The sequence below is a fragment of the Gossypium hirsutum genome, chromosome A03, assembly GCF_007990345.1.
Source record: "Gossypium hirsutum isolate 1008001.06 chromosome A03, Gossypium_hirsutum_v2.1, whole genome shotgun sequence".
Lineage (NCBI taxonomy): Eukaryota > Viridiplantae > Streptophyta > Magnoliopsida > Malvales > Malvaceae > Gossypium > Gossypium hirsutum.
This window is the reverse complement of record NC_053426.1, coordinates 8,015,740-8,139,832: the sequence shown is the minus strand read 5'-3', so window position 1 is coordinate 8,139,832 and position 124,093 is coordinate 8,015,740. Positions and strand designations below refer to the sequence as shown.

The following is a 124,093-nucleotide window of genomic DNA, read 5'->3' as shown; positions in this document are numbered from 1 at the left end:
AATTTTAAAAAAAAATCTTTAAAAGTTTTATCAAACTTTCGAGTTGAAACCCAACAATCTTTGTCTTTTTACAAGACTTTCTTCCCTATTTTACAAAATTTACAAAAATAAAAAATATTGTCCATGCTTGATTGAAGTCATAAAATAAAAACTTGATTGAAGCAAAAAAAAAAAAAAATCAACTACAAGTTGTTTAGATTACTCACTTTCAAATTTCTCATGCTTTTGTTAATATTAAATTTTATTTTCGTCATCCATGCTTCCAACTAAAAAGTATATAATTTTTTTTAATATTTACTTTTTTTATACTTTAGTGAATACTCATTACCGCATCTCCTATGCTTTTGTATCTCTTGATGGTATGTAATCACCGTTATAAAATTTTGATTACTTATTTTCGCATTCTCTTACCTATTACAAACTTTTCCATTTGAAGATCTTGTTGTTTAATGCCCTAAGAAGCTTTAATCTTTAAGTTACTAGGTTTAATAATTTATGGGTTTTGAGCAAGGACTCTATGGATTTTGAAATTTTAGAAAATAAATTTTAAATTCAAGGGAAGAAATAAAAGATAAAAAGTTGAATTTTAATTTAAAATAAAACCTTAAAAACTATCAACACATCTTCGAAGGTGGAGAAGTGGCAAAAGATGCTCATTGCCTCCGTCTTCATCGTCATCGTCAAAGAGAGATGCAAAATCAAAAGATTTTGTTTATTGTAAATGTGTTTTTTTTTATTGTATTTCAACAATAATAAAACCATGATTTTATTGAAATGGTACTTTTAGAATTGCATTGAAGAGTGTTTTCAACAAGTAAATATAGTGGCTCATTACATTAGATAGTTCTTATCAAATCGATAATTTTATTAAAAATAGAAATATTTACTCACTATTGAAAGAAAGCTCAATTTTTAAAAAATAAAAATAAAAACACAATGATTAAAAAAGGAGCTTCTTTGAATGTAAGTTTTAGCTTTAATAAATTTAGATTTGATTTTCTTTTAACATAATTTTTAATATATTTTAATAATTTATGTTATTTTTTAGATTTTTTATTTTTTTAAATTATTTTTAAAAATAATTTTTTTAAAAAATCAAAATAATATTTTAACTATTTTTCATGAACTAAATTAATAATTAACCATTTAAATTATCATTCCACATTACTATTTAACAAATAAATTTTAACTGTGGAATTGATTTGTACGTTTGGAAAAGTATAATAATTAATTTTTTTTTTTTTTTTCAAAATGTAATCCACCGGGATTCCCATATACCACATACTGCTATCATATACAAAAAAAGGAAGAGGGTGTATATGGTTGATTCTGGTTCAAAAGTAAAGATGAAAGGCATTTTCAAAGTCTAGGCATGTTCCCTCTTTATTCTGTAATTTCTTTCTCAACTTTATTTTTCAGTCTCTTTACCCCCTTTCTTTCCTTTTAGTTAAGAAAGCCAAAAATTGAATGCTTGTTTTATTATTAGTTTTAATGTATCTTTATTATACATTGCTTAAATTTTTATTGATATTAATTTGTAGCTACTGATGTCCATTTATCAACCTCTCCAATCTGATATGCTGTAATTGCCGAAGCGTTTTATATCGTCAAGCAGTGGTTGAAGTCTCCAGTTAGCTCCTTCCTTTTCCTTCTTCAAAAACGTCTTCCATATCTTGTAATTGTCGTGAAGAATAGCCACTATGAGACCCCCATAACTCGCATGGACCAACACCTCCCTTAGCTAAAACAGCTGTATTTGAGAAGAGTCATTAAAGCGTTTAGTAGTCCGTTCTTGCTACCACAAATGCGATTCCCTTTCTTTATGCTAAATAGCCCATAACAACTACATGTCACATTCCTTTCCGTACTTTATGCTCGTCATTAGACTCATATGCAGACATACAAGCAATCTTTTTTTTTTTTTTTTTTTGCTTTGCTAACACTTGCGCTGGATTTGGCTTGTTGTTCTTAAAACAGCAGTCGATCCAGTCCTAGTTCCTCTTTCATAGGCAAGCAGCTTGTACAAATTTTCAAATGAAAAAGATTCACTTTGTGCGATACTTTAACCCTCCATAATTGTTCCCAATCAATTGGCCTCCATTGGCTTAAAAGCGGAGATAGATTCCGCCATCTCCAATGCATTATAATTTGAACTAACTAGACCGGCAAGTTATCTTGTCCGGCCTAAAGGTCGGTATGAAAAGTGAGAGAATTTGGGTAAAAATATAAGTTTGAAAAATGAGTTCGGGTAAAAAAAAAATCTCATTTAAAAAATGGGTCAGATCTTGAGTAAGGCTTTTTTGGCCCAACCACGGCTCAAATATGCAAAAAAAAAGCTGTTATTTTTTTACTATTTTGTTACTATTTCACTATTATGTTGTTACTATTTTGTTGTTATTGTATAACTCTTATTTTATTGTTAATTTTATTATTATTTTAGAGGCATTTGCTTATTAAATTACATGTATCTTAGTATTATTTAAATATAAATATATATTAATTTATTTTTAATTTGTTGAGAAACATTTATTTTAATATTTTTAGTATTTTTGATCTATTATATATTTTTAAAAAAATTTATATAAAAAATAATATAAAAAATTAATACAAACATATCAAATAAAGTTTGATTTTAGCATTTCTATTCGATCTGAATTTAGGTAAAATTTTTATTAGATCCCGTCCAAGGTATGAGCACTTATAAAACAAACCAAATAATCCCTATCAGCACTCTTTTGTCTTATCCTCTAAAAATTGAACTCTCTTGTCTTATCCTCTAAAAATTGAATATGGTGGTTACAAAATTAATAATTCAACTTGCCTACTCAAATCCAAAGTAAATTCCTTAAATTTAAAGTAAAGATACAAAGAGAATATAGAAACTTAAAATACAGATGGATTAAAAACTTAATTTTATATATATATATATATATATTGTTTTAAGATCTTTTCATGGAAGTTTTAGATTTATAGTTGTAAATTTTGGTTTGAACTCATAAACCCAACTTTAGGATATAAATTCAATTTAACTCAATTTAAAAATAAAAAGTCAACCACTTAAATTGTTTAATTCAAAGTTAAATTGATTCAAATTATAACGATCCTAATCCAAAGTAACTCAAATTCGAAACGATTTAAACTTAAAGTAAGTCCAAAATTATTTGAATGTGTAATGATCAAATTCAAAAAATTCGAACCCAAAATGATCCAAAATTAAAATTAAAATGATTCAAATACGAAACTAATCCAGACCAAAATGATCAGAATTTTAGAATCCAAATTTATATAATCTAGATTAACTTGATCTAAAGAAAGTACCATCCATTAAATTGATTTTGTATAGGTTTAAATTCATAAATTTCCAAAGAATTAAAGAAAAAGCTTAAACAGATTTGAGATCCCGAAATTTGAATCTCACCTTATATAAATTAAGCTAAACTACATTGTTAGTCATTCTAAATAGTGATCGTTTTTATTTTGGTCACTTTATTTATTTACTTTTTGTTAATTTGATTACCTAAAAAAGAAATTTATCAAATTTGTGACTCTACCGTTAAATGGTAACTAAAGACTAACAGTGCATTTGTATGAAAATTTTTTGGAGTGACTCGAATAGGAATGACCATTATTTAGTGTGATTGACGGATAATTTACTCTAATTTTAGAGTGACTACTGTGGAGATACACTGTTAATCTTCAATTACCATTTAACGGTGAAAGTGATCAATTTTTATTTCAGATGACCAAATTGACAAAAAAAATTTAGGTGATAGAAATAAAAACAACTCATTTAGAGTGACTAACGAGATAGTTGCCATCTTCTCAATTTAAATTTTACGATGATAAGTTTACATTTAACTTTTAAAAGAAAAGGTAAACTATACAAATGGTCACCCAACTATGCCAACATTCCTGTTTTGATCACTCAACTTTAAAAATTTTCAATTTAGACACTAACATTTGAATCCTTTCCTCATTTACTCACTCTTGTTAAATTGATAATGGAAAACTTTTTTTTCAAACTAGTATAGTAACACATTTAATCCTCAATAGTTACATATTCTATCAGTTTGATCATAATTCTCAATAAAGTAATAAATTTAACCCTTTAAATTTACAAATTCTATTAATTTAATCATCAAACCATTACAGCAAGATAGGCTTTTAGCGGCGTTTTTCATTCAAATGTCGCTAAAGAACGAGCATTAGCGGCGCTTTTTAAAAAAATGCCACAAAACTTATGCTCAACGTCGTTGTTTTAACTGAGCTTCAGCGGCGCTTTACAAAAAACGCCGCAAAAAATTTAACACAACGCCGTCATTTTCTATTAAGCCTTTATTGGCTTTAGCGGCGCTTTTTAGAAACGCCGCAAAAGAATTTTGCAAAACGCCGTCTTTTTTATTGAGCTTTTAGTGGCTTTAGCGGTGCCTTTTAAAAATGCCGCCAAAGATCGAGTATTAGCGGTGCTTTTTTATGAAACGCCGCTATAGGTACACCTTTAGCGGCGCTTTTTGAAAAATGCCGCTAAAGAATTTTGCAAAACGCCATGTTTTGTATTGAGCTTTTAGTTGCTTTAGCGGCGCTTTTTGAAAAACGCCACAAAAAATGAAAAAATTAAAATACTATTATTTAAAATAATTTTAAAGATTTTTGGTATATGATTAATTGTTTTTTAATTTATATGTTAAATATTTTCTTATATAATTCTAAAAGAGATAGTATTAATTTTAAAATATTGAATTAATTATCATTATAGTTTAGGATTTAGGGTTTAGGGTTTAAAGTGTATGAGTTACTATTTTAAGGTTTATGGATTATAGTTTATGGTTTAAGGGTTAGGGTTTAAGATATGATAGATAAACTTTTTATATATTAAAATTAAAAAAATTGGTAACCCTTGCATCTCTAGAGAAACAAAATTAATTAGTAAATTGAAAATGTTATTTAAATTTCCTAAAATGTTGAAAGAATATATAATATTCAAATTTTATCTAACTAAATTAGGGTTTAAAGTTTAGAGTTAAGGGTTTATTGGTTTGTGGTTTATATGATAGACTTTTGAGTTTAAGGTTTTGAGATTCAAGGTTTATAGTTTGAGGTTTGTGGTTTAGGGGTAGAGTTTAGGGTTTATGGATTGGGTATAAAGGTTTATGGTTTAAGGAAGATCAAATGAAGACGGGAGTGAAAGAGAGGCCAATGCTACTAAAGAATGGTTTGGTCAGTGAATCGTTAACCGATGTCAACCAGAACTAAGCTATTTAGGGTTTAAGGGTTATGGTATAGTTTTTAGGGTTTAGGATCTATATTTTAAGGTTTACAATTTAGTGTTTGAAATTTAAGGTTTATAGTTCAAGATTTAAGGATAACGTATGAGAAGTTAAATTATAAAACTTTACAAATTAAAGGAATTTAATAAATAATTAAACTATAACAAATTATTACCATTGAAGGTATTATGGCGTTTTAGGCTAAAACGCCGCAAAAAAGCATATTAGTTTAAACAAAACGGCGATGTTTATTTAGAGGCATTAGAGGCGCAAGGAAGAAAAACGCCGCAATAGATTAGAATTAGTGGCATTTGGTTGAAAACGCCGCAAAATAATTTACATTAACTTAAAACGACGACATTTATAATGCATGGCTTTAGCGGCGCTTTGTATGAAAACGCCGCAAACTATCGACCCTTAGTGGCGCATTTGATAAAACACAACCAAAAAAATTACATTTAATTAAAACGTGTCATTTTTTATAGGGTTTTAGTGGCACTTGGTAAAAAAACGCCGCAATATATATAACATTACTGGCGTTTTTAAAAAAAATGCCGCAAAAACTATATACTTTAAAAAACGGCGTCGTTTTCCTTTCTTACACTTTATCCTCTTGCCTTACCCGATACTTACACATTCCCCCCCTAAACAGATTTTCCCCAATTCAACAAATTTCTCAAATCCCTTATTTTGCCCTAAAATCCCCGCCATCTGCTGCTGAAGACGCCGACCAGACCACCTACTCATCACTGTGTTCTGTCCTCTCTGTTGCGTCGTTGTCGTCCTCTTCTACCGCAAGCAATCGGTAAACTTTGATTTGACTTTAGATTTGTTTCAAATTTCTAAAAATTAGGTGTTGAAAAGTTTGTTTAGCAGATGTGGGTTTTAGCTTGAAAGTTTGTTTCCTTGTTGCATTGGTTGTGTTTGATATTAATTTTCAAATTTATTCTAAAGACGATAAAAGTCAAGAGTGGGAACCTTTTGAACTGGAAAAAAAGAGCTTTTCTCGTGAAGATTTCAACTTTCTAAAACAGTTTTTTTCTTTCTGTGTTATTTGATTTTGATGGTTTTTTCTTTTTCATTGGATTATTCTTAAAGGTGCTAAAGATTAAATGCCCCAATAATAAAATTTGGATTCTATTCTGCATTGTGTTAATCGCTGTGGAAAGATATGATTTTTGTCTAAAGCTCGTCACACTCAAAGTTATTCTCGTCTTCATACAAAGTTTGGAGCAATGAAGTTATGTTGGAAATTTTCTCCAGTGAGATTATACTATATATTTAAAATATATTTTTATTATTTTATTAATTTTTAGAAAAATAAAAATTTATTTATTTTGATAATTTTATTTTGTATTAACTCTTTTGAATCCAGGTTTACATATTTAATTCAATATTAAACTACTTGGTAAAGTCTACCAAATAATAGTAATAATAATAATGTATAAGCAAATTCATAATGAATTTATATTTGGTAGAATGTTCGAGTATTAATAATTTTGGTTCGAATAATTTAATTAAATTATTATATTTTACTTTTAAATATAAAAAATAGTTAAACAGAATATTACAAGTTTTATACTAAGAAATATGAGACCATATGCACAAGAAATAGGTAACACATTATTAAAAGAAAGTTATCATATGGTTCATATAATTTAAAAAAAAAATCAAACTTAGAAATTGGCTGCAAGTGTTGATATTATTAATGAGAGCGACTGAATATGCAGTTAATTGGTTTTGTTATCATGATACAATTGTTGTTACGTTAAAATATGTAAATCTAAAACGTAGAAGAATGCACTTGTTTCATATATTTGTAGTTTATATTATAATACTCCATATTTTATAGCTTAGGTAGCTAGTAATACATGTCGTGTTAATATAAGTCATTTGCTTTGTTTTATAGCTGAATTTTGACTGTTGAATGCCATGTGCTTTGATCTTTAGGTGCACTATCTATTGACAAAAGTTGCAAGGAAGCTAATTGCTGAAACATAGGTAGACAACTCTTGCTGTAGTTTTTTTCCTGCTCTTTTTTATTGCTGTAGTATTGTTGAATTTTAACAGTTTTTTCTGGAACTTGAAAAATGAATGATCTTGTACTCATGCATTGTAAAACAATATGCTCCCATCAATTCATATATGAATGCTAGCTATGGCAGTGTAGGCTGATTATTTGCTAATTTTTTTCATTTCAATTGATATCCTTTTTTTTGGTGTATGTTAGCAGTTGTAGTTTTTATATACTTAATTTGGCTGAGTGGCTGTTATGGATGTAATGTCATGATTATTCTATCGCTTGTTTGTCCTTGGTTTATGTAGTGCCATATGTTTTTTACTTTTAAATTTTGTTGAGAATTTCTATTAGGTATAAGTTTATGTTCTATATTTTTTATCAAATGACAATTTTCATATACCAACTTTAGGGGGTTGGACTAATCTGGCTTGCATTTCCTTGACTTTGTAGTGTAATATTTCACTGTCAAACATATAATTTAATCGAGAATTTTTTAGGAGGAATGGAATTGCATTATAAAAGATAAAAATATAAACGCCGCTAAAGTTTTATTTTATTTTAATTACCTAATTAAATTAAATTGTAATTAAAGTTTTATTTTAAATATTTTATTTTATTTTAATTTAATCACGAAAATATTTTGTGTACTTTTATTTTATTTTTAAATTAGCTAATTAAAGTAAATTGCATTTAAAGTTTTATTTTAAATATTTTATTTTAATTTAATTTAATCACGAAAAATATTTTATCTACTTTTATTTTATTTTTAAATTACCTCATTAAATTAAATTGTATTTAAAGATTTATTTTAAATATTTTATTTTATTTATTTTAATTTAATCACGAAAAATATTTTGTCTACTTTTATTTTATTTTTAAATTACCTAATTAAATTAAATTATATTTAAAGTTTTATTTTAAATATTTTATTTTATTTTAATTTAATCACGAAAAATATTTTATCTACTTTTATTTTATTTTTAAATTACCTAATTAAATTAAATTATATTTTTAAATATTGTTCAAAAAATTAGACTTAACTTACTTGGAAAATATTTTTTTTAAAATTTATTTTAACGAATTAGCCCATTCATTCCTGAGTTGATTTAGCATTCATATGACTCAATAAAAATAACCGTAATTCAACACCCATGATGGACTTAATTCAAAATAAATAATTAACCCTAAACTTGTAAATTTAATCTAATAACCAATTCTTCACTTCCCTTGTATTTTTCCATCAACACAATCACAATCCCATCAACATAAATATATATTATATCTTACATAATTTACATAATTTACAAAACTTACATAATACATAAATATATATCATATCTTACATAATTTGCATAACTTACATAATACATAAATATATATCATATCATAACTTACATAACTTAATTATACTTATAAATAAATAACTTACCTGTATAATTTATTGTCAACTTTAGATTTCAAGAACTGCGAAATGGATAGGAGTTGGATGAATTTGTCAAGGGTAAGCAACGCCTATCGAAATGGAGTACAAACTTTTCTAAATTTTGCATTTCAAAATGCAAGCCAAGAGAATATGATTCTTTGCCCATGTAAGAAGTGTGGCAACATCAATTGGCATGTTCGTGAAGTTGTCTACGAACATCTAATTGTTGATGGTTTTATTCGAGGGTATAAAAAAAAAAGATTTTTCATGGAGAGTGTACATCTAGTGGAACTTCTTCAACGATTAATCTGACTTATCCTGATACTGCTTACCATCATTGTGTTAGACAAGATAACATGGAAGGTATGTTGCGGGATGCATTTAATATGCACAGTCATAGTGAGCAATCGTTTCCACCTAACTTTATTGCATCCGATGATTGAAATATTGGTGGAATTATTTTTTGCGAAACGGGAACAAGTGCACCATTTGAGGAGCCAAATGAAGAAGCGGCGAAGTTCTACAATTTACTTAATGAAATGAACGAAGAACTTTACGATGGATCAAAATATTCGAAATTGTCCTTCTGCATTCGTCTATTCCACTTAAAATGTTTGGGAGGGAGGACCGGAAACTCTTTTACAATGCTGTTAGAGTTTCTGAGAGAGATGTTTCCGTTTGCAAAAATCTCCTAGTCTTGTCAAGATATGAAGAGACTAATAGAAGATTTGGGCCTTAGGTACGATAAAATTTATAGTTGCCCAAATGATTGCATGTTGTACTAGGATGATCAGAAAAACCAACAGTCTTGTCATGTTTGCGGTAAGTCTCGTTGGATGAATAGGAATACAGAAGATGTGAATGCGGATAAAGGTGGGGCACAGTTAAGAAAGAAGTCAATCAAGGTTTTGCGATATTTTCCCCTAATACCAATACTTCAAAAGTTTTTCATGTCGTCAAAGACAGCCGATTCTATGAGGTGGCATAATGATGAACGGACCGATGATGGATTATTAAGGCATTCTGCTGATTCTTTAGCTTGAAAATCGTTTGACGCAAAATTTCCAAGCTTTGCAAGCGATCCTCGGAATGTCGGAATATGAGGCTTGGGCTAGCAGCTGACAGCTTTAATCCTTTTAAAATTATGAGTACTTCCTACAGTACTTGGCCTGTAGTGCTTGTTTCTTACAATTTGCCTCTATGGATTTGCATGAAGCAATCTTCTTTTATATTATCTATGATTATCCCTGGAGAGAGAGGTCTTGGAAATGATATCGACATTTATTTGCAGCCACTTATTGAAGAGTTAAAACAATTATGATCGGGGTTGAGACATATGATGTTTTGAGAAATGAGAACTTCAACTTACTTGCAGCTTTGTTGTGGACAATTAATGATTTCCCGACTTATGCCAATTTATCTGGTTGGAGTACCAAAGGACGTTATGCTTGTCCTTGTTGTGCTGCGCAAACATGTTCGAAATGGTTATATAATGGGAAGAAGTTCTGTTATATGGGGCATCGTCGGTGGTTAGATGAAAATCATAGATTTAGATTTTTATTTAACGGCACTGAAGAGTTTAGAGAAGCTCCTGAGTAGACCATTGGATCTGAAATATTGTTCATGTTAAAAGATATGGATTTTAGTTATGGGAAGATGAATCAACCATCCAACATACAAACAAGGAGAAGATTGAGGGATAAATCTGATGCTGAATCTGATGAAGAGGATGAGCCTAATGAGGCAGACTTGTGGAAAAAAAGAAGTATTGTTTTGAGTTTCCTTATTGGGAGCATCACATTTTACGACACAATCTTGATGCCATGCATATTGAGAAGAATGTTTGCGAGAACATCATCGGGATAATTTTGAATATGGATGGAAAATCAAAAGACAAACTTTAGAGTCGACTTGATTTAGTTGACATGGGAATTCAACGTGATCTTCATCCTCAAGTACTTTCGAATGGAAAATATCAGTTGCCGCCTCCAATTTTTGCAATGTCGAAGGAAGAGAAAGAAGTGTTCTGCACAGTGTTGAAGGATATAAAGGTCCCAGATGCGTATGTATCAAATATATCTCGATATGTGAGTCTTAAAGATCGAAGACTATATTCTTTAAAATCACATGATTATCACATCTTAATGCAAGATTTACTGCCACTTGCTTTACGGTGTTACATGTAAAAAAAGGTTACGTCCTGTATAATTGAACTTTCCAATATAATAAAAGCTATTTGTGGCAAAGTTTTGGATGTTGAAGAACTTGAGAAAGTACAAGATCGAGCCGCTTTGACTTTATGCAATTTGGAAAAGATCTTTCCACCTTTCTTCTTCACTATTATGGTGCACTTGGTAATCCATCTCCCTCGTGAAGCAATGGAGGAACGGTTTTCTATCGATGGATGTATCCTTTAGAAATGTGCTAATTTATTTATAAAGTATTCATTCATTCACCTCTATACATTTAGTTACAACTTTTGATAATGTTGTATATCGTGTTTATGTTCCTAAGCAAATTAAAGTCTTATTATCGAAATAAGCGTTATCTAGAAGGATCAATTGTTGAAGGCTACTTGGCAGATTAGTGTATGACCTTCTATTCTAGATATTTAGAAGATGTTGAAACAAGATTGTGACAGCCCTAAAGTGACCCTAGTCGGAAAGCGGTCTCGGGACCGCTAGACCGAGTCACCAAATTATTTGAATGTGATAATTATTGCCTAAAATATGTGAATATAAATGTGTGAAAGTTTTAAGCTTCGATTTAGTTAATTGCATGTGAATTTAGTTGATAGGACTTATGTGAGAAAATTTAGAAATGTGTTAGGCAAATGCAAGTGGCCTAATAGTGCATGTAATCAAAGGGGTGGACTTGCATGTCAATTTCCCCCCCCCATTTAAGTACTAGTGGCCGGCCATGACAAGGGATGATGGGCAAAACATGTCATGAAACATGTTGTGTTAATGGAAGAATAAAATAAGAAGCATGGGCAATAAACTAATAAGAAATTGAAGGAAGAGAACAAAGGGAAAAAAAATGTGTTCATCATTCTCATGCATGACCAAAAAAAAAAGAAGAGAAAAGCTCTCATGTTGTTCTTGGCCGAATAGGAGAAAGAAAAAGAAGGAAAAAGAGCTTTGAGGAAATCGGCTATGGTGGTTTGATAGACTAAGGTATGTTTGATGATGTTCCATGAGATGCATGCATGTTTTAGTAGTTAGCTTGAGTTCTAAATAGCCCATGGTTCAAATCTTTACTATGTCATGGAGATGATATTCGGCCAAGGTGGATTTGTGTTGATATCATTTGCATGCTAAAAGTGAAGCTTTGTAATGGTGCATGTGATGGTGGATTGATGATTCTTGAATCTTCTTTTTAGCATTTTTGAGTGAGACATTAAGTTCTTTGTTTAACCATGACCAAAAATTGAAATGGTATGGTGTTGTGATGCATTTGGCCATGGTAGGAAGTAGAAGGGAAAATATGGTTGTTGTTAGACGAAGTAGAGTCTAACAAATGAGCACATATGTGCATTAGTTGCTAGATGGAGAAGAATCGGCTAGCAAGTTGTGTGCTAAGGCCGAATATAATTTTTGTATATTAATGAGTAATGCATGTGTTGAATTGATGGAAAGGGAGAGGATGCTTTACTAGTGTATATATGTGTATGGGCCAAGTTTTGAACTTGAAACAAAATGGTGTTTAGTCAATACAAGTGACCATACTTGTAGAGTGTATTGAGTGTTGCAATCGGCCTCAACATAGACATGTATGTTCGGCCACATGAATGAGTACATAAGTTGATGTGTATGTTCAGCCATAGGTAAGCATATTGATGGCTTTATCTTGACTTAGAAAATTCGGCTAAGGGAAATATTAGCTAGTATGTTGAATTTGATTCGTAATTTCGTACATATGTGACTCTAATGTCTAATGTATATATGGGCTAAGTACCTTGAGCTTCTCTTTTGATGTTCGAATGAATTGTATTAAATTGCTTGATGTGATTAAAAATGTGTATGACCATTGTGTATTTGAGCTAAAAGGTGGCCATATAACCTATCAAACTCCTTGTCATATTCGGCCATAAGCTAGCAAAATGAGACTTTAATGAGTTAAATTTGTTTGAATTAAGCTCAAGAGCAAAGGGGAACTAAATCCGATAAAGTGAAGGAAAAAGTGGTCGAATAGCCGTCAAAACCGTTCGACAACATCCGAGGTAAGTTTTCGAGTAATGGGACTTAAATTATGATTCGATTAGACTATGTTTTAAGCAAATCAAAATCATGCTCTTTGTGTGTGGCTATTGAGCCGAAATTGCAAGAGTGATAAGTGTCTTGTGTTTGAGTTTTGCTAATGAAAATGAAATACGAATGTGTCATGATTTATTGTTAAATGTGCATGGTTATTCGAATGATGTCCGGGCTAAGTCCCGAAGGCTTTGTGCTAAGTGACCATATCCGGACTAAGATCCGAAGGCATTTTTGCGAGTTACTAATTCCGGGCTAAGCCTGAAGGCATTGGTGCGAGTTACTAAATTCGGGTTAAGTCCCGAAGGCATTTGTGCGAGTTACTATAACCGGGCTATGTCCCGAAGGCATTTGAACGAGTAGCTATATCCGGTTAAATTTCGAAGGTACGTGATTCGGGAATGAACGATCTTGCTGTAAAAATTTCAGTTAATACGCTTGTAACATCCCAACATTGATGTATGTTTCGTATGTGCTTTGAATTAGTTGAGCCCTTACAAATAAGTATTCGCTCAGTTGATAAATGAGCTACCGGTCTTTGGCTAAGTTAATCTTTGTGTATGAATATAAGGGTTGGTAATGTGAAGTAAGTATGATATTGAAAATTTGTGCATATGAAATTATCTGTTACATGAATGCTATACTTTGGTTGTGTCTAAATTCTTTGCTCAAAACTTACTAAGCAATTAATGCTTACTCCGTTTCTTTGATTCTCTGTTTATAGATTTTGGTTCTTCAGCTATCGGACTCGGGATTTTTGGAAGTCGAAGTCTCCCACACTATCAAAGCCCCCTTTTGGTACAATTTTGGTTGAACTTTGAAATGGCATGTATAGGATTACCCTTTTGTTGTTGGTCATGTACCCTTCGGTTTTGTGTAAATTTGGATAGCCATGCGAAAATGGCTTAAATATACTTTGATCATAGCATTATAATCGTTTTGTATGTTGTCCGTCGAGAGGTATGGAAATGTTGGTAACGGTTAGCCATGGGAAGGGTTATTCTTGATCACTTTTGGAATATGTATGACAAACTCTAGTTGATCCATGGAGGATCATGAAATAGGTAAAGTTTACCTTAAAGGCAGATGCTGACAGCAGCAGCGATGTGGATGTGAAAAATCACTAAAAATAGTAGGAATGGGATTAAATAGTGAATAAATTATGTAAATGAACCTTGATGAATCTACTTTCATATGGAAGAAACAAAATGGTCATATGAGTTGTATGTTAAGAGATAATTAGGTTTTCGTGAAACAGGGCCAGAACGGTTTCTGGATTCCCTGTTCCGACTTTGGAAATTCATTATAAATTAACCAGAGATAATTAGGAGTCATGCCATATATGTATAGATTCCTCTTTGAGTCTAGTTTCTGTAGAAACAAACGGCATCAGCATTGAAGCCCTGTACAGGGAGATATCCAAGTCGTTATGCGCGAAGGTCAGTGTAGTCGATCCCTGTAATATGGGAGACTTTGACTAATAAACTGTACTAATTGGCCCGACCAAAAATTCTAGAAAAAAATTTGTAGATGCATATATGAGTCTAGTTTCAGGGAAAAATCACGAAGCTGATTTTCGAGTTGTGAAACTCAAGATATGATTTTAAGGTGACAGTGACGCAGTTAGCCAGCTTGCCTGGAAAACTTAAAATGGATTGTGCAAAGAAGTGATTTAAGTCTGCAAACCCCTCGTGTCCGACTCCGGCGACGGACTCGGGTACGGGGTGTTACAATTTTATTGGTATCAGAGCACGGTTTAGTCAATTCTAGGACTACCGTAATACGTTTGGGTCTAGCTATACATGCCATTTTGTGATTATTTGATAGTGTGGTGATTTTTGACAATTGAAAATGTGTTTATTTATAGTAATGGATCCCGATCCCGACCGAGCGGTAGCTGATGATCTTGAGAGTGTGTCGCCTGCTTCCGCACAAGGGACAGCTCCGGCGGACTCTCAACCGATTGCTAGTAATCCGAATGACGAAGCTAGACAAGCTTTCTATAGCGTAATGAATGATTGGTTCAACCAATACATTCGAACTAATACGGCTGTTCCACAACCTCCATTCCCGACTAATGCCACCCCCGCACCTACAATACCTCCAGAAACTGACCAAATAAGGTCAAATAAGCCCTCAGTTGACAGAATCCGAAAACATGGAGCTATTGAATTTAAAGCTACGGACAGCGATGATGCCGAGCAAGCTGAATTTTGGTTGGACAACACTATCTGGGTACTCGACGAGCTATCTTGCACACCCGATGAGTGCCTAAAGTGTACTATCTCCTTGCTACGTGATTCTGCCTATTATTGGTGGAATACGTTGACTTCTGTTGTGCCTAGAGAGCAAGTAACTTGGGAGTTTTTTCAAACCGAGTTTCGGAAAAAGTATATCAGTCAGAGATTCATTGACCAAAAACGGAATGAGTTTTTTAAACTCAAATAAGGTTCCATGTCGGTTACCGACTATGAACGAAAATTTGTGAGGCTTAGCCGATATGCGCGAGAATGCATTTCTTCAGAAGCTGTGATGTGTAAACGCTTCGAGGATGGGCTGAATGAAGATATAAAAATGTTCGTTGGCATTCTTGAAATACGAGAGTTCGTAGTACTTGTCGAGCGAGCTTGTAAAGCCGAAGAGCTTAGAAAAGAAAAACAAAAAGTTGATGTGAAAACTGGAGAGTTTCGTAAAAGATCCTCGAGAAAGTCTCTTCAATAGGCATCGAAGAAATTTCAAGATGATGTGGGCTGGTCTAGAGGCACTTCGGGCCATTTTAGACAAGATCGTGATCGACCCCCTGTGGGTACACGAGGCACTTCGGTCGCCAGTGTTGGGAATAAACGTCGAGACAGAACGGAGTGTCAGCATTATGGTAAATGGCATTCGGGGAGCTGTAGGTTCCATGACCGCTCCTGCTATAAGTGCGGATCAGTTGACCACTTCATTAAAGATTGTCCGAGGTTGTCTGAACAGAATGTAAATCAGAGTGGGAAATCGGGTGCTACCACTGCTCGAGGTAGACCATCTAGAAATACGGGCAATGCTAGTGGTGGTCAGAGAGGATCTAGAGATGCTACGACCAGATCCGAGGCTCATGCTCCTGCTAGGGCTTATGCTATACGCGCACGCGAGGATGCTTTCTCGCCAGATGTTATTACCGGTACTTTTACTCTCTTTGATACTAATGTGATTGCCTTGATTGACCCTGGTTCTACTCATTCTTATATATGCGAAACCTTAGCATCCAGTAAGAATTTACCTATTGAGTCTATTGAGTTCGTAATTCGGGTGTCAAATCCCTTGGGTCGTTACGTGCTTGTCGACAAAGTGTGTAAGAAATGTCCCCTAGTAATTCGAGGTTCCTGTTTTTCGGCGGACTTGATGCTTCTGCCGTTTGATGAATTTGATGTTATTCTCGGGTTGGATTGGTTGACCGTGCATGATGCGGTTGTGAATTGCAAAAGCAAGACTATTGATTTGTGGTGCGCAAATAACGAAGTAATCCGAGTTGAGTCTACGGACTTGGATGGGTTGCCAGCTGTAATATCCTCAATGTTGGCTCAGAAATATGTAAGAAAGGGGTATGAAGCATACCTTGCGTATGTACTTGATAACAAGGAATTAGAAAAGAAACTTGAGTCGGTACCAGTAATTTGTGAATACCCGGATGTTTTTCCCGAAGAATTACCGGGTTTGCCACCTGTTCGGGAGATAGAGTTTGGTATTGAGCTTGTACCTGGGACTACGTCGATTTCGATAGCTCTGTATCGTATGGCACCAACCGAGTTAAAAGAGTTGAAAGCTCAGTTGCAAGAATTGACGGATAGAGGTTTCGCTCGACCAAGTTTCTCACCTTGGGGTGCACCAGTATTGTTTGTGAAAAAGAAGGACGGAACCATGAGGTTGTGCATTGACTATCGTCAACTGAATAAAGTGACGATAAAGAATAAATATCCGTTACCGCGTATTGATGATTTGTTTGATCAATTAAAGGGAGCCTCAGTGTTTTCAAAGATAGATTTGAGATCGGGTTATTATCAGTTGCGGATTCGAGATTCGGACGTACCCAAAACTGCTTTCAGAACGAGGTACGGTCACTACGAGTTCTTAGTGATGCCGTTCGGGCTCACTAATGCCCTTGCGGTATTTATGGATTTGATGAATCGAATCTTCAGACAGTATTTGGACCGGTTCGTAGTTGTGTTCATTGATGACATCTTGGTCTATTCAAGAGATGAGACCGAACATGCTGAGCACCTGAGATTAGTGTTGCAAATTTTGCGGGATAAGCAGTTATATGCTAAGTTCAGTAAGTGTGAGTTCTGGTTAAGAGAGGTTAGCTTCTTGGGTCATGTGGTATCCGCATCGGGTATTCGAGTTGACCTGAGCAAAATTTCAGCCATACTTAATTGGAAGCCTCCAAGAAATATTACCGAAGTTCGGAGCTTCCTAGGGCTCGCCGGTTATTACCGACGATTTGTAAAAGGTTTCTCGATGATAGCCACACCAATGACGAAGCTACTTCAAAAGGATATTAAGTTCGAATGGACGGAGAAATGTCAGAAAAGTTTTGATCAACTGAAAACTTATTTGACCGAAGCTCCAATTCTAGTGCAGCCCGAATCAGGCAAAGAGTTTGTCATTTATAGTGATGCGTACCTAATTGGGTTAGGTTGCGTATTGATGCAAGAAGGTCGAGTTGTGGCCTATGCGTCGAGACAATTAAAGCCACGTAAGAAAAATTATCCAACCCATGATCTCGAACTAGCTGTCATCGTATTCGCTTTAAAAATATGGCGACATTACTTATTTGGTGAAAAGTGCCATGTATTTTCGGATCACAAAAGTCTCAAATATTTGATGACTCAAAGAGACTTAAATTTGCAACAAAGACGTTGACTCGAGTTGTTAAAGGATTATGAGCTTGTCATTGACTATCACCCGGGAAAGGCTAATGTGGTTGTGGACGCCTTAAGCCGGAAATCACTGTTTGCTTTACGAGCGATGAATGTACTCTTGTCTGTTCTACCCGACAATGTGTTAGTAGCTGAATTAAAGGCCGAACCATTATTGATTCATCAAATTCGTGAAGCTCAGAAAGTCGACGATGAATTGGTTGCAAAACGGGCTGAGTGTGTTCCGAACAAGGAATCGGAGTTTCAAATTGATGATGATGATTGTTTGAGGTTCAGAAGTCGTTTCTGTGTTCCAAGAAATTCGGAACTCATTTCGATGATTCTGAATGAAGCCCATTGTAGCCGAATGTCAATTCACCCGGGGAGTACGAAAATGTACAACGATTTAAAACGTTGGTTTTGGTGGCATGGTATGAAACGAGACATCTTCGACTTTGTTTCAAGATGTTTAATATGTCAACAAGTGAAAGCGGAACATCAAGTGCCTTCAGGATTACTTCAGCCGATCATGATACCCGAGTGGAAATGGGATCGAGTCACAATGGACTTTGTGTTCGGACTGCCATTGTCAGCAAGTAAGAAGGATGCGATTTGGGTTGTTGTTGATAGACTGACTAAGTCGGCTCACTTTATCCCCGTGCGTACGGATTTTTCATTGGATAAACTAGCTGAATTGTACGTTTCTCAGATTGTGAGATTACACGGGGTACCTATTTCTATCGTGTCGGATAGAGATTCGAGATTCACCTCACGATTTTAGAAGAAATTACAAGAAGCTTTGGGTACCAAGCTGCATTTTAGCACTGCTTTTCACCCCCAAACTGATGGTCAATCCGAGCGGATAATTCAGATACTTGAGGATATGTTGAGATGTTGCATCCTTGAGTTTACTGGTTCATGGGAACGGTATTTACCATTGATTGAATTCGCTTACAACAATAGTTTTCAATCAAGTATTAAGATGGCACCTTACGAGGCTTTGTACGGGCGTAAATGTCGTACACCATTGTTTTGGACCGAGCTCGGTGAAAGTAAAATTTTCGGGGTGGATTTGATTAAAGATGCTGAACAAAAAGTAAAAGTAATCTAAAGATAGCCTCAGATCGCCAGAAGTCGTACGCGGATCTGAAACGAAAAGACATTGAGTATCAGGTGGGAGATAAGGTGTTTCTTAAAGTTTCACCTTGGAAAAAGATACTCAGATTTGGGCGTAAGGGCAAATTGAGTCCGAGGTTCATCGGGCCATACGAAATATCCGAACGAGTCGGTCCAGTTGCGTATCGATTGATTTTGCCCCCTGAACTTGAAAGGATTCACAACGTCTTTCATGTTTCGATGCTTCGACGCTATAGATCTGATCCATCGCACATAATTAGCCCATCAGAGGTTGAAATTCAAGCCGATATGAGTTATGAAGAAGAACCGATGCGTATCCTAGCTCGTGAAGTGAAGGAGTTGCGAAACAAAAGGGTTCGTTAGTAAAGGTGTTATGGCTCAAACACGGGATCGAGGAAGCTACTTGGGAAACCGAGAGCTCGATGAAAGAACGATACCCAAACCTATTTACCGGTAAGATTTTCGGGGACGAAAATTTCTTAAGTAGGGGAGAGTTGTGACAGCCCTAAAGTGACCCTAGTCGGAAAGCGGTCTCGGAACCGCTAGACCGAGTCACCAAATTATTTGAATGTGATAATTATTGCCTAAAATATGTGAATATAAATGTGTGAAAGTTTTAAGCTTCGATTTAGTTAATTGCATGTGAATTTAGTTGATATGACTTATGTGAGAAAATTTAGAAATGTGCTAGGCAAATGCAAGTGGCCTAATAGTGCATGTAATCAAAGGGGTGGACTTGCATGTCAATTTCCCCCCCATTTAAGTACTAGTGGCCGGCCATGACAAGGGATGATGGGCAAAACATGTCATGAAACATGTTGTGTTAATGGAAGAATAAAATAAGAAGCATGGGCAATAAACTAATAAGAAATTGAAGGAAGAAAACAAAGGGAAAAAAATGTGTTCATCATTCTCATGCATGACCAAAAAAAGAAGAGAAAAGCTCTCATGTTGTTCTTGGCCGAATAGGAGAAAGAAAAAGAAGGAAAAAGAGCTTTGAGAAAATCGGCTATGGTGGTTTGATAGACTAAGGTATGTTTGATGATGTTCCATGAGATGCATGCATGTTTTAGTAGTTAGCTTGAGTTCTAAATAGCCCATGGTTCAAATCTTTACTATGTCATGGAGATGATATTCGGCCAAGGTGGATTGGTGTTGATATCATTTGCATGCTAAAAGTGAAGCTTTGTAATGGTGCATGTGATGGTGGATTGATGATTCTTGAATATTCTTTTTAGCATTTTTGAGTGAGACATTAAGTTCTTTGTTTAACCATGACCAAAAATTGAAATGGTATGGTGTTGTGATGCATTTGGCCATGGTAGGAAGTAGAAGGGAAAATATGGTTGTTGTTAGATGAAGTAGAGTCTAACAAATGAGCACATATGTGCATTAGTTGCTAGATGGAGAAGAATCGGCTAGCAAGTTGTGTGCTAAGGCCGAATATAATTTTTGTATATTAATGAGTAATGCATGTGTTGAATTGATGGAAAGGGAGAGGATGCTTTACTAGTGTATATATGTGTATGGGCCAAGTTTTGAACTTGAAACAAAATGGTGTTTAGTCAATACAAGTGACCATACTTGTAGAATGTATTGAGTGTTGCAATCGGCCTCAACATAGACATGTATGTTCGGCCACATGAATGAGTACATAAGTTGATGTGTATGTTCGGCCATAGGTAAGCATATTGATGGCTTTATCTTGACTTAGAAAATTCGTCTAAGGGAAATATTAGTTAGTATGTTGAATTCGATTCGTAATTTCGTACATATGTGACTCTAATGTCTAATGTATATATGGGCTAAGTACCTTGAGATTCTCTTTTGATGTTCGAATGAATTGTATTAAATTGCTTGATGTGATTAAAAATGCGTATGACCATTGTGTATTTGAGCTAAAAGGTGGCCATATGACCTATCAAACTCCTTGTCATATTCGGCCATAAGCTAGCAAAATGAGACTTTAATGAGTTAAATTTGTTTGAATTAAGCTCAAGAGCAAAGGGGAACTAAATCCGATAAAGGGAAGGAAAAAGTGGTCGAATAGCCGTCGAAACCGTTCGACAACATCCGAGGTAAGTTTTCGAGTAATAGGACTTAAATTATGATTCGATTAGACTATGTTTTAAGCAAATCAAAATCATGCTCTTTGTGTGTGGCTATTGAGCCGAAATTGCAAGAGTGATAAGTGTCTTGTGTTTGATTTTTGCTAATGAAAACGAAATACGAATGTGTCATGATTTATTGTTAAATGTGCATGGTTATTCGAATGATGTCCGGGCTAAGTCCCGAAGGCTTTGTGCTAAGTGACCATATCCGGACTAAGATCCGAAGGCATTTGTGCGAGTTACTAATTTCGGGCTAAGCCCGAAGGCATTGGTGCGAGTTACTAAATCCGGGTTAAGTCCCGAAGGCATTTGTGCGAGTTACTATAACCGGGCTATGTCCCGAAGGCATTTGAACGAGTAGCTATATCCGGTTAAATTCCGAAGGTACGTGATTCGGGAATGAACGATCTTGCTGTAAAAATTTCAGTTAATACGCTTGTAACATCCCAACATTGAGGTATGTTTCGTATGTGTTTGAATTAGTTGAGCCCTTACAAATAAGTATTCGCTCAGTTGATAAATGAGCTACCGGCCTTTGGCTAAGTTAATCTTTGTGTATGAATATAAGGGTTGGTAATGTGAAGTAAGTATGATATTGAAAATTTGTGCATATGAAATTATCTGTTTAGCTACATGAATGCTATACTTTGGTTGTGTCTAAATTCTTTGCTCAAAACTTACTAAGCAATTAATGCTTACTCCGTTTCTTTGATTCTCTGTTTATAGATTTTGGTTCTTCAGCTATCGGACTCGGGATTTTTGGAAGTCGAAGTCTCCCACACTATCAAAGCCCCCTTTTGGTACAATTTTGGTTGAACTTTAAAATGGCATGTATAGGACTACCCTTTTGTTGTTGGTCATGTACCCTTCGGTTTTGTGTAAATTTGGATAGCCATGCGAAAATGGCTTAAATATACTTTGATCATAGCATTATAATCGTTTTGTATGTTGTCCGTCGAGAGGTATGGAAATGTTGGTAACGGTTAGCCATGGGAAGGGTTATTCTTGATCACTTTTGGAATATGTATGACAAACTCTAGTTGATCCATGGAGGATCATGAAATAGGTAAAGTTTACCTTAAAGGCAGATGCTGACAGCAGCAGCGATGTGGATGTGAAAAATCACTAAAAATAGTAGGAATGGGATTAAATAGTGAATAAATTATGTAAATGAACCTTGATGAATCTACTTTCATATGGAAGAAACGAAATGGTCATATGAGTTGTATGTTAAGAGATAATTAGGTTTTCGTGAAACAGGGCCAGAACGGTTTCTGGATTCCCTGTTCCGACTTTGGAAATTCATTATAAATTAACCAGAGATAATTAGGAGTCATGCCATATATGTATAGATTCCTCTTTGAGTCTAGTTTCTATAGAAACAAACGGCATCAGCATTGAAGCCCTGTACAGGGAGATATCCAAGTCGTTATGCGTGAAGGTTAGTGTAGTCGATCCCTGTAACATGGGAGACTTTGACTAATAAACTGTACTAATTGGCCCGACCAAAAATTCTAAAAAAAATTTTGTAGATGCATATATGAGTCTAGTTTCAGGGAAAAATCACGAAGCTGATTTTCGAGTTGTGAAACTCAAGATATGATTTTTAAGGTGACAGTGACGCAGTTAGCTAGCTTGCCTGGAAAACTTAAAATGGATTGTGCAAAGAAGTGATTTAAGTCTGCAAACCCCTCGTGTCCGACTCCGGCGACGGACTCGGGTACGGGGTGTTACAAAGATTGAATAGACCAAGTAAAAATGCTGGGCTCAATGATCCCAACTTTGCCAAAACTTATTTATTTCAAAGTTATAGAGAACCAATCGTTAAATTTGAAATTGCAGAATTAGATGAAAGATCTTGGGTACAAGCACATAGATATGTTCTTTTTCATCACGATTCAATTGAACCATTACACAAGTAAGTTCTAGCGTATGATAAATATTCATCTTTTTTATTTTTTTATTTTCTAACCAATTAAACCTCGTTTTAACATAATGAGTACAAACGAATCTTGAGATCTCGTTCACGCTTCTGAAGATTACAACAACGAGCGATTAATAAGTTATTCACAGAATCTTTCCATGAATGGTTAAGCCAAACGGTATGCAACTCAACCTTTTATTGACAAATAATAATGTTTTCTCATAACATTTATAATTACTCAATTTACTTTCGATTCAATAGGTTTGGAGTGGGAAGGACGTTAATGACGAAGTTAAATGGCTTTCCCAATGCCCGAATAGAGTAGTAAAAAGATATAATGCCTTTATCATCAATGGATTCAGATTTTATACAAAATATCGCGAGAGATTAAGGAGAACTCAAAATTGTGAAATAGTTGTTAATTCTTCAATTACAAGTTATGCTAGTGCTAGGGACAGTAATCTCGTTGAGGGAAATGTGGAGTATTACGGACTTCTTACTGATATTATTGAGTTAGATTACTATGAAAAATGGAAAATTATCCTATTTCGATGTGATTGGGCTGATGTTAATACTGCTCACGGAATTAAAAACGATCAATTTAGTTTTACAATGGTGAATTTCTCTCGGTTGATTCACACTGGAGAACAATTGATAGACGAGCCCTATGTATTTTCTTCTCAAGTGAAACAAGTTTTTTACTTGAAAGATCCAACTGATGAGGGTTAGTACGTTGTACTCCGAAACACCCCTAGAGACTTGTTTGACATGGGTAATGGAAGTAGAGATGACATCGTCGAAAGATCGGAAACTTTGCCTTTTCCAGAACAAAACTTAAATGAAAATATCCCTAGTACTAGTACATAATTTCAATGGGTTCGTCAAGATGTGGATGAAGATATTTACGAAATATGATGTAGTAAGATTTTATAATTTTTTAATTATATGTAATATTATAATTTTAATCTTGCTCATGTTATATAATTTAACCATTTTATATGTATTATTATTGTTGTAATTTTCTATTAAAGTTTCAACTATTTTACGTGTATTGCAGGAAAAATGCGTAGAAGAAGACTACGAGATTTAAGTATTGTCCAGAATACTCCAAATTCGGAAGAAGCAAATAGTGAACATCAGACAGTTATTAGATCTTCGAATGTGCCGGAGACACTTGACGAGCCTGCAGAATTTCAAAGTAATGTTAAGTTTATTTTACATGTGTGTTGACTTTTTTTATTGATTTATTTTTCATTTTTAATATAAATAATAACATATCGTTTTTCAGCTGAAAGTGGTGGGACGCGCAGAGGTCGAGGATGTACGCTACTTAAAGATTTATACGACTTAAATCCTGTCGAGCGTGTCAAAGTAAGTAGAAACAGTCATGGTCAGCCTGTTGGATCTGAAGCTCGACTTTTAGTAGGCTATTTGGGCATTATAGCACGAAATGTCAATTTGTTGCCCATCAACTACGAATCATAGCATCACATGTCTGATAGCAACAAAAATCAAGCTCTCGATAATATTAAGGTAACAAAACTTCTAATTGTGATTTATAATACTTTGGACTAAGTTTCATTTCTATTTACATTCTAAACTTGTGTTTTTTTAGGAGAGATTTGCTTAGAGGTCTTGAATGACTATATCAAGAAGGATTTGGGTAAAAAATGGAGAGACCATAAAAGCACTTTGAAAAAACAATATTTTAAGAAAGAAATAAGTCTCGAAGAAAAATTGCGAAATGTCTCGATAGGAATACTAAGGTACCAATGGGAAGATGCGGTTAGATTCTGGAATTCAAAGAAAGGAGAGGTATTACGTACTTCCAAATTCTTATAAATTTTTCGGTATATAGTGTTTACTATATACGTAATAATAATTACATTATGTAGGACCGTGAGTGAATTGGAACAAGTAGCAGGTAAAAACAAAAATTCACGCACACGGCAGGGTCGAGAAGTTTTGCTTCTGTAGCTGAGGCTGATGTATTATGAATTTATTAATTCTATCAAATATTAATGACTTTCTACTATTAAATAATATTTTTACTACTATATTGTAGGAAGTCTTGTCTAGTCAAAAAGTTGGACGCTTTCAGCTTTTTGAGATTACTCATAGGAAGAAAAATGGATCTCTTATGACATTCGAAGTTAGAGAAATTATGTATATTTACTTAATAAAATTTGATTTATTATAAATATTTATAATGTTTAATTATAATGGTTTAATTCGTCGGTAGTAGTTTTAAATAATGTTAAGTTATGTTGCATTCCTTTTTATTATATATTTCGTTTCTAACTCTTTGATTGATTTATTAGGAGAAACTAAAAGAGAAGAAGGCAGAGTATGAAGCGATTGCTTCGACTGATAGTTCTGTTAATCTTGATAACATTGATAACAGAATTATTACTGAAGTTTTGGGTTCTGAAAGGTATGGTCGGGTTCGATTTCAAGGATCTAGTGTTACCTCGACCCAATATTTTGGATCCGGCTCCCAGCAATACATGCCTTCCGGGAGTCAAGCTCAAGCTGAAGTTCAGAGGTTAAGAGACCAAATAGCTCAGATGCAAGTGAGCACAGTTGAGCAAATTACCGAGGATGAAAGAAAATATGAAGAACTTTAGCAACAACTTAGAGCGGATGCAGCAGTGAGGGAGGCAGCGGCAGCAGCGATGGCAGCAAAGCAAAGCAAAAAGTAGATGAGCTCCAGCTACAGCTTCAGCATATGATGCAGATGTTTCAGCAATCGTAAAAGCCGCCATCTTAGACATTTGTTTTCTTATTGTAAGAATATTTTTAACATTGTCACATTTAACATTATTGTAAGAATATTTTGAGTTATACTTCATTTATTATTTTACATCATATATCTTTCGTTGAATTTAAAGTATCATTTAGATTTAACTTTTTTTGTTGTATTTTTTTATGCTACATTTGCTGTATTTGGTTGGATTCAATGCTATATTTGCTGTTTTTGGTTGGATTTAGTGCAAGAAGGGTTGGATATTGGTGAAAAATGTACATTGCAAATCTGTCAAAATTAGCGGCGTTTGTAACAAAAGCACCGCTAAAGGCCATGATTTTTAGCGGCGCTTTTTCCACAAACGCCGCTAAAAGTCATGATCTTTTGTGGCGTTTTTTTCAAATAAACGCCGCAAATTGTTGCGGCGCTTTCTATAGCGGCGTTTTTTGCAGCGCTTGTGAAAACGCTGCAAATAGTTCTAGAAAGAAAAAAAACTACAGCTAAAAGTCTGTTTTCCTGTAATGAACTTTCTAACCAAAGTTTTCAAAGGCATTTGCAAAAAATAAAAAATAAAAATTTACAATCCATTCCCCTCTCATTCCACCATCCCACACAATATTTTCACAAGTATAAAAATATTTTCAACCCTACTGTATTTATCCAATTGATACAGTTATCTTCTGAACATAGATTTAATTATCGTTTTCCTCTTAACATTTTGGCTTTTAGAATTTCTATCGTTGTTCTCCTTGAATAAGACTTGATGTTTGATTATAGTTGAACTTTGTTTCTCTACCAAATTCTTCAAAAGTTGATATTCTTTTAGTTTGTTTCATGTTTCCTTAAAGTTTTTATCTTTTGAACTATTTTACTTGGTGCTTATTAAATATATATTTGTCCAGCAAGCATGTTTTAATTTTTGATACTATGTTATTTTTTATTTTTATGAAATATACCAGTAAATTAAGAGAGGTAAATTATATATCTTGTAATTATCTTTATTCTAAAGTCATTTAGGAAATACATAATTCTTAGAAATCAACATTTCGATTAGTGTTGGGAGAAGTAATGTTGTTAAATTGAAATTATTGTATTTGAAATTGTAATCAAGTATCGTACAGTGTTTTTATATCTAATTTATAATTAGAAAGTTTTTTTCTAAATCCGAGGTTAAAATTTTAAAAATTAGAAATATCAAAATAAGAATAGCACTTGATGTTATTAAAAATGCCTAAAAAATATTATATTCGTAAAGCATAAACATAGACAAACTCTTATGAATATGAAAAATAAATCGGATTAGTCGCTTTGGCTTGGAATTCATTGTCAACTCATCCGCATTGTTCATTCCTATTTTATTTGCAAGAGATTTTATTTTATTTTTTCATTTAAATTTTAGATTCTATTTTCATTAAATTTAGCTATAATTTTTAATACATTATTAATTAAATTGATAAAATATATAAGTATTAAAAATTAAATGTATTATCGTACTGCTTAGAAAAGAATTTCTATTATCAGGGGAACGAAATCAAATATCACCACAGCAACCCAACATAGTTGAGCGAAGATTTGTGTAGTTTACCAGAAAAAAAATCAAATTTCCAATTTTTACTATTATTCCAACTCTTTAACTCTTGCGTGGCAACTCCCAATTCGTGGTAAAACGAATGTAGAAACAAATCGAACCGTACCTAATCCTATCTCAACTTTGCACAATATTTAAGTCCACTATCGGCTAATTCACTCTATCTATAAAGTAAAACGGAGTGCCTGCTTATAAATTTTCTTTTATTTTTCCTCTCCTGAAATCCCAGAGCTTTTTCTCAGCTCTCTCGCTCTCTCTCTCTCTCTCTCTCTCTCATCTTTTACATGGCATCTCAAGCCAGCCTCCTCCTTCAAAAACAGCTCAAAGGTAGTTCTTTTTCTTCTTCGATCGTTTTCAATTTAGCGATTCTCGATATGAATCTTTTTTTGGGGTTTGGTTTGAATCGGGTTTTTTATTGATCTTTTCTTTTGCAGATCTTTGTAAGAATCCGGTTGATGGGTTCTCGGCTGGATTGGTCGATGAGAACAATATCTTTGAATGGAGTGTAACAATTATTGGACCTCCTGATACTCTTTAGTAAGTTCTTTTTTCTTTTTCTTTTTTTTGGGGGGGGGGGAGGGGGAGGTGGTTGGGTGGTAAAGTTTGTTTCTTGAATTGAAATTTAGTGTTTATTATGGATTCTCGATGTGGGTTTTGTTTCTTGACATTGGATCATGAACTGATGTTATGGTTTTTTGTTGTTCTTTAGTAATGTTGGTATTAGATTGAGTAATCTTTGCTTTGTAGCTTACTCAACCATTTGGTTTGCTACTCTCGAGTAATCTTGATTTTGAATTGAGTTCTCGTGGAATTGCTTATGGTGTATGCTGCTCTGGGAATAATTTCTTTGTTAATCTCTCATCTGGGGAATATATATATTTCTAATTTATGTTTACTTTTAGAGTTCCTTAACGTAAATGTTCTAATTTCAGTGAAGGGGGATTTTTCAATGCTATCATGAGTTTTCCACCAAATTATCCAAACAGCCCTCCAACAGTCAAATTTACATCAGAGATTTGGCATCCTAATGGTATACCTTTGTTTCTTCAACTTCTCACTTGCCTTTATGTGATGCAAGAACTAAACCCATCTTTATGTGTGTTGCAGTTTATCCTGATGGGCGTGTTTGCATATCAATTCTTCATCCTCCGGGCGATGATCCAAATGGCTATGAGCTTGCAAGTGAGCGCTGGATGCCAGTCCATACAGTATGTTTATGAAGTGTCATTTGTTTGTCTTTTTTTTTTCTTTTTTTTTTTTTGTGCCTGTTCAAGTGCTAATAACATTTGCATTCATGGTGCGGTAGATTTCAGATTTTCTCAGAGTTATACTTGATTGCAATCAAGTAGTATTCTTTTTTCAGACAACAAATGAAGATAGGAAACAGCTCTTATATTTCCTGGAAATAGTAAGAGATATGCATGTGATTAGAAACCAAAATTTATATGAATCTGAATGCTAATATTCAATGATTTATTCTTACTAGAACTAAGGATTGAAGGGGATATTTTTTGTAGGAATGTGGTCAGAATGTTTTATGACTGTAAGATACCTCTCAACTTGGATGGGTGAATTAAAGAAGATGGTAGATGATTAATTTTGATTGCTTAAGTTTATCAGGTGATTGAGAGTTAGAGGTGTAAAATTAATTTGGTGTTGGATAAATGTGAGTGACTCGAGAGACAATTCTTCTTTCAAAGGATGGTGATTATATCAGTTAAAAAGAATTATTGATAAAAATAAGTATGACATAGAATGGACTGATCATGTGATGTGTGGACCGAAAAAGATAATAACATGAATGAAACAAATGAAGACCAATGTTAAAGGTAAAAGATATCTGGAAGGAAAAACAATATAAGAAGGAAAGAGAACACGAATATAAATTGTAAGTCATGTCGGTAGCTTAAATTTGGATGAAACAGAGTAAAAAGTTCATGTACAGAAACTTAATCGGTTTCAGATAGACTCGGTTTAGTGGAGGAACCATCAAAAGTTTCAAGTTATAAAACAATTTAGTCTCTATTGTTATTTCCTATTCTTTCATCTCATTATTGATCCAAATGTTTTTTCTAAGGTGCATTGCTTTGTCTTGTGGTTATCAGCTTTCATGGTTTGATTATGGTCTTAAAGCCTTTTGTTATCTGTTTATGATGTGGAGATTTGAAGTGTTGTATTCATTAGTTTGAAATGTTTTCTCAACGTGCTCCTCACTATTGTTTTTCCCTCATTTTTTGCCCTACGTTATTGGTAGTGCATTAACAAATGTATATTCTTGCTATTTGGCAGGTTGAAAGTATTGTTTTGAGTATCATATCAATGCTTTCCAGCCCTAACGATGAATCCCCTGCGAATGTTGAAGCTGCAGTAAGTGATTCTTGATTCATATGTTTCCTTTTCGTTGCTTCTTTGTTCTTTAATTTATTGTTTCTTATTAGATATTCTGGTGGTCACCTCATTACATTCAGTATGGCTAATTAATTTCTGCATAATGTTTGATACAAACTAACATATGTCCTAAGGGGCTAGTATGATGAAACTTTCTTTAAAAGCTTATTGGATTAAGCTCATGTCAGCTAATTGTCAATTAAAATGAGCATTCAGATTGTATGGTGTTCTAACATGCACTAGTGCTTTCATCTCAATAAGTCTTCATCTATGGTTTGCGTTCCCTTATCACATCTGTGGTGGCTAGCATCATATTCTATGATAGGATTTCACATGTGAGGTAGTGAATTCAAAAGGTTTAATTATGTTTTAGCCCCTTTACTATGCTGGAATTTGGGATTTTTCACTCTAATTTGGCATAATTTGGTCTTTCTACTTTTATAATATTATTAGTACCTCCAATTTGATAAAGCTATTCACTGTTGCAGTTAAAGTAGTGACAGGGAATTTCCACGAGTCTGTTAACATTATCAACACTGTTATATCAATTAACAGTTATGAACACAATTATATTGTTATGGTCCGTATGGAACTAATCGATTGGAGCTCATAACCTTAAATTCTTCGAAGGGAGTTCCCAAAGTTCCCGAACTCATTAGGAAGAGAGTCTTAAACCTAAATTAAAATAACTGTCTTATTTTTTTACTAATAATTGTTCTCTTGAATAGAAGGTATATAGGGTTTTATTCATGTTGGATCAGAAACTATAATTTAAGGACTTTTAATTGCAATAAAACACTTGCTAAATAAATTGTTCTAATTATAAATTTTACTAAAATAAACTAATTTGTCTTCTTTCCATTTTTCATGCCAAAGGCAACCGTAACTATTATCAATTTGGACGGGATCCAATTATGCTAAATTAAAGTAGAATGATTAAATCTCAAATTTCATCATGGTAGAGTGACAAACTATAGTTTGATCGAATTTAAAACATTTTTGACATTGATGTCTTACTATTTTTGACGGACCAAAGAATCAAAACTATGATTTTTCTTTTTCATACAATCAACATTCCTTTATTTTTATTTTTATTTTTTGTGTGTGTATTTGCAGAAAGAATGGAGAGAGACAAGAGATGAATTCAAGAGGAAGGTTAGCCGCTGCGTGAGACGGTCCCAAGAAATGTTATGATCCATTGCCGCTGCTTCTTCTCAACAATATTTGAGTACCCAGGGAATGCCTTCAATTGATTGTGTGGGGAGCTTTGGTCGATAACACTGCAAGTGTCCTTGTAGAATGCCATATGAAAATCTCAACACTCTACTTAAAAACTCTCCCTTTTTTTGTTTTGGTTTTGACTGGAGTAATGTAATTACTCTGAAAACAGTTTCCCGGTATTCAAAAGCGTTTTTTGGTAAGTGTTTGTTGGCAATTGTTCTTGTTGAGTCCCGCTTTTTTATCATGAAATGGTCATTTGTCAGGTGCCTCTTCCTTGGGTGGACAATTTGTCTGGTCTTTGATGATTTCATTGATCTTATTACTACCTTTTTAGATCAATAAACTCCACCATTGTATTTTAATTTATCTCTTCAAGCTTGAGTTGGATGTGTACTTCCAACCGTTGTTCTTAGATGGGTGCGAATTAGACTTGGGTCAAGTTGGTTTTAGAACATCTCTGATCAAACGGTTTCAGGTTTGCGTTGTTTCCGATTTCTGTCATTTTGAGTTCGGAATTGAGGCTTCAGATTCCTGTCATGTGGGTCCGGTCATTTTTTTATTGTTGTTGGTTTTATGGTCTTGGTGGCTGATGTTGAGATGGACTCAAATTTTGAGGTCTGGGTTTGAGTTTGACGGTGTAAATCACGCTTGATAGAGGTGTTCAAGAAGAGAGCTTGTCAAAGTCTCCTTCATCTGTACCAACCTTGACTCTACATTGATTGTTTGATTGGCCCTTTCTCTTTTTTGGGCCAACAGAATTAATGGCTTTCAAATTTTAAAAATGATATTAATTTATATAATTGTATCATAAGATATTCAAATGATCTTATTTACAATGATTTTATTAATGAACCTTTGGCATTACAACTTATCATGTGCAAATGTTTAGGTACGTTGTATCTAGATTAATTTTGATTTAATTTCAGATATATTTAGTTTAGTTCCCTTTCAAATAATAAAATGAGTAAAGTTAATATTTTAAAAAATTTGACTGTTGATCAAACAATAATTAAATAAATCATTAAAATTAATTTAAAAAAATAATTTAGTTCAACAATTAATTTTTAATTCGATTTTCAATTTTTCAGTGATTCCAAACCGTCCATTGAGAAACTGATTTATTCGATCCATCCGGTTCCAAGTTCCAACAAGACCGAGCAAGACACACCCGTCGACTTAGCAGCTAGACTCGTAATTAGGTCCGTGAATTAATGAACCGCTCAGCTCCCCGTTTGACTTAGATATCTTTCTTTACGTAAATACCGTACACGTGTCGCACAATTGAGCTGTCGTTGGCCTAATAATCACGTGCAGTGACCCCCCCCGCCCAAACTCCATAATTCGCTGTAATAAATAAAGGATTAATTCCACTAGAGATCCTTAAACCATGATTTAAAATTTTAAATTGCTCTCAAACTTCAACATATTCTAATTGAAGTCATCAAAATATTCATATGATATCAATAAACTCTTTCTCTCAGCTTAACCATTAAATTGAATATTAACATTAATTTTTTCACTCAAGTTTGATGTGAAAAATAAAACACATTGTGTATGACTATTGTTTGGATAACTTAGATCAACATAGTAAAAAATAAAAATAGCTTTTCTAAATTTTATTAAAATTATCTGTAATGACAGGTCCTAAGATTAAGTTTGGAGGGTCCGGTAAAAAAAATCAAAAATTTTAGGAGTCCAATGGGAACATTTTAAAAAAAATAGGGGTTTTCTAATGAGATTAATGACATTTTTTAAATATTTTAAGATAGCTTAATTAAAATTGTCAAATAAATTAAAATGTATAATGGTAATTTTTTAAAATTTGAGGAGGCCTAATTAAAATTTTCTAAAAATTTCAAGGTAAAAATCAAAATTTTTCAAAAGTTTAGGGGCCAAACCCCCTAACCCCCGTTAGGATCCTCCCTCTATTTATGTTTTGTAACACAATATATTCAAACTAGATGCACAATTGTTTGTGATTTAATCCATATATTTTAAATATGCTCTAAATCGGTTGACAACTAGCATTTAACGATTTTTTTAAAAGAGAAATTTATTAGTTCATTTAATGAACGAGTCCATATAATTTTACGGAAAAAAAAAACCCTCAGCCTTTGTAGGAGTTGAAGAATAAGCTCCATCAACACAACAATAGCTTTAATCTTAATATCAAATAAACATTATGACACATTGGCAATTGACTTTGTCACAACTCAAGCACGACAAATTTAAAGTAATTAGAATCACTTAATACAATAATAAAATCAACTTCGGATGGACCAAAACGATAGGCAATATTTGACAAAAGAACCGAGCATTCACCAAATTGGAGAGAACCACGACAAAATTGTCCTTAAAATCAACATGCTACAAAAGCAGACAAAAACAACTAAAAGTGAAGACTTATTAAATAATTGAAAACCAAAAAAAAAAAAACCTAAGACAACATGAGTCCAAATCAACTCGTAAAATAATTTATTATTCCAAAACCCTCTCAAAACAGAAAGAAATAAAAAATTATTGGTGACTGGTGGAGTTTCAGCAACGACAAACACCATTATCTGTCCATCACAACTTATGAAGACAACAAAGATACTCACAAAATAGATCTGCAAACTGAAAAGAGAGAAATCATATTGAATGAATGGAAAAAAAATAGAAGGATGATGGGAGGGAAAAACATGAAGGTGATAGCCCGTTTGAAGGTCGATACTATTGCTAGGCAAAATAAAAGAAAATAAGCAAACGACTTGAAAAAAAAAGTGTTAGGGTTTGATTGTTATTGTATTGTATTTAGCACCTAAATTGATCTCTACACTTATGGAAGGACATGATGGATACAATATTGATAATTCGAGGATTCAAATAGAACATTTCAAAGTTTAGCAACCAGTTCAGAATAAGAGCAATAGTTTGAGGAAATTTGGTGAATTAACCCTAAAACAAGTAAAAAAAATAAATTGCCGTGAAAGACCAGAAAAACTGTCGCATCACCTCCTAAGCTCCAAATCCACCAAAAACCAAAATTTCATGGAGATTTTGAGGTAATATCACCCCCCCTCTTTTAATGTCCATCTGTTTGCTAATACCTGATTTCAGATCCTATCTGTTTGCAGGTTGATTTTTTATTAGGATAAAGTTCAGCGAGATTTGAATAGTTAGAGCTTACTCTTTTGGTTTTGATCTAATTAATTGAGAATGTGAAGTTTTCATAGGTTTCTCCGGAAGAAAAAAAAAGTGTTTATTTTCCATGGAAGAGAAAAAAGGCTATAAAGGAAATTTAGTAGTTTCTTCAAATCCTAAAGCACTTCCCAGGAGTAGTTTTAGGCAGATAACTGCGATAAGGAATCATAGAAATGTTAAGGGTGCAGCAGGTCATGTAGCGATATTTTTGCTCAAAGTTGCTGCATTAGAAACAGTTAGGCGGGTCTCAAAGGCCAAGTGTCCCTTTTTATGGCGCGGTTTTCAGGCTCTGCAAGTTATTTGCTATCCGCCCTTTAACTTTGTCCAGAAATGGGTTCCCTTTAAGGGTTTGGTTAAAGGAATGCAGGTTTGTTCTTTACAATTTTGTAGAAATCTGCATTTTTCAGTTAATTGCTAGGTTGAATTATTTATGATAAAGGTCTTATTCTTAACAAATGATTGACTTTGTTCCAGATGTTGTCGAGGCCGCTATTGGTGCTTTCAATCGCGACATCGCTTTCTGATCAAGAAGAGTTAGTTGGCGAAGCCTCGGTGCGTAGAAGTGGTCCTCTGGTGAATACAGAATCGCATTCCGAGGAACCCTCTTTGCAGACGGCCTTGGATGCAAGGTAACTCAAGCAATGAAGTCTATGAGAAGATTTTTTTTTTTTTGGGGGGGTTGCTTTTATGTTCTTGTGTTGGCGTGTCAATCTTGAATGGACACTAATTTTGCACTGGCACAATCTAAAATAGGAATGGAGCTTCAGTAATCTTTAAAAAACTGTCCACTCATAATCTGATCTTAGGAGCATCGATTGACTTTGTAATCGACTGATGCTGCAGAGTGATAAGTTGGGTTAGATTGCACCTAAAAATGAAGTATTTATAAAGGCAAACTCTATCATGCCTACACATAGATCATGGAATTTTCCTAAACATGAAGAATTGCTAGTAACTAATATTATACCATTTATTGGTTCCATAGTTCAGATTCGATCCATATCTATCTTCTTCAATTCTGATTAATTTTTCTGCTCATGAGACTATCTTTCTGATTTTCTTATGTTCTAATAGTACCAAATAGAATCATAACTTGTCATGTTGAATATGATTAGGCCAGGCTTCCCCCTTAAATATCATGGGTTTGCACGTTTCAAGCAATTTGATGTTCAAGTTGACTAGCAAGTGACAAGTTTATGTGCATTTATATGTTACTGTTTCTCCTAGGAACTTGTGGATGTCTACAATAATGATCTTTGCTTACTAACCTCTTCAAGTCTGTGTAAACTGCTGAATCAGTAATCATGAAGCTTCCCAAAATCTGGAGTGTGAAAGCTGGTTGGATAAACTCCACAATGAGCTGGAAAATCAAGGAATTAGTTTACCAGAGAGGTGATGATGATTTCTATACATGAATGCATGTATGGTATATTTTATTTGGTTTTTTTTGGTTGCAAGAAATGTACCACATTACAAATTCCCCCCTATAAATGATCTTGCTGAAATAAAATGGTTAATCAATTTGCAATCCTCGTGTATTCAAGTGCTAGAACCCCGTATTGAAATGAGATAAACTTCTTTCTTTACTAGAGTTAAAGTTCATCATCCGGTTGTTTGCTCTCTCTCCTTTTATTCATTACTAATAATTGATGATGAACTTTAGTTTTCTTCATCTCTCTCAAATGTCAACTTCCTCTATAGAAGTTTTAACTGCAAATTTTTCATGGTGGCATCCAACTGTGTTTCTGGGATTTGTTCCTTGTTTTGGCATATGCATATTCGTTTTTGAATTGCTTTGTTTCTTCCTTGCAGCAGACCATGACATAGTAGTGTTTATGCAGAATCAATTATGAAGATCTACGTAGATTTTATACAGCTGCAAATGGTGACTTTGTAGTTTTCCTATCATCAATTAAAAAGACAATCAAATGGAGGGAGACATATAGAATTCTTTCTCCAGAAGAGCTTGAGACATGGGCGAACATGGTATTCTGGCATGGATATGATCTCATGCACCGACCTTGTCTCATAGTACGGCTTGGGCTAGCTTGCTCCTGCTTGCCATCTCATGACAGACCTCGTTTTGCTCAGGCAGTCAGTATGTTTTTAGCCCCTTTAGTGCTGTTTACGTTTCCATTTTGCTGCCATTTGAAATTTAATGAGACTTCCTCTGTTATTGGTTTCAAATATTTAATTCCTTTGTTTAATGAGTTGTAGATAGTGTTGTTGGGGAAAGTCTCTTTCAAAGAATTATTTTTCCTTCTGAAATATCCAGCAGGAGTATCCAACAAGATATCAATGAAATCTTGTGATCATCTGTACCACTTCCTGTTTCCACCAAGATGGATGCTTTTTCATACCCTTACAGCGCTGTCTTTCCTCTTGGTTTGCCAAGTGACTTTTTCCTTAACAAAAGAAATGACATTTTTATCCAAAAGAATCTATTTTTCTGGACGGGCATTTTATCTATGGAATTCAATTAACTTTTGTAGGCAAAATGTATACTGGAGTCTAAAATTATTATCTTTCACTTGTTATAAGAAACTCAATCCGAGACAAAACATATCTTCTTATCATCACTATGGATTAAATTTTGAAGTCATTAATCAATGTTTTGGCCTCAATTCTTTTCTTTTCCTTTTAGTTGGTTCTGTATAAGATGTTATGATAAAGAGCAATGGTTGTTGCTGCAGTATCTCAAGTTGAGTACGGAATCATGTATTTAGTTATTCCAGAGAATCCTGAAGTTACAGTATTAGTGGACTGTGAAGGATTATCCCCTTTCAAAATTCCCATGCAAGTAATGAGATCATGTTCTTCCCTCTTGCAAGACCACTACCCCAACCGTCTTGGCTGTTTATTTGTTATACGGCTTCCTCCAGTTGTTCGTGTCATTGCTCAGACTTTTATTCAGGTTAACTTTCCTCCTTTGACTAAAACATGAATGTGTTATATCTCATTGCATTTCTTTTCTTCTTCTTCTTTTTTTTGGCCTCAAATATGATGAGGGTCCGGTTCTCTTCTTTTTCTCTTGTGTACCAATTTGTGGCTTTTTTCAGGTTTTGAAACCAACTACAAGGAAAAAGTTAAAAATTGGAGGAGAAATGTACCGCAAAATTCTCTTGGAGAATCTTCAGACACTCCCATCATATCTAGGTGGAGACTGTAGATGCACAAAATGTTTAAATATTGGTATGGATGTGAAGCGTCCACACACGGACCAGTTGAACAAGTTACAGACAAATGAAGGTGTTAGTGACAGTGAGGATACATCTGAACTTGATCTGATTTGTCAGGATGATATTGACCCGAGTTGGAGCTACGACCAGGTATTGAGAACTGCCATAATAGGTCTGCTTATGTTTTGGGTTCTTATAGCTGTCATGGCAGGATTATCTGATCCTGAATTTCAATCTCAATAAGATGAAAGTGGTGCTCTTTCTATTACAGTCCATCCAGTTCTTTTCTTGTTCAAGCCTCTGAGTGGTTTGATAGTTTGAATATGTCCATTGTCCCCATTGTGTTTATATATTTTCTGCCTGAAATTTGATGCTGTATTAGGAAAACTAGGTTCTTGTGATCATTGGAGCTCTATATCGTTGTCCATATGAAGTTTTATATAAGGTTAATAAGCTATTGTCATATTCTTAATTCTTTCTACCCATAATATGGTTTATTGGTTTTTATTGCCTCCTTTGCTATAATATGTATTGATAATAGCATGGAATGTGGCAACAAACTAATGAATATTGCTTGGTTATAATCGATAAAAAAAATCCTTAAAGCTGGTCATACAGGAAATAATTACAGAGATGAAGCATTTGTCTTTGTGATGATATATCTCATATGCCAGAGTACAGTATACAAATGTCATCATTGTTTTTCTTTATTTTTTTCTCTTTTGCTCTATGCCACTGATCTCTTGGAATTAGCATTGATTTTAAGAGTTCCATTTGTTTTTATATGCTTGCCTTTGCAAGAGAACAATAGATTGTGAAGAATGTGACAGATGCCTTGGTATGGTAATTCCTCTGTTGTTCCAAAGTTGTCTGGCATCTGACGAGTCTAGGATGGATTCAATTGCATTAATATCAAATTGAAGTATTTTCACACAATTTCATAGTTTTTATATGATAAATTTCAACGGTTAAAATTTATCAATATGTTCCACATAGTTATTTAGTAGTACTGAAGAAAATGGGCCGAAAATGATTGAAGGATCATACATGATAAAATTTCCAAGGTAATGTATATAAAAAGAAAAAAAAAAGAAAACTAAAACTAGATTAACTTAAAACAATATAAAATAAGACAAAAAAAGTTGATATTTTAGCTTTTCTATTTATATGTGAACTTATAAGTTATAATTGCTTTAGTCAACAATGATATCTTGTGGATGAATAATGATACATTGTACAACTCAAGTAATAAAAAATTTGATATTCCTTAAGATCTTAAATTCGAGTTTTGTAGATAAAAGTTGTGTTGAAAAATATTTAATTTTCATTTAAGAATTTAATCTAATTTAATTATAATTCAATATAATTACTTTTTAGTAAAAGAACTCGTATCTTAGAAAAAGAAAATGATACATTGGGTAATCTAAGACAAATTAAAGTTAACATTAAATAGAAGAGACCTTGATGAAATACTGTGATTGAGAGTTTACGGTCTTCTGCTATATTTCATTTCCCGATGAGGTTCTTTTCACCCTTCCATTTGTTATCAGTCACTTAAAAGTACTAAGTCAAGGTGACCTTTCCTGATTCACAGGTGGTTTCATATGGCCCATGCTGGCTCGGTGAAAGCGTAAGCTAAAGACTTCGGTGAAAGCGTAAGCTAAAGACTTCACCGCTTCACCTAATAAGCATGACACGCTTTTATAGCTCTCCCACAACCCCGTTTTCACGGTACGGAATCGCTTTTATAGCTCTCCCACCTTCTTTTCCTCCCATATCAAGACGTATCAATTCGCAAGACAGAAAAAAATGATCTAACATGTTTGTGGCTGCTGGGATTTGAGGCCAGGCCTCCACAGCCACAACGTATGATTCTTACCACTAAACTGCAGCCACCCCTTGCATTCAAAAAACTAGAAATAGTTTATAAATATTTTTCAAACGCGGAACTCAACATTAAGGGGATTCTAATCATGCTTTCCAACCGTCGGAATTTCGAAATTTAGTACCTAATGTAATTTATTTTTGACAATTTGGTCCTTACATTTGTTTAATTTAAAAATTAAAATCCAGTTAATAACTCTATTGATGAATATTCATTGTTAGTGACTGTAGCTAATAACTAGTTTCCATTATGAACTGTTAGCTTAGCTTATCATTATTTGTAATTGGTTAAAAAATTAGTTAACAACTTAGTGAATTAGTGCTATTCACTCTTTAATTCTTTATGTAAATATGACTCATCTGTAATGCTGAGAGATTAGAGTCTTTTGAATGAAATGAATAGATCTTTTTTCTCTGTTATTTTCTCAGTCTTCTTTTAAGCTTTTTCTGTATTTTTTTGTTTCTTTGATGTTCAATCATGGTATCAAAGCTATTGCCTAACATCATTCACTTGCTTTTCAACTCATGTGCACAATGGTGATTCAAGATTGTGATAAAAATCGATGGTCAACTTAGAGACAAAGCATTTTGCAAATCTTGCAAATCTTCCAGTAAGAGTTCAGTCTTCAAATGAAGTTTCTCAATCAGGTAATCTAGGCAATTGTACTTCTTCTTCTCTTAGTTTGTAGTCACGTTCAATTGTGTCAACATCTATTGCATTAGTTTCCAAAGCATGATATAGTCAAAATAAATGAGAATAATTACGTGTTATGGAAATATCAAGTAGCTTTGATCATAGTAGGTTATGGTTTGAATGGTTATATATTTGGCACTCTAGAGATCCCTGCTCAGTTTGTTCAAAGAGATAGCAGTCAGTTAGTTGAGAATTCAACCTTTGTTCTTTATAGACAACAAGATAAGCTCCTAGCATCATGGTTATTGTCTACTGTTTCTGATGAAATCTTGTCTCATTTGCTTGGTTCAAGCACTACTTTTGTTGTATGGAGTTCTATTAGTTGTATGTTTGCAGCAAGATCTCAATTTTAAGGCACACTCTTCATTCCCAAAATCAAATTGCTTTGTGATACATTGAATGCTTCTGGCAATAATGTTTCTGAACAAGAACAGGTTAGTTGATTCTTGCTGGTTTGTCTATTGAATTCGAATTAGTTTTAGTTGTTACCCCTTCAAATAGAGACACTTTATCATTGGATTTAATTATTGACTTAATCTACTCTTAATCATATTCTTTTTCATATATAATTCACTTAACCTTATCATTCTTACTAAATTCTCTCTCAATATCTATATATATATATATATATATATATATTTATTTATTTTTACTTAATAATTTTTTAATTTAATACTTATAATTTCTCAAAATTTTCATCTAACCACTTATCTAAATTATTTTGCTTATTTCTGCTTTTATATATTTTTTATATTTTTCATATTTTGCTAAACAATCCCTATTTTTCAATATTAAAATTTTAACAGAACAATTCATAAAATTTAAATTTTGCAGTTTTTACAATTTGGTCTCTGAAGTTCAATTTTTACTGTTTTATGATTTTAGCCCCTGAAAACAAAATTTGCTTCTTCCAAAAACAGCACAGAATTCCCAGATTTTTATAAGTCACTCCCTTTTTCTCAAATTTTCATATTTTAAAATCTTTACAATTTAATCCCTATAACATCAGTTCTTGTCACATGATGTTCTCTTTTCTAATTTTTCAAATAGAAAAAATCATACATAACAATTAAGATATTAAAATTCCAGATTTCCACATTTCAACTTTTAAAATTTGAACTTTTAAAAATTTCTCAATTTAGTCCTTTTATTCTAAAACATCCTAATTTAAGTATAAACTTTCCAATATGTTAACTATCATATTTTTATAGTCTTATCGTAAAAATAAAAAATTTGATCTCTCTATTTAAATCCTTAATTTCAATTTTTTTTCAAATTTAAAATTTAATCATTACTTTAATTTTTATCAAATTAATCACATTAACAAATAATTTTTTAATTTACTCATCCAAATAATATTCAAAATAAATATTTACTACTTTCAGCATCACAAATACACAATTCATCATTCACACCTAATAAATTTTGAATCATTCATCCAGTTGTCATTCACCATTCTCTTCGTACATAAACATAATATTTTCTTTACTTACAACATAGAAAATAATTATAAAAAATTAATTTTTATAATATCTTATTAGATTAAACCCTCAAAATAAATAGAACGTAATAATTTAAACCACTTACCTTAATTTCTTAACTAATTTCTTCATTAACCTAACCTTTCGCACACTTCCATCTTCATCTTCAAGCCTTGATACCTTGATTTCCTAAATTCTCTTAACTTCCTTCACTTCCAACTCTAATTTCTTGTTTCCAAAATGATAATCGAACTCTCTAGAATTTTTATTTCACTTTTCTTTTTTGGTGGTTATGAAAAATTTCATAAACTTTAAGTAAAAATGGTGGATTTAATAAAAAATAACTAAATTACATTAATTCACAAACTTTATTTCTTCTCTCTTTTATGGATGTTGGGAGCTTTGTGAAAGTATGAAGAAATTTCTCTATATTTTGTATAAATATTACTTGTCTCTAATGCTGAGAGATTAGAGTATTTTGAATGAAATGAAAAGATTTTTTTCCTTAATTATTTTCTCAGTCTTCTCTTAAGCTTGTATTTTTTTTTTTGGTTAATTTGATGTTCAATAATTTATCAATTTAAATATGTATCATTTCAATATTTAAAACTCTAATTTTAAAATTAAAGTTATTATAGGTATTGGGATTTAAAAATAAATAAATTAACGGATCGTTTGAAATTAAAATTAGAGAGACTATTTAATTAAAATTAGAGAGACTATTTATTTCCAAGGGAAAAGAAAAAGGGGACTAAATTTAAAATTATGAAGAATATAAGGAACAGGGATAAATTAGACCTAAAAGAATCCCACGTATATTCTTTTTGTGTTTCCTCCCACTAAAGCAAACACAACGCAAGGCAGCTGCCATTAATACACTAATTACAACCTTAATCTTTAAATCGCCGCGTTTGTTTAAAAAAGAAATTTTAATATACTAGTTCTGTTTTTTTTTTTCAAGTATTGTAGGTTTTAAAAATTCAATCTTTGAATTCAGTTTGGTGTGGTCTGTAGTTTTTGGTATTGTTATCGAGGAGCTATCATTGAAACCTCTCACTTTTCGTAAATTTGAAGGCTCCCCAATTTAAATTTTTTATTTTTTATTTTGGAAATTTGTTCGGTGGAACAAAGTTTCGGTTTTTAGAACCATTTTTTTGAAGCTATAAATAACACTATTCGATCCCAGGACTTTGTGTGTGTTCAGTAAGAGATCAATCTCGCAAATTTTGAATCAGGTTTTCTTTTTTGTTTCTCAAATCCTTGATCCAAACTCTATCCCCTTTTTTAAAAAATTCTCAATGAGTCCCTCTTCTCTGGTAGGTTTTTGAGTTTAAGTCGCGAGATCTGAGCAATGGCAGCAAATTCATCAAATGGGGAACAACAAACACCCTCAAAGCCACCACCTTTGCCATCTCCATTGCGTTTTTCCAAGTTTTTCCAGGTCTTTTTATTTATTTATTTTATACTAAAATAATGGTATCAGCTCATTTTCATAAATATGTTACGCAGTTTTCTCTTTCATTATGTTAATTGATAGTGAATGATGTTGATGTTCTGCATCTGAGTAGCTGCCTTTTTTGTGTGAATTATGTAATTTGTTAAAAGAAATTATATTGAGCTTAGTCCTTTGATTATGGCTTAAGGAAAATGGTTTAATTAGAGCAACTTAAAGTGGGGGCAGACAATGTATGCTACTATGGTCCCTCAGCATATTAAATTATATGCTATATCACAATGTACTAACAGTTGGTGACAGTACTCTTAGCTTCATGGATCTATTCTTGATTTGCACTCTAAACTATACCAAGTTGATTAAATGTGTTTAATTGTTGGATAATCGGGTTAATATTCAAAGAAGATTATCGAAGGTACATGTGGCAGGTCATATTCCAAAAATGACCTCTTTTCTTTTGATTTCTTGAAGTGTAATTTTCTGTCTTTTTCAACATAAATGCCATGAGATAATTGAGAGTTATTATAAGAATAAACAATCCTTCAAGAGCAATTCATTCAGATCTATTGAGAATCATCCTCAGATAATTTGATGATGAATCTCAATATGGTTGCCCCTCCCGAACAGGTAGCTCCACGAGTATAGATCCATTATTATGGTTCGATATTCAGCTTAGATATGTGAATATTGTCTGAGATCTTGTTTATCTAATTACTCTTGATCTTTATGCCCTTGATCTAATTACATCTTTGTAGGAATATTCTGTAAATATTTTAGGAATATTTTGTAGATATTCTTTTTATTAAAATCCCTTATTTTAAGGGATCATATTTCCTATTTAGTATCTTTCCTAACTTAGAGTTTCCTAAAGTAGTGTGTTGTATATAAAAACTCTGATTTATGTTCTATTTAATATATAATACTCTGATTTCTACATGGTATCAGCTTAGGTTACGATTTCTTTTTCAACCTAGACCATGTCCGAAACTCCTTCTCCTACTTCGGAGATTACTTCAAATCCAGAAAATTTTTCTGGTTCCGATGCTCCATCAGATTCGTCTAGTCAAGGGTCTTGTGAAGGTAATCTGGTCATAAAAGATCCAGAAGGTAACCTTTCTTCTACTGCATTTTTCTCCTCCCAGTTGAATCCTAATTGGATCCTCGATTCTGGTGCTACGGATCATATGACTGGTAACAAGGCATTGTTTCACAATTTTTTCCATACCTTTGGTAAAGCTGTCAAAACGGCTGATGGTACCTTGTGCAAAATAGAGGGACATGGCACTGTTATTCTCAATGAACAGATTGCACTTAAAAATGTTCTCTTTGTACCAAATCTGGCGTGCAATCTCATCTCTGTTAGTAAATTGTCCACAGACTTGCACTGCTCTGTAATTTTTAATGATCGTGATTGTACTTTGCAGGCACTGATCTCGAAGAAGATGATTGGTAAGGCCAGCTTGCATAATGGTCTCTACATCCTCCCTACCTCTCCTAAAATCGAGATCTCCAAGTCATTTACCGCTTTAGGAAAAGTTGATACTGTTATGTTATGGCACTTTCGTTTAGGCCATCCTAGTTTCCAATACCTTGCAAAATTGTTTCCTGCTCTATTCATTAATAAAAGGCCTAATTCTTTTTCTTGCAAAGTTTGCTCTCTTGCTAAACATACTAAATCATCTTATTTTCCTTCTACATACAAGCCTTCTTACCCTTTTGCTTTGATCCATAGTGATATTTGGGGTCCTTCTCGGGTGAAGAATGCTGATAATTGTAAGTGGTTTATCACTTTTATTGATGATCACAGTAGGATAACTTGGACTTATTTGCTGAAAGATAAATCTGAAACAGCTAGTGTTTTTGTGCAATTTTATAACATGGTTCTCACTCAATTTGGGTCTAAAATCCAGCTCTTTAAATCTGATAATGGCAGTGAATTTTTTGCTAGGTCTTTAGGTGATTTTTTTAAGGAAAAGGGCATAGTTCAGATTAGTTCTTGTGTTGGAACCCCACAGCAAAACGGCGTTGCCGAAAGAAAAAATAGGCACCTTCTTGAAGTTACTCGTTCTCTTCTATTTACCACTAATGTTCCTAAATATTTGTGGGGGGAAGCCTTATTAACTGCCACATATTTAATCAACCGGATGCCTAGTAAGGTTTTAAAATTTCAAACGCCTCAATCTATATTTTTGCAGCACTTTCCTCATTTTAAGCCTATCTCCTCCATTCTGCCACTTAAAATTTTTGGCTGCACTGTTTTTATCCAAAATATTGCTCCTAATAAGTCCAAGTTAGATCCTAAGTCTTTAAAATGTGTATTGGTTGGGTATTTTTCACTTAAGAAGGGTTATAAATGCTATCATCCTCCTTCTAAACGATTTTTCACCACTATGGATATAACATTTTATGAGCAGGATTCCTATTTCACTCAGGCTGAAATTCAGGGGGAAACATGGAGTGATTTTCAGCCACAACAGGTATCTCCTTCTAATCTTCATTGTCAACCTTCAGAATTGCCATCTTGTTCGCCATTACCTGCAGATCTGTCACCTGTGAATGCTCCCATTGATTCTCCTGTAGTACCTATGACTAATTCACCTACACCCACTTTAAACACTCTTCCTGAAAATACACCTACTCCAATTGACAGTCTTCAAAAAACACCATCACCCAAACAGCTTCGTGTCTACACAAGAAAAAGAAGACATATCCCTGAGACTGTTTTGCAATCTGATTCTTGCCGAGAATTGGATTTGGGTCCAGCTGCCGAAATGGAAGAAGAAATCAGTAAGTCCACTACTCTAGATGACTTTCCTATTGCTATTAGAAAAGGGGTTAGACAGTGCACCAAGCATCCTATTGAAAAATTTACTGGTTATAATTCATTGATGCCGTCTTTTCAAGCATTTACAGCAACTTTGGATAAAGAACAGGTTCCCACAAGCATAGCTGAAGCTCTAAAGGATCCAAAATGGAGAAGGGCTGTTGAAGAGGAAATTTGTGCACTAGAGAAAAATGCTACTTGGACCATTACAGACCTTCCTCAAGGAAAAAAGGCTGTCGGCTGTAAATGGATCTTTGCTGTAAAGTATAACTCCAATGGCAGTATTCAACGATACAAAGCTAGACTAGTGGCCAGAGGTTTCACGCAAACATATGGGATAGACTTCACAGAAACTTTTGCACATGTGGCAAAGCTTAACACTATTCGAGTACTCCTAAGTTTGGCTGTAAATTGCGATTGGAAATTACACCAACTTGATGTAAAAAACGCATTTCTTAATGGCAAGCTTGAGGAAGAAGTCTATATGCAATTGCCACCTGGCTTAAAGTCTATTGAAGGTAGCAACAAGGTTTGCAAGCTCAACAAGTCTCTATACGGGTTAAAACAATCACCCAGAGCTTGGTTCGAGAGGTTCACTAAAGTCATTCTTCAAAATGGCTACAAGCAGTCCCTTGCCGATCATACGCTTTTCATCAAGGTAACTTCTACAAATAAGAAAGCTATCCTAATTGTGTATGTGGATGACATCATTCTTACTGGAGATGATGAGGAAGAGATTAGCAATTTGAAGAAGTTGTTAAACAGGGAATTCGAAACCAAGGACTTGGGAAAGCTAAGGTATTTCCTAGGAATGGAGGTGGCAAGATCAAAAGAAGGACTTGTGATCAACCAGAGAAAGTATGTACTTGATTTACTCAAAGAAACTGGTTTTCTTGGCTGTAAGCCGGCTGATACACCAATGGAGGCAAACTTGAGATTCAATAAAGAAGATGAGTCCTTAGTAGACAGAGAGAAATTTCAAAGGTTAGTTGGGAAACTAATCTACTTATCCTTGACAAGGCCAGATATAGCTTTTCCCGTAAATGTGATAAGTCAACACATGACTAATCCTACTGAAGAGCATATGGCAGCAGCAAATAGAATTCTCAAGTACTTGAAGAAAACTCCAGGACACGGCTTAATGTTTAAGAAGACACAAGACAGAACTGTTAAGATTTTTACAGACTCTAGTTGGGCTGGAGATCTCACTGAAAGAAGATCCACTAGTGGGTACTGCACTTTTGTTTGGGGTAACCTTACAACTTGGAGAAGTAAGAAACAATCTGTTGTTTCAAGAAGTAGTGCTGAAGCTGAATTTAGAGCACTAGCTTTGGGGATATGCGAAGGAATTTGGCTACTTAAATTACTAAAAGAACTTGGCACAAATCAGGAGGATCACTTTGAAGTTTTGTGTGATAATCAATCTGCCATTCAGATTGCCAAGAACCCAGTTCAACATGACCGAACAAAGCATGTTGAAATTGATAGGCATTTTATTGCTGATCAAGTCAACAAAAAGACAGCCACTCTTTCTTACATTCCTTCAGAAGGACAGATTGCAGACATTCTTACCAAGGCTTTGCCAAAACCTGTGTTCAATAAATTCCTATTCAAGCTGGGATTATACAATGTATATTCTCCAGCTTGAGGGGGAGTGTAGGAATATTCTGTAAATATTTTAGGAATATTTTGTAGATATTCTTTTTATTAAAATCCCTTATTTTAAGGGATCATATTTCCTATTTAGTATATTTCCTAACTTAGAGTTTCCTAAAGTAGTGTCATAGGTTGTATATAAAAACTCTGATTTATGTTCTATTTAATATATAATACTCTGATTTCTACAATCTTGTAATAAGCTTTTTGTTTCTTCGGTTGCATTATGTTTTATCTTCATTTACATTCCATTTATATCACTAAGACTTATCTTTTTTACTGTTCACTACAGTCCAACATGAGGATTTTGGTTACTGGAGGAGCTGGTTTTATCGGCTCCCACTTAGTTGACAAATTGATGGAAAACGAGAAAAATGAGGTTAGATTTTCTCATCATATCCAAGCTTTGTTACCTTGTTTAGAAATGTAGTGTTGGACTGGTGAATTACAAATATCATGTTCTATACCATTATTCATGTCTACCTTGTATTTAGGTGATTGTTGTTGATAACTACTTCACTGGATCCAAGGACAATCTTAGAAAATGGATCGGTCATCCTAGATTTGAGCTTATTCGTCATGGTGGGTTCTCATATCGTTTAGCTTGTTATTGTTCCAGGGTCTCTTAACATCAATGTGTTCCTTTCTCATTACCATAAAGGTCTAACAGATGTCTGGTAACTATATTCCTTTTTTTTTGCAGATGTTACTGAGCCATTGTTGGTCGAGGTCGATCAGATTTACCACCTTGCATGTCCAGCTTCTCCAATTTTCTACAAACACAACCCTGTGAAGGTGGGTGTTGGTGTTTTGGGATTCTTTCTAAAATATTTCTGAGCAGTTCATTAATTTTTACTCTTGTTTTCTAATAGACAATAAAGACAAATGTCATTGGCACACTGAACATGCTGGGACTTGCGAAGCGAGTTGGAGCAAGGTAAGGGAATGCAGTTCTTTATCAATTTATTTGAGCGCCCCTTTTCTTTGGCTCTACTTGATTGGTATTTATGTTTCAGGATCTTGCTCACATCAACTTCGGAAGTGTATGGAGATCCTCTTATCCATCCACAGCCCGAAACATACTGGGGCAATGTGAACCCAATCGGTAAGTCTATGGAGATCCTCCAATGACACATTTTTTCTCGTGGAAGATAGAGTACTTCATTTCTTTTCAAATCTGTCAAAATTCTAATGAGGAATTGAACCTAGGAGATACAATGAACATAGAATTCAGCTTTGCAGAATGTATAATGTTATGACAACATTACTCTAGCACTAAACATCTTGTTTTTGTTATAGGGGTTCGGAGTTGCTATGATGAAGGGAAGCGTGTGGCTGAGACCCTAATGTTTGATTACCATAGGCAGCATGGGATAGGTAAATTTTCTTGGTTTCCTGAATGATGTCATCCTGTTATTTTTCATAAGTCTTGACATTTTTCTTTTTTTCCTTTTCCATAGAGATCCGCATTGCTAGAATCTTCAACACATATGGGCCACGGATGAACATCGATGATGGGCGTGTTGTTAGCAATTTCATAGCTCAAGCACTGCGGTAATTAGTGTGATTTAATGCGCTATATCTTCTCCATTTTATTCTTAGTTTTGTTATCAATTAGGTCCCCATTCACATCTCTGTTTGGAGACTGTTGTTGCCTAAATTTTCTTACCTTTTAATCAATTTAAAAAAATAAAATAAAATCTTTTCCCTCTAGTTTTTTTTCACTTGAATCAATTTCTCTCTCATTTCACTTCTCTTTTGCACTTTGCAGTGGTGAACCACTGACAGTTCAAAAACCTGGTACACAAACTCGCAGTTTTTGTTTTGTCTCTGACATGGTATGCTCTACTTATATATTTTAACAATTTTACTAGCTTTAATTCCTTGTGATGATATCCATCTATTATAATAAATTAAAGTATAACATTTGCATAAATGACTAGGTTGATGGCCTTATTCGACTCATGGAGGGGGAGAACACTGGTCCAATCAATATTGGGAATCCAGGTTATCCCTCAATCTTTGTGTTATATGAAATGTTCGTCTAGGATTTACTGATTGCTCTGAGACCTATGTCCGTTCTCATGCACTTACTGCTTTATGTGCCTTTTGTACTGCTTTAGGTGAATTTACAATGCTTGAGCTTGCTGAGATAGTAAAGGAGGTTAGTTTCATGGTTTCATTGGTGTTTTCACATCCTTACACACACACACACAGAGATAATCTGTTTAAAGTACTCGGGAGTAGCTCAAATCTGTTTTGAACATCTTGAAGTTGGGGCATATTTGCTTATTTCGGACTTTGTTTTGAATACCATACTGTGAAAGAGTGAGGGTTCGAAAATCTGAAAACATGGAGACAAAGGAATGGGGGATGCAAAGTACTGCTTTTTTTTTTTCTTGGTTTTTCCGGGTGTCTTGAAAGTTTTTGTACCCTATCTGGTGTGTATCATTGCAGCTTATTAATCCGAAGGTGGAGATAAAGATGGTGGAGAACACTCCAGACGATCCACGGCAAAGAAAACCTGACATCACAAAAGCGAAAGAATTGCTAGGTTGGGAGCCGAAAATGAAGTTGCGAGACGGTCTTCCTCTGATGGAGGAGGATTTTAGGTTGAGGCTCGGAGTCTCCAAAGAGAAATGAATTTTTTTTATTAAAAAAAAAAGTACTTTAATGAAATTATATAGAAGGTGAAATTTTGGATTGAGCGATTTCAGTGCTTGTGGTGGGAAACTGGGAGCTTATGTTGTGTGATTTAATATAGTTAATGCTATCTCCTTTGCCTTGTTTTGTTCTTTATGATGCCATAGAAAATAAACCAATGTATCCCACAAAATGTGAAGAGTTTGTGAAACTATTTTAATTTTGGCAGGGCTTATAAATGGTGTTTGTTGCCTTGAATTTTGTTTGTTATAGCAATTAATAAAATTGTTTATGATTCTGTTATATATGCTATATTTGGCTGACACTTTACAACAATGAGTTGACAATCTGACTTTGGCTTTGTTTACGGTTGTTTAGTTCTTTTGAATCAAAACTTTGATTTTACGTACTAAAAAATTTTCAAACTTTTAACTTTTTAGCTAAAAATGAAATTATCCTTTTAATCTCCAATTAAATAAGTCCAGCGGTATAGCGTTCTCTCTTTCATTTCATTCTACCCAAATGTATAGCTTTGCACCGTCAAAGAATTATAAATCAAATATATTTTGCTTTTTAGAACTAAATCAAATTATTATTTCTGTTCTTTTTGATATAATGCTTGAAATTATTTATAGTATTTTTTCAACCCTTAAAATAGGAAGCGCGTTTGAACCTATGTAGTCTTGCATGGATAACAATACCAATGTCAATCGAGTTAAGACTCAATCAACGAATAAAACTGATACCAATTGAGTTAAGACTTAATTAACGAATATTTTATTTTCTTAAAAAACACTTTTGACAACATGGTAAATATTGTGTTATGTTATTTATTTTATTATGTTATTTTGGATTCAGAGTCGATTTTAAATTTGATTTATTAATTTTAGGGTAAAATACATTGGTAGTCACCCAATTATTAGTTTTTTTCTTTTTGTTATCTAACTATAAAAAGTTACAAAATAGTCATCCCTTTATTCAATTTTTCATATTTGAGCAACCAACCATTTAATGGCTAAAAAAAATGATGTGGCGGCTTTTAAAATTTGCATAACAGCAACTTTAACCTTTAACGTTTATACAGTGTCAATTTAACTGTTAATTCTAAAAAATTTATCCCTCCATGTTTACACATGGTGTAATTTGATTTTTTTTTTACTTTTGATTTTCTTTGTGACCCTTAACAAAACTTAAAAAAATCTTCATCTAAGTCTCATAGGAAATCTACTAAAATTGGAAACCCCCAAAACCCTAGGATAATAATTTTTCATTTTCTCATTCTTTTCTCTTGATACTCTGATCCTTCATCGTTAGAATGAAGCTAACAGTTGAACTAACTCTATCTTCATCGTTTCACTCTTTACCAATTTTATAAGATTCACACTTGAATCGTTCAACGTCAATTAAATCGAGCTACTCTTGTTATTGTCATCGTCGTTATTACCGTCTTTGACAAATACAAAGAGCTTCGTCACCCATTCAATTAACCTACTATTAAAAGGAAAACGAAAGTGCCTTTGTAACCATCAACTTTTAGAATCAGATAGAGCCATGAATTAACTCGCATTATCGATCACTAAGGCCAACATCAAAGGATTTCGTTGGTAAATAAGAGAGATTAAATGCTACCACTTGGTCCATGTGTTTGACTCAATGGAAAAATAAAAAACAAGAAGAAACAAAATAACCCAAATTTTGAGAAATAGCAAATCCAATTTCTCTAAGACTCCGTTTGTTTGCCAGTAAAATATTTTCCGGAAAATGATTTTTGGAAAATGATTTACTTTTCTGGAAATGATTTACTTTTCTGGAAATGATTTACTTTTCTGGTGTTTAGATAAATCTGTGTAAAATATGTTCTGTTGTTTGGCAGATTTCCTGAAAATAATTTACAGAAAAGCTGTTTTAAATTAAAAAAATATGTATTTAAGAATTTATTATTTTTCATTGTTTAATTGAGTTTATTATATATATTAATAAATTTATATTTAATATCAAGCATGTACAAGTTGCCAAGTTCTTAAATTACTCTAAAAAAGTTAGACAAAAAAAATTTAAACCATTATATAGGAACCATTGCCATGTTTTGGGATTTAACTTGGACAAAACAAAAATTCAAGCCTTAAAACAAAAATAATTGCTTAGTTCCAAACCAAATGTAAGAACAATTGCCTAACTTAGTGGATCAATAATAAATTCAAGCCTCAATGTAGCATCAGTTACCAAATTCAACTCCCAAAAAATGATACACCATCAAATTTATTAGAAAACTTGTGAAATAAAGCCAGCAATTTCTTTTACTAAAACGTCCTAGTTACCTTTGAGAAACAAAAACCCTGGACAATAAAGTTTAAACATTGCAAATCAGCTCATCGAAGTAAACAAAATGTGACAGTAAATTAAAGAAAATTCAACTTCAACCAGTCAGATGTGGCCTAGGCTTCTCAAATGAAAAACAATATCCAATCAACAAACTGACAGATGTTCACTACCAAAAATTTTAGAACTATAAACCACATTAACTCTCTTTTCATTGCAATGAGAGAACTCAAATAAGTTAAGCTTTGATGCCTTGTAAGTGATTTTCAGCTTCCTGGTAGGCGACCTTACCTTATTGAACACCAATGGGAACTTGATTTTGGAGTTGTGGAGCTGCTTGGTGTCATCTCTCTTGCATAGCTTGGCTGGGATAGTTGCAGTCTTGATAATCTGGATACATGGGAATCGGACTCTGTGGCGAGAAGTGATCTCAGTGTACTTCTGTTCAACAGCTCCGTTTAGAGTAGTGTCACGGTATTCCTTGTACATGTTATGATAAACAGTATGGCTTTGGTAGCGGAGCCATATACCATAATTCTTGATCTTGGTAGAGTTCTTCTCAAATATCTGCAGAGAAATTTGATTTAGATACCAAGCATTAAAAAGAAAAGAGAGTAATATCATGAGAGTTAAGAGATCCTTGGGTAAATATTACATTAAAGGGTTCTTTTCCGGAAAATGTTTTACTTCCAAACAAACAGACCTTAAAGTAAAAAGTACTCACTTCGTTAATTCAACTCAAATTTAAGTCTAAAGCTAAAAAAAAATATTATTTTGCTTCAATGGCAACCAGCTCAAGCTACAAAAAATGAGTTAATTGTCGTTATGAGATACCAAGTTCTCCTTTGTTTGAAGTACAAGGAAAGCATTGTATTTGGGGAATATCTAGTTTAGTAATAAATATAATTTTTTTTTAAATGTATTTTTATTTCTAATTTACACATTGCGCATTGTGTTATATTTTTAAAAATTAGGTAATGCGTAAACATTGAGGATTACATTTTTAAAAATTAAGACCAAATTAACATAATATATAAATATTAGGGATTAAATTTTTAAAAATTAAGATTAATTTGATACCGTGTAAATATTAAGGGTTATATTTATTATTATGTTAATTTTGAAAGTTATCATGTTTTCGTTAACCATTTGACAGTTGGTGATCAAGAAAAGAAAAATTAAATAATTAATTCACTATTTTATAATTTGGTAGTAAAAAAGAAACTCCGATGAATACATACGGAGTTTACCCTTAATTTTGTATGGTATTATGTTGGGTTTAACTCCTAATTAATTAGATCAGATTTTACAGTTTATTTTTCAACGTTAATTGTGAATCGAAGCAAAAGTACTGATGCTTTAATTAATAAACCTCGACTTTTGTTCACCCAACTGCTCATTGAACTCTTTTGCAACCCTGCTCACACTCTTACTTCCAAATCCAATTCCAAATTTAAAGGAAAAAAAAAACTGAAATTCAATTAGATTATTGTTTTGTCAAATTTGGGTCGAATCAATCTTGAGTGAAGTTATAATTCGGAAGTGGGCATACTGAGTATAAAAAATCAAAATTTCAAACTAACACACAAATATCCAGTCAAACTTTAACCCTCGAATTTCAAGTCAAACTTCTTGCTCAGCTAAGCACGAACCGATTACGACCTTATTTTAAATCAACCTTGAACTTCGTATAGCTTGAGCTATAACTATTGTTTAAACCTCTAGCTTAATTTCTTTCGTAAGTACATCGATCCACTTGATGGACAATATGTTTGAAGGTCTATATCAAAAATCAATAGAATAGAACAACTCATCAAGTGGTTGAAACTCTATGTCAACACCTTCCAACCTATGGTTTAAACCAGTGTTGCCCATGGTTTCTAATCCAAACACGCCGAGCACCGTATACACTTACAACAGCTAGCTGTACAAGCTACAACTCATCCTTAACCATCATTAAGTTCATTAACTAATAATTGGCAAACAATGGCACAAACTGTCATGTTTTGATTCTCAATATCATAAACCCAGAATCAAGGGCATCAAACATAATCACTAACTGGAAGTGTGTTTTAACCTTATTCAAAGCAAAATCATTAATTGATGACAAAAATCATAATTCACAAAATAAAGTGTACTCAGAACTAATGTCTTCTGTTATTTTCATTGTTCATTGGAAAAAGGAAAAAGGAAAACAGCTGAGCCTCTCATACCAAGGGACTGCAACCATATAGGCTTTTGAAATCAGTTGGATCACCTGCATGACAAAGAATACAAAATAACCATTATTTACAACTCCAGATCATGTTTCAAGCATCTATCATTCCTAAAGAGGGAAGATAGAACATGAAAATGTAACTGTCCAGGATTAAACAAAAGCTCAAACCATAGCATTTTCAGAAGGAAAGGAAAAAAAGGACAATGTTTCATAGCCCTATGTGTCAATGCTGTTAAAATCCTTGAGAAGCATCAAATTATAGATTGATTTCCTAAAACCACTTATTCTGTGGCCATTGATGTGGTAACGTAGTAACGTATAATAAGATTATTACAGGTTCAGAACTACCCATGCTAGAAGTGGTTAAGAATATTAGAAATACATCACAAAGAACCAAACAACCATAACTAATAAAACCTTTTAATTTTCAAAGCATACCACTCAGTCCCTTGATAAAAAATAATCAATTGCCTCATGATTGTAACTTTTCTTTTTTTTTTCTAACTGATAATCAGTGTCCTCTCAGATCAAATTTAAATCATTTTGCTTTGTTTTATTTCTCTCCAATCATTTTGATTCTCTTCTCAACCAGCATTCAAACAGACGAAAATGCCATGCTAACATGCCTAACTCAGGATTGACACGTATCCCACAAGTAAATTGAATTAAACTCTTACAGTTCATTGTGCTTTTTTTCAATACAGTTTTGCTTACACAATGAAAAAAAATGTTTCCATTTTCAAACATCAAAAGCATCACAAACAATGAAAGACTTCAATTTTTCAATGTTTCGTACGTCAAAATCGAACACAACCCAGTAGCTTCTACAATTTTGAAACATTGCTACATTCGAAATGGAAATTATTCCAATTAGCAGGGGTGGGGGGAACCAGTAGCCCTTCAAAGTGTAAACACGATCCTCAGATCTGTCCCAAGACAAACAGAAGTTACAAATCCCTAAAATCTATGTAAAGGGACCACACAAAGCCTTTAATCATTGGTTCAGTTCAATCCAATTTAACAAAAAAAAAAGAAAAATAATAAATCGGGAATTAGGGTTTGATTACCTCTTGTGCTTCTGAGCAAAGGGAGAGTTCTTAGCATCTTCCTCTGCAAAAAATAATAATAAATGTTGATCGGTATATTTCCATATCTACTGATGTATGAAAATACGTATATCATGAATCGGAAGTTTTTAAAAAAAAAAAAAGTGTGTTACCGGTTAGACCAAGGGAGAACTTGGTGATGATGGTTCCGGTGACGGCGAAGCCAACAAGGAAAGGCCAAGTGCGATTGAACTCTCTCTTGTAGAACACAGGCCATGGATCGAACCACCTCTTCATCTTCCTTTGGCCTTTTTTTTTTCTTCTGATTCTTTGCTGTTTGGTGTTTTTACTTTGGTAGATATAACCAAGGTCTTGAAGGAGGAGATGGGTATTTTCTTCTAAGTTAAGTTTATGGTTTTGTCACGGCCGTTGGATGATCAGAAGGTCTGTTAAGATCGGGCCTATCGAAGGATTAGATGCTTGGGTTTGGGTCAGAAAATAGAGGGTAAATTACACTTTAGTTACTAAATTATAGATAAGTTCATATTTTAGTCATTTAACTAAAAAAGTTATAATTTAGTTACTAAATTATTCAAAAGTTTTCATTTAAGTCACTGGACTGTTAAAATCAATGTTATATGACTTTCTTTGTTCACACTGTTTGTGCCAATTGAAATCTCTTTTTCTTATTATCTTTTACAACTCAGTTTTTTTTCATGAAACAACTTTGGACATCACGAATTTGCTAGTCAAAATTCAAACAACTTTTTTCTCTAATACCCAACAATGACCATCGAATCGACTTGGATCTAAGGCATGTTTTTCTACTCATTGATCGGTATTGATCCACCAAACAGATCGTTCAATCGTTGCTTAAAGCTCACTAGCGGAACTTTAAAGAAAAAAACTTGACAGTCCGTGACTTAAATAAAAAATTTTGAATAGTTCAGTGACTTGAATGATAACTTTCGAATAGTTTAATGTTGAATTGTAACTTTTTTAGTTAAGTAATTAAAACGAAAACTTATTCATAGTTTAGTAACTAATGGTGTAGTTTATCCAAAATAGAAAAACTGAATGATGGGTGAAAAAGTTGAAAGAAATAAATTTTAAGTATGGTTAATAGGAAATATAACTTGAAGAACAAAAAAATTATATAATCATTTTTCATCTTAACTCATAAAAATCAATCTTTCCAAATTGGGATGATATAACGATAGAAAATTTAAAAAAGGGTGCATGTTAATTCAAAATTATAAATTTCTAAAAAGTTTTATTTCTTTCCTCTTATTTTTCAATTATACCAAGCAATTGATAGAAAGAAATTTACTAATGCTTTTAGGTTTTTTCATCTTTCCTACCAACCACACATATAGAAAATATATATGTTATATCCCTCTATCTCTATCGAGAAGACATGTGACAAGCCCAAAAGACATCATTGACTTTGTATTAACTTCTTGGACCACCCGTCCCACTTTAAATAGGACCTACCACCCGGGCTTGGAGCTGAATGCTATCCTAATGTGAACACACTTCCAAGACAACAAGGAGTCTATTTAGGTTTAACTACCTCTTATTGATAGAATCCTAGGATACATGCCTATGATTATATTGGAAAAAATCCAATTTAAAAATAATTTTTCGTCACAACGAAAAATTAAATTATTTGAAAACCAAACCAATTGTTTTATATTTATAGCAATAATCTTTTCCCGAAAAGCATATGTGCCTTGTGTGAGACGAATCCTTAACGTTCTTGGCTTTCAACTAAACAACCTTTTTTGCTATTCTTGTACCATGAATCGCTTCAAGTGTGGGCTCGAACAATCACGAATCAAACACTAAACCAGAAACAATTTTGTTACTTTTAGTAGGAAAGTAAATATCTTTTAATAAAAACCGATAAAATTGTTATTCTCAAAAGATAAAATTTATACTTAGAAAATAAATTCTCACTATTTTCGAGTAGTATAACAATATTGAAAATTTTTGTATTTTAACCTTACCAGTGCCATCTATTTATAGGGAGAGATAGAAAAATTATGGTTGAATTACTAAAATACAAATAATACTTATCTTATAAAAAAATAGTCTCTAGTTTTACCAGGAGAGAGGGTGGCCACCCTAGTTAAATATACTAAGATTGTCGCCCCATTGTACATGTTATGAGGGTTTTTGGGCCTCTCTTGTATTGGTCCAATTATATGTACTTTCTGGACTTTTAACTCATCACTTTATAATTTAATCCAACTTAATACATATTTTTCTATTTCTCAAAATAAATATTGTTTATTAAATTAATTAATTTTTCGATTAAATAATTTTCTTAACCCAATTCTAATTTTGTTAAAGTTATGACAATTTTATGTAAATGAATCTATGAGAAAATATACTTAATTTCCATATTCAATGGATTCTCAATGACTAATTAATTTAAATCCATTTTCAAACTTCCATTATTTGAAAATAATAATTCTAAAAACTTGAATTAATTCTTAGGTTATTTCCATACATAGTGAGAAACCACATTTATTCTGAATGTAATCCATTTCTCTAACTTTACCGTTACTATTCATTTGATTCTAAATGCAATTCATTTCTAGTTCCAACTAGCAAGCGGAGGGACCGATTAAAAATATATAATTAGGGCCCAAATGACTTATAATTAAGTTATAGCTTTTCACATATTAATTATAAACTCATTTAGTCACAAAGTCATTCCACTATAGTATCGTGACTGAGCTCTCCCTAATTACATACCATTAGAAAGTTACTCGATTAGTGTTTGTCTAATGACCTTGCCATAAGTGTGTTACCCTCATGGGATATCTTTAATCTCTTTGCGGTAGATTTATTCTCCTAATATTATCTTATTTTATCTCGTGGTAACCATTACATCTTTCTTCATGAAAAGTCAATTACTATCAGATAGTAATTAAGTCATTTATCACGAAAGAAAAATGACTCATGGTCGCTTTTACTTTTTATCTATCATGTATTACCAATGAGAGGATATCATTTAACTATTTTTTGGGCTATGAATTCCACTATTTTGAATGATGCTACATACTCCAAAAGTCGTATACCCAATGCACCAGCTTACAATTCCTTATCTAGTTGAACTCAGACTTTTACTTACATTAAAGTATACGAGTTACACATACATAATCCATCATCCACTCGGGATTAAGGTATGCCACACAATGAAAGTCACAAGTGAATAAATCCATAAATGAATTTAGGATATATTCTACTTAGGTCCTGGCTGATGTACTATCAGTCCAGTCAATCACATTTATGTCTCTGTCTTTTGAGAGTCATCCACTTCGATGCTCAAGAAAAATCATTTCTCCGATTGGACTTGATAGATGACATATTAGTTTTTCAATCAGCTTTCTTATTTTCAATTAGACTAAGGACATGTTTAGGTTTATCTATTAATGCAAGCTGTCATTTTGTATTATAATTTAACCATGTAATATCGCATAGTTTAATTAAATGTTAGATAACCAATAAGCTAATATTCGCTTTCATTTTGCTTTGCGTGCAAAAACCATTAAAGACAATATACAAAGTGTATTAATGTAATTTACAGAAAATTTTGTTAAACTAATCTAATTAAAAAAATACAAGTATACAAAAAAATATACTACAATTATAGCACCAAATCCAACATACTACCCGAAGAATCCCCAGTTAAAACAAAGGGATGCATTTCTTGACAGAAAAAGTGTCAACCATCCCCAAATAGACTATTGATGTCGAAATCAAGGCACCGACCAATCTAATTAAGTCAAAAAATTACCTAAAATCCATCTTATATGCATGCATAAGACCAAAAGCTACTTGTATATCCAATATAACCCCATCCACAATGATGGTAGGGACAACCACTTAGACATCTTCTAGCCTTTTTTTTTATCATTCTCTAAGGACTGACACACTTTTTTTTTTAGCTACAAGCTTAAGTATTTAACTACGACATCTCATTCTAGAAAAGTTTTTCTGAGCTATTGTTTCACCTTATTCAAATGCATTTCTCCTTCTTTAGGAAAGAGTTCTCAGCATAGACCTTCCACAACATCTTGTTAAACAGTTAGTACTGCTCCTTCATACCACTCATGCCTTCTTGAACCACTTGCTCATTTTCTAAAAAGTTATGGAGAGCATAAGGAAGCTTCGTAGATCGCTCCTCCCCCTAGAAAGGAACAACTGCCAACTCGATATTTGTTACAAACAATAAATTAAGTTTTGATGTAACCAATGGCATTAACAACATGAAATGTTACATGGAAAACTTTAACCTATATCTGCTGTAGTAAATCCCTCAAGGGGAATTGACACAAAACCCCCCCAACGTGAGACTCTACACCAAGGGAAGAGACAACAAGAATTTCTGAGGAAACTTCGAGAGAAGGTGTCCCTCAGGAAGAGGAATCGTAATCCATAACAGCCTTAGAAAGACCTTTAAATGGGAGATCCACCTAAGGGTGATTAGCGTAGGGTTTCTAGATAAAAATCCCATTAAACCTATGTTGTGTAGGTACACACTCCGAGGCGGCCACCTTCAGTCATTTACCCTGATGGAAACTCTCCTTAGTTGACCTCTTTAATCCAGATAGATGAGCATCTGACTTGTAACAGCCTAATTTTTAGTGAAATTAGAAAATACGATTTTGGAACCCCATTTCTATAAACCAAGTTTGTAAATATAAAATAGAAATATTTACGGAGTTAATATGATAATATAATAAAGAATGGTTAAGTAATTTAGCAGATAATTTAGTTAATTAAAATTTAAGGACTAAATTGTAAAAGTTTATTTGCTATTGAGTTTTGATTTAGAAAAGGCTTGAGGACCTGGATAGCAATTATCCAAAGAACCAAAAGGGTTATTAAACCAATTTTGGGCATAAATTAGTGGATAATGATGTTAGATTCCACTTAGATTAGTTATTAACATGATTAAAGCTTAATTAAGTTAATTAAACTAGATTAATTAAAGACTATTTAAGGTATAAATATGAAAGCTAGTGGGATTTTCATCTTCTTCTTCACTCTCCCACCGTCCATCATAGATTAAAAACCAAGAAAAGCTTTCAAGTTCCTTTTACATTCAACCATCATCGATTGAAAGGTAATTTAAGCTAGTTTCATGTAATTTTTATAGATATATGATCATGGGAGCATAATTTAGCTACCCTGAGTATCAATATGTTTAATTGTTAAAATTTTAGCAAGTTTCCATTGTTGATAAATTGATTAATTAGGTTTGAAATTGATAGATATTGAACTTAGATCATGATAAAGACTAAATTGTAAAGTTAATTAAGCTTGTTTTGTAACTTTGTAACATTAGGGACTAAATTGAATAAATGGAAAACATATCATGAAATTTTACTAATAGAAAGCATTGGGTCCCTAATGAAATAATTGAAATTAGATTTTGATCCAAATCTAGGAATTGAACAATATGCTTATCCCGAGTTCAGGGCTTGAATTGAATAAAATGTAAAATATGAGTGTATTCATAAAGGGGATTAAATAGAATCATACATCTCATAACATCATTGTTGGGGAGACATTGAATAGATATTAATTGCTAATACATGTATTGATATGGTATGTACATATATATTTATATAGAACAAGAATTGGACAAAATTGGAACTTGTAGAGGAAAGGCTAAGGTTGTGGATTAAGCCTTGAGAAACCTACTCATTTTGTGTTTTGAAAAGTAAGTCTTATGAAACTTATTGCCCTTCCTTGTTTGATAGGCATACTTGTGTTTATTTTCATTTTATCTATTTTGAATTTATGTTAAAGTTTCGATGGAAATTGACATACTTGGCTATGAAAGATAATTAATTAAGATGTGTTGTGATAAGTGATTGATGTTATATCTATTGATTGGTAACTAGAATAATAATAAAAGATTTTTAAATGTATTATTAATTGTATGTATGATTCATGTTCAGATTTGATCGATGAACTTCAAAAATTGATATGTGATAGCCACAGTGTATGTTTGTGCAAATATGGATGATTAATGGCCATATGGACTTAGTAAAATGCTAGGATGCAGTTGGCATGCCAATGGGGTCATACCACACTTATGTACGGGTTAGTTGACAATGTGGAGATTACAATATGTTATTTCGAGATCCAACATTTGTTGCGGATTACCAAATATTTATTGTCTCTTCGGAGGCCTTAGTGTGGTGGAGGGATGTATTTGTAAGTGTATATACATTTAATGCCTACGAGCTTTGCACTTTAATTCTTCGGTGTGGTGTAGTTCACTCGCAAGCCTGAGTCCATTTTACTAAGATTTCATTGGGAAAAATGTTAAAATTTAACATTGAAAATTGAAAATGAAAATGAACCGGATTTGATAAGTTATCAAGGCATGTGGTTAAAATTGTATAGGCATTGACTAGCAGCTAGTGAAAGTATGCGAAATCCTGATGATCTTATATTAATTGGTATAATTTGGAGATTGTTTTAGTTATGTTTATAATATTTGAAATATGGATACCTATATTTACTATGCTCACTTTGTTGTGACACTATGTGTCATGTTCTAACTAGATGTGTAACAACCCAATACTTGACTCAATTGTCGGATCTAAGCTATAATGAGCCACATTTGTTGTCGGAGCAACTATGTTCAATAATATTCAATCCTACATCTTTATACATCTAAATATAAATGATTCATGCATATTATATAATATGTTATCAATTTTGGGTCTTATACAAGCTTATGAAGGCTCTTTTTCTAACCCTGTAACACTTCGATACCCGAACTGATTACCCAGTCTGAGTTACAAAGTGTTACATTCATTGTCGAAACAACTATAGTCTAATTGCATTCATTTTCAAATCATTAAATATTCAAAAGTAATTAAAAACATGTGTATAATACAATACATTATCATTTCTGGGTTTTATACGGGCTTACAAAAGCCCTTTCGCTACCCGAAGTCGTAAAAGGACCTATTTGTAAGGATTCTAAAATTTTGGGTTGGAAACTTACTATTTTTTTCTCGTTGTTACTTCGCAGCAACGACATCACCACAAGAACCTTGCTTTGTTACTCATCGTGGCGTCAAAAGTTCATCATCGTCATGGCATTAAAAGAGACCTAAAATTTCTTATATAAATTTCATACAACCAATTCAAATATTCCACTTCAACATAAGACCAACGCATTAACAAGAATTATACCATATATGTAGCTTAACATTTGGGACTTTTAGCATAAGTCTCCTAGGTACATGCCCAAAAGACCAAAATGAGCCATTCTATGCAAACTTTGTTAGGTAAAAAACGATAATCAGGATACTGACTTCAAGTTCTGGGGCTACGAGAAATACTTGAACTTGCGCACGGAGAAAACAAACTATACACTAAGCAATAGGGATCAGTGGTACACATATAATTCAATGTATATAAACAAATTAATTAACAATTCTACTCAAGTATATACATTTATATCTATATGCATACACCATCCAACCAATTTGTTTTTGTTACCAACTTACCATCATTAACCCAAATACATAAATTTGCATATATTACATACCAATTCATTTTAATCCATTTACAGTATGTATGAACACTTCAATTTACTTATGATTAACAACTTTTCAAACATGCCAAAATTAAGTATTCAATTATAAGACTTTTCATTCCATAAATCCCTTATAATATCACATTTTTCACCTGTTCTTGGGGTTCATAAACTCATTCATATTTGTCTCGACCCCTAGGGCTCGGTTTCATCTAATTTGCATACTCAGTTATGTAATTTTTACATATCGTTCGCATTAAAACACAAGTCATTCCAATGATATCAGTTTATAACATTTTTATATCATTTTTCGAGTTTACATTTTGCAACTCCTATTAATCTGACTCGGACTTAGACAGATACACAGATCGTCCAACCAACAAGCCAAATTGGCACTGAAATAAACTGAAGTAAAATAACTAACATGTAATGAGCATATTGGCACATGAAGCATATGCTGACACAAGAAGTGCATCTTGGCACACGAGGTGCATCCCAGTGCATAACCCGTACACAAATCAATTGTATGGCATGCCAACTATATCCGACTAACCCAACTAGTTAATAAGGTACCAATATTTAATTCCTTTTTTACAATTTAGTACATATATCATTTCCCAATCATTTCCACTATCAAAACTCAAATCAACAACACATCACATATTATTCCATACATTTTCATATGATTTCCATAGCACATGGCATATTTCGACAATTATTGTTATTTTACATTTGATTTATTTTAGTCCTTTATCGTGAGAACTCAAATTCAAGCTCAGTTCAATAGCTTATATCATTACTATATACTTACCTTGATACTCACGTATGCATGTAACATGAAAATGCAAGTAATTTATATGACTTTAAATTAGAAATGTACAAACTAGAATTTTCGGCTACTCATCAACCACTTTCGTTTTTCGGTTACTTATGTTTAATTTGTTTTAATCCACATTTAATTAAGCCTAATGATATCTGTCAAAATCATCAACTATCCACTATCTACATTTAATTAAGTATTGATTATCAAAACTAATTTTCAGCCATTACACTTTCAAAAGCTACCAAAATTTTATACAATGCATGAGTTTTAACTTTAGGACTCAAAACCAACTACATGAACACACCCAACTACAATTTCTAAACATTAGCACAAGAACATATCATATACAACTTAACCATCTGAAACATTTAGATTATAGTCTCTAGATACATGTAAAAAAACTAAAACGAACAAACTATACAAACTTTGTTTAGTCGAAAACGGTAGTCTGGATGCTGAATTCAATTCCTGGGGCTTCAAGAGGTACCTAAACCTGCGCATAGAATAAACAACCGTACGCTGAGCGATAAATCTCAATGGTACTTTCATGATTTAAGATAATATAGCATAAAGTAACATTTATAACAAGCTATGCTATTTATAATCTCAATGCCTACTAATATATATTCTATATTTTAACATAAGTATATAATCAATTACATATGAAGGTATACTATTATCAAGGAAAACCACATATTCAACATCATGGCAAAAGAATAATCAACTTTGTAACACTCCATACCTAGTCCAGTCGTTGAACCCGAGCTATAAGATTGTACAAGCAAAAACAGAACAATTGATTACATTTCATAGTCCAAAATATCAATTCAATATCAGTTTATTCATATATAATCAAGTGCAACATGTAATTCAATCAGTTTCAGGTTTATATCGAGTTTACGAAAGCTTAAAACCAACATGGTATCAATCAAAGATCAAATCGAAACAAAAACAAAAAGGCAGGAAAATTTTACAAACAAGGGTCACATGGCCATGTCCCCTGACTGTGTGAAAGGTTAAAGCTATGCGAGATGGGACACACGGTCGTGTGGGCAAGCCAGGTAACAGCCTGATTTCATGTGGAGCTAGACTTACACGACCGTACGAACAAATCGTGTAACTTACTGACATCGTGTGGGTCAAAGTGTAAAATTTCAAAAGATGTCATGCAGTCGTGTCATTGGGCCGTGTAACAGACTGTGGCTGTGTGCACCAAAATTACCTTAAACATGCAAACTACACAACTGTGCCATATACCTGTGAATGGCACACGGCCGTGTGCCAGGGTGTGTCTACTTGTAGAAACCTTCCAAAACAAGCCTTTAAAACCTAATTCACTTATGCCTCAAGTAACACATTATACCAGTCCTCACCGCATTCAAAAGTATTAATGTCATGTCAAAAATATCACTTATAACAATCAACCTAAGTGCCTAACCAATATGTCACATTTGGCACATTAATCCAACAATTCAAGTTCAAACATAACACCATATTCAAACCACTCCAATATACCTTTCAAGGCACCTCAAAACAATTAACATGGCATACATCATTTGACCATTTTAAACACCTTATAACAACGATTCAATATCAACTATACAAGCATGCTCAAAGCCTTACCAAAAGCATTCAAACCTAGCATGTACATACCATTCATTTAATAAGCATATTTCAAGCATATTACCTTATCAACTTGTAAGCAAAAATACCAATCAATTAAACAAGACAACATTGCCATTACTCATATATATATAAGCATATAAACAAGATTCTCAAAATGCCAATAAAATCTAAAATAAACATTGTCTAACCAATAACTCCGTAGGTAAATGCCATGACAAAAATAAACTATCACCAGCACTTGAGTCTAGGATTGCTACTAGATGCTGAAGTCAACGATCAAATTAAAAAGTACCTAACATGTACACGAAAAACAAAATCGTACGCTGGGTATACTCAGTGGTATTTCTATGATCCGAACATTTAAACAATTTATAATACATTCAAATGCATAAGTTAAAAATAATAGATGATATGCAAATCAACATGTAATCTTTTACTTCTTCATAGCTTCATTAACCAATCTTACAAAAATACTAATATGAAACATTACATTACCATTTCATATTCATTCAGATATCAAGCACTAATATCCCATTTCATCTCAATTTCCATTGTATGCATTCAAAATTCATAATCATCTTTATTTCAATTTGTTTCACATACCGTAATTCTGATTCCAATTTTTTTATTTTCCTTATTAACATGACTCGGGCTCAGACAAATACGCAAATCCAACCAACACACCAATTTGGCACCTAATGCCTGTCGGATAAATTTGAAATAACAAGTTGCACCCTACTGGCCAATAAAAAATGACAAATAGATGTTCCAAGCATTGGTCGATATAACCGACAAATGGGGTGCTCAGCACTCCCTGACACGTAGTTGTATAACCATGAACTCTTCCTATCCTATGACATGCCAATTATATCTGATTCTGCCCGAACAGTTAATAGGGTAACAATTTCTCACATTCATTAATAACTAGTTCTTCATTTCAATATCATAATCACAATCAACCAATCCATAATTCTCATATATAACAGCATAGTTCATCACAACATTAACACAATTTCATATTTTAAATAATATTTAATATTTTTGAATCTATTCAATTCAATCCTTAATACAAATAACCAATTCAATCATATCATTTCAACTCACTGAATTATAACTCACCTTATGAACTTACCATACAATGCAATGTAAATTTGCAACAATTGAGATAGTTTAGATTATAGAAACACAATTCGTAAACTTCGAGCTATTCATCGACAACTTTATCTTTTCCTTTCTTTTTCGAGGGATTCAGGTTGATGTTAGTTACGGATAAAAAAAACATACAAAATTATCAATAAAAAATCAAATTCACATTCAATTGCTAATTTATTAACTTTTACATTTTATTCAATTTAGTCCCTAAAATCAAGATTAATATATCTTTTAATCTAAAACCTATATTGTCAATCTGTTTTCATTATATTCCTTCTAAGACTTCCTATATCTCATTTCTAGCACAAATTTTGAAATTTTTGCACTTTAGTCCCTATTGAACAAAACCATCAATTTACATTACAAATTAGTCATTTATCAACTCTAAACTTAAAATCTATCAAATTAACACCTAAATCTTCAACTATTCATGCATGGCAATATCCTCAATCTTTAACAGTACCAAAAAATATAACATGGTCACCTAACCAATTGAAATAAAATTCATATAGAAAATACAACATGAGACAGCTACCGGGATTCCAAAAACATAAAAATTATAAGAAAAAATGACTAAATTGAACTAACCAAATGAAGCTTTGAAAATAGGAACCCAAAGGCTGTGGGTTATTCTTTCTCCCTTTGATATTTCAATGTCGAAAGAATGAAAAGAACATTGGCTTTCTCTTCCATTAAGTGTTTTTATTTTATTTTATTTACCTTTCTTATTTTATATAATATAAAATAAAATTTAACTAAGTTTATTCATTCATAATAATGATATGCTTTAAGCCATTGTCCCACATTAAACTTTAAATGGTAAAATTGATATTATAGGCCCTAAATCATTTTTCAATCAAGAGATCCTTAAGATATTAACTTTTGACACTTTTACAATTTAGTTCCTATACCTTAATTAAACACTAATACGATAAAATTGCTCGACCAATTTTCAATTCACTTCTAAAATAACTATGTAAATATTTAATAAAAATATTTATGAGTCCAATTTACTGAAATAGATTTCCAAAACCACACTTTCTAACACCATTGACTTTCAGGTCGTTACAAAACCCAATTACATATACCAAAACCTATCTTAAGGCTTTTAGCTATCAATAGCAATTCACAATTTAAAACACTCATAATCTATTCATTATGACATTTAATATCATGTTCATTTTATATCAAAATTCGTATAACATATCATTCGAACATCTTTCTGGAATTATCGACTTATTCGTATTCATTTCGGCACTATGTTCTATTATTAGTTTATTTCATTACCTTTTAAGCTTTCCAATTTCAAATATAATGTTATGCGCGATGAAACCTAGTAAAACGAACTCGGATACATGAGTAAACTACATTACACCAGATAGCTCATAAGAGCTTTAACTACACCACACTAGAGCATAGAATTGTAAAGCCCGTAGATGTCAAATGCATTCTCATATGTATAAACATACCTCCACCACACCAAGGTTTTTTAGAGACATATAATATTCGATGATCGACAACAAATGTTGGATCCCGATATAATTTGTAATGATCTCCGTATAATCACATATCCCGTATGTAACGCCTCAAAATTTTAGTATCTGAATTATTAGAATTTTGTCAAAGTAATTAATTTGGTTTAGTGGTTAAATGTTGTGCTTATGTGTGAGAACTTTCAAGTTTGAATTCTGTTATTGAAAAATTGAATTAATTTTTGTCTCGACTCTGCTTTGCCTCATTGATTCAAGAAGTGGGCAAACTCAAATTCCCATAAGATGATTAGGGGAGTAACTAACTAGATTAGTTGATTTTGGTAGGGATATTATCCTTTTATTTTTGTTTTTTTTAAAATAGAAAAAAAATATAATAACGATTATTTCCCTAATTTTCTCACTAGCGTTCAATTTCTTTTGTTGTTGACCAAAGTTACTTTTTCTCTACCGTCTTTTTTTTGGTCATTCCCTTTTTTTGCTTGATTATACTCTTCTGTTAATGACTCTTTGATTTTTATCCTATTTGATTCTCTTCTCATTTGTCATATTTTACTTTTGTCTTATTTCTATTTAAGCCTCAAGTTCCATGCGTCCGATTCCTTCCAATCTGCTGCGAGTTGTGTGTGTTTCAGAATATCGGTATTGTTGTATAGTTTTTGGTTATGGTATTTTACATTCATAGTTCGTTTGTTGTTAAGGGTTGTTTTGATTTTGGAAGAAAAATTGGTTTTGTTAGGTGATAATAGTGAAATACATAGTTTTCCAATGATTTAGTTATTATTTAACCAGGAAGTTTCGAGGTAAGTGATCGAATGTCAATCTTAGGGATTGTTTTGCGAAGATATATATATCGAATTCAAGTTTTGATTTTAATAATCGACATTAATTAATTTGTTTTAACCGATGATTTTAGGGTCTGAAAGGGTATTGGATCATCATTTATCAAGAACCCAAAAAACAACGGGCCACGAGATGTCAAAAAATGGAATGTCGACGCCACACGGTCATGTGAGCCATACGGTCTAGGTCAACTGGGCCGTGTGGGCCACACGGGCATGTGGTCCCATTTTTTGAAAATTTCGCTTAGACTCGTATTGTAGTGTGATTCGTAATTAGCCACTCCACAAGGTCCATACTGTATAAATAAGACTTAAAAACATGATATTTGATAGTATGCTATTATATGTAATGTGGATATGGTATGTGAAATGTATATGATCTGAATTTTGATAATTCTGATAGCATGTCCTATGTAAAAAGCATGCATGTCATATGAGCATATGTTATCTGTTAGTATCTGTATGAGCATTGGGGTGGGATATTGATGTGACAGAGGAAGTGTTGGTAGTTTATAATCTGCCCTATCTGGTGGTAAAAACCACATATATATATATATTGGTGGCTCAGCCACGTTTATCTGTTTCTAGCCGTTTACCGCGTACTATATCTAGCAGCTTGATTGCACTATTTTAAAAAGTGACAAACGCTCACTTATAGGTGTGTGGGGTTGGATGAGTATATAATACCCTATTTGGTGTGTAAGGATGGACGATGATAGTGTGTAACAGTTGGGGGTAGAATCTGATTATGCATATGAATACGTATCTGATTGTATATTTGCGTCTGATTATGAAAGTACATCTGATTTTGTATCTGATTATGTATCTTTAAATTTATGTGTATCTGATCTATTACTTAGGATGTGTTACACACTGAGCTCGTAAGCTCACTTCCTATTTTTTCTCTCAGGTAACCAGCAAACTTAGGATCGATCAGCGTGCGGGAACTTGGACTAGTTTTACTAATAATACAATCATTAAAAGACTTTACATTTTAATAGGCTTTCTAAGACTGTGTTTGTTTTTGGATTTTAATTTTCATTTTGAAATTTATTTATTGGATTTAGTAATTATTGTATCTTAAATTGTAAAATTATCTATTTTGTAAAACAAAATCAAAGTTTTCAAAATGATTCAACTTAGGAAAATTTCGTTGCAAATTGAAATACTCATTTAAATGGTTTCCCGTATTAATATAAATGGTTTTAATGAGGATTTCTCCCTAAAATTGGAAAATGAATTATCAAGTTAGACATTGTTTTACCTTACGACTTCAAATTAGATTTTTGAGTTTTTCAAATGAGTTGGTATGACTTCTCCAAATTTGACCATAATGTCCAGGTCGAGTTTGGGGTGTTATACGTACAAAAGCGCATAAAATCCTATTGGCATTCCAAACGTATCCTAACCTTTTACTAAGTTTACACGAGCATTAATTATATATATATGGCATAATGCCAAAAATAGCCCTTAACATTTGGCTATTTGGTTACTTTGGCCCTTTATTATTATTTTTTGGATCAATTTGACCACCCAACATTTTTTTTTGTCAAATTTACTTATTTTTAATGGACATGTTGACATGGCCGTTAGTTGACTAACTGTCAACATTAACAGCTAACTTGGCAATCCAAATGTAATTAAATGCTGACATGACACTATTTTGCCACATCAGCAAATGATTTTAAAATTATTAAAAAAATAATTAAAAAACCCTAATTTCTTCTCCCCAACTCTCTGCTTCTTTCCTACATTTCCTATTTCCTATCATATTTCAAACAAAAAAAAAACTCACTATCTTTCTTCTTCAATCAAAGATTAAAAAAAACATCCCACAATATATTTTGAAAATAAAAACCCATAATGCGAAGAACAAAGATATGGAGAATATTCAAAAGGCTACTAAAGAAAGAATCATGGAGGTGGAAGTACGTTTTTGGATTGGCTTTCAAGTGGAAAAGACTAAACATTCATCACTTTTCTTCCATTAACAATTTATTTTTCAAAATCGCTTCCATTTTCGAAGCGAATTTCTTGGTTTCTACTATCTATTTCTTCTGTCTTTGTTGTATATATATCTATATTTGGGTTCTTTTTTGGCTTTTTCTTTTGGATTCAGATCTGAAAAAATAAAGATTTAATATTAATGGTTATTACAATAAGAAGGAAGAAAAAAAGTTTCATGGAATAAGATATATTTGATTCTTTTGCTCTTTCTTTGTGTTTTAGATTGTTGTGTTTAAGTTTGAGTTTTTGAGATAAGGATGAGGATGATATAGGATTGGATTTTAGATCCTCGATCTAACTTTTTTGAATAGAGTACTAGCTTGCAAGAGTAGCTTTGTCAAGGTCTAGAAGCTTTACACGACAACGATGATGAATGATGGAAAAAGTTGAAGTTTTTATTTTTATTGATTTAGTTGTTAAGAAATAAATAAAGGAAATGAGAATTAAGTTTCATTTATTAGAAAATTTTGGAGGTTTTCATTGGTTAGGGGTTTAGTGGATCCAAATTTTCTTTATTGGATAAGTAATTACTTTTGTAAACAACAATAAAGGGCAATGAACCTAGAACTTATCTCTTGGCCATGGTTTCCATTATACCAAACCAAAAATAATAAAGGTTTATGTTTGTTTTATAAGGTCTTTCAAATTTTGAATTGGGTGTAAGAATTTTAAGAACATGTTTCGTTAATACAGAAAACAATGGTGATGATGATAATTTTAAAATAATTTTAAGAACATGTTTCAAAAACCCAGAAAATGATTAATGAGGCTTTTGAAGGAGAACGAGGATAACGATGATGGTTTTAAAATCATTTTAATAATTTTTTACAATAATTTTAAAATAATTTGCTAACGTGGCATATAAGACAAAATAGTTCCATGTCACCATTTAATTACATTTGACCGCCACATCAGCAATTTTTGTTGGCTGTCAGTCAACTAACGTCCACGTTGTCCGTTAAAAATAAACCAATTTGACAAAAAAACTATAACGCCCCAAACTCGGTCTAGACGTTATGGCCGAATCTGGTGATGTCACATAAAATGGGTTTGAAAACAGAGCTAACTCGATAAAACCTTAAGCTTATAAACCTTTAATTGCTTTCATCTATTTCAAAACATATGTTCAATTAGTTAACTTGCCTTAAAACATTTCATTTTAGCGGAAGCTTAGGAAAAACAATCGTTTTTAGGGAAAATAGTTCGCATTTTTAGATACTCATGATTTAAACATCAAAGTAATAAGCAAGTTAAATCCAAAAACCCAAACCAAAACCAGGCAGTTTAAAAGAGTCCAGAGAGTCTTAGAAAATACAAACTCTCAAGCCTTAATGCCAAACTTAAATAAAACTATGAAACTGAGTAAAACGGTAATAGCGAGTGGCCACTGTCGAGTCCCCCACTGCGCTGATCCACCTAACTATGTAGATATATACATGCTTAGAAAAATAATCTAACATGCTTACATACTCATGATCTTATATAGATAGCAGATAATAGTGCAAGTAGACATGCAACAGAATTCTAATCAGATCAGAATATCAAACAGACAATTCATACAGTTAAGGGTTTAATTAGCTCTTACCGACCTTACAGTAGGCCCACAGCCGTTTGGAATGACCCGTGCAATCCTAGGGAAAAATTTAAATAAATGGGCCCACACGCTCGTGTGGTTTGCCCATGTGGCCCACACACCCAGATTAGCATTGCCCATGTGGCCCACACGCCCAGATTGACATTGCCTGTGTAGATCACATGGCCTGGCCCAGATACCACATGTCCGTGTGACCCACATACCTAATTTGGCCTAGCCCGTGTGGCTCACACAGCCACACCCTGGCCATCACATGGCCGTGTGGCGTCGATAGTGGAATCTTTTGGCTTTTGTCGAATCTTGTTTTTCTGCATTTCGGGTACACACCTGGTATTGTTTCGATGCAAAAAACACTACTGAACAAATCAGCACCTAAAATCGATACCATAAACCTTCCAAAATCAGTTATAATTCTAGATTAAACTGAAATCCCAAAATCACCAATAGTCCAAAACAAGCATTCGACACTTACCCCAATGCCCCGAACGATTCCACCTAAGATTTCGTAAGGGAAGAGCCCTGTCATTTGCGATTTGTTGCTGCCAAAACCCAGAATTAAAACTAATGAAAAACAACATCACAAGAATGGTACTAAAACGAAAAACCCCCTCGATCTTAACTCGAGTAAAACCTTACCCCCACTTATCAAAGCATAAGAAATCAAAAATTCAGAATATCGAAGTTGAACAATTGAATTGGCCACAAAAGAAAACGCAAGGAAGAGGAAAAACGAAACCAACGTCAGAATTTTTTTTAGAGGAAGAGGGAGAGAACGAAATTCTTTGAAAAAAATTAAAACTGATACAACAATATCCTAACCCCCTATTAACATCTCAATCTCAACTACCTCAGAATTCCAATTCCAATGAAACTTTTTCAATTAACCGAGCAAAAATAAACTCCCTTAATCGCTTGGGGATTCGAACACATGACGTCTATCACACCAACTCCTTTACCACTCAAACCAGCAGGCTCATTCTAATATAATTTTACAGATAATTAAATATAAGCCCACTAAACAGAGATATGGCTTAATTCCAAAAATAACAAAATTTGTCCAAGCTAGGGCTTGAACTTAGGACCTCACACACACACACCCAGAACACTTAACCACTAAAGCAGATACATAGTAGTGTAAAAAATTTATAGAAACAAAAATAGATTATTTGGGGCGTTACAAAAATGTTAGGGGCCAAAATGATCCAAAAAAATATAAAGGGTCAAAGTGACCTAACAACCAAATGTTAGGGGCTATTTTTGGAATTATGCCTATATATAAGCATTTCCATACCTGTAACCATCTTACCCACATATTCATACCCTGTATTTGGTCACATATGCATTTTCATACCATGTACATCGTTCTATCATATAAGAATTATTTTGAAATTTAGTACATATATTGTTTCTCAATCAAATTCACAACCGCAACCCCATTCATCATCAAACACACATATTTCATGTTATAAGACATATTTTCATTTTAGTCGTTTATCTCGGTGTTACATATCAAATTCAATCAAAACATTTCATATTATCAAAATAGCCTCACTTTAATAATTCAACAATCAATAAATATGCATATAAAATCAAATGTTTCTATCCTGAATCATACAATTATAAAACGAGGTTTTGCGCGTCATTTGTCGATGATTTTTACTTTTCCTTTCCCTATCAGTTGTTCAATGTTGTCATTAGCTAAAAATAATCGTAAAACATATCACATTATCAATTTCCAACCAAATCAAAATCAAATACCAAATTTCACATGCTTTGCAATTTATTCAATTTAATCCCTTAAAACCGAGACAAGCATAATTTTCAATTTAGGGATTCAGATTAAAATCTGATTTCACCAAAACTCATTAGTCACCCTCTATTTTCTATTCTTACCAACAATTTATGACAATTTTTTATTTTTTTTATTTTGGTCTCTAATGTACAAAACTAACAATTAAGCTTTACAATTTTGTTCATTTTATATACTATGCTCAATTTCTAACAATTTCGCACCAATTTTATTTATTTCTCAACAATAGAAACTTTTAAAAACTTTAAAAGTTTTACAAATTGGTACATGGGCTAGCTAAATCAAACTCTCATGATTAAATTTCCATAAAAATCAAAGAAAAATGGCTAGGGACTTACTTGAAATTGAAAAATCGAATGTATGAAAACCTAAATCTCTCTCCTTTCTTTTATTCTTTGGTTGCTATGATTTGATGAAGAAGGTGACACCAGTTTATCTTTATTTCCACTTTGTTCTTATATTTATACTTAAATTAGCATGTTTAATCATAATTAATTAATGTAAACTTTAATTAATTATTCATTAATCACCATTAGTTAATTCTAATGACATTCCACCATCATCATCCACTAAAATTTAATTTAAATTGGTTTATTAACCATTTAGTCCCTTGGATAATTACTATCTAAGTCCCCAATCATTTTCCTAATTAAAAATTTATAGCGATTAAGCTTTTACAATTTAATTATTGAGACTTAATTAACCATATTTTTGGCTAAATTGCTTAACCAAATTTTTATTCATAAATATAATAACTCTATAAATATTTGTAATTATTATTTATGGACTCGGTTTACGAAAACTATGTCCCAAAATTGTATTTTTTGACACTATTAGAAACTGAGTCGTTACAAGATGTATGTCTAATCCTTTGGTGGTTAACTTGCTCACCTATGATCAAGGTAAGTGCTGTAAATTCTGTTTGAACTTAATAAGCATTAAATGCTTATGTAGCACCCCTTTCTTAACCTGACCATCGGGTCCGAGCTACAGCGTGCTACACTCATCGTCGGAGCAACCTCAGATAATTATACATCATACAGTTGTACACATATGCAAATAAGTATATTATTGCATTCATACTATGCAAAATATTCATTTCTGGGTCCCACGCGAGCTTATGAAAGCTCTTATGCTAACCTAAGATTGAATTAGGATCAATTTTTGAAGTTTTAAAAATTTTGGGTGACGTCATGACTTCATAATTTTCTCGTTATGAAATTGTCAACTAAGTTATGTCACAATAACATGTATATCTACGTCGTGACATCACTCACTGTCGGATGATGTTGCGATGTCAGGGGCTCATAGTCGGACGTTGCCCCTATTTTTGGCAAAATTCATATTTGGTACCTAATTCAAGTGTTTCCAATCACAACATATCATCACAACCATTCATATGTCAATTCTTCCTATGCCAAAATAATACAATTTAAGCTAAAACAAGTCTATATCTCATGGAACCAACCATTGACAATATTACATTAAACATATCTTTCATTTAAGCATATTCAATTTCCATTTCAACTATTCATATCTAAATATTTCATTTACTGAATCAAACATGTTTCATTATGCAAACTAAAAACTAAACAATTTAATGAATTAGCTTGACATGAACTAACCAAAGTATTTTGTAACATTTAGATTTTTGATAACTCGAAAACCTGAAATAATAGGAGGACTAAATTGAAAAAACTGCAAGTTAACGGCCTCTATTAGAAGGAACGGGAAAGTTGGAAACTGAATTGGACATGGTTGAGAACCAAACTTGGTTCAGTTAGAATGGAACCAGATGATTCCTTTGTGGGAGACATAATAATTAACAATGGATAGTTCTCAAAAGGTTAGTAATAGTACGAGAAAGACAATAAATAATTCAGAAATGGCTTCTCAATGATGATTTCCTTCCTGAATTTTTGTTTCATTTTCTTCCGTTCTTCATCTTTTTCAGTAGTTTGAAGAAGGAATGGTCATAGAAGTTCTATATGGAGCGAACTTCATGAGGATTGAGATGCAAAAGTAAGGAAATCAACAAGCTGGTAAGGTTTTTAACCTTTCTGTGTACATAAAAGTTAATAAATGAAGTTATGGACTTCGGAACCATTTTAAGGGTTCTACATATTTCTGAAAAATGGGTTTAAGCTAAGAATTTTGAGTATAACCCGTGATTTTGGTTGGAATGTTTAGCTTTCAGAAGAATGGAAGCTCTAGCGTTCAAGAAGGCTATTCTGAGGAGACGATAAAGTATTAGGTGAGTTCCTAAAACTCCAACCTTGGACGTTACAATCTATGTTGTTAGAGTATGCCATGTTTGTATAAGCATGAAATGGTCATAGTATAGCGTACATCGCATAGCCATGAAATATGATGATAATATGTACATGATTGCATGATAAATGTAGGAAAAACCTCTATGGGATAAATAAAGTTAAGAAGGGAAATAAGAGGCGACCTTGTTAGCTACTGCAACGGACGAAGCTTTGGGTTTTACTGAGGGAACACTACGGTGTTCGAACATCAAAGTTAGGTGGTGTAAATGATATAATTGAAGGATGATTCAGGAAATGAAAATCATGGAAAGGTATTTACTGTGATGGCGGTATCGACTGGTCCTTTAGGGCGACATCGTGACGACAGTATATGGCGTAAGACCATAGATGAAAGATGCTATGGCAATCTAGTATGAGGTACGTAGCGTAAGACTATGGATGAAAGATTTCATGACGGCATGTTACAAGGTATAAGGTATATAGTATAAGACCATAGATGAAAAATGCTATAAAGACCAAGTATAATGAGTAAGACCATGGATGAAAAACTCTATGACATCCAAAGAAATAGTTCGCTAGGACAGTAAACACAAAAGAGATAATCTGTTGAGACAATAAACACATAATAAAGATAGTTCGTTGGGACAATAAACGCAGAATAGATAGTCCACTAGGACAGTAAACACAGAACAAAGATAGTCTGTTAGGACAGTTAACATATAATAGAGATAGTCCGTTGGGACAGTAAACACAGATAAAGTCCACTAGGACAGTAAACCCCGGTAAGTCTATCAAGACAAGGGAAATAAGGTGAGAAGGGTATAAGACCATAGTTCGGCTACGGTAACCCATAGAATCTGCCAGAAAGCAAACGCGAAAAGTTCCCTAGGACCTCAAGTCAGGGGTACATGTTTAGTGTGCCAAGTATGAGAAACCATGTAGGTGGGAAATGAGTCAAAATTAGGGGTGAGCAAAATTCGATTCGATTCAAAAAAATCTAAAAAAATTTCGAATTTCGAATTATTCAAATCAAGTTAATCGAATCAACCCGATTTTTTTTCGAATTTTGAGTTCGAGTCGAGTTAAATTTTTGAATTCGAATAACTCGAATAATTCAATAAACCGAATATAAACTATATATATTTTTTTTATTTTTTTAAATTTTAGGCTTTACTTAAACCCAATTTCCCCCAAGCCTAAACATTTTATATTTTCCATTTCCCCAAGCCAGTCTACCCAAGCCCCAAAGATTTATTTTCCCAAATCTCAATTCCTCCCCTAAACCAAATCCCCAGCAAATTCCAAACCCCAATTATTTTTCTTCTTCTCTCTATTTCCATTCAATTTAAACTCTAAAACCTATTTTTCTCAAAAAACCCTAAAATAAACCCTCTTTCCTTCTTCTTCTTCTTCTTAATTATTTTTTAGTTATTTACTCACTTATTTATTCACTTATTTACTTCAATTTTTTGTTGTATGAAGAAATATTTTTTTGAAAAATTACATAAAAATAAACAACACTAAAGTCATTTTTTAAAATTTAACTCGCACAAATATATTCGATTCGATTCGAATTCCATCTCACTCGACTCGATTCGAGAAAACTTCAAATTAAGTTAGGATGATAAAATAAGATTCAAAAATTCAATTAACTCAAAAAATTTCGATTCGATTTGATCGAATGCTCACCTCTAGTTAAAATAAAGTGGTAAAGACAAATGTGAAAGCCAACAAGGAATGGTTAAAGACCCAACAAGATTTAGAGGAAGATAGGTCATGCGAGAGATGGCCTAATTATGGGAATGAAAATAGGGAAATTATCCAAGGATCGTAAGCAAGGATTTATAATGAAGAGCCATCAGAGAGTGCTCAAAGAAATTGCACGTGAGAGGGGAAAAAATCATGAAAGGGATGGGAATTCCACCCGTAAGATAAGGATTTTGTCTAGGGGACAACATATTTGTCAAGGTTATTCCTCTTTAAGGAAAGTTTAGTGTGGGTACACCGCCACAATGATAGCCTCATACGGAGGAAATAAGCAAGTAATATGGTAGGCTTGTATAGTCACATGGACGATAACATGTTGGTTCAAATACTCAGATTGACCTTCATTTATGGGATGGGCGAGTCCTTAGGAAAGGTCTAGGTTATTGGTGGGTTATTGGATTTAATCCCACCATTGCGAACAATAAGTGGAAGGAGAATGGGTACGTCAGGGTGGCGAGGCTTGTTGAAGGCAAGCACATTACAGAAATGTCAACAAGTTCTTCAAGACTAAGGTGTGGAAATAAATGAGTCCGCCAAGGATTGGTCCGACCATGGAAGTCTACCAAAAAGGGTATGTCCTAATAACACTTGGTCGAAAGGACGAGAAACCCACCATAAAGGTACATGATGTAAACAGGTGCATAACCAAGTTAGATAGAGGACAATGAACACCCCGAAAGAGAGGGAAGTGTAATGGAGGAAGGACAAGAATTAATGATAGGATTTGCTGATATGGTGAAGTATTTGGGGTATAGTTGAGTGGAAACTTCGATCGGAGAGAGGGCTGATAGGAAGCCGAGTAGCTTAGAGGATCAGATGGAGTCTGTCACCCTGATAAAGAATAATCGCCTCGAGTGAGCAATGAGTAAATTTATGTTTAGTTTAATTTACATTGTTACCCTCGTGCGATAAGGTTTAATTATGGTGTAGAGAAGGAACTCAAATGAGGGACCCAACTATACAATGATAAGATCGGGGATCACAATAATTTACAGTCATACACATAGGAAGAGAGTACCTTTGGAGGCTATACCTCAGGATAAATCATAGTGTAACCAGACAACATCCTTAAGGTTTGGATTCCGAATTAGTTAGCAATAAGTTAAAATTTTAAGTGTCTCTTTGTAAGTGAATAGACTAATTAGAGACTGCAATTGTGAAGGCATAAACATTCAGTGGCTTAAGGCCTTTGTAATTGTTATTGATATTATTTTTAGATTATTTTACTATAGTTTTCTTTATATCAGTTAAGTTAGCTTAAATTAATTATGGATAGGAGAACCCGGTCCATTTATGACGCTCCATACCCAGATCCAACAAACGAGTCAGGTTAGGGTGTTACATGTCAGGTTGGGGTGTTATATATTCACTAAGCTATGTATTATGCTTAGTATTCGAACTTACCATTTCTAAACATCCATTAACCTGGCTATTTCTACTAATTCACTTGCAACCTTTAACATATTAAACCATACAAGACTTATGAGCTTCATTTACAAGGCATCATCCTTAGCCAAATCATGCAACTATAAGTTAAGTACCATGTTAAACATTCAAATTTACCCATTGCCACATTTACCATATAACATCTAACTCAAAATGACCATTTACTCAACAAGGTACCCTTATATACACGCCACAATGTCTTAACTTAAAATGAACATATATCTACTGTCGTGTTAATAGTGTGTGCATCATGTTGATCCCGGTCGGCAAGTCTCATAAGGTGACAATCTACGAGGAAAGGAAACAACTAGAGTAAGTATTAAGAATGCTTAGCAAGTTCAAATAGAAATACTAGGCTTACTTTGATTATTTATAAGTGTAACAATTACCAATCATCTTGGCATACAATTTGGATATCCTTGGTGTATAATGTCATAACTAGGCACATGGCAACATTAACATTCAAATAAGTTACTCACACAAGCTGGGATTACATCATGTTATCTGTCCGGGGTAAACCTCTATTACATATAACTCGAGAATTTACAACAAATGCTAGATCTCATTATAACCTATAACATCTCTAATCAAACACGCATATAATGCCAGTCGTATCCTAACTTTTTACTAAGTTCACACGAGCATCATTTTTGTATATGTATAACATTACCAATCCCTGTAATTATTCATAATTCATATCGTACCCTATACATGATCACATATTTCATTTATTTGCCCTGTAATCACTCAACTTTCACATTTGCACCCTATACTATTACATAATAACCAATGATCATATAACATTTCAATTCAGTCCATTACATGCCAAATTCACTAATGTTCTAATTATATATAAACATATTTATATATGATAACAAACACAAAATCACACATAACATAAAATAAGAGAGTAAGTTCCATATGAACTTACCTGTTCAAAATGTGAAATGAGTGGATACTTTAGGGACTAATTCGTAATTTTAGATTTTCCCTAATTAACTACACTTTAATCCAAATCTTGATCTAATCAATTATTTTATATAACCAATAAATATCAAACGTTTTCATACTATGCTATGATATGCATGATCCTATATAATTCCATTTTTCAATTTCTCCATATTTTACATTTTATTCAATTTAGTCTCTAAACTCGGTATAAATATAACTTTCGATTCATAGCTTTGGATTAAAATATGATTTTATATATTCTCATATGGACCTTATACTTTCTATTTATAACATAATTTCATGAAAAATTTTACATTTATTCAATTTGGCCCCTAATGTAACAAAGTTAACAATAAGCTAAATTAACTTTACAATCTAGCCCTTTTCACAGTCTAAACTTAAAATCTATCAATTTCAAGCCTAATGCTTCAAGCATCTAATGTAACAAAGTTAACAATAAGCTAAATTAAACATGTAACGAGTCATAAAATTGATATCAAATAAGGATTGTAATATCAAACAATTGAAACATTTTCTCATGTTGTTTGAATTAGACTGGTCGAATCAAAAATTAATTGAGATATCGATTTGGAAGAGATTTTGGACCAATTGATTGAGTAACTGATACAAACTAATTGAATTGAATAAAAAATCAATTAAATCAATCACATTTATCATTTAAGTTGTCACTACCACGTGAAGAAAATAAGTTTATATCTGAAATGCCGACAAAGTCTAATTTTACATTGATTTTTCTGGTGTAAATTATATTGTTCAAGAGAGCGCAATCCGCCAAAATGGAAATAAAAGAACTCTTTTCTCAAAAATCTTGAACCGGCCTGTTTTAAAAATTTCAAAGTCAAAGCACTAAAAAAAGCACAATCTATGTCACATGTCGTAAAATTGAGTTCAGCCGTCGATGATAATCCTATCAACGGTGTATATGTAATTTACTAAACATAACACGGATAGATTCTCAAGAGAAAATGAGATACAAAATTCGAAACTCTTACAATCCCCGAACAAAGACATCGTATTTCTTGTAACCGTTGATTAATTAAGAATCAACAGTGTAGATGTAGCTCATTCTTTTCACGCAGATAGATACTTTAAACCGTCGATTAAAATTTGATCGTGCGACTCAGATTAGCCCCCGCCAAACTTTCAAAAAAGCAACAACACGCAAAACAACAACCATTCTCTCTATAAATACCGACAAAATCCTATCCATTCTACAGTTGCGATTCAGTATTCTCTATTCTTCTTCGTCCTCTGAAATTTTCTTTGAAATTCCAGCTTTTCACTACAATGTCAGGAAGAGGAAAGGGAGGTAAGGGGCTCGGAAAGGGAGGAGCCAAGAGGCATAGGAAGGTCTTAAGGGACAACATTCAGGGCATTACCAAGCCTGCGATTCGCCGTTTGGCTCGTAGGGGAGGTGTGAAGAGAATTAGCGGTTTGATCTACGAAGAAACCCGAGGCGTATTGAAGATCTTCTTGGAGAACGTGATTCGTGATGCAGTGACATACACTGAGCACGCCAGAAGGAAGACTGTTACCGCCATGGATGTTGTTTATGCCTTGAAAAGGCAAGGCAGGACTCTCTATGGTTTTGGAGGTTAAGTTTAGTACACTATTGTATTTTAGGCTTTGCAGTATTATGCTTATTATGGTAGAATAATGGATCTTGGCTATAGATCCATGGCCTTAATGTAATTGCTGCAGTTCGTTGCTGGTGTTACTGTGATTCTTAATATATGAAATGCTCTCAAAGGATTTCAATCAACTATGCTTCTGCGTGCATCCCATTGAATTATTATATGGCTATTTAACGTAGTGTTTTACTTGGAAATTAGTACTTGTGGGTGCCTCTTATCTCAACGACGGGTGGCTTTAGGTTTCTGTTCTCTCTGTCCAAAGTATTGGTTGAATAGTGACACCTAAGCATGACAAAGACATTGGCACACAACTTTGTACAGTAAGGACGTTATTCTATATGAAGATGTAATTGTATCGGACACATTGGTTAAGTTAAGAATTATTGCTTAGATTAGTTTGATTGGTGACATAAAATTATGAAAAAAAATGGATATTAAATCGAGAGGTAAATATGATAAAATTAATTTTTATGAATTTTTAAATAATTATATTATTATTATTATTAAACAAGCAATAGAACTGTCAAAGTAGAAGTTGATAATTTGTTGAATCAATCATTAGATTATAAACGTTTAATTCGCGTATTATTGTTTTTAATTTTTTTTAAATTCTGGTATTTAAAATGTGTTTTTGTTATATGTTTTGTTTTTAAAAAAAATTATAGCCATTTATTAAGGGGAAAATTAGGGGAAAAAAGTCGGAAAATAAAATTTGCAATGTTGGCAATTTTTTCCTCCATATTTGAGGAAATAAATTAATTTTGAAGAAAGAAATAAAAAATGTTTTGCTTTTAACATATTAGTTTTGAGTCTCGTTCTTCTTCTATTTAAATTTATTTATTATTATATGTTGTTTTAATTTTTTATTTTTAATTAATAAATATATTATTATAAAGTTTTTTTAGAAAAAAATGATATGGAAAGATTGAATTTGAATATGGTCACTAAAAGGGACATGTACAGGTTGAGGTAGAAGACGTGTTTAATCACAAAGAGTTACTTTAAAAACAAAAGTCAAGGTGTGATTGGCTCAAACAAGGAGACAAGAACACAATTTTTTTCCATAGTTGGACACTACGAAGGAAAGTTAATAGCACTGATGCCTTGTATAACGGTAATGGTGATTGGTTGTATGAACTAAATGAAATTCAATCAGAAGCGATGTCTTATTTTCAATAGCTGTATGGGGAAATGCCAAGTAGGATGGAAGAATTGCCTAGCTATTTTCCTTGATTGGAGCAATGAGAGATTGACTTTTTAGGAAAAGAGGTCTCAAATGAAGAAATTAAAACATCACTTTTTGATATGACCCTACTCAAAGCTCCCGAAAGTGATAGGTTTCATGCTTTACTTTTTCAAAACCAGTGAGATAGCATGGGTCGGGAGGGGGGCAATTTGTGAATGGCTGAAAGAAGTGTTTAAAGGACGGCGTGTTGACCAAGAACTAAATAATACACTTATCGTTCTTATCCCAAAGAATAGTCGACCTGCTTTATAAATTGGTTATAAAAGTAATAGCTAATAGATTCAAAGTGATGTTCCTTAAAATTATTGCATAAGAATAGGTTGGGTTTATTGCTGGCTGGAATATCTCTGATAATATTCTAATTACCTATGAAGTTATTCATTCCATGTGAGGAAATAGTAACAAGTGGATGGCTATTAAAATTGACTTGGAGAAAGCCTATGATAGGGTTAGTTGGAAATTCATTGATAGATCGATACATGTAGTAGGAATATCAAACCTTTTACGTAAAGTAATTATGTATGCCATTTCGACATCCATTATGCAGGTTATGTGGAATAGAGTACCTATAGGAAAACTTCGACCCACAGGAAGAGTACGTCAATGATGCCCTCTGTCACCTTCCTTATTTGTTTTATGTATGGAATGGTTAGGGGACAACATCAAAGCAGCAGAGACTGCTAGTGACTGGAGTCCTATCAAGCTTGCGCAGGCCGGACCAACTTTATCACACTTATTCTTTGCTGATGATTTAGTGATTTTTTCTAAAGCAGATACGAACCATTGCTCATTAATTAAAAGTATTCTTGATTGGTTTTGTAGCATCTCGTGGCACCGGATTAATGCAAAAAAAAAACCGATATGTTCTTTTCTTGAGGAGTCGATGATAATCTAAGTAACCAACTAAGCAAGTTACTAAGTTTTCAAAAGGTCCAAGAGTTGGGATCATACTTAGGAATTCCGTTATTCCACAAAAGAGTTACTAACGCAACCTTGGGATTTGTGGTTGAGAAGGTCAGAACTAAGCTATGTAACTGGGATGCAAAACAACTTTCTCTTGCAGAAAGATTCACTTTGGCACAATCAGTCCTCTTTACTGTTCCAAATTACTTCATTTAGTCCATGCAAGTCCTGAAAGGGGTATGTGAGGAGATTGAAGCTTGGCAAGACAATTTATCTAGGGATCTAGTACAGGGCTACGAAAAATGGTACTAGTCAACTAGGGTTCAATGTATCAACCTCGAGAATGTGGTGGTTTAGGTATTCACCATTTAGAAGATCAAAATACCTCATTCTTGCTAAAATTAAGATTTGATTTTATCACCAAGGAGAAAGCTTTATAGGTAAGGGTGTTGCGCTCGAAGTATGGGATGAGCAAAAGGATTCCTGAAGACATTATAAGACGAAGTTGCTCAGCTATTTGGCAAGGGATTGCAAATGTATGGCCTCTGCTAAGGGAGGACTTTGGATCCCAAAAGTAGAGCCTTTAAAAACATTGCCTTCTTCTATTGATATACCAATCACGGACTGTCCTCTCAAAGACATGGTTGCGAAAGATGGAGCTTGGAATCTCCAGGCCTTTAGGGAGAGATTACCAGAAGAAGTTGTTAAAAAAATTGTGAACATTCCTCATCCACATCCTTTGGCAAGTCTTGATAAAATCTTTTGGATTCATACAGCTAATGAAGGTTTCTTGGCAACAAGCGTATATCGGATGATTAAAAAAAACACATGGAATGCGCGAGAAGATAGGTAGAAGTTTGTTTGGAAGTATCAAGGACTACACCGGGTTTGCTTTTTCTTATGGCTTGTTTGCAAACAAAGATTGCTTACCAATAAGGAGCGTGTCCGAAGGGGCATTGGGCAAAACATGTCATGTCTAGTTTGTCACAATGAAATTGAAGATATTTTGCACGTTCTTAGGGATTGTTCGGGTGTTGAGAATAGTTGGAAGTTTTTTGTGCCAAGAAATTGCTGGGTGCAATTTTTCTTCAAAAACCTTTTATATTGGATAAAAACAAACTTAGGAAATCTTAGATGGATGAAAGGGAGTGGGGCCTCTTGGGCTACTCTTTTTGGGTTGTTAGTATGGCGCATATGATATTTTGATTGTTTATTAGAGACATTTACATCTTGTTTTAGCTCGGCGAAAACAAAACATTTTTCTTAAGGATTTTCCCAAATAAAAATAGAGAACAAAGTAACTAGAAAATTTGTTCTATTTTAATTCCACTTTTCTAGAAGGATCATTAAAGCGAATTGTTTTGAATGTATTCGACAGAAAAGCTAACATAGATGTTACAGGCCGAATTCTTATTTCATTTCGTTCTTGCCTTATCTTTATCTTATTTATATTCTATTTTATTTATTTATTTTTATTTATCCATATTCCATAAAAGAGCCGAATGAAACCAAAATTTCATGTTCGGTTTTGAATTAGAGACTCTAAAAATAATGAATCAATGTCGACTATAACCTCTAGCCCAAACTAATGATACGGGTTCGATTCCCGCTACCCGCTCGATATTCAAATTCTATCTATTTAAATATTTATTAATTCAATTCAACGATGCATTAGCATCATTGAATTGAATTAATAAATACGCAATTCCTAAAATACAATATTTCACATGTTCTTTAGTTTTTCCAACCAAGAGAAAAGAAAAAACCGAATAAGAGAAAAAAAGTCAAAATGTCAAAAAAGTCGTAATGAAAAGTGTCCATTGTCTAATGGATAGGACAAAGGTCTTCTAAACCTTTGGTATCGATTCAAATCCTTTTGGATGCAATTTAGAATCGATTTCTCTATATTCCATTAAGTTAGAATTTTCTATTTATAATTGTTCCTGAAGTAAAAAATGTTCCATTTGTTCTTGAAAAGTGTCTTTCAAAAGCATTTCTACTTCCTCAGTAAATGTCTTGGTAAAAGATATGATTTCTTCGAATTGAGGTTTATTTGTTTTTAAGTAAGTATGTATCTCAACAAAAAATTTCCTTGTCCAATTTTTAATGAATCAAGGTAACCATTCGTTCCGGTATAAATAGTACTTATATGTTCTGCCACCATAAGAGGAGCTGATTTGGATTGTTTAAGCAACTCATGTAATCGTTTACCTCGTGCCAATTGATTGTGAGTAGCTTTATCGAGATTAGAAGCAAATTGTGCAAAGTCTTCTAATTCAGAAAATTGGGCTAATTCCAATTTTGATTTACCAGTGACTTTTTCATAGCTTTAATTTGAGCCGCGGATCCTACTTTAGAGATGGAAATCCCCACATTAATAGCAGGTTTGATTCCAGCATTGAATAGATCGACAGATAAGAATTTTTGGCCATCTGTAATGGAAATCATATTAGTGGGAATATACGTCGAAACGTCTCCTAACTAGGTCTCAACTAGAGGTGTGCATGGGCCGGGTTACAATGGGAGGGTTTGGGTAAAAATATAGGCCTGAATTATGAGTTTGGGCAAAAAACGAGGCCTGTTTAGAAAACGAGCCAGGCCTCGGGTAAAACTTTTTTGGCCCGGGCCCGGCCCGAATTATATACTAAATATATATGTTTTTAATCATATTTACATTTTATTTTCAATTTTAATATCACCACTTTTTATTATATTTTCAATTTGTGTATTATTTTAAGAATTGTTTTAGTCTAATTTTTTATTTGTTTCTTATTTTAATATTTGTTTTTATGTTTTTCAAAGTATTTGATTTATTATATTTTAAAATTTTTTATTTAATGAAATAAGCTAAAATTAATATGGGCAGGGTCGGGCCGGGCTCAGGCTTAACAAGTTTATTTCGGGCATGGCTTGTACAAATTTTTATACCCATATTTCGGGCTAAGCCGGGCTCGGGCCTAGAAACGGGCCTAAAATTTTGTCTGGACTAGGCCGGCCCGGCCTATCCACACCTTTAGTCTCAACTATTGGTAAAGCAGTCATACTTCCTTCACCTAAACTTGATTTAGTGACTCTTTCTAAAAGGCGCGAATGCAAATAAAAAACATCTCCTGAATAAGCTTTACAACCCAGCAATCTTCATAATAGAAGAGATATTTGGCAATAAGCTTGTGCTTGCTTGGAAAGATCATGATAAATGATTAAGGTGTGTTGTTCATGACACATAAAATATTCAACCAAAGTAGCTCCTGTATAAGGAGCGAGGTATTGCAATGTAGCTGGGGAATCCGCTGTTTCGGCTACCACAATGGTGTACTCCATCGCTCCCCTTTCTTGGAAAATGGTCACTACTTGTGCCACAGAAGATGGTTTTTGACCAATAGCTAAATAAACACATATTACATTTTGCCCTTACTGATTGAGAATCGTATCCGTGGCTACTGCTGTTTTACCGATTTGTCTATCCCCAATAATTAATTATCGTTGACCAAGTCCTATAGGGATCATCGAATCAATAGCAATAAGTCCTTTGTGTTTCAAGGCTTATCTTGGGATTTTGTGGAAACTATCAAGATATAAGTAAGTTGGGCAGAACAATATTGCCCTGCACATGGCTGGGAGTTGCTTAGGAGAAGTAATTTAGATCATGGCCTTTTTTTAGGGAATTATTGGAATGATAGTGTATCGAATTTTTAGGCTTAGAATATTTGTTGAGTTAGGTTTTTTTAACACAAAAAAATATTAATTAAAAATTTAAAAAAATTAAAACAACATGAAATAAAAAATACAAATGTAAATAGGATATGAATCGAACGTAATACTCAGGGATAAAACCACTGATATGTCAAAAGAAAATGCATTTTGTAGAAAGCATTTTTTGACATGTCAGCTGAAAACGTTTTCTACAGGAAGCATTTTCTATTTCTCTCTCCAAAATCAATTTATTTCTTCAAATTAAAAAGGAAAGGCCTACTTTGCTAAATATGTTTTAAAACCAACATTTTTTTTTCTATTTTTCCCAATTATAAAGTGCCGTATAGCATTTTTTATGAAAAAAAATATTTTCTTTTATTAAATATATACATATATTAAAAAAGTATATAAATATAAAAAAATCAAAAAAATATAAGTTTTTGAAAAAAATATAAATTATAAAATTAAAATTAAAAAAATGCGATAATTGAAAAGAAATTAATTAAAATTAATAATTTATTACAAAAAATGTAAGGAAATAAAAAAGTATAAAAAAATTATAAAAGTAAAATATATTTATAAAATTCTAAAATTTTAAAAAGGTATTTGAATTTCAAGTTAATTTCTCAATTACTTGAAATTTAAATACTTTTTTTAATTTTTTCTATATTATTTAGATTTTTTCAATTATATATATGATTCTTTTACATTTTTATTCAATATAATATATATAATATTAAAAAAAGACGTGTGTTGTAATAGCGCCAATTGGTTGACCGAACAACATTAATCAATGTTGATCAATAGTCGCTCAAAGTTAAAAATGTTTTTTGATATCTAAATATTTAATATTATAATTTTTTATTTTAAATAAATTTAATTATCATGTGACATTTTTTCATTGGTCAAAACATGTCACGTGGTGCTTTTTCGTTAGCTAAAGTTGCCAAATAATTTCTTTTTAACATCCGTTATAAAATGGACAAAAATAGAAGAAATTGTACTTTAAGTACCAAACTGAGACAAAAAAATTTTGATACCAAAATAAAAAATGAGTATACTTCAAAAGGTAAAGTGCGAATTAAGTCATTTTTAAACGCTGATCCTATACAATAGAGATTACTTTTCTCATCCCTTCTATATTCTACTAATCTTCGAGTCTAAGGGCCCTTTGGATGGGCGGTACGTTTACCTGCTGTTACTGTAGCAATACTATAGCGTGAGACAAAAAGAAAACTAAACTAATACAAATGATAGTTGCTAATCTATTAACTAAATTTTTAGTGAGTAATGTATGAAATTTTAAGTTGATATGACACTGCATATATGATAATATATTTATTGTATCAGATTTTAGAAATAATAGAACTTAATAAATTTAACAATTTTTATTTGGTGAGGACCACAATTTTAAAATTTGAAAAATACAATGATTAAAGAAGAACAAATTGAAATACAAGAACTGAATCCACAAATTTCATAAAGTTTAAGGACTAATAGTAAAATTTAACTTAGCATAACCCTGTGATTAGATGTAATAAGACCTTAGACCTTATGAATGAACGTGAATGATGTTGTTAAATGATTTATTTGTTATGCAATTGATAAATGTGAATTAAACTAAATAAGTTGAATTAGTCTGATTAGATATTGTTGGCAGTGAAGGTGATATTACGTCCTAGGATGAGACATTTTAGGGTGACTAGCGATCAATCACCTTGGCCTCCACGTGGTCCTTATATAGTCTTAATGGAGGTGTCTCTTACCAAAGTTCAGTGAGTTGAGGTTCGTGAACTAACTCAGAGTTCATAGGGTTATTGATTCCATTGGGAGACACATGTCTAGCTCTCTATGGGTACGCTGTCGGGTTCGTAAGGCATGTTGGGAGCTTCATGAGGTATAACGCTCGAATCTTGTTGTTGTGTTTAGCTTTTTGCAGAATTGCAGCACCACCAGAAACAACTCTTAGCCTCATCCAAAGGTTGCATGTTGGTTTTCACTTACAAAGTATTTGGCGTAATGATAAATTTTGCCTTCAACATTTACATTTTGTCAATTTGATTCTTATTGTTTTAATTAAATTTGGCCTTTAACCTTTAAAAAGAAAAAGTCAAGTTGCTTTGTTTTTTAATGAAAATGATGAGTAAAACATCAATTTTTAAATGTTGTTGGTGTGACAACTTGCATGGTAATACATGTGCACATCATATTAATATAACATCATTTATCTTATATGTTATGTCAACAAATAATTCAAAAATTATAAAAATCAAAAATCAAAATCAAAATTAAAAAATTATAAAAAAATTCATGAAGATTAAAAAAATAACATGTAATACATATAGGTTATCGTGTAAGTCACCATATTTAAAAAATTAACAATTAATATTCTTATGAAAAGAAATATCATTTCTACTTTTTTTTTTCAAAAGATTAATTAAATTTAACTTTTTTTTTAAAAGAATGAAGGATAAATTTAGACTTTTGATAGCAATATTAACTCAGAGAGAAATCGGGGAGACTATTTTTTTCCAATACTCAGAGTTTTCTCTCTGAGTTTAGAAAACAATGAGATACTTTTCGTGGCTTCAAATTCGCAAACAAGCTTCAAGCTAAAATTCTCATCTTTTATGCTATCCTTTCCATGTTTAAATCTCATAACATTAACTGTTGTTGATTACAGGATGATAGCAAAAGATGGATTAGCATAATGCAAAGGTGTACTAAACTTATATGGAAGCTTTAACCAGCGTTTGATGATGTCAGAATTCTCCTTTAGACATCAACCATCAAACAATAGAATGCTTAAAAAAGAGAACAGACAATGGACTTCCAATGCATCCAGAACCTTCATCAGTTTCTCTTGACCTTAAAAAGAAAAACAAAGGTCAAGATAGAAAGAAAAGAAAAACATAAATTGAAAAAACCAGCCATGCTCTAAGCAAAAACGTGAAAAAATTCCAGAAAGTAGTAGGAGTTTAAGCAATCCACATCACAACAGCCGAAGGTAATAGAAAAAGATATGGGGAGGCATAATCTCAAATGATGGAGGGAAAAAAAGATAAGATGACCAACGAAAGTTAACACAAAAGCTAACTGCGACGATAGTGAAAAGAGAAGTGTTAAAATTTGGAACCTACTGAACCTACTGGAATTTTGAAGATTCGCCGCTCCTCCTATCATATTGTTGTGCATGGGTAAGATGTCATCGTGACATCAATATTATAAAATGGAGTTGGTGAGACCAGCAAATTCTGACTTAATCATCGGACCGTTGATTCAACAATTACAAAATAAAATAAGTGAACAAATTTAATTTTTTTTTATAAAAGATTAAATACAAATAAAAAATTGAAACATAAACATTTATTTTATTTTAAAATTATTTTTTATCGATTCAATTGATTTTTTTTAACTTCAACTCTTTTGATTATAATATCGGTTAACTTCTGGTTGACTTCTTCAATCCACAACCATCGCTGTCTCAATTCTTTATTTACTAAGAATATTTACTTAATTTCTTTTTAGAATTTTATTTAATTAATTTGATAAAAAAGAGGATATTTACTTAGTTAATTAAATTTAACTATGAAATCAGATTTAATAAATAAAATTTGAATCAATTTCTAATAGCATCCAACATGGGTCCGAAGTCAACTTTTATACTAATTTCAAATTTCTGTCTTGCCTTTGATTTCGTGTCAAATTGGTCACCTTCGTGTTGCCTACTCGTGACTGTAACAAATTTACTGCAAGACGATAAAAGGCAGTGCATCCCAGTCCCACACATGTACAACAACCCATACCCGTCGCACCGTGTTTCATCGGACGGTCCCATTTAAAGCCACAGTAAATCCGCCACGTGTCTCTAAAACCTCCCACACTATTCTCGACGCTGGGTTGGTCTGTCCCTAAATAGGAACCGTCACACTCACAGGGACCTTCCCCGTTGCCTCCTTCCATTTATTTTATTATCCTTCAAAAAAAAAAAAGAGCAAGGAAAAAGGAAAATTAGAAAAGCCTAATAAAAAAAGCAAAGCTCTAACATCGGAGATCGATCTGGCATTGTCGCCGGTATGGGAGTGCCGAGCGACGACGCCGTTTTGATCCAGAAAGGAAACAAGCAAGGAGAGCCTCATGTAATCACCGTTAATTGTCCTGATAAGCACGGCCTAGGATGCGATATTTGCCATATAATTCTCGATTTCGGTCTTTACATCACCAAAGGAGGTGAGTTCTTTTAGATTTGGCGTTGTCTGAAATTATGAATGGTTTTTCACTGGTTTAGTTTTTGAAACTTTGATAAGAACTGAAACCTGATGTTTTCTGATTGAGGTATGTTTTTTAATAGTTAGAATTTTCTGGTCGCAGATGTTTCAACGGATGAAATTTGGTGCTATATGGTGTTTTGGGTGGTTCCTCATTCGAGCTCACCTGTTGTGAGGTGGCCAAGCTTGAAGAACCGCCTTCAATCCTTATGTCCTTCTTGTTCGGTGACATTTTACTTGAATGATCAACCTTCCAACTCCCCGGCTTCTCCGGTTTACTTGTTGAAGTTCTTTTGCCTTGACCCGAAAGGATTGCTACATGGTAAGCATGATTCCAAGTAAATGTTCCTTAATTTATGTTAGGTTGTGAATTAGGCATAGGATTTAGGAAATAAGTCTGAGAATGGATTTGGGTTCTATTACTTTATTAAGTTAAACAAATTATTGTGAGCAAAATTTTAGAAATGAATCAATGTCTAAGAAAGTGTTTTCAATTCGTTTATGTTCATGATCAAGTTTGTTTGTAAGATCGTTTATAGATTAACTAAAAGCTTATTCAACTTTGATTCCTTTACAACCCTGATAAATGTAGATGTGTGTGTTCTTCATGTGTGGTTAGGTGTGCAATGTGCATAGTTCAATCTACTGTGGCTGTTATTTTGCTTTAGTTGAATCTAATTCGGATTCTATTACTTTATTAAGTTAAACTATTAATTTTGAATAAAAATTAGAAATGAATCCATGTTAAAGAAAGTGTGTTTATGCTCACGAACAATTTCATTTATAAGATTGTTTATAGATTAGCTAAAAGCTCATTCTAGATTGATTCCTTTACAGCCCTAATTAATGTGTGGATGTGTGTTCTTTCACGTGTGGGTAGGTGTGTTACATGCATAGTTGAATCTAATGTGGTTGGTACCTTGCTTTAGATGTTACACAGGTTCTCTGTGAGCTTGAGCTCACAATTCAAAAGGTTAAAGTTACAACAACCCCAGATGGCAGAGTCCTCGACCTCTTCTTTATAACTGATAACATGTAAGATTCTTTTTTGATATGCTTGCACCGCTTTTGTCTTTTTCGCTTATAACTGATAACATATAAGGTATATTCACATGTTTAATAGCAGTTTTATGTAGTTCATGAGTTTTTATTGTTTTTTGAATTTTCTTTAAGAAATTTCAGTTCTTTGTTTCTGTTTGATACGTTGACGTATTTAGGGTCTAGCCTTTAAATGTTGTCCTGACGGTATAATTTTGGGGGACCACTTCTCAGTTATCAAGTTGTGCACTTGTAATGAAAATGAAATATTTGTCTTGAAATTCATGGTTTTCTTTGGCTTTAATCATCTTGTGTTACCTTTCTCTATGCTTTTTACTTGCCATGGTAAAGAAAATTATTTGATCCAAACACCTGTTGTTCTTGATCCCCAGTTCTGTGAGATTTGAGTGTATTTCTTCATTGAAGACTGAAAATAGCAAAGTATATATTGTCTATTGATGATTGAACTGTTATTTGAGATGTTTAGAACTTATTGACGAGTTGTGATCAGAAACTGTGTAATTGTATTAATTATGACCAAGTGATCAAGGAATAAAGTATTGAATGGCTTGGTTATTGATCTCAATTATCTCTCAACATGGTCAGGGAGCTTTTACACACCGAAGAACGGCAACATCACTTATGTAAACAATTAGATGCCGTGTTGGGTGATTCATGCATCAGTTGTAAACTAAGGTTGGCTGGTCCAGAGTATGACTGTCATCATGGTATCTCATCTCTTTCTCCTGCTGTAGCAGAAGAGTTATTTTGTTTTGTGCTATCCGATAAAGAGACTCGTTTGCAAGCTCTTAGCTCAGATATGACAAATTTGAAGAAAGCAAATGTGGTAGTAGATAATTCATTGAGCCCAGCTCATACATTACTTCAAATACATTGTGTTGATCACAAAAGTCTTTTCTACGATATCTTGAGAACTTTGAAAGACTGCAATATCAAGGTATTCTGTATTCTGCTCATGAAGTTAGTTTCTATTGTATTGCACGAAAATTTGCATGTCCGGTTATGTTGCATAGCTCCTACATCTCACAGGTTGAAGATGTCACATTGCTGAGTTCATATTTTTGCAAAATTTACATGATTGGGGTTTGAAGCAGTTTCACCTCTACCTTTTCAATGCTTGTCCTTAGAACTTTTCATTCTCCAAATTGAAATGGAAAACACCAATGATTTGTCTGTTAAGAGATTGATTGTCAGTAATTCTATATCTTTCCTTAGATTAGACCTGCCATTGAGTTGATGGATTCCCTTGAACCATAATTATGATGTGTGGTGTTAACTGTTTCCGAAGGTTCTCTGTCGGCTTGTTTTCTTTAGCCACTAAATTGCCTCTTCTTGGATCAAGGTGCTCATGATTGAAACGACTTTGAACGTCTGATGCATCTCCTCCTTTCTTCCACTTTGGCTTCTGCATGAATTTTCAACTTTTCTGATATATGCTACTTTGTTTTGTTTTTATCAGATAGCTTTTGGCCGGTTCTCACCAAATTCCAAAGGCTGCCGTGATTTGGACCTCTTTATTCAGCAAAAGGATGGCAAAAAGTTTGTGGATCCTGAGAAGCAAAATGGACTATGCTCTCGTTTGAAGGTGGAAATGCTTCACCCATTGCGTGTCATCATCGCAAACCGTGGGCCTGATACAGAACTTCTGGTTGCTAATCCAGTTGAGTTATCTGGAAAGGGGAGACCAAGAGTTTTCTATGATGTTACACTAGCTCTAAAGGCTCTTGGAATTTGCATATTCTCGGTAAGCATTCATTTCCGCACCGAAAATGATTTGAAGTCCATAAATAGATTGTAACTTACTGCAAAATTGCTATGATATAACATAACAGAAGATAACAATGATACAACAATGCTTGGTATTTCGAACTCAAAGGTTTAGCTTGTATTTCCGTCGTTTAATACATAATAGCATGGTTGGCATCCAAATCATGGCTTTAACCTTCCATTAACCATTTGCTTTGTCGGTTTTTAGGCTGAAATCGGAAGATATTCGAGTTCAGATCGAGAATGGGAAGTCTACAGATTCCTTTTGGACGAGAACTGCGGATTCCAATTATCGAGTACGTTAGCTAGAAATCAGATTGTAGATAGAGTTAGAAGAATGCTGATGGGTTGGTGAGTCCAGTCAATCTTCTTTGTACATGTCTTATGAGTCCCTCCATAAAAAATGATATTTTCTCCTGGTTTCCACTTTTGAGCTTTAATAATCTCCGAGTCTTGATTCACCCGGCCTCTCTTGCAATGCACTGAATACTCCAATTACATCTCAATGCATTCGGCTTGTATTCTTAAAATGAACCTTCGTTTAATAATATTTTTTTTGCTAAAATATAAACTAAAAATTTTAAAAATTACAATATGATTTTTGTACTCTTCATATATTTAGAATTTAATAATTATACTTTTATTTTTAAGAATTTAATCTCTCTACTTTTCGAAATTAAAATTCAAGTTCATCTGTTTACATTGTTAAAATTTTCTATGAAAGTTGTTTGTGTGATGATTTGAAAATAAAAAAAAAACTTGATATTCATATAACAGAAAAAAAAATGACATTGTAATGTATCTAAATTCAACAAAAAATTTTAACGGTGTTAGTAATTTTTTAAATTCACATTAGCATTTGAGTCAAAATAAAATATTTAGATTAAATAAAGATGCTATAAAAATTAAAATATTAAACTATATCAAAATTAAAATATAAAGGTAAAATTTCAAATTTGAATAAAATATAGGGATAAAATTAAAATTTAATTATTTTTATATAATCTAAAAAATTAGAAGAATTAGAATTGAAATTTAGCCAATATTTTATTTGTAAAAAAAAAGAAAAAAGAAAAAAGAAAAAACAATGGAATGGACAAGTGTCATGAAGGAAGGGATTAAAATTGTGGGAATTTTGAATTTGTATAACTGTATACATAAGATTTCATTAATATATGTTTTTACTAGAGAGGAAAGTAGTTTAATTAAATTTTTAATATATACAATTAAATCAAATAAAATTAAAATCAAAGTTTTGTACATATAATTGTACAAGATCAAAATTTACTAATCATATTTAATAAAAGTTTATATATAATTTTGAGATTTGAATTTATTTTCTACTTAATTATCAATTGAATTAATTTGAATTAAGGCAATTCAAGTTTTAAACTCTTCAAGCCTTTCGATTCAAATCAGTTTTGAGGTTGGGTAAACTTTTAATTTGAACCAATTTCAAATAAATTTTCTATCATTTTGAATTCATGTTTTTATATTTTTTTGAGATTTAAAATTTATTTGGAGAAGATTACAATTATAAATATACAATAATTATAAATACAATACTAATATAAATTTGAATTTGAATTTTTTTTAATTTCATCGGTTTAACTCATTTTGGATTATTGTTAATGTTATTTTATTCTAAAAATATTGAAAATTAATTCTTATAATGCCTTAGCATACAAGTAGAAGAAAACTACAGATTTTACACGTATAAAAAAAGGTTTAATTTTATAGCACGTGGCTCAATGGATTAAAAGCAACTGCTTTCCAATTCTCCATTCTCGGGTGACCGTGGTTTGCTCTACCCAGTCCCACACTTAGGCCACTCAAAACTCACATCCTACGAAACAGCCACGTGGAACGTGAAATCATACACGTGGAAAATGTTAAAACGTACCAGCAACACCCCATAAAAAATTGTTAATCAATTATAATCAGTCTCTACTCTCTACCACCATTCTCCCCCATTTTGGCTTTCCTCTCAACAAAGCTCTTCCCCTCTAATCTTCCACGCTGTTGCTTCTCTCTCACGCCATATATGGTCATGCTTACCTTCCACATTCCGCCATTAATTTATTTAAAAAGTTATATTTTATAGTAAATAATTATTATGAAATTCACCGCCTTCTGAACTTTTTGATGGTAAAAGGTCAAAACGGCCGCTGCTATTCGTATCGAAGAAAGTACTTCTGTTGGGAGCGAATAGGCCGGAAACGGAAATATAAAAACTATTTGATTGGATCAATTTCAAATTTGATTTCAAAATTCCTCTTTCTCGAATGATAGATTTTAATTTCCTTCTTCTCCTGTTGAGATCTTAACATAAAAGGTAAAATAAAATGCAGCAACAAGAAGCTTCTTCAAGGCCTCAAAGCTCCGCTTATCTCAACAAGCTCTCCCTAGAAATCGAGAAAAAGCTTCAGCGGGTTCGTTTTTCTCTTATTTTTATTTTTGTTTCTCGATATGATAAAAGGAAAAGCGGAATATTTTTTTTTACGTTTTCAAATCAATCTTTTAATTTGTTTTTTGTTGTTTTTTCTCGAAAAAGGAGTATATTAGGTTTAAGATTTAACGTTTTAGGTAATGATTGAGTATTTACTAGCGTCTGGACTCTGTAAAGTCTTCTAATTTTATTTTATTGTTTCTGCTAAGCACTTGATCTAAAAAGTAATAAAAGCACTTCTTTTTCTGCGTTTAAGAGCCTATTGATCGATGTATGTTCAAATTGATTGCAGGCATTAGCGTCTTCATCTTATATGATGAGAGGAAAACCGAATTTGTTTAAGATTTTTTTAAAAAAACAATCTTCTGATTTCTTTTCCTTTTTTTTCTCGTAAAAGGGATATATTAGGTTTAAGGTTTAACATTTTAGGTAATGGTTTGAGTATTTACTAGCGTCTGGACCCTGGGAAGTCTCATATTAATTACATCGTTTCTGCTAATCATTTGATCCAAACTCAAAAGTAATAAAAGCACTTATTCTGCGTTTAGGAATTTCTTGATCGATGTATGTTCAAATTTATTGCAGGCATTAGCGTCTCCATCTCAGAGACGCAACTTATTACAAGAACTATTTGCAGATATAGCTTTGGAAGTCGATGATCGAGCCAAAGGTTAGCTAAGATCTTTAACTCATTCTAATTGTTTGGCTTTTCGTATTAAAAATTACATTAATCAAATAGATATTTTTCAAGTTTTCGTGCCTTTGTAATTCTTTTTATCAGATGGAAATTTAATGTTCAGTTATGTGTGATTTTGTTGACTTAAAACAGATATAATCCTAAGTAGAGACGAAGATGCAATAACTCCTGCTGAGTTTGGTGCTAATGGTCGATTATGCTTTTACGATGTCCTTGCGGATTACTATATTCGATCCCCTGATAGTGGAAAGCCGATCCTTGATCTGATTGTGCAACTATGGAGCCAATCATTCGCATCTCACATTTTTTCCCTTTTATTCCATAAATGGGTAAGCGATCTCATGATTAGTTTGTAGTCCTTTTGTCCTTCATCATGAAATTCCTCTTTCCAGATCTTTTTCTTGCTGCAGTAGTAATTCACGTTTATGAGTTCTTCTCTGGAGAAAATCATTTTCTTGTGAACCATTTCTAATCAAGTTAAAAGATATAAAATTCAGTTAGCTTTCCCCGAATTTTAATCTGATTGCCCTGTGAGTGGAACTCAAATTTCTTGCCTCCTTCCGGACTGCTCTGCTCGAATGATGGTAGTTTAATGGGAATATAAATTTTTTGGCTGTTGCTGCTGTTTATTTCTGGTGCTGTCAACTGTGTGGATGGTTGGTGGCTTGGCAAGGTATAATTTGGAGTCTCCCGAAACTGGATAAAGTAACAAAGAAAAAAAAAGGAAGTGAACTTGATTTTTGCCTTTTAGAATTATAGTCTAGTTCCTGGTGTTTTTCCCTTCTTACACATGGTTCCTGGTTACCGTAGCTAATTTCAATTGGGATTTTGATGCATATTCCTAATATGAAAGTGTATGTATCATGGGTTCTCTACCAAAATAACCACAAATGATCTACATTGGTTCTCTGGATCACAATGACCACAAAAAATCTTTGTATGTATCGTGTCTAGTGATGCTAGGTAATGGATAATTATCGCTTCTACTATCAATTAAGATATCTTGGCATTCTTGACTGAAAAAGTTTTGTTTTGATCGGTGAATAATCTTTTGATTCTCTTTCCATGAAGTTCTTTATATTGAACAATAGATTTTTTCTGCAGTTATTTGAAGTTCAACTGGATAATGCAGAGGTACAACTTCGTTATTCCTCTGCACTTGTTCAGGGTGCAACAAATGTTTTCTGGTATGAACACAAATTGGTAATGCTTGTGTGGGATTTTGTCACGTTGCCAAATGCCTATAGCTTTTGAATTTGGATGACCATATTGCCTTTATGATGGTCATGCTTGTTGAAAAAGTGGCATCACTTACACCCTGGTAAGGTAATAACTTACTTTGTGTTTGTGTGCAGGATGGATATACAGTCAAATACAAGGTGTTTCCAGTCTCTCTTTCAGGTAAAAGCAAAAAGAAGCACATTGCTGTTTGAAATGCATGTTTCTTTCCCTTTTTTTTTTTTTTTTTTTTTTTGGAGAATCCATCTATTAATACTTCTCTTCTTCTGTGAACTCAGTACCTCCTTGATGAAGTCACATTGGAATCGACACGGTTAAATAAAATTCCAATACAGGTCAAATATTTTTGCTTTATCTCGTGTTTTGGTATATCTGAAAGAAGATAGTACCAAGTTCTGGATCTTTGTGTAATTGCCCTTTTCCGATCAGGATTCCTTAGTGGCATTTATCTTCTAAAACTATATTTTGTGATTTCAGGCCCAGCGAGATCTTTATCTTCTACTTTCAAGGTTCATATTCTTTTACAACTCAGGTTGGATTATTCCTCCCTTTGGATCCTTATTTTGAAAAATAATTTGCATGTAGGGATGTTCCTTTTATGATGTTTTATTATATGCAGTTGAAAAAATTGAAAGCTTCCTAAAGCAATGCCCCATGTTTCCAAATTCTTTCCTGATTGGTGGACCAGCAGATATACTTGTTATTGAACTAGCCGACCAGGTAACTTTATGTTTCGATGATAAGTATACATATTAATGATCTTGTTTAACATTATCACCTTAACTGAAAGCCATTGCTATGATCCACACGTTGACATATCAGAAAATTTCTTTTGCCAGCTTCAAAAATTAAAGGTTGAGCCGGTCTTACTGCATTATCTTTCGCAGGTTAAGATTCTCCGAGGTATTAGTTATTACCATCAACTTCTTCTAAGGTTAGGGGGGTATTTGGTTACTCAAATATGACCTTAGTTTTTAATACCTGCAGGCATGGAACTGAGAATGGCCACAAGTACAAGGCTGAAGACCTGTCTGTATAGCTTTACCTCACCTGGTGGTCCAATGTATCCTACAAGGGCTGTCCGTCATGCAGCTTGGGATGCCTTAGATTTCCTTTTTCCTGTAAGTACCTTACTATCTCAAGTGACTGTCTTTTTGAAAGAACATGAATCAAGCATCGCTTTCTCTATTCTGAAATAGATTTTGTCATGAGTGTACAAGGGTGTTTCCATGACTTGAATGGATGATCTTCGGGTCACAAGGAAGCAACCTTGTGATTGTGCAAGGCTCACGCTCTGTGATTGAGAGACATAAATGAACTATGATAACTCTTCATGTTGCATTTTGGGTTCATTTATGTGCTCATTGGTTGTTAATGACTGAGTTAACCCTTAACAGTAAGACACCTGATAAGACCAACCCAAAAATGGTCCTTTTGGTTCAGTGAAAGGATGAAAAGAAGCGGAAAAGTGGAAAAGAAAGAAAATATGAGATGACTATTTTCCATTGTAATGCATAAAAACACAGTATTTCAAATAGAAAAGGAAATAATAGAGATGTAAGTTCGTTTAAAATTATGTATTTTTCGAAAACTATATTTTTTTCCATCCATCTTATTCTAGCAATGATTAGAAAGAAAATTACTAATATTTTTCAAAATTTCATCTTTTTACTAAAGACACCAATGGTAAGAAAATTTATTTTTCTAGCTTTTTATTTTTTTACTTCTTCAATTTTCTGCAGAAGGTTCAGAATGATAGTTTTAAAAAACATATAAAATTGTAAATGTACACGCCTAACTTACATCTTTCTCATTTTCTTTTCTCTGTTAATGTATTATGATGGAAGATGATGGCTTTGCCTCGCACACTCACTTTAATTCCTTCCTTTAATTCCTTCCCAACTTTCCCCTCCTTGCATCCTTTGCAAGTTGAAAATTCTTCCATACAAGTATCCAGTCACTTGCACCTAATTTGCTATGACGCATTCTTCACATATAGAAGCTTAGAATGGATTGTTTCCAAGAGATATACCTCTATGGAGTTGAATTTTGAAAGTGATGCAATTATTTGTGGGTGATTATTCATGTATTTTGCAGGTAGGACGTTACCCACGACACCTAATAAGTTTGTTCTTTAGACTGTTATATCCCTGGTATTGGCCGTCTTCATGTTGGAACTTTATAGTGTCATGCATAAAGGCTGTGTTCTATTCCCTGTTGAGGGTGATCCATTCCAGGTGGGGGAAGCTTAGAGAGCCTAAAACGGCTTAGACCCATCCTTTCGTCCTCTCCGTTTCAATAAATTTAGGTTTGCATGATTTCATGTATTAGGTATATTGTTTTCCTTTTCTCTTGTATGTGTTTGCCTTTTAGATAGAGTCCTGATCCTCATGTAAACTCAAAAAGGGTTTTTTGGTAATTGAGCGTGTTTTGAGATTAGTTACTTTTTTGTGTTTAATGACGACTCAAATTCAAAACCGAATTTTATTTTCCTATTAGAATTGATAGGATTAGTGTGATTTCCCTCCTCAACCTTTTCTAGTTGAACTTGATTGTCCTTTTTGGTCCTTGGAACTTAGATTTCGTAATTATATTTTGAGATTATACATCATTACATCAATTTCAATTTTTAAAATTTTTAGGTAACGTAACTGACACAATTTTTATCATGCCAGGTCGGGTACTAAAATGAATTTGATACTAAATTTTAGTTGCAAATTTAGCTAAAAAATTTATTCACTCTAAACAATACTAGATGTGAATGAAAATAAAATATATTATTAAAAATGTGGAAGTACAAATGATAAAGAACATGACAGAGAAGAATTATTTTAGCTAAAAATTAAAAGCTCGAGTAATATTTAAATAAATTATATTTAAGGATTTGTATATCTTCTCAAATTGAATCGCTAATACGGACAATTTTAATATACGATTCCACAATGCAAAGGATAACAGATCACCCTTTGTGCAGAAGTGAGAATTGAAAATGGGAGTGATAGAACTGTATTTTGTGGATTACTGGAGACAATCGAAATGAGAGTGGACTTCTTAAAGAAATAAATTTAGTGATAGAACAGTATTTTTTGGATAACTGGAGACAATCGAAATGAGAGTGGACTTCTTAAAGAAATAAATTTAAATAATTTTTAAATGAGAATTTTTTTTTAACATAATGTTTAAAATTTTTATAATTTTTTTCCAATCATTATACTCAAACTCGCATGTATTCATATTCTGTTTTATTTTTTATAAAATGATAAATTTATTAAAGAAAAGAAAATAAGAGTATCATGGAGCCAAATTGTAATTTTATTAAAGTATAATATTACTGTTTGCTCTTTTATTTTTTTAAAATTTTAAGGTGCTAAAACTTGTGACATCAGTCATTTTATAGGCAAGCGGAATCAATCTAGGAACCCCGACCAGACAAGCTTACCTCAACTGATATGAATAATAAAAAGGCGAGAGCTAGGACAGCTCATTATTCATTTTGTTTCCGTAAAACGCAATTGGAACATTTAAGAAGTATCATAAAGATCAGCGGAATAACTAGAAGGAAGCAGATGCTACTAGATCTATCACAACTTTTGTACTCAAGACTCAATTTAATTTCCTAAAAGTATTTTTGAACTAAAAAACGCTTTGAAACAAAAACTAAATTTTGTATTTACACTTTTGACTAAAAATGTATCTTTACAACTGTATTTTTTATCTCAAAAACACATTTTAATTTGAGAAAATCTCAAAAATATTGTTTAATAGTACTTTGCTCCAAAAATGTTTTTAAAAACAATGTTAAACTGATACCCACCCAATTTATGCATGAATGTTCCCTCAATTGATTTTTGTAAAATTGATTCATATTTTTAAAAGCAAACAAATAGTTCGCTTGTTTTTGTTATTTTTAGTAGTACATTATTTCATACTTAATTTGACGCTTCATATGGCCCGATAACTGTTAAGGCAAAAGCTCTAAAATCAAATTGAAGCACTAAATTATGACGAAAATAACTCGAACCAAGTTCAACATCTAATTAGAACTCTATGTTAAACATAATCCTTGAAAACACTACTCGTGACAGACGATTCTCATATTTATTTTTTGTTTAAAAAAAACCCCATTAAAACCGTTCGTCCCATTGCACATCCGCTATCCATAACACACAAACGGTCCTCATCCAAAGCAAATTGATTCAATTCCAGCAGTTCGTACTCTAGTATTTCAAATTTCTTTTTGATACCATTTAAGTTAAAAACAGTATAAACCGGCCCACACCATCAGCTACTAACGTAAACACTGTCCAGCAAGAATAAACAAATTCTAAACGTACTTTAATATACTTGAATTAGAAGATGCAGCATGGTCTTCAAAATTGGGAGAAAAAGATCAACATAAAGACTCAGTTGAACATCTCACCACATAAACTAACCAGGAATTGCTAGATTGAAAGAAGCACCCCTGGGATCAATTCAATGAATAAACACAACATTCCTTGAGATGCAATTTTTATTAAAATAACTGAAATTCAAGAATCAGAAAAACTATATATAGATGTTAATCATGAGCAAAATAAGACTCATTGGTCAATAACTATGCATATATGTAAATAGGAAAACCAGCACTCACCAACTTCATTGTCTGAAGGTTGGGGCAAGCTTCCAAAGTGAAGACCCGATACTACTACGGCAAATAAGCATCGTCCACTTTGAATTTCCTAACCTTGAATCAGGGGAAGTAGTGACAAAAGCCGTTTGCTCCAAGCATTAGCATAGCAGCTCACAGAATGACAAAAAAAATTAAGCAATTTCCCGCTATTTAAATCTTAGCTTTTGTTAAAGTATATTCATGCCGTAACTATACTCTTATTCAACTTCCTCAAGCCCCAAAATGAAATGGAGGCATATATGCGGAGGCAGAGGGGGTTCATTCACTTTATATGGAAACTGAAAGAGCAAACTTCAGAATCTTATTGTACTTCAACAGATTTCTATAATCATTTGAACTCCAGAACAAGCTCCTATAAGCCAACTGTACTGGAGCCGTCAACAGATTTTCTCCGGCAAGAAACCAACTGGTTGAAACCAAAGCAGGGAGATTCTACAATAGTTTACTACAATAAGCCATATCAGCATAATTCATAGATAATAGAGGCAAAGATTAATCCCCTGGCAATAATACAATAGAGTGAAGGAACATACGCAACCTAAAAGCCTAAATAGGAAAACCAGTTGCATCACCAATAATACAAAGGACAAAATTCTGAAAAGCTAGAAAAGAACATAAAGAAATCTACCTCAGATTGCAGTCTCCCTAGTTCCAAAATGCAGGAGCAACCAAAGGCAATGCAGCTTTGGGCAGCGGCAAGATTACTCCTCCCACAGCATGCAGCCAAAGTTCCCTTAGCATATGGAAAACCAAGAGAAAGAATTTCCGCTTTGTTACTGAGTGGTGGAATGAGCCCAATTTCAATGGAACTAAAAGCATAATTCAAGATTACAAAATGATAGCTTTTTTTGTTCCCCACTAACCCACATTCTTTATACCCAAGTAAAAGGTCAACAGTAAAAGCTCAAACTCCATAAAACTTTAGACACTAATAGTTCTCTCCATATGACTAGTTCCTCTAAAGAGTGAATTTGGTAGTGATACACAATATAGTTGAGCATCAAGCACATAATGTCCATAGTAGAAAAGAAGACTTAAAACCCAACCAACAGAACATGAAAATGCTTCAATTTGTCTGCATTGCTTCAGTGTGATACTTCTCTAGATCAGCGTCAAGATCTTCTGCCGAAACCTTTTCTCCACGGCCCCTTCCCTGTCCACGGCCTCTTCCAAAGCCACGGCCTCCAGCAACACCACGTTGCCTACGGAATCCTCCAACCCTGCCACGGCCACTGTAAAATAACCACATAAAGATCAGATAAGTAAATTCTGTCTATCAATAACCAAAAATTGTTTATTAATAGTAGAAAATATATGGATAAACTGTTCACGCAAATTCCCTAACATAAATGTCAGTGCGGTTCAAATTTTCCATATAGTAAAAGCTAATAGACTATTACAAATATGGATTGCTGTCTGCCACATGAAAAAAAAAAAAAAGAACATGAACTCCCTCTAGCTATCACCCTATTGTAAACCGAAAACTAGAAAGCTCAAATAAACTGATACTTAAGATGAAATTTCAGCAAAAATAGCACTGAGATTCATTTCAGCTTTTGAAAATTTCAGGAACAAAAGATAACTGAAAATATAGGCAAAATATTTTAGCAACAGTAACATCTCAACAGAGACAGCTTAAGAAATGATGGAATCTGAGCTATTGAATAAAAGGGCCGTGCAATAAATAAAAAACCATACCCTCTAGGGGCTCCATTTGAACTTCCAAAAGCAACATTGGCAACTGTTGGTGCAGCAGGGGTAGCAATGTTTGTTCCCACAATCTCGATTTTCATCGGCTTTCCATCAAGTTGAACATTATTGTATCTCTTGACTGCAGCCATAGCATCTGCTTTCCGTGAAAAGACAACTTCGGCGGTTCCCTAAGAGAAAGATTTTTTTGTTCTAAACTTCAGAGCTATACAAATAATTCAATTTGAAGGACCAATCAATACCAAACTCGATTCAATACCTTCGATCTACCGGTCCAATCATAATGAATTGCATATCGTTTCAGGTCACCAACCTCAGAAAATAACTCCTGTATATTAAAACACAAACGTTAGAAAGATACAAAAAAATAAAAACCCTAAAAACAACAAAATATCAACTTTGAACGAAATTTCTTTGAAAGTATTTCTAAGCATAGTAGACTTTTTCTTAACCCTAACTAATCTCAAATATATGTATATCTCAAATTAATCAATTATTTAACTATAAGAAAAAATGAAAATTGAATAGCCAAGCCTCAGAATCAAGAATATAAGTACATAGAGAAAAAAAATCAAATCAATATCGCCGGTAACATAATAACACGAATAAAATTTTGAGGAAAAAAAACATAATAACAAATTGAAACAGAAGAGAAACACTGAATTTACTACTAACTTAAAAAATAGCAAAAGACAACTACTAAAAAAATACCTTTATGTCGTCGTTAGATACTCCATAATCTAAATTAGAGACGTAGAGCTTCGTTCCGGTTTCTATTGCAGCGGCCCGAACGGCTTGACCTTGGAACGCTCCTCCCTTATCCGAATACATATCGTGCTGCCACGTCGTCTCCGGCGCCTAACAAAATTGAACGAACTTAGCTGATTTAAAATTTTTGAATCAAGAACTTTATTTTGGCCAGAATCAAGAAGAAAATTCAAAAGAAAAAAAACACAAAGAAAAGCGTAATCAGATCTAAAACCCTAGGATATGTACCGTAGCAGCGGTATACGGTGCCGAGCGGTTTGTTCCGCGGTTAGGAAAGCGGCGGGCGGGTCCCGGTCCGGATCCACGGCCTCGACCGCGGGGATTTCCGGATCCGGACTTACGGTTACGCTTGATCAGGTCGTCTAGCGACATCTCTAATGCACTTGACATTTTTTTTTGTTCGTCTTTAGTTAGAAATTCACAAAAAAAAAGAGCTTGAGAAATATAAATTGAAGTACAGGGTAGAAGTAAGAGATGTAAGGAGCAGAGATAGGGTTCCGCCACGAGAATAACGAAGAACAGAAATCGTATTGAATTGAAAATTAATAAAGAAAAGCAGCGGAGCTGGAGTCGGTAACTGAACGTGGTAGGGTTATATTTATTCATTTATAAAAAATAATTTTTTTAAGCGAACTATAAGCACGGTGTCGTGGTGTAGTTGGTTATCACGTCAGTCTAACACACTGAAGGTCTCCGGTTCGAGTCCGGGCGACGCCACTTTTTTTCTATTTTTCATTTCCCATTTGGCGTTGTTTTTACTGACCCAAAAGAAAAAACATTATACATATATATTTTTTAATATTTATTATTTTAGGGCTTTTATATATATATATTTAAGAGGATAGGTTTTTTTAGAGAGAAAATTGAAAATGTGTATTATAAGATGCGGTTTCACTTAAAATTGGTAAATTAGTTCTTTTGGTCAAATAGTTTAATATTAATATTTTTGTCTTTTAGTCTCAAGTTTGATTCTTCTCTTACTCAGATTTGTATTTTTTATTTCATATTATTTCAAGCTTTTTTATTCATAATTAACATTTTTAACATATTAGCTCTTTTGGTTTGATGATTATATAATTATGGTTTCATTTTTAAGTTCTAGTTTTGATTTCTCTTATAAGCATTTTTTATTTCATGTTGTTTAAAGTTTTTTTTTTTAAATTTAAATGATATTTATAATTAATAAATATATTATTTTTAGATTTTTTTATTATTTTTAATTAATAAATTTTTTATTTATAAAATCAAATAATAAAGATTTAATTATTGCTTAAAAACATCAACAATTTCTTTTGATATATTTTTCTTTAAATATAATATTTATATGTCAAATACCTATTTTCTCCACCTATATTGTGGGTATGATGATTTCTAATATAATAAAATCAAATAATTATTTGAAATATTATTATTATTTCAAATATGTAAAATATTTTTTAATAAAAATATGTAAAATATTTTAAATATCATTGTATTTTAATCTACATTGTGGGTATGACATTTCAAATATTTTTATATATGAAATATTTCAATTAATTATTTCAAATATCATTATGTTTATAAGTGAAATGTTTCAGATAATTATTTCAATTACACGTATAAAAATATATAATACTAAAATTTACTACACTCATGATATGGATTGAAAAATAAATATTATACATGTAAAAGTTGTAATTACTAAAAATAATTATATTTGAAATAATTATTTGATTTTATAAATAAAAGAGTTATTAATTAAAAAAAAGTTTTAAACAACATGAAATAAAATATATATTAAACACATAACAACTCGTTTTTCAGTGGTATTAGAAATGATGGTTTCGGGATCACAAATCTGACGAATGAGTTCGTAAATATTATTATTTAATTTTATGAGTTAAATATAGAACTACGTTAAATTTTGATTTAATGATTTTTGTTAATTGAACGAATAATTAGGTTCAAGTGGTAGGCCCTTAAAGTCAAGTGGTTTTTGAAAATGAGGTATCGAAACCTCGTTTCTATAAATCAAACTCATAGATATTTTTATTAAATAATTACATATTTATTATTTTGTTACGTGAAGGTTCAGTTCATAAATTTTAATGGTTGGATAGTTAATTAATTGAAAAGGATTAAATCGTAAAATTTATAAAAATTAATCGCTATTAAATTATTTAGGCTTAATAGCCATAACATCATTATTGGAAGGTCCTATGTTGCAATAAGTCCATGATTCATTTTAGTGGACGATTTTTTGTTTTGTTAATTATTAAATAAAATAAAGTAACTAAAGCGGAAGGAAGGAGAATGAAAATTCGTTCTTAGCTTCCTCCACCTTACGAACGCCATCGGAGGAGAAAAATGAAAGAGTCAAGTTCTTCAATAATCGGCCCCTTTGCATGTAAGTGTAATTGTTATCCGTTTTTCGTAAGTTTTATATTTTTAAGATTATTGCAATTAGGTTCAACTGACTCGTACCTCTGTTTTTAAAATTGTTAAAGATTTTAAAACTTGTCATTGATGAATCTTATATGTCTTGATAGAAATTGTTAGATTTGGAAACTATGATATGCTTAAAGATTATTTGATTAAATAAATTTTGTATTTAGGGATTGAGTTGTTAAAATAGTAAAATTATATGAAATTCCTATGAAAATGTATTAAATATGGGCTTTGGTCAACAGGATTTGAGTTTAATTAGATTAAATTTGAAGTTTCGAGTTTAAGGACTAAATTGAATAAAAGCTAAAAGTTTAAAGTAAAAGTGTAAAATATGGATAAATTGTTATATGTATGAAATTAATTGTTTTAGAAGTAAATGAATTGAATAATTGAATTAAATTATTACATATACATTAATAAATGTTTCAACCGATACCCAAAATTAAATGTTTGGGCAAGTTCATATTGATATCCTTGATTATAATTCAATATTAATTGTGGTTATTGACATATATATATATTTTGTTGAAATGGAATTAATCTATGTGTAATAAAATAAATCCCTAGAACGATTTTGATAGATTGAGTAAAAAGTTTCATATATGAGATTTTCGTTTGAATTTCTAATCTGGACTAAGTAATTGCACGTGTTGCAGACTCGGATTTAGCATAGACTGATAATTCGTTGTTGTAGAAGCCCAAATTACCCAAACCCCATTTACAACCAACAACCCAAAACCCAATTTCCAAACAAACAACCCAAAATAAACCCACACAAAGACCCATTAAACCCCAACATAACCCACAACCCAAACCCATCAACTAACAGCCCAAATTCCACCAAACCCCAGCCCATCCCAATCAAATCAGCAACCAAACCCTAGGTGCGCAGCACCTAGGGTCTTCAGCCTTTTGACCTCTGCCACCACCCACCGCCACTCCTCTGTCAGCCACCTGCTCCACCATCCCTCAGCACCTGCAAGGAATTAAAAGGAAATGACAGCAAACATAAAATAATAAAAAGGAAAGCATTTGTAAAAGGCTATAAAAGCCATCAAAAGACAGTGTAATGGGGGGGACGAATTTTTGGATGAATGAAAACAGTAGATTTGGCCATTTTAATACCAAGCAATAGACTTCAGATCACCAAAAAGCAGAGAATAACACCAAAACGGAAGATAACCAAACGCAAGAATAAAAATACAGAAACAACAGAAGGTGATTGACATCATTTTCTTTTTTTCTTTCTTCTTTCGAAATTTCTTTTTTTCTTTCTTTTTCGTTTATTTTTTATTTTTTTCTCTCTTTTTATGTACATACACATATATATTATTAAAAATAAAAAAAAAGGTTACCTCGCGGTGGCCAGCGATGGTGGCGCACGGCGGAGGTACGACACTGGAGTCTCACCAGAAATCCCCAGGCTGAGAGAGGGCTGAGAGAGAGAGAGAGCTTTTTTGAAGAGAAAGAAAGAAAAAATGATTTTTTTTACAAAATTTTTGCTTTTTATAATAATATAAAACGACGCCGTTTTGCATTAAAGACCCAGGGCATAAAACGACGTCGTTTTGCCCTGGGTCGGACTGACCCGACCCATACCCGCTAGAGGATCCGCGTGTTTTTGATTAATGGGTTATTTATGCACGCGGTCCTTCCGCTTTTTCACTTTTTTACAATTAAGTCATTTTTTATTTTCAATTTGGCCCCATTTTGTTTTGCGCTTTTCAATTAGTCCCCTATGAAACGCGCGTTTTTGGGGTTTGGGGAAAATTTCTCATTTGATCCCCCTATACCTCACGCGCATTCAAATAAGCCCTTACTTTTTATTTTTATTTCGAATTCGCCTCAAAATTTTATTTTTCTATTCAATTTCATCCTTTTTTTACTTTTCTCATTATTTTATCTTAATTTAAATATCAATTACACTATTGTCACTGTGATGATTATTATAGTCTTACTTATTAGCATTTCATTATCATTATTTCTACTTAATAGTTATACGCATATATATTATATATTATTATTAATAGTTTTTTATTATTATTTATCTTAATATTAAATTATATGTATACTCTTTTAATATATTAGGCATATTCTAAATTCTATATTACGATTATATATATATATTTGTAACTATATTGTGTATATATTTTATATATATTATTATGCATATATTTTAGCATCATTAGTTATACATCTTTTATACCATTGTATGTATATTTCTAATACTATTATTATATATATATATGTACGTGAATGTATTTATGTAGCGTATGAATAGAATTTTTTCTATCATCATTTCTAATATACTTATCTATTGTATATATTTTATATATCATGTATATACTTTAATGTTATTAGTTACATATTTCTTATACCATTTCATATTTATGTTTTTATATTATCCTTATTATTATTATTAATATTAGTATATGTTTTATTATATAGGTATATATATGCATATTTATACATGGTATTATTTTAATTACCTTATTTTAATATTCTTATTATATTATATTTGCTTTTTTTGTTATTAATATTATTACTATATTTATTATTACTATTAATAATAGTGTATATTTTTTATTTTACATATACATGTATATATTTTTGTACATAGTATTATTTTCTAATTACTTTATTTTAATATTTTTATATTATGTTTACGTATATATACCATTACTAATTTTCTTTTATTATTTTTATTTTCCCCTGTACATATTGCCGTTTATACGTTCTTATTATTACTATATCTATTATTTATTAGTATTTTATTATTACTATTATTAGTATTTTTTTAAATCAATACTTATATGTATATATTATGTTTTTTTAATACTATATTTTTTAATACCATATGTATTGTGTATATTCTTAATACTATATATTATATGTATTTTCTTAATAACTATATTATGTGTATATATATATTGTGTACGCATTTTTAATATTATTATGTTTTTAATATATATGTGTGTATATTTATGTAATATTATTAATAGTTGTTTTTTAACATTATTATTATTTCTCACATGTGTATACTACGTAAATATTTTAATACTATATTATAATTTCTATTATTATATATATTATGTATATGTATCTTTTTAATATTATATGTTTATATACCATATATATACTTCGAATACTATATTATATTTTTTACATATTATCTTATGTATATGTTTTTTAATACTATGTTATGTATGTATTTTTCAACGCCATATTATGTACATATTTTTAATGCTATGTATACACTTTGTAATACTATTATTATGTTTATATTTTAAATATATATACGTATGTACATAGGTAACATTATTAGTGTTTTTAATATCATGTTTCCATCACTTTACTAACTATTATTATATGTTTATATATATTCATGATTTTATTTCGTGTTTAATGCTATTACTATCATGTTTAATACCATATGCATTATTATTGTTTTATACTATTACTATCGTATGTATATTGTTAATGTTTTAAATATTATATGTTTCGTATATTATTAATTTTTTATTTGTCTGTCCCGAATTCAGCATAGTATTTCATACCATAGTGCAACATCAATTTTAATTTTCTTTTACTTTTATTTGTTCTGTCTAGAAATATTTTCGTTCATGCCTTTAAATTAATTTCAATAAATAAGGCAATGCACCGATTTAACATTAAGTCGTCGATTTCATCGCTATGTTGGGTGAATATTAATCGGCTCGTGTTAAAAACGGAACATCCTTCTCAAAAGAAACCAAAAAAACTTGAAATTTTTCGTGTTTTAATCGGATCACGATTAAATGTTGTATTGAACTCGCATTTTCGAAAATTAAGACAACACATGTTTAATAAAGATACCAATTTTAGGCATCGCGAGGGTGCTAATACCTTCCTTGTATGTAACCGACTCCCGAACCCTATTTTTTCTCTGGCTTTTAATGTAGACCTAGACTCGGCCTTCTTTTTGATAAAAAAAATTAGTAGGTGTCCGATCACATCTAGAAAAAAGATCGGTGGCGACTCATTTTTTAAATAAAACCGAAAGCCGGCTTTCAAATTTCCAATAAGTCACCTCAATTAGCGATAGAAAGCAAAAAATTTTACGTCGCTATAGCTGGCGACTCCACTAGGGAATTCATTTTTGAGAGTCGAGTCGAATTAAACGAGTGTTGAATTTTCTTGTTCAAATTAATAATTAGTCGTGATCCTCAAAATTTTGTTTTCAGAAAATCATACATTTGTATCATGTTGTAAATATTTTTTCTAACTTGTTTTATCCTTTTTCTTTTCAGCTCTAAGTCTTTATAGTTTTAGTTTTTTTTAGTTTTAAATAAAAACGAAAAGGTTTGTGAGTTTCTCCTCACACACCGAGTACTTGCATTTTTTGCATAACACGATCTCTCTGTCCGGGCTCCGTCCGCTTAAGTGGAAGTAAACGCTATGCCTTCGTGAGTTAACTCGTCCTTCCGCACAGGCTAGTGAATACTTCCGGGTTACATATGACTTCGTGAGTTGTCCCTCCACATAGGCATAAGTAAATGTAATCCCTCGAATTGAACTCGTGAGCCTGTGATGGGCTACGACTGAGGCTTCGTACTAGTCTTAGTAGACGATAGTGAGAACAATTCGAGTACCTGTCTAGAACCAAAATCGCATATAGTGAACCGTACGAGCCACCTAACTAAAGCCATGCCGAACCTCTGTCTGTTAATAGTCACCAAAATAAGTACATGGGAGAAACGCCTCTTACCTTTTATTTTTTTGACATTTACACTTTTTATTTGGATTTTCTGTAATTTTTCTTTGTTCATATTTGTTGTACTAACCAAGGTTGTTTGTCTTTTATTTTTTATTTTTCATCACGCATCGTAGGCATCTTAATTAGGAGGGTGTTGATTAAAGATCAGTTGCCAAAAACGGGTTTCTAATAGAAGATTCGATTATACAAACAACCGAGAAAAATGCTCTGGTCCGAGATTGGTCTCTAAAAACTCAGAAAGAAAAAGGGGATAGTTTAGTGGAGGGATGTATTGCCAATCTGCCTGAGCACGTAACTGTGAATGTTTGCCAGAATAACCTTGAAAATTTGGTTCGGGTTTGGAATTAGTGGGACTCGGACACTAAAGGCATCTTCACTGAAAGGTATGGGGATATAGCCAGCCTGATCGGTGTCAACATAGATGAAAGATTGATTCAGGCCATGATCAAATTCTAGGATCCGACTTACCAGTGTTACATTTTCAATCAAGAAGATATGACCCCAACCATGGAAAAGTACGCTGCTTTACTTCGTGTTGATAATGTGCAATTCTACAAGATTTATATGAAGGAGCCCAAGCCGATGACTTTTAAGAAAAAGCTGGTAAAGTTGACTGGCTTGACCGATACATGGGCTGATAAACAAATAAAGAAAAAGAATGAAATTAGCTGTATTCCGTGGTTTTCTCTACGGGATTTAGTCCTAAATCATCCCGATATTTTGAAGAGAGTGAATCTGTTCGCTTTGGCCATTTACGGATTGGTCGTCTTCCCAAAAGTTCTGGGATATATAGAGGTTGCAGTAGTGGACTTCTTTGAAAAGTTAAAACAAGGAATCAACCCTATCCCAACTATTTTGGCCGAGACCTTCAGATCCCTAAGCAGTTGTAGGAGGAAAGGGGAAGGACGCTTTATCGGATGTGCGCAATTGCTAAATGTTTGGATTTTGAGTCATTTCTGGAAAGTAGAGCGCACACCGTACCACATGTTTTCAAAAACCTTCGCCCCGTTGGAAGCCTATCTTGAGAAAGAGTGGCCAAAGAATGTCACTGAAGAGCATTGGGTTTTAGTTTTTCAGAACCTTCGAGCTGAAGATGTAACCTGGAGAGCACCATGGATCCGCCCTTCGGTTCTGTTATACAAGGTTGGAAACCAAGATTGGGTGCCACTGCTCGGATTATGGGGCGGAGTAGGTTATGCTCCGTTATTGGCTCAGAGGCAATTTTCTTCGCAACAATTCATACCCACCACTGGAGGATTAGTACAGTCCGAATTTGCTTTCGCAGACGAGGGTTATATGAAAAGGGTCCGAGATACAGCGAAGTCTTGGAAGAAAATTCATCTGATGAAATTGGTTCTATACGCTGATACTTTCACCCAGGATTATGATGTATAGAGAAAACAACGAGTGAATAGTTAGCAAGTCTCGTCAACGAATTATACCTTTCAGAATCCTTTCTCGGAAGAAATACCATCCGAGCTAGAAATGACAAGATAGGAATTTGAGCGCGAAAAGGTCAAAATGTTGCGGGACATTAGTTCTCTTCAAGAAAAAAACTACTAGCTGAAGATCAACGTTCAGATTGAAAGATCCAGAATTGAGAAAGTACAAAAAGAAGTGGAAGTCGTAAGAAATGACTTAAGGGATCTCCATCTGGAAAATAAGAAGTTAAGAGGCACAATAAAGAACAGTGGGCTGGGCAAGTCATTGACGGAATGGAATGAAGAATTAAACAATATCAGAGGAGGGATGAAATTTTGGAAAGGGAAAGCGAAGAAAGAGGAAGAAAAGCTGCGCGGGCTATGTTAGAGCTAAGAAAGAAGAATGCAGAATACGAAACTGTGTCTACCAAATTAATAGCTAGTTGATCTGAACGTCGCGAGCTGAGGGAGAAAATACGAGAATTATAAGAGACGCTGCAAGCTCGTCAACAATAGCTAGATACTCTCCTAGAAGCCTTTCAAGAAAAGAATAGTCAGTATGATAGAGACATTCGTGCTTACGAAGAGGGCCTCCAAGAAAAAGAAATGCAACTTAGCTATTTGATCAATGAAATTCGTGGGGTAGCCATGCACGTGGTACAACTATCTGAAAAAGTTAAAATTCTCATTTGCCAATTCCCTCCAAGTCGAAGATCAAACCTATCAGAATTCTTAGCACGAGTAAAGAAATATGGTAATACAACTAGGAAGTTTGTGTAATGGCTGAATCGAAAATGGCAAAATGTTTTGTAATGGACTCTTTTGATAAATGAAATGCCTAAATAGGGGCCGTCTTGAAATCAACACTAAATTCTTGCATATTTATTCATGACTAACATTCATTAGACATTTATGCATTCATTCATTCATTCATTGCATATCCCATAATCGTTCGCTGAGGTTAAAACATACAATTTGCAGTTGTAATACCACAAGACTGGAACAATGTCATTTGTATAGGACATGCCGACAAGCTAGAGTAATGGAGGCTGAACTCAATGAAAGGATTGAAAGGATGAAAAGAATCTAAAGGGAATTACAAGAGCAGTTGGCCAAGTTGCAACAAGAGACAAGAGACTTAATGGTGAGATCTCGAGAAGGATCGCTCGAACAGAAGGATCAAATGGCCAAGATGATGGAAATGATGTCGGCTCTGGTCAAAGTAAAAGAACCTATGCAGAGCCTTGACACTATGGAGCCTCAGCCAAGAACTACTCATGATCAGGATCCGCTCTATCCCTCAGGATTCACTCCACCTCATGCACACGTAATGCAAAGAGAATGTCCTCGAGGAGAATCTACAAGCTTGGAGGAACGACCCGTACCCCCTGCTCATCTAAGGCAAGGAATATTCATATTGAACCCTGGAGCTAATCTTGCCAATCCCAATGTTTCAGATTTGGATGATCCGGTAGAAATAACCAGGTTGAAAATGGATGATCATGATGTTCGGGATAAGTATAGGAGTTTGGAAGAAAGACTCAAAGCAATAGAAGGTACTGAAGCCTTCTCTGCATTGAGTGCCAGAGAGCTCAGTTTGGTGTCCGATCTGGTTCTGCCTCCAAAATTTAAAGTACCAGATTTCAAAAAATACGATGGCACGAGATGTCTAAAAGGCACACCTTGTCATGTTTTTTCGGAAGATGACTGGTTACGTGAATGACGATAATTTGTTAATACACTGTTTCCAGGACAACTTAGTCGGATCAGCCCTTCGATGGTATAATCAACTTAGTAGAGAAAAAATCAGATCATGGAAAGACTTGGCATCAGCATTTTGCGAACAATACAAGCATGTATCCGACATGGTGCCTGATCGACTAACTCTGCAGATGATAGAAAAGAAGCCAACGGAGACTTTTAGGCAGTACGCGCAAAGGTAGAGAGATATCTCGGCCTAAGTGGAGCCTCCACTGACTAAGACTGAGATAACGGTCCTTTTCATCAACACGTTGAAAGCGCCATTCTATGACAAATTGGTAGGAAGTGCCACAAAGGACTTTGCGGATATTGTGATATCCGGGGAACTTATTGAGAATGCCATCAAGAGTGGAAGGATGGAAGGTTCTAACAATTCAAGAAGGGTAGCACCCGTAAAGAAAAGAGAGCCAGAAACCCATATGGTGGGAGCTGAAAGCTGCTATACTCCAAACCCATACTCAAACCAACCACGATCGCAATATCACTCATCCCCAAACGTCTATTTTCCTCTCCAAAACCCTTACTATCAAGCACCACCTCATTACCCTTCTTACCCCGTCTACGCCACAAATAACCAAAGACCAGTTACTACGTTCCCATAGAATACCATACCAGCTCAAAGCTAACCTAAAGATGAACAAAGACCGACAAGATCCAATCCTGAAACACCCCAATTCACCCCAATTCCCGTATCATACGGAGAACTGTACCCAAAACTGTTAGAAAAACAATTAATATCCCCACATTATATGGCACCCTTAAAGCTTCCATACCCAAAATGGTACGATCCTAATGCCAGTTGAATGTACCACGCTAGAAACCAGGGGCATTCTACAGAAAATTGTCTGGCATTTAAAAGGAGAGTTCAAGGCCTCATTGATGCAGGCATCTTACGATTTGATGGTGCTAGCAATACGGCTGGAAATCCGCTCACTAACCACACTAAAGGGAACGTGAGCGTGGTGAAAAAAGAAGGTAGGAGGCATGCCGAAAGCTGTGTTTCGGAGATAAAGACACCTTTACAGAAGATATGGAAAGTGATGATTGAAAATGGGCTATTCTGTCGCCCCTACAGAATCTTTAAAGAAGGAAGTATAAAAGGTCAACATTTTTGTGACTTCCATGATATTGAAGGGCATGACATTCAGTCTTGTGAGGAATTTAGAAAGTTACTTCAAGACATGATGAACAAACAAGGGATTGGGATATTTAACAAAGAGGTCGATGAGGGAGAAGTATGCGCTTCTGACAATCAATCATCAAGTCTCCCGTATAGCACCGATCGACTATTCGTAATTTATTATGATGCAAAGAAGGAACCGGTGAAACCAAGGATGATCATTGAAGTACTATCTCCTTTCTCTTACAAGGACGACAAGATGATATCGTGGAAGTACGATGTCAACATCGTCACACCTAAAGGTGAAAAGCCCGAAGCCGCAACCAGAAGTGTTGGATAAGTAGGTCACTTCACCCGCAGTGGGAGGTGTTATTCTAAAGAAGTTGAGCCGACAAAGAAAAATAGTGACTTGAAATAGAAAGAAAAAGCACCGATGCACGTGACTGAAGATGAGCATGAAACTGTGTTTGAACAAGAAGCTAAAAATCCTGTGGACGAGGGGGAAGCACAGGAATTCTTAAAATTTATCAAGCACAGTGAGTATAATATGGTGGAACAATTGAGTAAGCAGCCAGCACGAATCTTGATATTATCTCTACTGTTGAATTCAGAACCTCACCGGAATGCTTTGTTGAAGGTATTAAATCAAGCTTACGTGGCAAACAACATATCTGTTGAGAAGCTTGATAGGTGGGTAAATAATCTGAACGCGGATAATTTCATTTCTTTTAGTGATGATGAAATACCGCCCAATGGTAGGGGCTCTGTGAAAGCATTGCATATCACAACCCGTTGTAAGAGTTACATAATACCGAACGTGCTCATCGACAACGGGTCGGCAATCAATGTCATGCCTTTGGCCACGCTTTCCAGGATTCCTATGGATCTGTCCTATTTAAGGCCTTGTCATTCGACAGTAAGGGCATTCGATGGGACAAGACGAGAAGTCATGGGAAAGATTGAGATCCCTCTGTAATTAGGCCCTTATATATTCAATGTTGAATTTCAAGTCATAGACATTACACCATCATACAATTGCCTCTTGGGAAGACCTTGGATCCATTCCACCGGAGCAGTCCCGTCATCCCTCCACCAAAAAATGAAATTTATCATGGATGGCTGTTTGGTCACAGTCGAGGGCGAAGAAGACATTGTCGCATCTATATCTGCTGATGCACCGTACCTTGAAGTAAACAAAGACGCAGTGGAATGTTCCTTCCGATCTCTCAAATTTGTCAACGCCACATTTGTTCCCGAGGGAAACAGAATTCCCGTGCCTAAGCTGTCAAGAAAGACCAGAATGGGAATCAAGCTGATTGTAGGAAGGGGAGCTCGAGCGAGAAAAGGTTTAGGGATATATCTGTAAGGAATAGTCAGGGCTCTAAGACCAGTGCCCCATAAGGCTTGATACGGTTTGGGATTCCAGCCAGACATACGTCAAAGAAGAAAATAATGGAAAAAAGATCAAGAAAGAAGGATCGCAAGAACCTTAGGCCGATAAATAGAATGGGAGCCCATAACGTACCCTCCTTTGTCAAAAATATTTACATCTGTAGGAATGATATACCTCGGGCAAGATAATCCACAAAGCACGTTGTTATTAATTGAAAGGGGTCTTCAGAATGTCAGTATAAATGTCATTGATAAAGGAAATGACGCAATTAAAGATGTTTCAATGATACGCCCTTGTCCTCCTAGATTTGTTTTGAACAATTGGACTGCTGTGGATCTCCTTGTAGTTTCTAAGTCTTCTCCAGAGTAATGCTCAATGTTAACACTCTTCTTTTTGTATGCCCCTAAGTAATAGTAGGGATTCTTTTGTAAGAGCTTATGTTTTGCTCTTTATCATTTAAATGAACATTAATGAAGATGTATTTTGTCATGGTCTTTACATTCTCATTAACTTCATAATTTTTCCCTCTTCTCACAGCCTGTCATTGCATATATCTCACGTCATACCATGCTTGTTGGTCTCAATACTTTGATACTCCTCTATAGTTTTCTTTTCCATTCAATTTTCAGGTGCTCAGATATTAACGATATGAACAAACCCGTTACAAATCTTGAAATCGATTTCGAGAAGGCTATTTGTTTAGAAGAGTTCGAAGCTGAGGAAAATATTGAAGACTATGTCTCGTCTCCTGACTTGCTAAGAATGGTAGAATAAGAAGATAAACAGATTCTGCCTCATCAAGAATCTGTTGAGATAGTAAACTTGGGAAATGAAGAAAAGAGGCAAGAAGTGAAGATAGGGACCTCCATTTCAAATAACACTAAACATGATTTGATTGCTTTGCTTCATGAATACAAAGATGTATTTGCATGGTCGTATCAGGACATGCCAGGATTGGATGAGGATGTAGTAGTCCATAGACTCCCACTGAAACCAGAATGCAAACCCATTCAACAGAAGTTAAGACGAATGAGACCTGAAATGCTGTTGAAGATAAAAGAAGAAGTCAAGAAACAATTCGATGCTGGTTTCCTACAAGTCTCCAAGTATCCACAATGGGTAGCTAACATAATCCCAGTATCGAAGAAAGACGGAAAAGTACGAATGTGTGTGGATTATCGCGATTTGAATCGAGCAAGTCCTAAAGATAATTTTCTTTTGCCACACATCGACACATTGGTGGATAACACAGCCAAACATTCATTGTTTTCGTTCATGGATGGATTCTCGGGTTATAATCAGATAAAGATGGCTTCTGAGGATATGGAGAAAACTACTTTCGTAACGATGTGGGGAACATTCTGCTATAAAGTAATGCCGTTCGGATTAAAGAACGCTGGGGCAACATATTAGAGGGCCATGGTGATGTTGTTTCATGACATGATGCATAAAGAAATAGAAGTCTACGTCGATGATATGATCGCCAAATCCAAGGGGGAAAGAGAGCATGTTGGAAACCTCAAGAAGTTGTTCGAAAGACTGAGAAAGTTCTAGCTGAAGCTTAATCCAGCCAAATGTACGTTTGGGGCTACCTCTAGAAAATTGCTAGGCTTCATTGTCAGTGAGAGAGGCATTGAAGTAGATCCAGATAAAATAAAAGCCATACAAGAACTACCACCCCCGCACACGCAAAAAGAAGTTAGAGGATTTTTAGGGAGTTTAAACTACATCGCTAGGTTCATTGCTCAACTTACAAATCAGTGTGACCCAATTTTTCGACTCATTCGAAAACATAATCCGGGAGAATGGAACGAAGAATGCCAAGTGGCTTTTAATAAGATAAAACAGTATTTGTTTAGTCCTCCGGTGCTAGTACCACTAACTCTAGGAAAACCGTTAATATTGTATCTGACTGTGTTTAAAAATTCAATGGGTTGCGTGCTGGTGCAACATGATGAGTCAGGGAAAAGAGAAAAGGTGATTTACTATCTCAGTAAAAAGTTCACAGTGTATGAGGTAAAGTATTGTCAATTGAAAAATTCTGTTGCGCATTGGTTTGGGTAGTTCAGAGGTTCAGGCAATATATATTGTATCATACGATATGGTTAATTTCAAAGCTGAACCCAATAAAGTACATGATGGAATCACCTGCACTCTCAGGAAGAATGGCACGATGGCAGATCCTACTATCAGAATACGACATCGTTTATGTGAGCCAAAAGTTGATAAAAGGAAGCGCAACAGCTGACTTCTTAGCAACTCGAACAATGGAAGAATACGAGCCATTAAGATTTGATTTCCCAGATGAAGATTTGATGTGCATTACAGAAAAAGAGTGCGAGTCATCAAAAGAAAAGTCATGGAAAATGAGTTTTGATGGCGTATCGAATGCCATGGGGTATGGGATTGGAGCAGTTTTAGTATCACCGGAAGAGAACCATTATCCGTTCACTGCCAGGCTGAATTTCTTCTGTACCAATAACATAGTGGAATATGAGGCCTGTATCATGGGTCTTCGCGCAGCTATTGAACGAAATGTCAAAATCTTAGAGGTGTACGAGGACTCAGCGTTGGTGATATACCAAATCCATGGAGATTGGAAAGTGAGGGATCTGAAATTGGTTAAATACAGTGATCTAGTGGCAGAGCTGATTAAAGAATTCGAAGGAATAACTTTTAATTACTTCCCACGAGAAGAAAACCAATTGGCTGATGCCTTGGCCACTTTGGCTTCAATGTTCAAAGCAAATAGAGAAACAGAAATAATACCTCTTCAAATGAGCATATATGAAGTCCCTGTACATTGTTTCAGGATTGAAAATGAGCCAGACAGACGGCCATGGTTCCATGATATATTAGAATATGTTAAGAATCAAAAGTATCCCGAACAATCAAACGAGAACGATAAAAGAACAATCAGAAGAATGGCAGTAGGATTTGTTCTTGATGGGGGCATTCTGTACAAAAGAGGAAAAGATCAAGTGCTCTTGAGATGCGTAGATGCTATTGAAGCCAGAAAAATACTTGAAGATGTCCATGAGGGAATCTGTGGGACACATGCCGATGGTTTCACTATGGCCAGAAAGATTATGAGACTTGGTTACAACTGGTTGATGATCGAAAGCGACTGTATTAGTTTTGCAAAAAAAGTGCCACAAATGCCAAATTTACGGCGATAAAATTCATGCAGCCCCTTCGCCTCTTCATGTCATGACTTCACCGTGGCCTTTTTCTATGTGGGGCATAGATGTTATAGGGCCAATTTCCCCAAAAGCTTCTAATGGACACCGATTCATTTTTGTGGTTATTGATTACTTCACAAAATGGATAGAAGCCGCTTCGTTTACCAATGTGACGAAGACTGCAGTTTGCAAGTTTTTGAAAAAGAAAATCATTTGTCGATATGGTTTGCCTGAAAGAATCATTTCAGACAACGCCTTAAATCTGAATAACAAGATGATGAAAGAAGTGTGTGAGCAATTTCAAATAAAGCATCATAACTCATCACCCTATCGCCCGGAAATGAACGGAGCTGTTGAAGCGGCCAACAAGAATATTAAGAAGATTATTGGAAAAATGACCGAGACATATAAAGACTGGCACGAGAAGCTACTATTTGCTTTGTATGCATATCGCACATCTGTACGAACATTTACGGGAGCAACTCCTTTCTCTCTGGTCTATGGAATGGAAGCTGTGCTACCTATCGAAGTTGAGATCCATTCTCTACGAGTCTTAATACAGTCAAAATTAGAGGAATCAAAATGGGTTCGAGCTTGATATGGCCAGTTAAACCTCATCGAAGAAAAACGTCTAAAGGCAATTTGTCACGGACAGATATACCAGAAGAGAATGATCGCAGCCCATGACAAGAAAGTACGGCCAAGAGAATTCCACGAAGGAGAAGTCGTGCTGAGAAAGATTCTCCTAATACAAAAAGACCTGCGAGGAAAATGGGCACCAAATTGGGAAGGACCATACGTCGTAAAGAAGGCATTCTCGAGTGGAGCTTTGATTCTCACGGAGATGGATGGGAATGAGTTACCTAATCCAGTGAATTCAGATGCTGTGAAGAAATATTATGCCTAAAAAAAAGGGAATCAAGGTGAAAACCCGAAAAGGGATTCGTGATTAGCACAAAAGATTAGGATGAAAACCCGAGAGGGCATTTTAATG

The 124,093-nt window shown here is 33.3% G+C and overlaps 9 protein-coding genes, 1 long non-coding RNA gene, 1 other non-coding gene and 1 pseudogene across 21 annotated transcripts; 8 read left to right on the top strand and 4 right to left on the bottom strand.

The window, feature by feature from the left end:
- The first annotated feature begins 5,820 nt into the window (after positions 1–5,820).
- On the top strand, positions 5,821–25,087 carry LOC107962296 (uncharacterized). Of its 2 annotated transcripts, XR_005921956.1 has the most exons (6): positions 5,884–6,072; positions 7,218–7,268; positions 24,091–24,231; positions 24,322–24,566; positions 24,649–24,848; positions 24,929–25,087. It is a non-coding gene; the product is annotated as an uncharacterized lncRNA (long non-coding RNA). The 2 variants fall into 2 exon arrangements; XR_001701580.2 differs by lacking the exons at positions 24,091–24,231; positions 24,322–24,566; positions 24,649–24,848; positions 24,929–25,087 and having other exon boundaries at positions 5,821–6,072; positions 7,218–7,453.
- Positions 25,088–27,524: 2,437 nt separating this feature from the next.
- LOC107885937 (ubiquitin-conjugating enzyme E2 7) lies at positions 27,525–31,176 on the top strand. The gene is made up of 6 exons (XM_041107474.1): positions 27,525–27,694; positions 27,802–27,904; positions 28,300–28,397; positions 28,475–28,575; positions 29,657–29,734; positions 30,872–31,176. The coding sequence occupies exons 1-6, from the start codon at positions 27,652–27,654 to the stop codon at positions 30,947–30,949; spliced, it is 501 nt and encodes a 166-aa protein (XP_040963408.1). The 5' UTR covers positions 27,525–27,651; the 3' UTR covers positions 30,950–31,176.
- A 2,688-nt stretch (positions 31,177–33,864) lies between these two features.
- Positions 33,865–37,810, top strand: LOC107885936 (phosphatidylinositol/phosphatidylcholine transfer protein SFH11). Of its 3 annotated transcripts, none has more exons than XM_016809705.2 (7): positions 33,865–34,020; positions 34,093–34,526; positions 34,634–34,788; positions 35,459–35,551; positions 36,001–36,257; positions 36,853–37,073; positions 37,219–37,810. In XM_016809705.2, exons 2-7 carry the CDS (start codon positions 34,227–34,229, stop codon positions 37,579–37,581), a joined length of 1,389 nt encoding a protein of 462 aa, XP_016665194.1. In that variant the 5' UTR covers positions 33,865–34,020; positions 34,093–34,226; the 3' UTR covers positions 37,582–37,810. The 3 variants fall into 3 exon arrangements, with proteins under 3 accessions (XP_016665194.1, XP_040963405.1, XP_040963398.1); XM_041107471.1 differs by having other exon boundaries at positions 33,966–34,020; positions 34,076–34,526; XM_041107464.1 differs by having other exon boundaries at positions 33,966–34,526.
- Positions 37,811–41,135: 3,325 nt separating this feature from the next.
- On the top strand, positions 41,136–50,231 carry LOC107885934 (UDP-glucuronic acid decarboxylase 5). Of its 6 annotated transcripts, XM_041107457.1 has the most exons (15): positions 42,136–42,632; positions 42,718–42,838; positions 43,796–43,930; positions 44,275–45,327; positions 47,623–47,709; positions 47,825–47,912; positions 48,034–48,125; positions 48,203–48,267; positions 48,347–48,435; positions 48,630–48,707; positions 48,791–48,884; positions 49,102–49,168; positions 49,274–49,337; positions 49,454–49,494; positions 49,788–50,231. In XM_041107457.1, the coding sequence occupies exons 2-15, from the start codon at positions 42,749–42,751 to the stop codon at positions 49,971–49,973; spliced, it is 2,229 nt and encodes a 742-aa protein (XP_040963391.1). In that variant the 5' UTR covers positions 42,136–42,632; positions 42,718–42,748; the 3' UTR covers positions 49,974–50,231. The 6 variants fall into 6 exon arrangements, with proteins under 6 accessions (XP_016665191.1, XP_040963380.1, XP_040963387.1 ...); XM_016809702.2 differs by lacking the exons at positions 43,796–43,930; positions 44,275–45,327 and having other exon boundaries at positions 41,136–42,632; XM_041107460.1 differs by lacking the exons at positions 43,796–43,930; positions 44,275–45,327 and having other exon boundaries at positions 42,188–42,838.
- Positions 50,232–52,372: 2,141 nt separating this feature from the next.
- Positions 52,373–53,024, bottom strand: LOC107887990 (60S ribosomal protein L18a-3-like). Its single transcript, XM_016812188.2, has one exon. The coding sequence runs from the start codon at positions 52,914–52,916 to the stop codon at positions 52,440–52,442; it is 477 nt and encodes a 158-aa protein (XP_016667677.1). The 5' UTR covers positions 52,917–53,024; the 3' UTR covers positions 52,373–52,439.
- A 1,208-nt stretch (positions 53,025–54,232) lies between these two features.
- Positions 54,233–55,990, bottom strand: LOC107885933 (uncharacterized). 2 transcript variants are annotated; one of them, XM_016809699.2, is made up of 4 exons: positions 55,730–55,990; positions 55,578–55,620; positions 55,307–55,436; positions 54,233–54,549 (listed from the first exon to the last, which is right to left on the bottom strand). In XM_016809699.2, exons 1-4 carry the CDS (start codon positions 55,851–55,853, stop codon positions 54,463–54,465), a joined length of 384 nt encoding a protein of 127 aa, XP_016665188.1. In that variant the 5' UTR covers positions 55,854–55,990; the 3' UTR covers positions 54,233–54,462. The 2 variants fall into 2 exon arrangements, with proteins under 2 accessions (XP_016665188.1, XP_016665190.1); XM_016809701.2 differs by lacking the exons at positions 54,233–54,549; positions 55,307–55,436 and having other exon boundaries at positions 55,574–55,620.
- Positions 55,991–81,690: 25,700 nt separating this feature from the next.
- Positions 81,691–92,376, bottom strand: LOC121217787 (ATP synthase subunit alpha, chloroplastic-like; annotated as a pseudogene).
- LOC107885932 (histone H4) lies at positions 81,946–82,699 on the top strand. Its single transcript, XM_016809698.2, has one exon. It carries the CDS (start codon positions 82,225–82,227, stop codon positions 82,534–82,536), a length of 312 nt encoding a protein of 103 aa, XP_016665187.1. The 5' UTR covers positions 81,946–82,224; the 3' UTR covers positions 82,537–82,699.
- Positions 92,207–95,968, top strand: LOC107885930 (ACT domain-containing protein ACR9). Its single transcript, XM_016809695.2, has 6 exons — positions 92,207–92,643; positions 92,785–93,003; positions 93,611–93,716; positions 94,326–94,677; positions 95,200–95,484; positions 95,716–95,968. Exons 1-6 carry the CDS (start codon positions 92,490–92,492, stop codon positions 95,860–95,862), a joined length of 1,263 nt encoding a protein of 420 aa, XP_016665184.1. The 5' UTR covers positions 92,207–92,489; the 3' UTR covers positions 95,863–95,968.
- Positions 95,969–97,417: 1,449 nt separating this feature from the next.
- LOC107885931 (uncharacterized) lies at positions 97,418–102,374 on the top strand. 2 transcript variants are annotated; one of them, XM_016809697.2, is made up of 12 exons: positions 97,418–97,554; positions 97,859–97,939; positions 98,542–98,626; positions 98,786–98,982; positions 99,758–99,840; positions 100,009–100,054; positions 100,171–100,227; positions 100,370–100,424; positions 100,512–100,612; positions 100,732–100,795; positions 100,880–101,013; positions 101,990–102,374. In XM_016809697.2, exons 1-12 carry the CDS (start codon positions 97,552–97,554, stop codon positions 102,161–102,163), a joined length of 1,080 nt encoding a protein of 359 aa, XP_016665186.2. In that variant the 5' UTR covers positions 97,418–97,551; the 3' UTR covers positions 102,164–102,374. The 2 variants fall into 2 exon arrangements, with proteins under 2 accessions (XP_016665186.2, XP_016665185.2); XM_016809696.2 differs by having other exon boundaries at positions 97,436–97,939.
- Positions 102,375–104,840: 2,466 nt separating this feature from the next.
- LOC107885929 (THO complex subunit 4A) lies at positions 104,841–107,606 on the bottom strand. The gene is made up of 5 exons (XM_016809694.2): positions 107,268–107,606; positions 106,983–107,129; positions 106,531–106,599; positions 106,260–106,441; positions 104,841–105,793 (listed from the first exon to the last, which is right to left on the bottom strand). Exons 1-5 carry the CDS (start codon positions 107,427–107,429, stop codon positions 105,628–105,630), a joined length of 726 nt encoding a protein of 241 aa, XP_016665183.1. The 5' UTR covers positions 107,430–107,606; the 3' UTR covers positions 104,841–105,627.
- A 76-nt stretch (positions 107,607–107,682) lies between these two features.
- TRNAV-AAC (transfer RNA valine (anticodon AAC)) lies at positions 107,683–107,756 on the top strand. Its single transcript has one exon. It is a non-coding gene; the product is annotated as a tRNA-Val (tRNA).
- Positions 107,757–124,093: the final 16,337 nt, after the last annotated feature.

Bases quoted from the DNA above. Each gene is read 5' to 3' on its own strand.
- LOC107885937 (XM_041107474.1), top strand. From the start codon at position 27,652: ATGGCATCTCAAGCCAGCCTCCTCCTTCAAAAACAGCTCAAAG. The intron at 27,695-27,801 runs GTAGTTCTTTTT...TTTCTTTTGCAG, and splicing joins CCTTCAAAAACAGCTCAAAG to ATCTTTGTAAGAATCCGGTT. The intron at 29,735-30,871 runs GTAAGTGATTCT...GTGTATTTGCAG, and splicing joins CTGCGAATGTTGAAGCTGCA to AAAGAATGGAGAGAGACAAG.
- LOC107885936 (XM_016809705.2), top strand. From the start codon at position 34,227: ATGGAAGAGAAAAAAGGCTATAAAGGAAATTTAGTAGTTTCTTCAAAT. The intron at 36,258-36,852 runs GTATGTTTTTAG...TTGTTGCTGCAG, and splicing joins TCGTTTTGCTCAGGCAGTCA to TATCTCAAGTTGAGTACGGA. The intron at 37,074-37,218 runs GTTAACTTTCCT...GGCTTTTTTCAG, and splicing joins TTGCTCAGACTTTTATTCAG to GTTTTGAAACCAACTACAAG.
- LOC107885934 (XM_041107446.1), top strand. From the start codon at position 42,749: ATGGCAGCAAATTCATCAAATGGGGAACAACAAACACCCTCAAAGCCA. The intron at 42,839-43,795 runs GTCTTTTTATTT...ACATGGTATCAG, and splicing joins GTTTTTCCAAGTTTTTCCAG to CTTAGGTTACGATTTCTTTT. The intron at 43,931-44,274 runs GTAATCTGGTCA...TGTACTTTGCAG, and splicing joins TAGTCAAGGGTCTTGTGAAG to GCACTGATCTCGAAGAAGAT.
- LOC107887990 (XM_016812188.2), bottom strand. From the start codon at position 52,916: ATGATATTACTCTCTTTTCTTTTTAATGCTTGGTATCTAAATCAAATT.
- LOC107885933 (XM_016809699.2), bottom strand. From the start codon at position 55,853: ATGAAGAGGTGGTTCGATCCATGGCCTGTGTTCTACAAGAGAGAGTTC. The intron at 55,621-55,729 runs GTAACACACTTT...TATTTTTTGCAG, and splicing joins GTTCTCCCTTGGTCTAACCG to AGGAAGATGCTAAGAACTCT. The intron at 54,550-55,306 runs GTACGAAACATT...TTTGTCATGCAG, and splicing joins GGGTTGTGTTCGATTTTGAC to GTGATCCAACTGATTTCAAA.
- LOC107885932 (XM_016809698.2), top strand. From the start codon at position 82,225: ATGTCAGGAAGAGGAAAGGGAGGTAAGGGGCTCGGAAAGGGAGGAGCC.
- LOC107885930 (XM_016809695.2), top strand. From the start codon at position 92,490: ATGGGAGTGCCGAGCGACGACGCCGTTTTGATCCAGAAAGGAAACAAG. The intron at 92,644-92,784 runs GTGAGTTCTTTT...TTCTGGTCGCAG, and splicing joins TCTTTACATCACCAAAGGAG to ATGTTTCAACGGATGAAATT. The intron at 93,717-94,325 runs GTAAGATTCTTT...CAACATGGTCAG, and splicing joins TTCTTTATAACTGATAACAT to GGAGCTTTTACACACCGAAG.
- LOC107885931 (XM_016809696.2), top strand. From the start codon at position 97,853: ATGCAGCAACAAGAAGCTTCTTCAAGGCCTCAAAGCTCCGCTTATCTC. The intron at 98,983-99,757 runs GTAAGCGATCTC...TTTTTTCTGCAG, and splicing joins CCCTTTTATTCCATAAATGG to TTATTTGAAGTTCAACTGGA. The intron at 100,228-100,369 runs GTCAAATATTTT...TTGTGATTTCAG, and splicing joins TAAATAAAATTCCAATACAG to GCCCAGCGAGATCTTTATCT.
- LOC107885929 (XM_016809694.2), bottom strand. From the start codon at position 107,429: ATGTCAAGTGCATTAGAGATGTCGCTAGACGACCTGATCAAGCGTAAC. The intron at 107,130-107,267 runs GTACATATCCTA...CAATTTTGTTAG, and splicing joins CACCGTATACCGCTGCTACG to GCGCCGGAGACGACGTGGCA. The intron at 105,794-106,259 runs GTATGGTTTTTT...GTTATTTTACAG, and splicing joins TCAAATGGAGCCCCTAGAGG to TGGCCGTGGCAGGGTTGGAG.